Below are 144179 nucleotides of genomic sequence, written 5' to 3'. Positions count from 1 at the left end.
GCATAGGTTTTTACAAAGGATGACCTTCCTGACACAACCCTCCTCGATCTATCTGGGCTTAGGACCGGCAATTGCTTGTGCAACCCCAGTGGCTGGGTATTTTTCCCTAATCTGCAAGAAACCTCAGCAGACACGAGGAGAACATGCAAACTCTGCACAGAAAGGCCCCTATCTGCCATGAGGTTAGAACCTGGAACCTTCTTACTGTGAGGCGACAGTGCTAACCACTGCACCACCGTGCTGCCCAACAGTAATGAGTGGTACAGTAGGTGAAGTTCTTATTAAGGTTATTGATTCATATCAGCATGGACGCAAAGTATTATACGTAATCCAAACTGGAATATAACGCGACAGTGTGAAATAAAATTAATCCTACATTAGACTTCGAATCTGAATGGGTGAAGAGTAGGGCTGTAACGATATGCGTATCGAAATCGCAATCGCAGAGCCACGATCCGTATCGCGATACAAGGCAGAATCGCGGTACACCCTTTCAAACTTCTCAGCCCAAAAACAGAGGCGCTTCCAAACTTCAATTTATGAATACTTTACTTTTTATTTAAATTACATTTTAAACTTACTTAAATTACTTTTATTTTTTATATCTATTAGTAAGTCGTTTTTTCGCCAACCTGCGACAATCTTCTGCGAGTCACGCAACGTCCACACTCGCCACTGGCAGAGCATTCATTTCTTTTAAGCGGTCGCCATTCTGGTTGCGACGCGGGGAGCGAATCTGTAAACAAGCAGCTCATTGGCTGGCTAGGTGTGCCACAAGCCAATCACAATCACTTGACCGGAAAGGCATGCAGTGTTGCCAGGTTGGGCAGGTTTAGGTGCTTTTTGGCTGGTTTTGAACATATTTTGGGGTGGAAAACGTTAGCAATATCTGGCAACAGTGAAGGCATGTCTGCTTGGGCGGAAGCCTTCTGCAGCAGTTACATTTTGACACGCGAGCAATGTTTCACTATAAAAATTCCGTAATTTCCATCTGTTTTCCGCGATCACAGAAAATCATTGGCCCTATGAGAGTGAGACAGTGAGAGAGCCACCCCCCAAAAAAAATCTTAACGGATTTACACGATTTGGAAAAATGACTTTTTCAGAACCGAAAAAAACAGAGCTTCCGGCTCAACAGTATTATTTTGAGAAATAAAACAATCTTTGGATATACATTTGTTCATTTTTGCATACATATTACTCATTCTCTGCAGTGGTCTGAATTATTTGTTATTAAATAGTCAATGTAAGTAAGTAAATGTTAAGTCAAATTTACTACTTTAAAAAAAACATTTAAAAAAAATCGTGGGCATATCGAATCGTGGGTCAAAAATCGCGATACGAATCGAATCGTGAGTTGGGTGTATCGTTACAGCCCTAGTGAAGTGTGTTTACACTTAAATTCAATTTCCTCCTAATTTAAGTTATTGGCAGTTCATTCGTTCATCACACATTTCCATGATGCACACAGTTATATTTGCATGTTGTCACAACATATCGGCACACGCTTAATTGTCAAGATAAATTTTTTCCTCTCAACCACCACCATGGCTTACAGGAGATAGGGATTGCTCACCTTTCGCTGCGAACAGTTTTATATTTGATGGACTCTTCAAACCAAGTTCATCACAGATCTGAAAACGGAGGAGAAGTGATGAATCACAGTTCAATTAAAAAAATGAAGCATTCTGCACCCTCGGGCTGCTGAACCGACCTCAGAGAAGATCTCGACTGAGGCTTCTGGGGCTGCATTGAAGAAGTGCAGAACATTGCTCGGGTGCTGGATGCGGTTCTTGGCCGCCTGTTCTGGCGAGGCAAAGCGATTGTTCCGACTGCCGTGGAAGTCTTTAAAGCTGCTGGTACCGTCCTCTAGCTCATACGACTGACCTGGCATGATGGCCTGCTGCTTGGACACACTGCAAGGATGAAAAAGAGTCTGATGCTGATCCAAACCAACAAGTCTGTACAAATTTTAACAGACGAGTGCTTTTGTTGGATTTTGTACACATCAGACACTGCAAATGCTAACTCAGGCAAGACATTACAAACAACCCAAGATAAAGACAGTCAGCTCATGCACATCCTTCCTAGGAGACCATTTATAAAAGAGTAGTTTTGGAATAAGGCCAAAAAAAAAAAAACACCCCCCCCACCTTTATTTCTGGTTACCCAGCCGCCCCCGGGCCTTTCCGACCCCCCCCGTGACTCTGACCCCCTCTCAGTCTACAAAAATGTTCATGCGATGCACACAGCGTGGTTGCCCCTGGTCACAGACCAACGTCCGTACGTTATGCATAGCACGAGCGTCTCTCACATGATAAACGGCTGACTGTACGCATGCGCGTGACTACCTCTAACAGGAAGCAACGAAAATGGCGGTGGCTTGTGTGCTGAAAGACGCGTCTCTGGCACATCGCAAGCCCAGTCTTAGACAAATTATGATGCCGCTAGAAAAAGAGACATTTAAAGACTGACGATTTGTTAGCTTGTACCAGTAGTTCCAGAGTAAATATAGAAATCATCTACGCGAAGCATCGGTTGACACACTGACCACAAACAGCACTCACTGTGTTGCTGTCAGAGTTTGAGTACTCTTACGGGGCACCAGTAACACCCGCCAAACATTTTCTTGCCTCAGTTTGTGGTGTCAGAATGCCTCAACTGTGCAGATCCTGTTGAAATAGCCTACTATAGCAGTGGATTCGGAAGAACAGACAACATTTGTCCATATTGTCTTAAAGACTCGGCCTGTGTTAAACCAGATCTGAGAAAAAGATTTAAAAAACAGTTATTGAAGTACGTGACGAGTGCCTTCAAAAAGGCATAAAAGACGTTTGCTACAGGCCATATGGGAAGTAGACATTGAACAGCTGACCTTTACAGTTCAACACACATGTTCAGTGTGAGAAGTTTGTGTATGGTTCGAAATAAATCTTTGGAAAAAAAAAGTGTTCTTTAGTGTTTATTTCTGAAAACACCACACCTGCAAACATGCATTCAAACAGAGTGCTGGGTGGGTGGATATTTTATTGTGAATATGGCGGGAAAAGAGTGGTGATAGCCATGGAAACATTTTTAAAAAATAAAAATAAGAAAATCCCTACCGACCTATCCTAATTTTTCAAAGCATGTAATAGGAAACAATTTTTTTTTTGGCCTAAATGATACAAAACTACTTATATAGTCAAACAAGACAAGCACAGTCAAAAATCTTACCAGACATTAAGTTTCTGGTTGAACAGGAAATAGTTGTTTAGATGACAAATGGCCCGGTCTACAGCATAGCAGTCACCCATTTCCACCATGGCAGCACCTGGTTTACTCTTCATGAATTTCACCTGGACATCACCATAAAAATCAACATCTCTTTCTAAAACAGAGAGACATTTAAAAAAAAAAAAGGAATCCTTCTCTGCTTACCCTCTCAACGTTGCCATAGAGGCAGAAAATGTTGAACACCCTATCCGCGTTTATTTTGGATGGCTCCAGACCATAGACCATCATGACTGGTGACTCCGCATGAGCACTGTATTCCCCTGGAGGTGGTGGAGGTGGGGCTCCGTACTGGCCACCGTAGCGCTGACTAGCTCCGCCCCTCCGCGGGCCTCCCATAGATGGGCCCACACGGCGTCCGTCATAGCCGCCATAACTCTCATCCTGGTAACCGTACCCACCTGTCAAGCAGATACATGAACAATGATGGCTGAAATTTAACATTCGCATACATCACTGCAATTCTGAGTGACTCAACACAGCACCGTCTTACTGCCACTGTGGATCTATGCACCCGAATTAAACAAGCACAATCACTCCCCGTTTTTGTGAGTGAACGTGTTGGTGTCCGCCAGGAGCCTTACCGTACTCTGTAGGGTGGTGTCCCAGCAGAGCAGGCTGCCTCTGGCGCTTGTTGGAGTGGCCATTCATATCTGAGAGGCAAGAGAGGGAAGGAGGCCATGAAAGGGAAAGAAGAATACACAGTGACAGGGAGAAAGGGTGGAAGATGAATTTGCCAAAAAAATAGGAGACTCTCTAGCTTAGATAAAATAAGTAGCTTAAAACCAACTGAATAGGAAAGAAAGGAGGCCAGAAATAGACGGAAGAAAAACAACTACACCAAAACTGACTATGCAATTGGTAGATGAGCCCTAGACAATGTGGACCAGCACCAATGTGTGAGAAAAGGGAATACAATGGAGACAAGATTTGAGCTAGTTGCTCATGCATCAATTGCCAAATAAACAATGATTATATGGTGCATTGAGACGGGAAAACAGGAAGGATTTTAAAAAAAAAGTGCCTGGGATGCGCACACACCTTGTTTGCCCCCATCACCATCAGCGTCTGCACCTGTTCAGGTACAAACATTGCAAACATGAATCTCAAACTAGGTTTGTGGCATTTACTTCAACGCAAGACAATAGTTCTTTAGCAAGGGGCTTAACTGTCATATGCCCTGAACATAATACAAGAATAAAAGCAGTACTACTGATGCAGCACAGCAACACGAAATTGGAGTCCACTGGATAAACAGGCAAATGGAGATTCGAAAGGGAAAGTGATAGCAAGTTAGGTATATATCATTTTCAGAATAAAACCATCAAAGCATCACTCCAAGACAACACAAGCTTGGGGATACTTACAGCTCAAACTCAAGGGGAGGGGTAGAGGGTGAGGCAGGTGGTACAGGTTGTCAATTAGCCACAGCCGAGATCCTCTTCATCTCTGCCACTTGAAAGTTTAAAAAAAAAAAATTTCCATTTTCCTCCCAACTCGGTTTAGTCTCAAAGACTCTAGTGGCTGTCCTCCTTGTCTGAGATCAAAGTGCCGCCGCAGCTCGTCCATATTCTTGCAGGAGTCCGTATTTTTATTGAAATATATTGTCCATGTCATCACGCACAGCTTGCAGTGTGGTGGGTTTTTGCACATTTCAGATTCCCACTAGAGACAATGCCAAACCTGCATCATATTGGAAGGTGTTACAAAGTAGGTCATAAGACTAAAAATAGAAAGGGGAAAAAAAAAAAAAAACATACACATTGAGAGGTAAAATAGTTCAGGAGATCTAGAGGTGGGAGGTATGCTGGACAATTAGCATGTTGTAACCAAAGGGTGTCAGCATGTGGTCTGTGTGGGTGACATCTTCCTCATACTGGTGATGTGTCAGTTCTTGCAGAAATCAGAGCTATAATCAGTAGGTCGGCTCAGATGCTTTTTGTGTGGTATGTGAGCACATTTTGTTCAAGGCGTCGAGTGTGAGGAACAGAGAACAAAATATACAACCATAGAGGAGAGGTGGTGTTTTGTTTCTTGATTGACTTGTCCTCTGTTTGTATGCATGGACTGGATTTTTTTTTTTTTTGGTCTGTTTGGAACATGTTCCCCCCTGTTGATTCCTTTATCAGCAGGTAGTGTTGGTGCTGTGTCACAGTGGGGTGGTGGAGGTATTCTCTCAGTAGCGTGTGTCTTATTCTTCTAACACAGTGAATCTGAATGTGTGTCATGCCATGGGGTGGCGCATCTTCATGGCTGTAGTGGTGGTTCAGGAGAAGAGGAGTGTAAAATGTGTTCTCTTGTATGGAGTGTTGGAATGCATGGTTGGTTTATCATGCTTATGCTTTCCTTCTGCTTGTTGAAGGAGGAAATGCTCTTGCAGGTGTAGTTGAGGAAACGGAACTGTCTTCGATGTGTATGAAACGTGCACTCTTCATTGTCCAAGTGTGTTGTTGCAGCTGATGTTTTGAAGCAGTTTACTTTTTTTTTTTGGTACAACATAGATATGGAGGAGCAACTGGCCCATAAGCAGACATCAAGCATCCAATGAAAAACTGACGCCTTTTAAGAGGACAGTGCAAACGGCACTTCTAGCCAGACATTTTAAGGAGCTCAATGGGTAAAATACAACAAAAAGCACACAGCATTTCAGCACATTCAGCTCGAGGTTCCAGGACCTTCTAAAAGGACTAAAGAAATCTGAAACCATCCACAATTAGATGCACAGTTCCTGGACAAATTCCCACTATACTTTTTCTACTGCTCTGCAAGGGTGGTGAACATTATGCAACATAACAGAAATGACAGATTACACAAGACTGATATTTCCAGTAGCACTTTACTAATCGCCACAAAACATTTATTTTCAGATGTGATGCAAGCAGACAAGAGGTTGAGTAACTCACAGTTTGGACAGCTTTGGATTAAGAATAGTCACTGTATTGTGACGTGATAAAGCATGAGAAGGTTATTGAAACTATGGTTACAAGGGATGCCTTACTTTCCTCCAGAACTAAAACTGGGGCCCAATTCCCCCTGTGGAAAGTTCCAGATCTCCTGAAATGATCTAGACCAGTGTTTCTCAACCACTGAGCCACGGTCCAAGCACCATCTAGTGGGCCACGATTCTCTCTCCCCCAAGTCGAAACTAATTTTTACTTGTAGTAGGGTACAATTGCTGGGTTGCTTCCAACGTCACATCCGCCTCATTAAGCTACGGTCACGATGCTTTGCGATGGGTTATCAATGAAAATGAGGCATTTTGATAGCAACGCATGGCGAGATACATGTGAACTAAAAGTTGTGGTCACACAGCACGTGAACACTTGACTGTCACACCTTTGCATACTTTAGTCTGGTGCAGCTCAAGCGGCCGCGTGCACTCACGGAGGACGCTGTGCACGCGCTTGGGACCCAGTCATTATGGGAAACACCTGATACTGATTTGAGCAGTCAACATGTGCAGATACAGATGCTGTTTTCATAAAGGCTTTGTGAAGCATTATCATCACGGTCCCATTTGTTTCTCGCCAAGTTTATAACACTGTTTAAAATACTCCGCTTTATGATTCTGCTTTTGTAAATATCACACCTGCTAATGAACACTCTTCCTGCACTTAGATCCGTCTTGTGTCCTGATCCCCAGATCTTTAACCCAGCCACATAGAAAATGTTGTACACCTCCATGCTCTTCCAGGTTTCCATCCGTTCGTCCGTGTAGAACAATGTCTGCAGCACCAGTTAGGGCCTCTGCATGCTCTTGCGACAAGGCTTTCGCAGATAGCTTTTCGCAGACAGTTGTAATTTATCGCTGAGCGGGGAGTAATAGGCATGCGTGATGTTATTCACCGCCACAACGCAAGGGGGCGCGAAGTCGCGAAATCGCTAGGAGTAGTTTGTGGGTGTGGTTACTGGAGTGTTTATCCTCCGGTTACTTATAATGACTAGAACTGGAGTCGTATAGATGTACGTACTTCCTCACTTCCTCGATCAACCACTCTTCGTGCTGTTCCATCTTCGCTCGTGTTTTTAAAAATGGCGGTCGTGAAAACAAAACAAACCGGGAAAGTAGGGAAGCGGAAGTGCGTGTACAGCGGATGTGGAGTGAACCAATCAGAGCCCTCTTGTCTGCGAAGCTGTCTGTGAGGCTTCTGCGGTGGTCACAATTTTTGGGAGGTGCACGCAGAGCATCTGCGAAGGTGGGGGGGCTACGCAGACGCCATCTGCGAGGACTGCATTGTCAGCATAAATTGGCCTTTAGTTTGAGATGTTGGAACTCAACGGATGTTGAGATGTTGGAACTCAATTTTCCAACTCATAGGAAAAATCCTTTTTTGTTAGCGTGTAAAGATCTAATCCCATTGAGTGGTTTCTATATCCACTTCTCGAGTGTACTTCTTGGTTTTAATAACTTGCTTGTTTGCTGAACACAAACATGGCAACAAAGTTCTTGTGTTAATGGACCAGACTCCACTTTTGGATCATTAATCCCTTTTGGCTGAGAATGCCCTGCACGCATGGTTTTATGTTGGCTTCTGGCACATCCATACAGTTTTAAATACAAAACCGACAATTTAAAAAAAACAGTTTATTTAATGCCTGGACTCCCATCTGTAACGGAGTGATGTTGCATCCCATTAATACACTTTACAATAGATTCGATTCTAACAGAACAGATAAGCCAAAATAATTGGGGATTTTTTTTTTTTTTTAAATGGGCCCTGACTCATTACAAGTACAAATAAGTGGGCCTCAAAGTAGAAAAGGTTGAGAACCCCTGATCTAGACATCCTCAAATGTTCCTGGATTAGAAACATGCTTTTTGTGAAACAGCCAAAGCAGTAATACTTTAAAATTAGCAAACAATTTCTGTCAGTGATGCATGCTCAGTGGTCCAGTTGCTCCCCTCACCCTCGCCTTGTTGAGAAAAGGAACTCAACGTTCTGTTTACATTTCAGAAACAAGGTCACAAAACCACCAAATCAACTACCCACTATGCCTCAGTGTCTGCAAACAACTGTGCTAAGCTGCACAATTAAACACCAGAGCTCCTGAAGTCTAACATGACCCACTCCCACCCACTTCGCTAGTCTCCACAGTGGCAGTACGGGTGCCGAGTTGTGTCAGAATAGAAAAATGTCCTGCTCACGTTACCTTGGCTGCTCAGGTTTGGATTGGTGTAATCCCACGTGTCTTGATCATTCTTAAATACGTTGAGACGTGTTGGCTGTAAGGAGGAAAACTAATCATTAGATACATGTTTCCACACAAGTAGTACATAACCCTCAAGACCATTTCTACAACGTCATCAAAACATTTCATTTTTAGTTCACTAATGCAAATATACTGAAGAGAGAATAAAACTGATTTACTCCAGAGTATGTTATAATTTAATCAGTCTCCTGGGACAAAGAGTTTGAGTCTGAGCTGTTAATTATTTATTCAGTTACAGAGGAAGATTGACTTTAAAAAAAAAAAAAAGTTTTAATTTGGTATGCGTGTACAAACTAAACACACTACATTGTGGCATGAAACATTGCAATGCTGCAACTATAGTTCAGCTTTCAAATCCCCCAAACTGCTGCACTACCATGGAGTTTTATTCCCATCTTTAATCAAATGTACGGTCTTTCAATTTGAGAGCAGCATTTATTCATTTCATGTTTTGCAACGTTTCCTTCCTCTCTCAAAAATTATACGCGTGTGGGTGTATTTATTTTACTACAAGAGCTACATATAGTCGCCCCAGTGCACACTGGCTTCCGGTTAAACAGTAACTGTGCGCAAGTAAACGCACCCGAGAAGACAGTGATGATTTCATTCGTCAACGTCATACCTTGCATTCTATTGGTTGGTGAATTTTAAAAGGGTCATTTCACCAAAACGCGAGAGGGAGCGAGCGCAAAAATCTGTGAGCAGAAGATTCACGAGTGCACAAAGTCAGTGGAGTGCGAGTAGGGGTTATTTGACAGACAGGCCAGGTTTTTCGAGCAGGAGCAGAGAAAACATGCATGCGAGCAGGAACTATTTGAGAAAGACGGGGGGGGGGGGGATTATAAAATCTCAACATGAAATGAATACAGACTGCGTTCTTGATCAAAGATGAGAATAAAACTCTAGACACTAGTATTGTAATATATGAAATCTGTCTCAAGACCACTTTTTGAAGGTCTCCGTCTAGTCATCAACCACATTTTTACTCAGTCTGGTCTCGGTCTCAGTCATGGAAGACTTGAGATTTTATTTCAAGACCCAACTACAGGGATTTCACTAAATTGCCTATGCATTGTTTTTTTTTTTTAAACATAGTTACTGTGATTGGATGTAAAATTTCCTGCTTCAAATGCAACCAATAATGTGACTCACTGCCAATTTAAAATTTTTCTTCGTGTTAATGGCAGTCACCCCTCCCCACCCCACTTCACACACTGGTCGGTCTTAACTTGATCTCAACCCCTCAAAGCCTTGGTCTTAAGTTTACGTGGGCTTGACTACAACACTACACACATCACATGTGATCTGGTTAATAACTTTTTTTAAACCAAGCTGAATAATTAGAATGAATAGATGATAGTCTAGAAACAGCAAAGAAACTGAAAATGCAGGAAAAGCTGTCAAAATACATGCACTTGTAGTTAATCTAATACCTGCAGGATTAATAACCGACCTTTGAGCCTGGTCAAAAAGGTTTCCAGGCTCAAAAAAAGGGACTTGGGAGCACACTGGCACTTCCATTCGCCTGGTAGACTAGCCAATAAATTAACCATGTCCACAACAATATAGCATAAAAGCATGTAAAAGCAGATGAATGGACCCACTACCTTCACTCAGCCCTAAACAAATGGATACTGTGTGCATTTGCTAAATAAAAGAGAGACCCACGTACCTTGGCATACTCAATCTTGAGTGTGCAGCAGCCTGAGTATATGTCAGCACCGTTGAGAGAGGCTTTGGCCCGCTGTGCACTCTGGACTGAATCAAACGTGGGAATAGTTAAGGAAAACCCACTACTCAACATGCCCTTACAGCACAAGGGTGGTCATTCATTCATTTATCTAGTGATAGATTTATCCTGGTCAGTGTTGTGATGGACTCGTAGCCTATCCAAGGAACACTGGGCATGACACAAACACACACACTCTGGGAGCACATCTGCATGGGTATTCATTAGGGCTGGGTATCGATTCAAATTTCAAGAATCGATTCGATTCCAAAGCTTCAGAATCGATTATCACGACTATACGATTTGATGCGATCCGATCTCGATTCGCTTCGATCCAATATCGATTCGAGTTAGTGTTATTAGAGCCATTTTTGACTGTGTAGTTAAGCAACATATTAATACTTGTATTATATTGACATTCAACAGCAAATTAATCAAGTATTGGTAGTTAATGATGGCTGTAAGACTGGTGAAAATGATAATGATCAAACCCCCTCACAGAAAGGCGAATCAAGACCGCAAACAGAGGATGCCAGAGGTCTCTAAACCTGCAACAATAGTGTCCAAATGGGACACTAACCTGGTGCATTATTAAGATTAAGAATTTACCCAAAAGCTGTTGCACACAAATGCATTTTTATTTTATAATGTGAAAAAAAGAGATTCTTAGCCAGTGTAAATGTAAACAGATTGCTGGTTACTGGCTTCAAAGTAACCTAACGGTCATTATACCGTTTGTAAATAAGAACCAAAAGATACAGCACCTTAGGAAACATAAAAGTGTCTCACAGTTTTGTGTAAAATCTTCAAAATATAAAAAAACATAAAACATTCAATTGCCTTTAAAGTGCGAACATGTAAACAGGACATTTAAACTTAAACTTTAAATTTACCTTACATTTTAAACTTAAATAATAAACCTTAAATTTCAACTTCAGACTGTAAATAAAAACGCTGTTTCCTGTTAAAGTGCACACAAAAATAAATTCTGACTGGACCTTAAACTTGACCTGAGACAGACTGGGTAAACTGTCCATCAACTGCCATCACGTGGGTACAAAAAGATTCTTCTGCAGAAAAAGGAGCTCATTTACATGCCCAGGAGTAAGGCAGCTTCTTTTTGCACTCCGGCAGGGGTGCAAACGGCGCGCCTTCTGGCGGATGCCGCCTTTTTCACGGCTGAATCGTGCAGATCCGATTTTTTTTGGGGGGGGGGGGGGGGGGGGGGGGGCATTGGAGTGTCTGATTATAATTTCATCAAAGTAAATTCTGTATTAAAATTACTAAATAAGCAAATGCCGTTACAGTCCATGAAACATAGGAAGTATAAGTATGAGAAGAAAATAGTAAATCAGAAAGCTGCGCACACAGCTTTCTGATTTACTGTTTTCTTCTGACACTCCAACGCCCCCCCCCCCCAAAAAAATCGGATCTGCATGATTCAGCCGTGAAAAAGGCGGCATGCGCCAAAAGGCGTGCCGTTTGCATCCAGACCGCCTGTGCGAATTCAATGACGCGACGAGTGGGGTTAAAGTTCACCGGGAAAAATGTAATTTAAAAAAATACGTTAAAAATAATCGATCTTTGGACGTATGAATCGATCTTCAGGAAATAATATGCAAATCGATTCAGAATCGGAAAATCGATTTTTTCAACACAGCCCTGGTATTCATACTGAGGGACAATTCACTGTAGCCAATACAGGCCATTCGGTGTATTCGGGAGGTGGGACAAAACTGGAGTAACCCTTTGGAGAGAACAGGCTAAACCCTGCACAGACAGAAACCCAAGTTCAGAATTGAACCAGAGACCCTGGAGCTGGGAAACAGCAAATTCTTGAGCCACATCTGTAATTCAAAAGGTTTTACGCAACTGACCCAGGATGTAGCCTCACTGCCAAGTGCTTTGCTAAAAGTATCTTTGGTTTTTTTGTACGTGGATTTGACACCTAGCCTAAAACAGTAAAGGATATTCTACCATAGCCTGGACACCATTTTTCCTGAAGATGACGATTCTCTGAACAGGACCACAATTGTTGCAGATGGTATACAGCACATCCTGCAGGATAAGAAAAATATATATTGAGGGTACATATTTATGGCTGTGGTTTTATATATGACTTTTTGCCCTGTAATGTTTTTAATGTACCAAATACTAATGTAACTGAGTTACAGAGTGCTTGAGAGTATTACCGTAGTGATGGGATAAATGGGGTTCATGATTGTGAATAACAAAACATTATTAACACTGCGAGAGTCGTCGGAATCGCCAGGTCGGGAGATCTTCTGACTGGTAGAGTAATTCACATAAGCAGGATTTCCAGCGATGTAGATCTGGTTGTCGTTGGCATACGTTACAGCATTGCAAGAGCCACTCATGTCCTCATATTCAACTAGGGCTTGGCGCTTTTTGGGCATCAGCACCACATAACTATACAAAAAGAAACAGGAAAGAATCTGGCTGAACCACAACTGTTCATGTTCCAAATACCACATGCAATGCAGTTGGGGGGCCCACACAATAAGAATTGGGGTATTTTCCAGAAAACAATACAACAAAATTAGAAATGAAGGAGTCTCTGCAGAAAAGGTGGCTGGATGGATTAAGTACATCCATCTATTGATACTAGCCAAACATGCAGCAATTGAAAAACACCCAAATGTCTACGCCAAACACACCCTAGTTGGTAATTAAAGGCTGTTGACTCAACACAGTGTTGGAGTTTTGCTACCATTAGTTCTTTACCACTACAATGGAAAACTGTATTTTCAAATGCTGCCTCATAAAAATGTATTGCATAATGGTCCATTTAAACATGAAAGAATTTTGCTCCATACAGCCCTGCTGTTAAGACTTTAATAAAAAAAAAAAAAAAAAAGTGCAGACTTTCCCAAAAGCATCGTAGCACAAAGATCATTGTTAAATGGTGCACAATGAACACACACTCTCTGAGAGATGGTGTTCTTAGCATTAAGAGGCTTTTGGGAAACCCACCACAGATGAGTACATAGCTCGTTTTGAACACAGACATGGCAACACTGACCATTAAAAAAAAAAAAAAAAAAGTGCTCTGAGAACACAATATCCCCTGCTTCAATATACTGCAAACAAAAATGCAATATGCATATTACTGTCCTATAACAAAGCCTTCTGCCAAGTTTCATGAAATTCCTCCAAAAACCATGAGAGGAGTTGATTTCAGAAGGAGAGTACCCTTTCCTGGGACGGACAGACAGACATCGCCACGACATAATCCCCCTTCGGGCCTTTTGGCCAGCAGGGAATAATAAAAAGCAGCAGTGTCGGGGTGAATGAGACACAAACACAGCAGAAAGATGTCAGCTGTTTTGTCAGAAGATTTTGGAAAGCCAAACACTGACTAGAAAAGGAGTTGGTGGTGGCATAATTGCATGTTCGAATTTGCGCATGAACATGTTGGTTTTGCCGCTTTCACAACCAAACACAAAAAACAAATCTCGGACATCAGCTTGCATGATACGTGAGCCAGTTACAGCCAAGGGGATGTCTCAGAACAGATAGTTATAACAAAAATATTATACTTGGTCATTTATTTATTGAGGAAAATGATCCAATATCACATTTCTGTGAGTGGCAAAAGTAAGCGAACCTTTGCTTTCAGTATCTGGTGTGACCCCCTTGTGCAGCAATAACTGTAACTAAACGTTTCCGGTAACTGTTGATCAGTCCTCAGCGCTCGAATTAAGTGGTCTCGCCGCGACAGTTATTTCCTCTGTGTGAGAGTTGTTCAGAAAGTCAGGCTGCCCCGCACGCAACTTGATTTTTGGGGCATACAAAATGATCCCTTTACAAGCGGCGCGGCACAGGCTTTAATAAAAGAAATAACTGTCGCGGCGAGACTGCAAGACCACTTAATTCAAGCGCTGGTCCTGCACACTGGCTTGGAGGAATTTTAGCCCAGTCCTTCGTACAGAACAGCTTCAACTCTGGGATGTTGGTGGGTTTCCTCACATGAACTGCTCGCTTCAGGTCCTTCCACAACATTTCCATTGGATTAAGGTCAGGACTTTGACTTGGCCATTCCAAAACATTTACTTTATTCTTCTTGAACCATTCTTTGGTAGAACGACTTGTGTGCTTAGGGTCGTTGTCTTGCTACATGACCCACCTTCTCTTGAGATTCAGTTCATGGACAGATGTCCTGACATTTTCCTAGAATTCGCTGGTATAATTCAGAATTAATTGTTCCATCAATTAATGGAGCCATCCTGGCCCAGATGCAGCAAAACAGGCCCAAACTATGATACTACCACCACCATGTTTCACAGATGGGATAAGGTTCTTATGTTGGAATGCAGTGTTTTCCTTTCTCTAAACATAACGCTTCTCATTTAAACCAAAAAGTTCTATTTTGGTCTCATCCATCCACAAAACATTTTTCCAATAGCCTTCTGGCTTGTCCACGTGATCTTTAGCAAACTGCAGACGAGCAGCAATGTTCTTTTTGGAGAGCAGTGGCTTTCTCCTTGCAACCCTGCCATGCACACCATTGTTGTTCAGTGTTCTCCTGATGGTGGACTCATGAACATTAGCCAATGTGAGAGAGGCCTTCAGTTGATTAGAAGTTACCCTGGGGTCCTTTGTGACCTCGCCGACTATTACACGCCTTGCTCTCGGAGTGATCTTTGTTGGTCGACCACTCCTGGGGAGGGTAACAATGGTCTTGAATTTCCTCCATTTGTACACAATCTGTCTGACTGTGGATTGGTGGAGTCCAAACTCTTTAGAGATGGTTTTGTAACCTTTTCCAGCCTGATGAGAATCAACAACGCTTTTTCTGAGGTCCTCAGAAATCTCCTTTGTTCGTGCCATGATACACTTCCACAAACATGTGTTGTGAAGATCAGACTTTGATAGATCCCTGTTCTTTAAATAAAACAGGGTGCCCACTCACACCTGATTGAAAACACCTGACTAATTTCCCCTTCAAATTAACTGCTAATCCTAGAGGTTAACATACTTTTGGCACTTTTGTAATATTAGATTATTTTCCTCAATAAATAAATGACCAAGTATATATTTTTGTCTCATTTGTTTAACTGGGTTCTCTTTATCTACTTTTAGGACTTGTGTGAAAATCTGATAATGTCATATTTATGCAGAAATATAGAAAATTCTAAAGGTTCACAAACTTTCCAGCACCACTATAGAAACTGAAACCATGTTTCATTCAAAAAGATGGCAATATTTGACAACCAGCTTGAATCCAGACATGTTTATAGGACTACTATCCAAGTGCAGTTCACAGATGTGAACTGAATTTCAAGTAGTTTACACTCCAAAAATGCCAGCACACTGTGTATCATTTTGGCACAGATGGTGTCAAGATATTTTTAAATATGTCCTATTAATGAAAAAGCTCTTCTTATTGCTGATTCTCATTATTGAAACAAGAGTAAATCAGACAGACAATCATGTGTTATACTATTATAGTGCAAGTTATTAAAGGAGAGGTGTACAGCATCAGTTACTGTCCAAAATATATAAATTTTTTTGCTCATAACATCAACTTTTCCTCTCAAATGAGGGAGTATAATAGGCAGATTTATCCTAAAAAATAAAAAGACACTAACACAGCAGGTTAAAGATGCACATTACCTAATGGTTCCAAATTCCTGCAGGGCTTCAACAATATCTGCTTCCAGAACTCCATCCACCAACCCTCTTATGTGGACCACGAGGGAGGGGAGAGGTTTGTGAGGGTCATCGTAGCCCTCCTGTAATACACAATGGTCATACTTGTTACAGTTTACAACGAGAGACATTTTAAAAAGGATTCATTACAAAGCTACAACACAAATGTGAATGGTCGGGGGGGGGGGATAAATTTTGTACACAAATCTACCTCAGTTTTTAGAACTAGAATTAGAACTAGAATTAGAATCATGGTTTATTGACCAAGGATGTTGACACACACAAAATTTGATTCCAGCAGTTGGTGTCTCTCTAGCGAAACCAGGGAGGTGTACAAACTATGTATACGTAATAAGAAAACTGGATATACATATGTACAACACAGATATTACACAATAACATGCAATCTACGATTAACAGTTTTTCCACAAAGTCGAGCTATGCATGACGAGCCAGAGTAGAATAATTACTATATCCAGTCACTGGATTTTGAGAAAGAGCACTTTTTAATTTTTGCAAATTTGACTTAAAACACACTTTATACAAAACATCCAACAAAATCATTTCTGCTCAATTGGACTTCTTAAAAACCTATCAAAGGCTGCACGAATTGATGTGTGTTTTTTTTTTTAGAAAGTGTCGTCTTGCCAAAACACAGAATAGCTTTAGACATTTAGGCCTATTTAATTCCTCACTGGACATTTCAGTTATGATTTTTTTTTTGAGGCTGCTTGCCCTGCAGGCAAAAGGTGTCAAAAAAGTTACCGTTGAGGCCCGAGGGTGCGCGATAAACCCATTATACCAGTTTGTATCGATACAAAACTCAAGTCAATACGTAGTGCAATACATTGAACGAAAACCAGTATATTGACACGCATTCGGAATGCTTCGTTTAACATTTGGAAAACTTCATTTACTTCCGCCATTGCACTGGAAGTCATGCGTGCGTGCATAGAAAACAAAAAATGGCGACAGCAGATTTCACTGTCATGCCGAACTAAGGTATTAGGCAGAGACCCGTCCACCCGTAAATTTGACGGGCAATTGCCGATTTCAACGGGCAAGTATACACACAGACGGATACTGAAACGGACGATAATGCCGAAAATTTTCGCACATGAATACTCCCACATGTCATCCGATAAATCCAGTTATGTTCCGCCCACACACGGACTGGCCATCGGGAGTAGCGGGAGTTTTCCCGGTGGGCTGGTGGTTCAGCGTGGGCCGGCGGAGAAAAAAAAAAAAAAAAACAGTTGCGCGCTGGCCTTTAATATGATAAGCAATGTTAACAGTTTCTTTAACAAACTGTTAACATTGCTTATTACAGTTGCGCACTGGCCTTTAATATGATAAGCAATGTTAACAGTTTGTTAAAGAAACTGTTAACATTGCTTATCATATTAAAGGCCAGCGCGCAACTGTTTTTTTTTTTTTTTTTTTCTCCGCTGGCCCACACTGAACCACCGGCCCACTGGGAAAACTCCCGCTACTCCCGATGGCCAGTCCGTGTGTGGTTCCGCCATCATTTACAAATCGTAAGAAACACAGTTTAATACGAAAAATACTGAAAACTTAAAATGAAAAATCAGAATATTTCATCGTTTCCGCCATTTTGGCCCGCACTGAATCTTGTAACATGCGGACTGAATAAATCGCGAATTCTGATTGGTCGAAAATTGCCAAACACCCTGCGTTGTAGTTTCCTCTTTCTTGGCGGGAGAACCGCATTTTTTTTTGCTGACTCACTCTTCTGGATCAAGATGAATCCCAACAAACGCCCCAAATTGAATGTGACAAAAACTGATTCGTTTTTCCACAAAAAGACAGAAAAGGTATGTGTGATACATTGATTAACAAGGGGGTTTCATTGGGGTATGGTAAAATAGAATACTGTTGTTTTTTTTTTTTTTTATTAAATACTGTAACTAGATCAAAAGATTATATACAATTCATTGTTGTTTATTTTCTTTTCACTTTTGTTACCAAATCAAACACCATACATACATCTGATACATTCAGGAGTGAAACTGAAAAAAATACAAAGTAAAAATATGCAATATTTCTGATCAAAAATTACACGCCATTTCACCCTGAAAATGTCCTAGAATGCAGGAAATGAAGTCTAAATTTCAAAAATTTTCGGGGGGGGCATGCCCCCAGACCCCCCTAGAGGGACTTCGCGCCTGCGGCGCTCGTCTTCGCACCTGCCGCGCCCGTCTTCGCACCTGCGGCGCTCGTCTTCGCACCTGCGGCGCTTATCAGGATTATATAAAATATTATTTTTGACTGGTAAATTTCTTTTTCTGCCTAATACCCTATGCCGAACGCACGAGCCAAGTCAAGTGTATGGCAGCATTTTGGACTAAAGAAATTAGCCAGGGATGGGAGTGTGGACAGAAATTTAGCAGTTTGCAATCTTTTGTAGCACAGAGGTAAAATTCTTGGGAGGAACATCAAATCTGACAAGTCATGTGCAGAGACATCATCCGATGTTACTGTCAAAAACAAAAAATTCTCAACGTCCAAGTTAGTGCATCCACAGTCAAAGTCACCTGAAAAAAAACTGTCAGTCGTCACCAGAGGGAAAAAAAAATAGGTACCCTATGGGTCCATGTGGCTACTGCTTATAAATAAAATTGTTTTCTGATACCATGTCCATACAGTAAATATAGCATATATATTATTTACCGTATGAGGCAGTAGCCACAAAAATGGAACATAATCCAAAAATGAATTTATAAAAAGGAGTAAAATATACCAAGTGTCTGCACTTTATATTATTCTACTCTTACAGCTTTCAAAACTGAAACCTCCGAACTGAGGCTGAGAGACACACACGCTGTCGCCATGACCGAAACTCTTATTTCCCAGAAAAGGCCCAGCACTAGAGCTCAGTGGTCTCAATACCCTTTTTGACAACTTCCCTTAACAACTTGGAAATGCGTCACATCACACATGGGACCACTGGCCAAAGGCGGCGAGGAAAGGGGGATAACCTGGAGTATATTTTAAAATAGGAATGCACGTTCCCTTGGTAATAAGCAGAAACATGTCTGAAAGCGATTTCTTTAATCTTATTCATTCGTTTTGAAAAATGAACTGAATTGTATACACTCACCAGCCATTTTAAAGTGCATATCACAGGTAAATTCAGGAGCAAGAGCAATGCAATTCTCCTATTTTATATTAAACTTTGGTCAAATATCTGTCACATTCTGCATTTTGTGCAATTTTTTTACCTTGCGCAATACCAGAAAAATTCAGTTGAAATCAAGCCATTTGAAGCGAATTGGTCCGCCTCTGAAAAAACTTGGCATTTGGATTTCCCGGCAAACATTGATTTTCGTGATGTTGCGTGCGGGACGCCTCCCTCTGAATCCTACGTCAGCGCTGGTTTGTTTATGAGAAAACGACCTGGTGGTTTTCTGCAAACTTCGTTATCACGTAATTATTAAAATGGTTAACAGATGTATTGTAGGAGGGTGTAGCAACACCAGTCTTGATGGGATTAGTACTCATCATTTTCCAAAAGACCGGACAATGAGAGAGAAACGGGAGCGCTTCGTGCGAGGCACCCGGAAAAATTGGCTACATGCTACAGCATTATTTGCGCTCACTTCACAAGGCCCGACGACTTTGAGAACTATTTGCAGTGGGAAATGGGCTTCGAGAGGCAACTTGATCTGAAAAAAGACACAGTTTCATCTGTTAGAATGCCCAAAGCAACACCGTCCCCATCTGTCACTGTCACCAAAGGAGCCAGCCGTGTTCGTCTCCGCTGACAGAAGGCGAAGTGCTGCATCCACTAAGGCCCTCGAAGCCGAGGACCAAGCAGAGCCGAGAAAAAGACCAAGAAAATCGGCAATTCACAAGTTGAGTGTTGCCAGGGTAAGAAATAATTCTGACATCTCATATTCTTCATCCAAAGGTGAAGTAACATCGCGCTCAGGTGACAATTCCATATTTCAGTGCAAAATCGCTAGCTGCTAAACTTGGTCTACACAGGCTGTGCACTGAAACCGTGCAAGCTCTTGCAGCCTGCTGGCGCTTCCGCAAGTGACATCACGAATCTGGCTCCAGACTCCCTTGGGATTTTTCCAGATGCTTTTTGTTATTTTAATTTTTTTCTGCTGTAGACAGATGGCCTTGTGCAAAATTACCCTTCTTGATGAGTGTGTAAAGGGACATACCTTCATAAAAAAAAAATAATAATAATTTGGTCTAGGATATGCACTTTAATAGGAACACCTGTATGTGCATGCTTGTTAGACTCATTCTTACATCACGATGACCGTGGCTACAGCCTCTATATGACGCAGCAGCCACAAAAAATAATAAATTAATTATTTTTTTTTTATTAGAACCAGGTTTGTAGTACTTGAGTATTAACTGCATTCAGACTTGTAAACTGGAGACGAGGACTGATTTTTTTTCTTTTTTTTTTTGCAACATGCCATAATAATTTGGCATAAGATATTTATATCCAAATTAAATTTTTTATACTAATTTTGTGAAAGAGAACGCACACTCACCTGTTCATACATCAGGTTCAGGGACAAACTAACGTTAATGGCGCTAAAATGCCTGGAGAGAACACCCCTAGGACTGTACGCTAGGGTTGGGCGGTATCCAAATTTTGATACCTTTAAACTGTCTGTGTTTTCCCGGGGTATACGGTATTACCGAGAAAAAAATAATATTTTGTTTCGGCCTACTGTGTAACGTGCGCCTATGCCTCAAATGTACTATTTAAAAGCAGCATAGCGAATTGTGTGCATTGTGGTATGGATTAAGCAGCAAAGCGAATTTTGTGCATTGATGAATGGATTAAGAGATATTTCAAAGCATCACGCAACTCTTCATCTTGAAAATAGCATTCAACTGTCGTTTACACAGGTCTGCGTTGAAACGCCATTTGCAGCACTATTTCACCTACTCCATCAAAAAAAAGTACACGATGAGCAGGATCATACCCTTTCAAGCATGGGAAATAAAAAAAAAAGAAAAAGAATCAACCAACACCCAAGTCCGTTTAGACTGCGCGATAAACCATATTCTTCAGCGCAAATGAGGCGAACCTAATTCAAATGCGTGATAGCTGCACAAGGCAAAATCATATGGGCCCACGTCATGCCATGGCGGGGAAATTAATAATCAAATGGCCTTACCTTGCTTAAAACGTTGTCTTGATCACATAACTCCTTACAATTATTCCACTTAAATCCATACGGTTTAACACACCCAACAAAGATAGCAAGCGCATTGCTAATTCCCACCAGAAACCTAACAGTTTACGCTACGATGTTTTCTTCCGTTTCTTCAGTAGATGACATTTCAAACGTTTATTACCCACATCCCAAATGTCATACGTTATATTATTTTACCTTGTTGTTACTCATGTAACCTACTCAAAACACAACTCATTGGAGAGATCTCGTGGAAGTGGAGTACCCCAGGCTATGGTGTGCCTTAGGGGACATATTAGATTTTTCGTTTGGTTTGAAACCAAAATACTGCCACACTGCTGATGTTGTATTTTTTTTTTGCCACTAACTTGTTATCTTGACTTGCCATCTTTCAACCGCGGTCTCAGTCTCTTTTTTTTTTTAAGATAGGACAGTATAGAGAGACAGGAAATGAGCGGGGGAGAGAGAGATGGGATCGGGAAATAACCTCGGGTCGGAATCGAACCCAGGTCCCCGGATTTATGGTACGGTGCCTTAGCCATCTGAGCCATGACCCCCCCGGTCTCAGTCTCTTGCGAAGCTTTCTGTCAGACTCCAAATGTCACGCAGGGTTGCCATGGTAACGACAAACAACCCTGCACGCGATGAGAACTTCTTTAGGAAATTGATAGAATTAGTGAAAATACGATCACACAGTTATTCGGGATGATCTTCAATTTATTATTTTATATTATGACCTCATGTACTCCATATTTATTTAGATATTATATATTTTTTTAAAATGACGGTAATGAGACCGATACCATTGGTACTTTTGGATACCTCGGGATACCTTCTTACCGTAATACCGCCCAACCCTACTGCACGCTTTACTTATACAGACTTCTCGTGCAGTGGGGGAAAAAAAAAAAAAAAATGCACTGCTGTGTGTTCCATATAAACTATCGAGGAGACAACAGAGACAACCTCAAACTTCAATCATCATTTGGTAGGACCACATCCAGAGAAGGAAGTGGCACGCTATTTCATTGCTCTGTTGATAGCGGGGCTTGCTGACTGATGAACTAGATAGTGTTTACCCTCTCCATAGGCTTAGCTAGCGAGCCGTGTTTTACATGGCCAATTCTCAAAAAAAAAAAAAAAAAAAAAAAACACCCCATGACCATAAATTTTATACCAACCCGTGCTAACCAAAATTTTGTGAAATTGTTTTTTTGTGAAGTAATTTTGTGCATTTCTATGAACATTGTCAATGGTCAGCTGTTTCCCGGGGCATGCCCAGTGTGTGTGCTTTCCATATATGGAAGTTACATCGAGAAAATCAAATTTACCGCCAAAAACGAAGCACTCTTGTTGGTCAGACTTTGAAACGAGGCTTGAAAAGCGTGTTTCCGGTAACCCGACCGATCGAGAATTTCCACGTCGAAATTGCCAACCGTAAAGTTTTTATTACAAATTTCCCTCGATATTTTAGTGTAAGCGACATTAGTTTGTCATAATTCTTTGTTTCAACACATTCAAGTTGTGAAAGAAATGATAAAAAGTAAAATGTTTCGTCACTTCTATCAGCCCCCCTGCATAAACATGGGCGCAGCCATCTTGCGCAGAACATCATAACTCGAACTCTCACGATATTCATGTCGATCATGCAAGTCGTCTGATAAACTAACATCATGGCGGCCACTGACAGTGGATATCTGCAGCAACTGTGGAAATGGAGACGGAGAAACTGATCCTGACCTTAGCAAACGTTACAAAACTGTACTACCATTATGTAGGGACTGTAAGGAAATGCGAATCATGCCTGTTCGCCAGCGACCATTTGGCAAAGCAAAAATAATTCTACTTCTGTGTTACCAGTTGTATCTCACGTAGTGCCAAAGTGTTAACACGTTTAAAGATTTAAAACAGTGATTTTTCTTAGTCACAGTCAGAATATTTTGATAACATCTCGTATAAGACGTGTACTATTGAAAAAAAATTGTGCCAAAATGTTCTGTAAGATATTTAATGTTTTTATAGTTAAAAAAGACTTTGAATTAAAAGACTAATTTTTACTATACTAAAAATACATTGATTTAAAATGCTGAATGTCTCAGTATATTTTAATTAGTGACTAGTCACAATTTTTCAAGTGTTTTTTATTCGTTTAAAGATTTAAAACACTAATTTTATGATGTGTGGTATAAAGGATTCTGTGCCAAAATACTATTTTGTAAGATGTTTACTTGTGTTAATTTTTTCGAACAAAATAAAAAAATAAAAAAAAACTTAAGAAAAAAAAATAATAATAATAATTTCCCCTACCTACCGACCCTATTTTAGTACTTCATGTTACCTGAAACACACCATCTTTTTTTTTTTGGCCTAAATATCTTTGAGTTTGTCAAACAAGCCTGATAAACATATTGACAAACTTTATACTTTCCTATGTGCCCACTGCCAAATAATGAGTTTTTAAATGACCTAAATTAGATGAAACATAAAACTTGCCACCATCCTTAGTTACACCGTACTCGGCGCGCCGAGAGCCCACTTCTGCATTCATAAGAGACAGTTTCCATGGTAACGGCACAATAAATCACTTTCGCCCTTTCGGTTTCGATTGGTTTCTCTTTCGCCAAGGTTTACATCTTCATTAGTACTTTCATAAACTACCATTATTGAATCTGTATTGTTTACAGTATTTACATTTCAAGTAACTACAGGAAAATTTCCTTTCATATGTAACTTAATTTCACTTATTTTTTTACTCCTGTTTATTGCACTTTCTAACAGAATCAAAATGATTCCGAACATTTTGTGATGTAACATTTGCATTATGTACATTTCAGAAAATCAATACTTGTTAAAGCTATCTATTATTTTCAATTGTATACATTTCATCATAATAATCTTCAGAGTCGGCTGAATCTCATTTGTTATCTTTGTTGTATGAGTGATTCCACGCTTATGGGTACTGAAATGGGGACATGAACTTATTTTTAAAAATTCACCTAAAACCATTTCTTTTTTTTACCATCAGGTCACAAAACATGTAATCTTTAATGAATGATATGTTAAAAGATAACACTAATTTTCTGAGATGTAATAAAAACATTTATATGCCAAAGTCAGAACGTAACAGAAGTGTTGTGGACATATAGATTCTCAATTTTAACAATGTAGAATTACTTTTTGAAACATAGGAAGGTGATGTATTAGCAAATATAATTAATAAACATGTGTAGTAGAATAAACATACACATTCTTTCAATAAGATTAACATGGTATATAGCTAGATTGTAATTAATTTGTAACAGACGCGAGATGGACAATCGTAACAGAAGTAATGTAACAGACATCATTTTGGAACTCACAGGCTTGACTTTGGCATATAAATATGTTTTTATTACATCTCAGAAAATTAAAGTTATCTTTTAACATATCATTCATTAAAGATTACATGTTTTGTGACCTGATGGTAAAAAAAGAAATGGTTTTAGGTGAATTTTTAAAAATAAGTTCATGTCCCCATTTCAGTACCCATAAGCATGGAATCACTAATATAGTAAAGATGTATTTTGTGTAATCGGACTCAACTGCAGCAATTTGTATTTTGTTTTTTGTCTTAAGCGCACTAGAAATAATTTAAGCCTTCTGCTTTTATTGCAGGAATTTGTAGAATGTTTTATCAGTAATTACAGTGATTTGTAAAGTCCTGGTTAATGAATAAACAATTAATGAATAAACTAAATTTAGACTTGTTATAACATTTTATTAAGTTAGCAAATAAAACTTGTGTTAAATGCCTAATAAAATATAATTTACATTTAAAAATTAATGCTCTCTTTCACTTCTTTTTAAAGGAACAGTCCACCGTACTTCCATAATGATAACTATATATACACACTGATATATATACACATAATATATACATAATGATAACTATAATGACAGGCGTACTAACACCTTCTGCGCACTTCGACAGCGCATTAATACCTGCACTCAGGAGTGAAGGTATCAATGTGCTGTCGAAGCGCGCAGAAGGTGTTAGTACGCCCGTCATTATAGTGCGGACTTTCCATAGCATAGAAAATCGCTACGTTTCAATTTGTGTAACTGAACTTTGTTTCATGTCACTGGTCATATAAACCTATGTAAACAGGAAAAACGTGGAAGAGTTTGGTCGCATCTAACTACAGCCCCAAAAAATATCATTGGCCATGCTGAGCCTAGCTACATTGCTAACAGGAGTAACAGCGCGTCTGACTGACTGGGAGGTCGCGCAAAGCTCAGAGAGGTACGGATCAGCTCGTCTCAATTCAGAGAAGAACATATTTCATTATGGAAGTACAGTGGACTGTTCCTTTAAGGCTCAATTGCAGCTCCAGAAGTCACCAGATTGCATGAGAAGAGATGAAATTTTCAAAATTTGTCCCCACCGGTCGCAACCAAGTTACACTCCCAACCTTCCCAGTCCTGGTTAAGCCCCGACCCTCTCTCATGTTATTTGCCCTATTGATAGTGGGCGGGGCTCATTGAGCGATGAATAAGCTTCTGGTCCGGTTTCCATCAAATCCCGCGCTCTGATTGGCTGACGAGCGGGTCTGTATCCTACAATACAGACCCCAGTTACGGACCTCTGGCGACTCGCTCGTTCACAACAAACATAGTAGCATTTTTTTGTCAACATTTATTATTATTTTTTTTTTTATAAGATTATCAAAAATATAAATTTTTACCAGCATTTCTCAGGAGAATAGCATTAATTTTACATCATGGATAACAATAACGACAGTCTTCATAGCAAAAGCGAGTTTTACTACCCTGAGGAAGAATAAAAAAACATTTCAAGAGAAAGCTAAAAACCTGTAACTGTTGCTAACACGGAGCAAAAACATAACTGAATCCTGAATGACTCAATTTTGTATAAATAGGGGACTACATAGGCGGCAAAACAGTTTTTTTCCTGCCATGGAAGTGCACTTGTATACCAAGGAGGAAGCCATTTGCATTACAGATGTGAATGAGAATTCAAAATGGCGGCTCGGCTCTCCCTTTCGGGCGCTCTCGTTTTCTGTTAGAATTTGGTAAAGATAAAAATAAATATATTATTTACCAGCTTAAGGTCGGTCCGTATGGTGAAATACCATGACCTCAGCCTTGAATACCGACCTCGGCCCAGAGGGCCTCGCTCAGTACTTTCAAGACCTCGGTCATGGTATTTCACGATACGGACCTCCCAGATGATAAATAACCTATATATCTGTAGCCTGTTAACTAAAATGGTGGAGTCAAGCAGTAACGTTAGTTCAACACAGTAGCAGAGATGCTTTCACATAAAGGCAGCAACAGCCACCGTCAAATGGTGCAGATGGAGTCTTGTTCTCGGACTTGACTCAATTTTCTTTAATGACCTGGACTTGAACACTGGGGACTCGAGACTGGACTCCGATTAGAGCAAATGCAGCTTTTTTTGGGGGGGGTGGGGGGTGGGTGTGTTTGTATTTCAAGTATATTATTTACTGATAATCCCAGGTAAATTTAACTCAGAGTAAGTGGTAAATGTCCTAATAAAACAATCCTATGTCTTTGCGTAGAGAATGAAGACATAGCACTTCTTTTCAGAGGATTACCAATGAAACAGAGTTAACTTATCCAGGTGGTTAAGCCCCCAGTGTATAAGCCCCGTCTTCAGGGATCTTACGTGTGGGGCTAAAACACCATATGTGATTTTAAAAGGCATGTCAAGAATTTTTAAATTCTGTTTCAAATAGCTTTATTCAATTCACATGATCAGCAAAAGATCAGCAAAAGCCAAAGCATGCATGCATGTCGATTTCATACCGAAATGAAAGGTAGACTGCCTTTCAGATTTTAAGCAGAGGTCATAAAAAGAATTTTCCAACACCTAATTATTTTTGTTTAGTGGCCTGAAAGCTACTGAATTCGAATTGCAGACTTCCAATTTTATTTTATTAATAGAACAATTATTCCACTATTTTTTCCTGCTTCACCATGATCCAATTCAAGATACTACGTTATGTATCGCGTATTGGGCTTTCCCCTTTCGCGCAAGGCATTGTGGGATACAAATTTGAAACAAGAGAGGAAATTGGAAGACATGAGCGTGCGAATGAAATGTGAAAGACCGACTGCAGTAACGGAAAGCGAGAAGAAAAGGCATTATGTTATATACGAAAGAAAGGAAACGCAGGACCAAACTAATAAATATTGGCGATCAGCGAGCACCTCGGTGTGATCAGCTGTTTGTTTAGTGACAGAATAATGTAACTGTCAGTGCACAGTCAAGGTAAACCTGTAGATGGCAGTAATGCAACACTGGATGCCAGCTGCCTAAAACCCAAAAGAAGGAGGAAAAGAAGGTGCACATGCGTGCACCAGACTTCCTCTGTCTGTACGAAGCAGGAGATTTCATGCACATTATTTGCTAGGGAATCCCCTCAAATTAAATAAATTCCCAGCCACAGAATGACCTGTTTTTTTTTTTTTTTTTGATATTGCAGAAATAAACCAAATTTCAGAGGGAACTAAATTTCACCAATATTATGAAATATAGCTTTAACACAAAATCTTGACGTGAAGCGCTTCAGTTAGGCTTTTCTTCACACTCTGGAGAAAGGATTATCAGGGCTCGAAATTCTTTTTTTTTTTTTTTTTTCCACCAGCCAGCCAGACTAGTTACCTTCCAAAGTAACTTGCAAAACAGAAAATCAACTAGCCAAAATTTGTTCATGTATGAATTTTACTTCTGTCAAAAATAACGCAAAAAGAGAGTAGTTACCATTGTTCATGACTAATGTGCATTTATTTCAAGACCCGAGTATTTCAATACTGTTGTTAAATACATAAATGAGAACACCACAGAGCACCATAATATTATAAATAATATTATATTGGAAAACTTGGCAACTTGGTGTACGAGTATTGAAAGCAAATATACTTACTATCATGACTATAGCACCCAAAATATGTCCAACATGCTTTCTGTATTTAACCATTTGAGAGAGAAAGCATTCGGAGCTTCATACTGACTAGGAATCAACTCGAAAAAAGTTAATTATTCCATAAAAATCGTATCGCAGCCAAGGCCTACCCTGCTCCCACATTTGCTTACAAGTCATTTGTCGTTTCTCCTCTTCAGACCGAGGTCGCTTTGTCCCCGTCTCTGGCAGTTTCTGTACACCTTTCAGAAAATTCCACATCGCAATGTAGCTTTGGCAGATGTAGATGTAAACAACAACAAAAACACGTGTTTAAAGGGGCGATAATGTTGCCACATCTATTGAATTTGATAACGTGATGTGGCAGCAGGGGCGTGGCCAAGCGTCAGTCTGTGAATGGAGGGCGGAGTCAGGGAAGGTAAGTGCTGGAATCATTGCACCTGATGGGGATTAACCTGTGTTTGTGTCTTCCCCAGTGACCACGCCCTTTATAAGGAGAGGAGAGCAGAGAAAGGGAGCTCTCTCTCCCCAACCAGAACACGTGCGCGGCTGGGAAGTGATAAAAGGCTGAAAAGCTAGCAATAAATAGTTCATTGAGAACTCAGTTCTGGCCTGCCGTGCTTTTGTGCTCCACCCACCTGGTCCAATACCAGGAGTGGAGTGGGTGATTACTGCAATATTCAACGAGATGCGTTATATGCATCCGCAGTCGTGAAAAAACCAACAGCCTGACTCGTACACGACATGATTCGGAATTCTTCGGTATTTTCTGTCCTGCCGATAAACACATCAATTAACACAGACACGGCACACGCTTAATATGTGGCAGCTTTAGTTGACAGTGTCTGAATCTTCACTTCATATATATTTATTTCAACTAGCCAGCCGGGCTGGCTAGTGACAGGAATTACCCGCCAAATGACAAATTAAGTCGCCTCGGGCGACCGGACCACCGCGAATTTCGAGCCCTGATTATTGCTTGTGTTGAACATCTGATATGTGACACGACTGAACAGACAAGAGAAATTTAAAAAAAATGCTCCAAATTATTACCAGCAATTACACTGAACGGTACTAAAAACGAGAATTTAATACCGTGCTGAATTATTACCGGCAAATCAGAATGTTTCTTAGAATGACAACTGAATCTTTAGAAATTCTTAGAATTCAAGAATTCAGAACGTCCTCTGAAACTGTTCTGTTGAGCATAGATTTAAAAATATACACACACCCTTGATTTAATTCAGCTCACTACTCAAGAGTTTCTTCAATTACTTTAGGTTTACATAATTCAAATAAAAAAATCCAGTCAAAATCTTCAAATTCAAACTTTCCTTTTAAAAAGCTGTTCTATTTAAATCTAGAATGATCGATCATACTGATACATATTTGATCAACTTTATTCTGTGGGTGGCACGGTGGCGTAGCGGTTAGCACAGTCGCCTCACAGCAAGAAGGTTCTGAGTTCGAACCCAGCAGCCGGCGAGGGCCTTTCTGTGGGGAAAGTTTGCATGTTCTCCCCGTGTCTGTGTGGGTTTCCCCCGCAGTCCAAAGACATGCAGTTAGGTTAATGTGGGGCGGCCTTGGGCTGAAGTGCCCTTGAGCGAGGTACTTAAAGTGCATATCACGGGTAAATTCAGGAGCAAGATCAATGTAATTCTATTTTATATCTGTTGCATTTTTTTTTTACCTTGTACAATACCAGAAAAATTCAGTTGAAATCAAGCCATTTGAGGCAAATTGGTCCGCCTCTGAAAAAACTTGCCATTTGGATTTCCCGGCAAACACGGATTTTCGTGACGTCACGTGCGGGATGCCTCCCTCTGAATCCTACGTCAGCGCTGGTTTGTTTATGAGAAAATGACTTGGTGGTTTTCTGCAAATTTCTTCAACATTATCATGTAATTATTAAAATGGTTAACAGATGTATCGTAGGAGGGTGTAACCACACCAATCTTGATGGGATTAGTACTCATCGTTTTCCAAAAGACCAGACAAGAGAAGAGATGCAGAGCATGTTGGGAGGAGAATGTTGAGGATGGAGCTGCCAGGCAAACGAAAACGAGGAAGGCCAAAGAAGAGATACATGGATGTGGTGAGAGAGGACATGAAAATGGCTGGTGTGGGAGAGAAGGATGTGGAAGACACGGAGCAATGGAGACGAAAGATCCGCTGTGGCGACCCCTAATCGGGAGCAGCCAAAAGACTGGACAATGAGAGAGGACTGGGAGTGCTTGGTCTACACGGGCTGTGCACTGAAAACGTGCAAGCTCTCGCAGCATGTATTTAACCGTCACGAATCTGGCTCCAGCCTCCCTTGGGATTTTTCCAGACGCGTTTTGTTATTTTATTTTTTTCTGCTGTAGACAAATGGCCTTGTGCAAAATTACCCTTCTGGATGAGTGTGTAAAGGGACATACTTTCATTAAAAAAAAAAAAATACAAAATTGGTCCAGGATATGCACTTTAACCCCTGACTGCTCTAGTGTGGCTGCCCACTGCTCTGGGCGTGTTCACTGCTTCAGATGGGTTAAATACAGAGGATGAATTTCACTGTGCTTGTGACAAATAAAGCTTTCTTCTTCTCTATTCACATTTAAACATGGGGCTAAACCACCAGATACCACCCGGGTTTGTGATTAAATCACATTACTTGAAATACCCCAGAACTATTACCAGCATTGCTGTTTTAGAAAACTAATCAACACCTTCCGAACCAAGAATTTAGCAGTGCTGTGGTATAAAGAGGCCTAATATGTAATCCTAACTACTCATGTGGCATGTTGGGTTGTTAAACTGGTTTCATCACAGTTACTATTAGTCACCTAAACAGCCTCCTGATCCTTGAGTGATTTAATTGCCAACCGCCAATAAATCGGAAAGAAGAAGAAGAGTGATTTAACAATCCTTCTTGTATCTAGGTGGGTGTGTTAGGCCAGGGAAACACCAACCTTTGCAGGGCAAGGACAGGAACATGGGCTTTAGGGGGGTATTTGGGATTCTGCTTTGTTTGCTATTTAGTCCAATTCAGGCATTGCATTGTACTGTATGTCCTAGATATTTCAGTCCATCCTGTGATAAATACAACTAAGCTTCATTAAAAACCCAGGATCTTTGCTAGCTTTATCGATCACATTCGACTAAACAGGCCCTGTTTAAGCAGTGTGGCCTCTTGAGGCGTTATTCCACGCGACTTTTGCTAACTTGTTAGCTAGCTAACTACATACATTGATTCATGCTAGTTAGCCGCTCAAAGCTAACCAACTAGCACGGTAGTCGTGATATATCCGTGCAGCATTATACAAGCACGTTTTTAATTTTAGCCAACGCCTCTAAAAAAAAAAGTGTATTTTACGTTAGGTGCAATAAAATATAATCCGGCGAATTTTCTGAGGGAAACAAAGACGTTCAGTTAGCAAGTCAAGCTAACAGGGTTATGCAGCTAGCGCGCGCCACTCACGCGCGAGGTCGCAAAGCGTTCTCGTACTTTCAAAAAGAAAGAGAATAAGAAGAACAGAAAGCGCCGGAAGAGGTTCTCCGACACGTCTTTTACTTACAGTCGCCATTCCTCCGTCGTTGTCAGTTTTTTGGCGCTTTGTTGCCCTGCCTCCCTCGCTGTAGTACCGGGCCGTTTGAGTAGCCATGTTGTCCCGTTAGGTTTTTTTTCCCCCTTTCTTTCTTTTCTTTTTTTTCCCCCTCTCGTGCACCAAATGAAAATGGACGAGAAAAAACACGCGAATACGTCCCAGCCTTCTGAGAGCTCCCATTGGTCAGAAAATCATAGCGCTCAACCAATGAGGAACGAAGAAGTGCGTTCAACTGCTCCGTGATTGGACAGCTACGTTCGTTTTGTTAAAATTATTCTTATTAATCATCATCTTCTGGCAACATACTCTATTTCATATTTATATATACACACACACGTCGCATTACATATATATATAAATAAATGTAATGTGACTGAAAAAAGGCTGTATTTAGAAGAGTATATGATTTGAAATGGCCTACTCCTCACATTAATCAGCATTATTACACTTAAGTGAAGCAAAACAAGAAAATCTCACTTCATGCTAAATGTATTTGCATATGGATATGTGGATTGTGTGCGCAAATATTAAGAGTTTACATATTTTCTAGACTCTTTTTCTTCTTAATCTTCTTGCACAAGGTACATAAAGCTAGCCAGGTTTATCAGTGCCCTCCATCCAGATCTGGCTCCACCCTGAGCCAGTTTTTGGGCTTGGTGCATGGTAGTGCCACACGTCTCAAGCTCTCTAGCACTAAAATGTGGAGCCAGTGAGTGCAGGGGGCCCCTCTAAGTCACTTCCAATCAGCACAATGTTGGTCAAAGTCCAGGATGGTCTGGGGGGAGGCGCAAAATGTGTCCAAATTATCTAACTCTACGCGCTGCTGCAAGACAGGAGGCTGTTGAGGTCGACCAGTTTTTGGGCTTGGTGCATGGTAGTGCCACATGTCTCAAGCTCTCTAGCACTAAACTATGGAGCCGGCGAGTGCAGGGGGACCCTCTAGGTCACTTCCAATCAGCACAATGTGGGTCAAAGTCCAGGATGGTCTGGGGGGAGGCATGTGTCCAAACCATGCAACTCTACGCGCTGCTGCGAGACAGGAGGCTGTCGAGTTCGACCAGTTTTTGGGCTTGGTGCATAGTAGTGCCACACGTCTCAAGCTCTCTAGCACTAAAATGTGGAGCCAACGGGGGGGGCCTCTAGGTCACTTCCAATCAGCACAATGTGGATCAAAGTCCAGGATGGTCGGGGGGAGGCGCAAAATGTATCCAAACCATCTAACTCTACGCACTGCTGCGAGACAGGAGGCTGTTGGGGTCGACCTCGGATCTCTTGGTTGGTAATACCACTCAATGCCTTCAATCCTTCTGAAGGCTCTACTGTTGAAGCCATAGATCCTGGCCACCTGGGTGTTGTTTAACAGCTTGGATCCAGGAGTTTTGTCCTTTGGGAGATCTGTGTTTTCTATACACTGTATTTAAATAAGAAAAAGTTTTACAAGGTCTATAAAACCTTCCTAAACTTTCAGCTCATGTCATGCTAGAACTCTTTATTCAATTTTGTTCAATTCCAGTGTAAACTTACAGACAAAAGAGAAAACTGAGTACAGTCGTTTTGAGTACATTTCTTTTTGATTAATATGGAAAGCAAAAATATACAAATGTCAATTTATAATTAAAGGAAGGCAATCATTTGTTATTCAATCATTTTAAGGTAAACAGACAGAGTGAATAAATTCAGACAAGCAGAACTGAACAGATTCTATAACTTTTTTTTTTTTTAAGATTCATGTGAAGAAAAACAGGGCAAAGAAAGCAAAAAAGGTGTATAAGTGATTTGGGTTTAGTTCTTCTCCACTCAATCTTCATCTGGGGACGTGGGGCTTTTTTTCGGGCTGGGGGACCTGGAATGGCTGGAACACAGAGAAAGAGGTCTTCAGTGAGGAGAATATATATCACGCTCACAAAATCACCCATGAACTTAGCACAGCTTCAACCATAGTCCTCCTGTATGGCTCTTATTCCAATGTTTGAGCACGACCCCTTTCAGTGCTGCTTGAGAACTATAGAACATGTTAAATCTATATAGAACAGGACTGTAAAACATCAGGAGCTACAATACACTGGTATTAAGAAATAAACTGTCTTGTTTAAATGCCATATAGTTGTAAATGTTAAAACACCTGGAAAGCAGCTGAGAACTAAAAAACAAACTTATAGAAATACTCCAGCATATTTCTAACCCGACTCCTCTGCATCTGTAGGGTATGTGTAATTCCCACTGATGCTAACTGGTTCATTTCTCTGTACTGAGAAAAGAGAGGAAAAACTATTTAATCAGAAAATCACTTGTAATGAAGGTCAAATGGCAGATACTAAGTGCTCTCAGTAAACACTGACTGTATAATTAGGGACGGACAAATTAGTAGCCCAGGTGCCTAAAATAAGCAGATTGTCTAAAGAAATAATTCTTTTTTATTCATAACTGCCCAGCAGAGAAGTAGGTTCAACTACCAGAGAGAGAGAAAGACTACATTTCATTTTTATTTATACTTATATTTTTTCTACACTTATATTTCAATTTTACTTACACTGTTAAACTGACTTAATTTTTGAAAACTATTTCTATTGTAATTTTCTTATTTTGAACTGTCTTGAGCAACTTGCACAAGAATTTCCTTTGGGAACAATGAAGTTCATCTTATAACGAACATAAACGTCATTCATTAGCAGAGACTCAGATTGTTGGCGCACCCGCGTCTAAGACGCACTATTTCGAATAATGAATGCATTGTCAAGAGGGGCAGGGGCCAATATGGACGCGAGCATTTTATACCCTACTTGGAACGTTTCGTGGCGTATTATTGACTTCATGGTCTCAATATCGAAAATCTTGCACAAATATGCAACTTCCAACATAAATATCTGGATATTCAACAGATTTCAGCATCGGATGAATTTGTTTTGACCGCCGCCATACTGAATATACGTCGGACCCGTTCGTGTATTTACGCCGCCCCGTTTGTAGCGTCCCAAGCGAGTAAAACCTGATCCAAGTCTTTCGCTAGGTGGCGTCTTATGGTCTATGTACAAATATTCAAAAGAGACAAGAAAACATGGATAAGAAAAAAAAAGAAAAATACATCTATTTTGTCATTCTTCGGCAGAAAGAGAGTACATTCACCTGAAAAAACTGATACCCCTGATACCCAAGGTAATTAGTCATACTAGATTTACAACTTTTGTATCATTAGTATCAGACATTATTAATTTTCAAACTTCATAGCCTGAATTTGAACCCAAGATTGAAGATTCAGCATCCCATCTGATTCTCTGAAATTAGAAGTAGAGATGATAAGAGACAAGCAGAATTAGACCATCACAGCATGCAAAAAACAAACCCATTCTTGTGCTATAATTTTTAAGGAGGAGATAATATAGATGTGATATATAGTGGCCTGTGGTTGAATTCCAAAATATTGCCACTGATTAAACAATATCTCAATATATTTGGTTGAAGCATTGATTTTTGTCATCTACATTGCTTCATATGGCTGCTAATACAAAAAAAAAACAAAACAGAATTGAGAAGAAAAAAACAGCCCCTGGGCTGCCCCAGCTGTTCATTGGGCTCGCTTCGCTCACTAGGTTCGCTTCAACTGAAGGATAATCACTGGGCCCCCCACTGTAGAAATGCGCCCATGTTTTTTCCCCAGGAGGGGCCCTGTGGGCCCCTTGACCTGCAAAACAATCTGAGTCTCTGCATTATCCGCCCAGCATATAACGCAGGGGGATATAGCCATCACTCTGTCCGTCCGTCTGTAAACATTTTAGTTTCCGGAACATAACTCAAAAGCTATTAGTATTTTTTCACGAAACCTGACAGTTATGTGAGGTGACTAGAGGAATTGTGCCTTTTGACATTTCAGGATTTCTGTGATTTTTATTTTTTCCACATTTGCATGGCAAGCAATTCAACTGAGGAAAATTTGGAGTGGGGTTTCACGTGGGGGCCGAGGGAATAGGTCATCTCCTGATGACTCTTGTTTCCTTTAGTTTGTATTCCTGCACTTAAAGGAGATACGCAGAACCATGGCCTTACTTTTTGTTTATAAATGCTTTGAGACCTCAAGAATGGCATAGGAATAGTTTTAAACGTTAACAATAAATCTAATATAGTAATTTTTACGATTAAAATGATTCATATAGGTAGCGGTCTGAGTGAATGACCTTGACATCTGTGACCTCACCGCAGGAAGTCTATCGGTCTCATTGCCATTTCTGCTATACTAAAACACAGAGCTAACGGCAACTTCGAGCTTTCATTTTGAGCTAATTTATCGCCATGCCACGTAGAGGTGTTGCTGGCGGGTGCAGCAACATGACAGAAAGTGGATTTACGTTGCATTCATGGCCCAAGAATGTTCAAACTGCGAAGATTTAGATGCGTTTTGCGAGTTGTTCACGGGCACATTGGGCGCCTACGAAGTGGTCTCTCCTCTGGTCTGCACATTTTACTGAAGACTCATACGAGACCTCTGATCTGTTGAGGAGCGTTGGCTATAAGCCCGTATTGAAAGAGGGTGCAGTACCAACAATTAAAGAAAAAGAAAACTACAAGAAAAGGAAAGTAAGTTCAGTTGCACCAGTTCTCCCGGAGCATGAGCTGAGGGTTGTTGCTAAAACCTGGGACGGGACATATTATCGCTTGGACAGTGACCTCCCCGCGGTTGTTGCTAAAACCGGCGACGTCCCTGAGCCGAGCAGTAATGGCGGAGTACTCAGTATAGAGAAACTGGAGAATGAGTGGACCAGCTGTCTGATTTCTCCGCTGGATATGCTTGCCTCAGCAGCAATATCTCACCCTTACGTGGAAGAAGCAAATCAACGGAGAACTGAATGAACAACTGAAAGTCAGATTGTTTCAAAACAAATCAGCCACAAGATCGGCCTTCAAGAAGCGAGAACACAGACGGGTAAGCTGCGACTCTCATTTGGATACAAAACAACACTCGTCGTTTACCTGCATTTAGATTAATTCATGTAACTTGTACTGTGTGTTTAAGTTACCGGTATAAGATTATTTAATTTGCTTCAGAATGTGATTGTCTCAGTTCATCTGATTATTTAATTAGCCTTTTACGTTTTATCAGTGAAAATGCATGCATGTACATGTATGTTGCATAAGTTATAACACCTATCCTGTTTTAATGAGAGTCAACCCACAATCAATGAAGTCAAATCAGTCTTAGTTGAGCAAGTCGGTAACGCTATTTCTTACTTTCACCGTAAATTTTTATTTATATGACTTTGGTCTATAGCTGTCAAAGGCCTCGGCCTTAAAACCGGTTACCGCTGTGACGTCACGCACTCAGGCCTGGCTGGCTCAGCGGGGCAGCTCGAATGCCAACTTTGCGGTCGATTTTAACTCTCAAAAATATATATATATTTTTATTCCCATTTCTGCAGCATACAAGAGTCAAGGATGGAGATACTATCCACTCAGAACTTTACTTAAAAATAAAGGCTCTGCATATCTGCTTTAACATTGCTGTAGAAAACGCCAGGTGAGTGAAACATTCTGCTATTCTTCGTCATTTCTCGTTAATCTTTTTTTCATGAATGTATAAATGGCCTAGCTACAAAAAATAAAAAAGGTAGAATAAATGATCTATTTGATTACAACCAAGGACAGAAAGGTTAGGCGAGTCAATTCACTGGACGACACCAAGTTATACAGTATATACACATTACCTTAGCTACCATCTTAACCTAGTCAGTCGGTTAGGTTTCCAGGCAACCAAAAAAATGGACGTGGGCTACACAGTTTATTTGCAGGCGGGTTCGCTAATAAACATCATCTGTCCACTTCAGTGTTCACCAAAATTAAGGTAAGACAGATGTGAGGGTACGTCTTACCCAGGTTATTCTTATAGTATTTTTCAAACACTAACTATAAAAAAAAAAAAGTCAATCTGCTTCCTTAGGATTTTTTTTTTCTTTTGTGGCGTCAGTGTGAGAACAAAAGAATTTAATTCAAGTGTTCTCCATAAATAAACTGTTTATTCATGGAATTCACTAACTGTCCTTAGCCTTCTATTACAAGCAAATTTTGCATACGCAGGTTCCGGTTCTCTTCTTAGTTACAGGGAAGTGTGTTAGAGACACATATGCTACAGATGAGACGTATATGAAAATGCTGGTGTATTTCTTTCAAGTGATGAGTTACCTGAAGCAAACTGCTGCTGACTGCAACGGGGCTGAGACTGTTTCACCTAATGATGGACCATTTTAGAACCCAAGAGTGCCACCATCTCACATGAGCCATCTACTACATTTCTAAACCCCTTATCTATTTAGCAATACCAGGTTATCCAGAAGTTAAATGTGAAAAATCTCACCAAATGAAGTTCTCTAAACTAGGTTTAGATTGCTTAAAGAAAAAAAAAACAAAAAAAACACCACACACGAAACCATGTGCGTTTCCCTTACACTCATTCACTTGTACAGCTGCACACACACTCTCACAGGGGTGTTAATCATCACATGCTCTGCATATGTTCAGCATTAAGTAAAGGTTTACAGAGAATCTGGCTTTACTAGAACCAGGGCTCATATCAAGAAGGACAGTAACTCTTGGGTTTGTTACCTTTGCAGACAGTGGCGGAAACAACATACAGAGAAGCGACGGATGCTAGAACTCGAAGACACACTCGCAGAGGTCTTGAAGACTGATCTCTCGTCTCTCTCTTTCTCTCACACACCCTTCTCAGAAGCTAAGCATGAAGCCAGAGCTTTGAAGGAAAAAAAGTGAAAGGGGGGGGAGGGGAGCCCAAAACTCTCAGCCCAGCATTTCTGGTCTGCAGTAGTAGTGCATGGGATGGGAGTGGGGCGGGTGGAACAACTGTTTGAGTACGCGCAGGATGCCCTTGGACGATCTCTTTAAAGCAGCGCGGCAGGAGGCTGATCTCGGGTAAGCTCTTTTGTCACCCTCCTGGAGGACGTTTAACATGGCAAGGACGAGCCCTGGTCAGTGCCATCCACTCCCGCACTCTTTAAGAAAAGACAAGAACAGCCTGCAGGAATTGGTCACCGGAGTCTGATCATGAGAGATTTGTGCTTGCTTTCTTTTTTTTGGCGGGTGATCTCGTTCACTCTCTGTAGCTAATCAACTGGATCTGAGGGAGAAGAGAGATGAGAAGATTCCCCAAATCTTTAACCCCCCCTCCCCTCACCCTCCCTCCCTTGAACAAAATCCTGACTCTTGAGAGTCTTTCATAAAATTGTGTGTGCGAGTTCTCTACTACCTTAAGTACGACATGATCAAGATCATCTAGGCTAGGCGACCTTGAAAGTAAAACACATTTCAGACAATGGTAGGAATTGAAATACGGAGTGGGAATGGAGGGCTGGGCCGATGCTCCTGCACTCATTTTTGGAGTGACTTAGTTAGAATCCCTCTCTACTGCATCTAATGTAACTGCCCCTGCTTCATCCATTCATCTCCAACACCAATAATCCATCCATCCGTCCCTGGAGCTGCGTGATCAGACTAAAGGTCTTACCTCTGCTGGTATAGCTTGTCCTAGAAGCACAGCTTCATTTTATCTGTATTTTTTTTTTCTGACTGATCAAAATGTTTATCTAAGCGAACTATTAATTCATAAACATGATACTTTGCAATTGGGTGGGGCTTTGAAGATATTCTAATTCACACAATTTAACTTCTTAAGCAAGAACATGCTTTTAGATATCTGATCAGATGAATGACAAGGTTAGGGCAGTTATGGAACAGCAGATATGATATAGTTGGAAACCAGGAGCCTACCTGCGCCTCTTAAGGCTGCGAGAGCGGGACCTGGATCTGGAGCGAGAATGTGAGGCAGATCCAGATCGAGAGCGAGAGCGACTGAAAAAGTATTTAAAAAAAATATATATATATCATACAGCATTACTGCATCAGGGCTAGGCTCACCAAAAGTAGAAGAAGAAATAATCATAGACTGGTGTAATACCTCCGCACAGGAGTCCTCGATTTTGAACGAGCTGGAGTGCGAGACCTTGATGGTTTTGAAAGAACAAAACAAACATTCCTTATTTATTGAATTCAATTAAAACCCCAAATAAGAAAAAGATGGGATGGTATTGAAAATGGAAAACAAAAAACAAAAAGCAAGCAGTGATTTCTAAATTTACTTTGACTTGTATTTTGTTCCAGACAGTATGAACCAGAGGTGGACAAAAGTACCCAACTTAAGTCAAAGTACAGATCCCATTGGTCAAATGTTACTCCGATACAAGTGAAAGTTGTCCAGTCAAATTTTTACTTAAGTCAAAGTACTGAAGTACTCGCGTTTAAAAATACTTACAGTGGTGCTTGAAAGTTTGTGAACCCTTTAGAATTTTCTATATTTCTGCATAAATATAACCTAAACATCATCAGATTTTCACACAAGTCCTAAAAGTAGATAAAGAGAACCCAGTTAAACAAATGAGAGGAAAATATTATACTTGGTCATTTGTTTATTGAGGAAACTGATCCAATCTTACATATCTGTGAGTGGCAAAAGTATGTGAACCTCTAGGATTAGCAGTTAATTTGAAGGTGAAATTAGAGTCGGGTGTTTTCAATCAATGGGATGACAATCAGGTGTGAGTGGGCACCCTGTTTTATTTCAAGAACAGGGATCTATCAAAGTCTGATCTTCACAACACGTTTGTGGAAGTGTATCATGGCACAAAGAAAGATGATTTCTGAGGACCTCAGAAAAAGCGTTGTTGATGCTCATCAGGCTGGAAAAGGTTACAAAACCATCTCTAAAGAGTTTGGACTCCACCAATCCACAGTTAGACAGATTGTGTACAAATGGAGGAAATTCAAGACCATTGTTACCCTCCCCAGGAGTGGTCGACCAACAAAGATCACTCCAAGAGGAAGGCATGTAATAGTCGGCGAGGTCACAAAGGACTACAGGGTAACTTCTAAGCAACTGAAGGCCTCTCTCACATTGGCTAATGTTAATGTTCATCATCAGGAGAGCACTGAACAACAATGGTGTGCATGGCAGGGTTGTAAGGAGAAAGCCACTGCTCTCCAAAAAGAACACTGCTGCTTGTCTGCAGTTTGCTAAAGATCACGTGGACAAGCCAGAAGGCTATTGGAAAAATGTTTTGTGGACGGATGAGCCAAAATAGAACTTTTTGGTTTAAATGAGAAGCGTTATGTTTGGAGAAAGGAAGACACTGCATTCCAGCATAACCACCTTATCCCATCTGTTAAACATGGTGGTGGTAGTATCACGGTTTGGGCCTGTTTTGCTGCATCTGGGCCAGGACGGCTTGCCATCATTGATGGAACAATGAATTCTGAATTATACCAGCGAATTCTAAAGGAAAATGTCAGGACATCTGTCCATGAACTGAATCTCAAGAGAAGGTGGGTCATGCAGCAAGACAATGACCCTAAGCACACAAGTCGTTCTACCAAAGAATGGTTCAAGAAGAATAAAGTGAATGTTTTGGAACAGCCAAGTCAAAGTCCTGACCTTAATCCAATCGAAATGTTGTGGAAGGACCTGAAGCGAGCAGTTCATGTGAGGAAACCCACCAACATCCCAGAGTTGAAGCTGTTCTGTACGGAGGAATGGGCTAAAATTCCTCCAAGCCGGTGTGCAGGACTGATCAACAGTTACCGCAAACGTTTAGTTGCAATTATTGCTGCACAAGAGGGTCACACCAGATACTGAAAGCAAAGGTTCACATACTTTTGCCACTCACAGATATGTAATATTGGATCATTTTCCTCAATAAATAAATGACCAAGTATAATATTTTTGTCTCATTTGTTTAACTGGGTTCTCTTTATCTACTTTTAGGACTTGTGTGAAAATCTGATGATGTTTTAGTTCATATTTATGCAGAAATATAGAAAATTCTAAAGGGTTCACAAACTTTCAAGCACCACTGTAAGTATTAAAAGTACATTTTTTGTCAACGCATCGTTGTATTACTGCCACAACGCTTACAAAACCTGATCCTGTTACCAAAGACTAAAATGTGAATTCACAAAATGAATGCATGCTGTGCCATCATGGTGGTTTAACGTTAAGCTAGCTAGTCAGTGAAGCTCCACCTGTCTTGCTAGCAAACTCTTTTCAAACTCAAAATCATATTGGGTAGCTAACGCTACTAGAAAAGAAAGATTTCTACATTGTCTATTTGGCAAGATTATGCTAAAACATTTCTGAAAGGACTTCAGATAAGTTAACATTATTCATCTTAGCGTAACTCTGCTTTTACATGCTAACTAACAGTGTCCAAGTTAACTAGCTATGTGTAAACGTAAGCCGTGGACGAGGCTACGGCAATTTGGCGAGCAAATCCATAGAAAGTTATTTGACTAACCAGATTGCATAGCTATTGCAACGTTATCGCTAGCTCTAAAAGCACAGACAACTTCGTTGCAAGCTTTCTCTTGGAATAAAACGTTTATATACTTCAATATGCTTCTGCAAGTTGGACGGCGAGTTTTTGGCCCAATCCCAATTCTAATTTCTACCCCTCCCCCTCCCCCTTCCCCTTGAAACTGAGCTACAACGGATAGGGCTTGAAATTCAACCCTTACGTATTGGGATAGCCCTTCAACGATCGCATACGTCATCGCGTACCTCCATCAGCGTTTACGTTAGCAAAACGCGACCAAATGCGTCATTGGCTGCGACCAGCCGCTACAGTCAGAGCCAGAGGCAGAAATCTCTGCTGGCAGGGTGTGATTTGTTAACTAACACCACTGAATGGGATATCTTTGGCGCTTCGTGCACCACATCCGACAGAATGAGGTGTCAGAACACTCATGTAAACAATAAAAGCGAGAATAACAGAACAAAACGTATGCAGTCAAGCAGCCGAAAACAATACTCACTCCCAAAGCTTTTTAGCAGCAGCTTGGATTTCAGAAATCGCTGCTCATTCTCAGCTCGAAAGCGAATCAAGCGGCGTGTTTCCTCTGGATAACAACTTAAAACACGTAAATAATGGAGAAAATACATTTATGACAATCTTTCGCCGCGGGAACCGCCATCTTTCTGAAATCCGCATGAAATCTCGCTGAAATCCGCATGGCATTGTGGGAAATCACTCAAACCCCTTCGTTCGGAGTCAGCTCCAGGAAAATCTCCGTTTGGAGGGGTACAGAAGCCCGACCCCTTCCCCTACCCCTCCGCGTTAACTGGGATTGGGATACCCCTACCCCTTCACGTGAACGCGCAAAATGGAGGGGAAGGGCCAAGGGGTTGGTCCAAGGGGTGAAATGGGATTCGGCCTTTGTAGGCCGTGATGTGGTTCGTTTTCGGCAAACATTTAAAACGAAACAAATCTTTAATCCTTTCAGAAAATTTAAACATGGGTTCTAGGTATAGCCACGTCTATGGACGTGACGTGACGTGACCCTAGTGATTACTGATAGACTGTCTCAGTGTCACCTGTGGAAAAAAACAATCACGTTTTAGGAAAAATAAAATAAAAAATTTTTTTTTAAAGATATTTTTTGGGCTTTTTCACCTTTATTGGATAGGACAGTGTAGAGACAGGAAATGAGCGGGAGAGAGAGACGGGTAGGGATCGGGAAATGACCTCAGGTCGGAATCGAACCCGGGTCCCCGGATTTATGGTATGGCGCCTTATCCACCTGAGCCACGACGCCCCCATAAAATAAAATTTTAAAAAAAATCCACTTTCAAAGCTGCTTCATAGTAACAAGTAACGAGGACCTTGATAGAAATGTAGTGGAGTGAAAAGTATGATTTGTCTTTCAAATGTAGTGAAGTTAAAGTCATAAGTTTCCAAAAAAATACTCAAGTAAAGTACAGATGCTCAAAAAGTGTACTTAAGTACAGTACTCAAGTAAATGTACTTCGTTACTGTCCACCTCTGGTATGAACCCAAGATATTTCATGTTTCGACTGGTCAACTTCATTTCATTTGTTAATATACATCCAATCCTGCAAACACATTCCAAAAAACATTGGGACTGGGGCAATTTAAAGGCGAGTAACGAGGTAAAACAAATAATGATGCGGTTTGGAACAGATGTCGTCAACTGTAATCATAATTTGGTACAAAATCAGTATCTAGGAAAGGCCTAGTCTTAGAGAAGCAACGATGAGATGAGGATCTCCAGTTTGTCAACAAAGGCATGAGAAAATTATTGATTTATTATTTTTTTTTAAAACAACGTTCCTCAAAGAAAGATATGAAGGGATTTGGATAGTTCACACTCTAGGGTGCATAATATGATTTAAAATTATTCAAGGAATCTGGAGGAATTTCAGTGTGTGAAGAGCAAGGGCACAAGCCTAAGCTGAACACCCATGATCTCAGATCCATCAGACGGTACTGCATCAAGGACCGTCCTTCATCTATAGCTGATATAACCACATGGGCTTGGGATAACTTTGGCAAGCACCTACAACACAGAGTTACATCCACAAATGCCACTTAAAACTTTACGGTGCAAAAAGGGAGCCTCATATTAACTGTGTCCAGGAGTGCTGTCAACTTCTGGGATGGACCGTCACACAGTGGGGCCGTGTAATGTGGTCAGATGAATCAGTATTCCAGGTCTATTTTGGAAGAAATGGACACCGTATGCTCCGGATCAAAGAGGGGAAATAAATAAAAAAAGAGACCATCCAGTCTGTTACCAGCACCAAGTCCAAAAGCCAGGGGATGTCATGATATGGGGTTGGGTCAATGCCCTTGGCAAAGGTAACTTGCGCTTCTGCGATGGCAGCATTAATGCAGAAAAGTACATTGAGATTTTGGAGCAACATATGCTGTCTTCAAAACAACATCTTTTCCAGGGATATTTCAGTAAGACAATGCAAAACCACATTCTGAACACATTACAAAGGCATGGCTGTGGAAGAAGAGGGTGCCTGTCCCCGCTGTCCACAATATGTAGCAAATTTTGAAATGAAAGGAAAAAAAAAGAAAAAGAGATGACCCCATACTATTGCATACCTTAAGATCTGTTTGCAGGAAGAATGGGACAAAATAAGATCATCATTTGGTGTCTTCATTTGGTGTGAGAAGGAACAGCAACATTACAGAGTGGTAACAGTTCCAACTTTTTTTTTCTTTTTTTTGAAATGTGAAAGAATCAAAATTGAAATATGTTTATTTTGGAAAATAAAATTCATAAGATAAAACATCAAATTGTGCTGTTTTATTGTTTTGAGTGCAAAACATGTCCAAGATTATTTAAATCATTATTTTCAGATTTAATTTCAGCGTGCCGTCCCAACTTTTTCCGATTTGGGGTTGTATTAGTTCCAGTGGAAGAAATTAAGAAACCTTTAATGGGAGTTATCGCCAGTGTGGTCTAATGTTAATTTCCAACCACTTACCTGCTCCTGCGTTTTGAATAAGATGGAGAACGGTACCTCCTAAGAAACAAAGGAAGAACATATCCATTTAGTGGGGAAAAGTGACAATGTTTATAGTATATAATATAACATAACATAATACTGGTTACCGCTAAGCATTTTTGCCTTTCTTCACCCATAAATGTGCCATCTTAAAGGTAGACTGCCTTTCAGATTTTTCAAGTTTAGGTGATAAAATAATTGGCTGTCAGAGAAAATTATTTTTTGTTTAGTGGACCGAAAGCTACTGAATTTGAATCACAGACTTCCAATTTTATTCGTTTTTTTTTTTTTAATAGAACAATTAATGAATTCAGTGCCACGTAGCCTTAAATGCTCCACTATTTTTTCCTGCCTCATCATGACCCGATTCAAGCTACTACGTCATGCATCACGCGGTGGGCTTTCCCTGTTCGTGCAAGGCATTGTGGGATACAAATTTGAAACAGGAGAGAACTAGATAGAACTCGATGCCAACAGCGTCGATGGGGATGCCTCCGCCCGGTAGACTACACGCCTTATTAAGTTGTGATTTGGGGATGGACATTTGATCTCACAATAATCTTGACCTGGTGAAATTACTTGTATCAGCCTTGGAGACATTGTGTTCACAAGGTTTTCTGACAGACACTTGACCTCACAGTGACCTTGACCTTAGACCTTTTGATCTCAAAATCTAATCAGTTCATGTTTGTTCCAAAGCGCACAAACGGTGAAAGTTTGGTGACATTCCTGTCATCTGCCTTTGAGATATCGCGTTCACAAGGTTTCGGGACGGACGGACAACCCGAAAACATAATGCCTCCTGCACCTTACGGTGGCGGAGGCATAAAAATGGAGGACTTGAGTGTGCGAATGAAACGTGAAAGACCGACTACAGTAACGGAAAACGAGAAGAAGAAAAGATGTGACGTTATACGAAGGAAAGGAAGCGCAGGACCAAACTAATAAATATCGGCGGTCAGCGAGCATGTCAGTGTGATCAGCTGTTCATTTACTGCAATGCACTTTATATGGGGGTCAGTGGGTCCTCCATTGCACATCTTCAACTAATACAAAATGCAGCCGCACGTCTTTTAATTGGCACAAGGAAATTTGAGCACATTTTACCGATTTTAGCTTTGCTCCACTGGCTACCCATTCATTTTAGAATTCTTTTTAAAATTATTTTATTTGTTTTAAAATCTTTAAATGGTCTTGCTCCATCATACCTCTCTGAGCTGCTATACCCCTATACACCCAGCCGAGCTCTCAGGTCAGCTGATCAGCTGCTCCTGAGAGTTCCCAAGACTAGGCTGAAGCTCAGAGGGGACCGGGCTTTTTCGGTTGCAGCTCCAAAATTATGGAATGCATTGCCACTGCACATTAGACAGGCCTCCTCACTGTCTAATTTTAAAACTCTTCTTAAAACGCACCTTTTTTCTTTGGCTTTTAACACCGTGTAGGTTGTTGATTTTATGTACACAGATATTTTATTTGGAGTGGACAGCCTATTTAATTATTTATTTTTTTATGTTCCATGGTGTTATTTTATTGTATAGTTTCATTGTGTTTATTGTACAGCACTTTGGAAACCTTTGTGTTTATTTAAACTGTGCTTTATAAATAAAATTGGATTGAGCGACAGAATGATGGAACTGTCAACGCACGGTCAAGGTAAACCTGTAGATGGCAGTAATGCAACACTGTGGATGCCAGCTGCTGTAAAACCCAAAATTAGTAGCAGGTAAACCTGCGCATGCGCACACGGACTTCCTCTGTCTGCTTGACTGCGTGAAGTGAGCAATTTCATGCATGTTATTTGCTCGGGAATCCCCTCAAATTAAATACCTTCCCAGCCATAGAATGGCCTGGGTTTTTTTTGTTAAGATTTTGCGGAAATAAACATATACCACAATGGCCAAATTTCAGAGGGAACTACATTTCACTGATTTTATGAAATCGAAACACCGTCTAGCTTTAATGCAGCCTGGAACAAGAGAACCTGGATGGATGGATGTATATCTAAATAATGTGATAAAAATTAGAACCCTTGCCTACACTTTGCATCATCAGCATAAACTTCAAATTCTTTCAACTATTTATTTTGAAAGTCTGAATCTTCTTCTCATTCCAGTTCTTAATCCTGCTGTACGTCTGAACTATGCATTTGTGAGACTCTGAATGTCTTATTGTATTTCTGAGCCTGTTGAATAGTCATTATGAACGCTATGAAGAATAACATAATAAAAATTCCAACCGGTTATAGCTGCGGCTTCGAGATCGTGAACGGTTGCGGCGGCTCCTTGACCTGGAGCGAGATCGGGACCGGGATCTATCAAGGAAAACAAGAAAAATGCATTTCTTAAATCACACTCAACACCAAATCTGGGAAATCAAGTTATGCAAGAAGAAGGGGGGGGGGGACGACACAAACACTTTGCACCTGCTTCGACGTCCCCGCTTGCTGAAACGGTAGCAATCATAAGCATAGTGTCCCCTGTCTCCACACTGATAGCATCTATCACTTGGATCAAATGGACGGCGGCTGGCTCTGCCATATCGGCTCTTCCGAGACATACCGGTGGACAGCTCAACACGAATCCGAGATCCACCCAGTAGCCTGAATTGTGACAAGAAAGAGCAGACACATGAGCCAGCATCCCTATCCTCTGGTGACCAAAAAAAAAAAAAGACAGCTGCAATCTCAAAGAAACTGCAGTGGAAATGTATCACCTAAATTATTCTCCAGGTATATTTCCTCTATAACCTTACAGAGTACCTACAAATAATATAAAAGCTTGTTTCATACAGGGTTTCAGAAATTTCTAGTTTAAATATACTTACTTTCCATCCATTCCTTTCACTGCGTCCTCAGCGTCCCGGGCGTCTTCGTATTCCACAAAAGCAAAGCCAGGAGGGTTCCTGGCCACCCAAACGCTGCGCAAAGGGCCATAGTACTCGAAAGCCCTTTCAATTTCTCCTTTAGCAGCTCCTCCTCCCAGATCACCAACATACACCTTACACTCCAAGTTTCTGGAGGAACTGCGAGATGATGAAGATGAGTAATACGACATCTCTCTCTTTACCTGCAGAGAAAGAAAATACTCAGTTCTGCAGTGTCAAAGTCTCATACGGAAGTCGTCATAGCACAGGATTCACCAATCCAGTACTGGAAGGGCAGAGCCTGGCACAGTTTGGTGATTTCCCTGCTCAAAGACAACTGTTTCAATTTAGCAGCGATTAAGCTTCTAGGCTCTGCAGGACCATTACCAAAATGTTCCGGACTCTCTAGTGATGTATCCCAAAAGCCTCCTTAATGCCTTGATCCAAAAATCAATCCCACATCAAAAGCTAATCATCAATTATTTCAATGCACTCAGAGGAATTTACATCATTTTGGAAAAGCATTCGAATCTCTCAACAACCTCAAAGATACAGTATTTATTGCACACATCTGGCCTGTATAAGAGGTTGGCAAGGAAAAAGCCATTTCTCAAAATGGTCCTTCTGGAGTCCATTTTGAAGTTTGCATAAAGCCATCTGAAGGATTCAGCAACAGCCTGACAGAATTTTTTTTTTTTCAAATGGAACCAAAGTAAAACATTTAGGCACACATGGCGAAAACATCAAAAAAGTCAAAACACCACCATCGCAACTGAAGCATAGTGGTGGAAGTATAGTGTTGTGGAGGACTGGAAAACCTGTCGAGACTTATGGGTGGATAGATGGAGCCAAGTACAGGAGGAGTTTTGAGAAGAACCTGATGATGAAACCTGCAAAATGTCTAAAAAACACATAGCAAATTACATTACAGGCATTTGGCAGACACTCTTATCCAGAGTGACGTACAACATACCCAGAGCAGCCTGGGGAGTGGTTAGGTGCCTTACTCAAAGGCACTTAAGCCATTCCTGCTGGTCCAGGGAATCAAACCAGTAACCTTTTGGTCCCAAAGCTGCTCCTCTAACCTTTAGACCATGACTTCATATTCTAACAGGACAACAACCCCAAGTACAAGGCCAAAGCTACCATGGAGTAACTTGCTAGGAAGGTGGTCAACGCCCTGACCTAATTCCATCTGAAAATCTTTGGAATGACATCATGGTTGCTGTCCATCAGCAAATATTATCTCTCCCAGCTTTATCAGGTGTGCCAACCTTGTGGAGCACTACCCAAAAAGACTGGGAGCTGTAGTTGCGGCAAAGGTAACATTTGGATTCTGGGGTTGTATACTGAAGAAAAGAAGGAATTTCCAGTGTCAATTAAATACTTTTTATAATAATTATCATCAATAATGCACTGGCAGCAACGTGGTGCAGTGGTTAGCACTGTTGCCTTAAGCCAGTATCTCACTGGGCTGCGGCAGCTTGCGACAAATTGCGAACGCCATTCGCGAGAGAGTTTCAAAAGTGTCTTGAAACATTCGCGGGGCTTCTCAATTTCCTCGCATGAGTTGCAAAGTGTTGCTCCTTCGTCGCTGAAATTTTGAACATGTTCAAAAAATTTGTGCAACAAAATTTCTCTCAAAATAGCCGCAAATGTGTCGCTAAGGGTCTCTGCACGCTCTTGCGACAAGGCTTTCGCAGATAGCTTTTCGCAGACAGTTGTAATTTATCGCTGAGCGGGGAGTAATAGGCGTGCGCGATGTTATTCACCGCCACAACGCAAGGGGGCGCGAAGTCACGAAATTGCTAGGAGTAGTTGGTGGGTGTGGTTAGTGGAGTGTTTATCCTCCGGTTACTTATAATGACTAGAACTGGAGTCGTATAGATGTACGTACTTCCTCACTCAACCGCTCTTCGTGCTGCTCCATCTTCGCTCGTGTTTTTAAAAATGGCGGTCGTGAAAACAAACCAAACTGGGAAAGTAGGGAAGCGGAAGTGCGTGTACAGCGGATGTAGAGTGGACCAATCAGAGCCCTCTTGTCTGCGAGGCTTCTGCGGTGGTCACAATTTTTGGGAGGTGCGCACAGAGCGTCTGCGAAGGTGGGGGGGCTACGCAGACGCTATCTGCGAGGACTGGGTTGTCAGCATAAATTGGCCTTAAGCCGTCGCGAACCCTTCTCAAGTCAGTTTCCATGAGACAGGAAGTGCAAGTTCATGGTGGTGTAGTGGTTAGCATGGTTGCCTCACAGCAAGAAGGTTCTGGGTTCGAACCCAGCGAGGGCCTTTCTGTGTGGAGTTTGCATGTTCTCCCCGTGTCTGCGTGGGTTTCCTCCACAGTCCAAAGACATGCAGTTAAGGTAATATGGGACGGCCTTGGGCTGAGGTGCCCTTGAGCGAGGCACCTAACTCCCAACTGCTCCCCGGGCCCTGTTAGCATGGCTGCCCACTGCTCTGGGTGTGTGTGTGTGCTCATTGCAGAGAGGAAATTTCACAAGTGTGTGATGAAAAAGTTGTGCTTTCTTTCTTCCACCCAGTATTTCACTAGGCTGCGACTAGTCGGAGACACAACAATTGCGATAAAATATGCGAATATCAATTCAGTGCGATTCCAAGTGAAAAATTCGCATATTTTACCGCAACTGTTGTGTCTCCGACTAGTTGCAGGCAGCTAGAAGGTTCTGGGTTCCAATCCCACAGCCGATAAGGGCCTTTCTGTATGAAATTTGCATGTTCTCCCTGTGGGTTTCCTCCCGCAGTCCAAAGACATGCAAATTAGGTAAAAATACCCAGCTACTGGGGTTCCACAAGCCAGTCCAGACTTAGTACTGGTCCCAAGCCCGGACAGACTGGGCACTGCACTCATGTCGTTTGAACCCATGAAATTTACAGACACAAAATGGAAAAGTTTTGAAAAGGTGTGTATTCACGTTCCAGTCACTGTATTAAAGAAGCATTAATAAAATAAACAACGGGTAAACTCATTGTGTTTATGAAACATGTTTTCAGGAAATGAAGTGAGTAAATTCGCCTCAGCTCCCAACACGTTTACAATTCAACAAAACCAGAAACACCTCAGAAGCGAATCTGCGCAACGTTTGTTTATCAGGTCTAACTTCAATAAGCTAATAAAGGCTATACAAATCGCACACGATTATTTATATATAAATATCCGGCTTCTAAGGTTGTTTTCAAATCTCGAAATCAACCGCGATTATTAGCGAGCTGGTTAAATTCCCTAGCAAAGGATTTACAGGCGTTTAAAATAATCTTGCTTTCTCGGTGAAAGGGTAGTTAGCTAGCTAGCTAATTAGCTGCACTGCTAAACAGGCGTCATGATGTTGCTATTACAAGACTAAACGAGTTCACATGAAAAACAAACGCTCCCCCCCCCCCCACTAATAAATAAATATTTCAGTTTCTTCGAATATAACACAACTCATTCTTTCTACATTAGCTTAAAGGCTAATGCAATGCTAGCTAAAATGAGATGACTAGAACGGTTAAATTCCCTGGCAAAGGATTTACAGGCGCTTAAAATAATCGTGCTTTCTCGTTGAAAGGGTAGCTAGCTAGCTAATTAGCTGCACTGCTAAACAGGCGTCTTGATGTTGCTATTACAAGACTAAACGAGTTCATATTAAAAACAAGCAAAAGAAAAAAACAAACGCTTCCCCCCCTTAACTAATATATATTTCAGTTTCTTCGAATATGATATAATAACACAATTAACTCGTTCGTCCTACGTTAGCTTAAAGGCTAATGCTAGCTAGCTAGCGAGCTAAAACGAAATGACTAGAACGGCTTCAGCTAAAGAACCCGAATTACGCTAAATCACGGTTATAAATTACTCTCACCTTTTTTGCGTTAATTATGTCCAGATTTCCAAGATAAGCTTTAGAAGGTACACAACGGAAATAATAACAACTCTCCTATTCACCGCTAATGAGTAGCATTAGCTAGACATAAAGAAGCGAGGGACTGGTTCTAGCCTTTCCGCTGCAGTGGGAGGAACAACAACAACCTACTGGTTTTGACTTCACACCAAAGAGAAGGCATGGAGAGCCATTACTGCACATCCAGTTGCTTTCAGAAATATTCAACCCCCTCACCTCAAGACATTATAGTGATGTGGATGAAAGATAATGACAAAAAAAACCCTCATTAAACAACAAATATTTATTGATACATCATGAATTATTTCGACAACAGAAGTTGACTTAACTCTGACGTTCAAATGAAGTCAAGTCAACTTTGTCAAATATGCTATACATGCTCGACATACAGCACAGATGAAATTTCAGTCCTCTCTGACCCCCGGTGCAAACAGGCAATGCAATAAATAAAAACAGAATAATTGAAAAAAACAAACAACAGTATAAACACTCTAGATAGGAACTAGACATAGACTAAACACTCAAACAATATAAACAGTATACAACCCGATTCCAAAAAAGTTGGGACAAAGTACAAATTGTAAATAAAAACAGAATGCAATGATGTGGAAGTTTCAAAATTTCATATTTTATTCAGAATAGAACACAGATGACATATCAAATGTTTAAACTGAGGAAATGTATCATTTAAAGAGAAAAATTAGGTGATTTTAAATTTCATGACAACAACACATCTCAAAAAAGTTGGGACAAGGCCATGTTTACCACTGTGAGACATCCCCTTTTCTCTTTACAACAGTCTGTAAACGTCTGGGGACTGAGGAGACAAGTTGCTCAAGTTTAGGGATAGGAATGTTAACCCATTCTTGTCTAATGTAGGATTCTAGTTGCTCAACTGTCTTAGGTCTTTATTGTCGTATCTTCCGTTTTGTGACGCGCCAAATGTTTTCTATGGGTGAAAGATCTGGACTGCAGGCTGGCCAGTTCAGTACCCGGACCCTTCTTCTACGCAGCCATGATGCTGTAATTGATGCAGTATGTGGTTTGGCATTGTCATGTTGGAAAATGCAAGGTCTTCCCTGAAAGAGACGTCGTCTGGATGGGAGCATATGTTGCTCTAGAACCTGGATATACCTTTCAGCATTGATGGTGTCTTTCCAGATGTGTAAGCTGCCCATGCCACACGCACTAATGCAACCCCATACCATCAGAGATGCAGGCTTCTGAACTGAGCGCTGATAACTTGGGTCGTCCTTCTCCTCTTTAGTCCGAATGACACGGCGTCCCTGATTTCCATAAAGAACTTCAAATTTTGATTCGTCTGACCACAGAACAGTTTTCCACTTTGCCACAGTCCATTTTAAATGAGCCTTGGCCCAGAGAAGATGTCTGCGCTTCTGGATCATGTTTAGATACGGCTTCTTCTTTGAACTATAGAGTTTTAGCTGGCAATGGCGGATGGCACGGTGAATTGTGTTCACAGATAATGTTCTCTGGAAATATTCCTGAGCCCATTTTGTGATTTCCAATACAGAAGCATGCCTGTATGTGATGCAGTGCCATCTAAGGGCCCGAAGATCACGGGCACCCAGTATGGTTTTCCGGCCTTGACCCTTACGCACAGGGATTCTTCCAGATTCTCTGAATCTTTTGGTGATATTATGCACTGTAGATGATGATATGCTCAAACCCTTTGCAATTTTACACTGTCGAACTCCTTTCTGATATTACTCCACTATTTGTCGGTGCAGAATTAGGGGGATTGGTGATCCTCTTCCCATCTTTACTTCTGAGAGCCGCTGCCACTCCAAGATGCTCTTTTTATACCCAGTCATGTTAATGACCTATTGCCAATTGACCTAATGAGTTGCAATTTGATCCTCCAGCTGTTCCTTTTTTGTACCTTTAACTTTTCCAGCCTCTTATTGCCCCTGTCCCAACTTTTTTGAGATGCGTTGCTGTCATGAAATTTCAAATGAGCCAATATTTGGCATGAAATTTCAAAATGTCTCACTTTCAACATTTGATATGTTGTCTATGTTCTATTGTGAATACAATATCAGTGTAGTGGTTCAGTATTGGTGGGTGGAGCACAGAGGACGGCAGGACAGAGATCAGGTTCAAAATAGCGTTTATTGCTAGACTTTTCAGTTTAACAATACTTCACTCACTCAAACAGACACACACACACAACTGGCGTCTTGTTCAGGGCTGAGCTCCTTCCGCTCTCGCTCTCCCTCCTGATATAGGGCGCGGTCACTGGGAAGACACACAAACACAGGTTAATTGCTCTCAGGTGTAGTGATTCTGCCACTTACCTTCCCTGACTCCGCCCTCCTGTCACAGACCGGCGCTTGACCACGCCCCCGCTGCCACATACCCCCACCACCCGACTCAGGCCGGGCGGCCGTCCGACCTGCAGCCGACTCCCCCCCCCCCCCCCCCTTGACGGGAGAGGAAGTCCGCCACGACCATCTGCGCCCCCGGCCTGTGGACCACCTTGAAATTAAAGGGTTGGAGCACCAGATACCAACGGGTGATCCGCGCGTTGGCATCTTTCATGCGGTGGAGCCACTGGAGGGGCGCGTGGTCTGAACAGAGGGTGAAAGGGCGCCCCAGCAGGTAGTACCAGAGGGCGAGAACCGCCCACTTGATGGCCAGACACTCTTTCTCTATGGTGCTGTAGCGCCCCTCACGCACCGACAGCTTCCTGCTGATATACAGGACAGGGCGGTCCTCCCCCTCCACCTCCTGGGACAAAACCGCCCCCAGCCCTCTGTCCGACGCATCGGTCTGCAACATAAAGGGGAGAGAAAAGTCAGGGGAGTGTAGAAGTGGCCCCCCACACAGTGCAGCCTTTACCTCTGAGAAAGCCCGCTGGCACTGCTCCGTCCACTGGACCGGATCTGGTGCCCCCTTTTTAGTGAGATCAGTCAGCGGGCTGGTGACGTCCGAATAATTAGGTATAAACCTACGATAATAGCCAGCCAGCCCCAGGAACTGTCTCACCCCCTTTTTGGTCTTGGGCCTCGGGCAGGCCGCAATTGCTGCCGTCTTATTAATTTGGGGACGCACCTGCCCGTTGCCCAAGTGGAAGCCCAGATACCGTACTTCCACCCGCCCAATCGCACACTTCTGTGGGTTGGCTGTGAGCCCCGCTCGCCTCGGCGACCTAAGGATGGCCCTCAGATGTTCGAGGTGCTGCTGCCAGTCATTACTATAGATGATGATGTCATCTAAATACGCGGCCGCATAAGTGGCGTGAGGGCGGAGGACTCTGTCCATCAGCCGCTGAAATGTAGCGGGCACCCCAAACAGCCCAAACGGAAGGGTGACAAATTGGTGTAAACCAAACGGTGTGGAAAAGGCCGTTTTTTCTCGGGATAGTGGAGTCAAGGGGATCTGCCAATATCCCTTCGTCAAACCCAGCGTCGAATAAAAGCAAGCAGTGCTGAGTCGATCGAGCAACTCATCAATACGAGGCATTGGGTACGCGTTGAATTTAGACACCGTGTTGACTTTTCTATAGTCCACACAGAACCGGACCGACCCGTTGGCCTTGGGTACCAAGACCACCAGGCTGCTCCAGTCACTGTGGGACTCCTCGACGATGCCCATTTCGAGCATGGTCTGAAGTTCTTCCCAAACCACCTTTTTTTTTGTGTTCGGGTAGCCTGTAAGGGCGGCTACGCACTACCACCCCCGGGGGCGTCTCTATGTGGTGCTCTATGAGGTTAGTGCGACCAGGCAGGGGCGAGAACACATCCGAAAACTCGGTCTGCAACTGGGCGACCTCCGTGAGTTGGGTCGGGGAGAGGTGGTCTCCACAGGGGACCGGAGAGGTACGTGATGCCAATGTCCCTTTTTGAACCTCCGGCCCCAGCTCCACCTTCTCCGGAACCACCGACACCAATGCCACGGGGACCTCCTCGTTCCAGAGTTTAAGCAGATTGAGGTGGTAAATCTGTAGCACCCCACCCCTGTCCGTTCGCCTCACCTCATAGTCGACGTCCCCGACTCGCCGTGTGACCTCAAAGGGTCCTTGCCACTTGGCGATCAATTTGGAGCTCGACGTGGGCAACAGTACGAGTACCTTATCTCCCGGTGTGAACTCTCTAAGGTGCGTACCCTTGTTGTACAGGCGGGCTTGCCATTCCTGGGCCTGCCGCAAATTCTCCTGAGTTAGGTGGGTGAGCGTGTGGAGTTTTGCGCGCAGGTCCATAACGTACTGAATTTCATTCTTACTTTGTGAAGGTCCCTCCTCCCAATTTTCTCCCAGTACGTCCAGGATGCCGCGCGGCTTACGCCCATATAATAATTCGAACGGGGAGAACCCCGTGGAGGCTTGGGGGACCTCTCGCACTGAGAACAGCAAGGGTTCGAGCCACTTATCCCAATTACGTGCGTCCTCACTTACGAATTTCTTAATAATATTTTTGAGGGTGCGGTTGAACCGTTCCACTAAACCGTCCGTTTGTGGGTGATACACGCTGGTGCGGATCGGCTTAATCCCCAATAACCCATACAGTTCGCGCAGTGTTCGTGACATAAACGTAGTGCCTTGATCAGTCAGAATCTCTTTCAGGATTCCAACTCGGGAGATGACGCAGAAGAGTGCCTCTGCAATACTGCGTGCTGAGATATTGCGCAGAGGCACTGCTTCCGGGTATCGCGTTGCATAGTCCACCAGAACTAATATAAAGCGGTACCCTCGTGCTGACCGATCTAATGGCCCGACGAGATCCATCCCAATTCTCTCAAACGGGGTCTCGATTAACGGTAGAGGGCGCAAAGGCGCTTTTGGAATGGCCGCTGGATTTACTAACTGGCATTCGCGGCATGCCGTACACCACCTACGGACATCGCCGCGAATCCCCGGCCAATAGAATCGGGCCATTATTCGGGCTAGTGTTTTATCCTGCCCCAAGTGTCCAGCCATGGGATTAAAGTGAGATGCCTGGAATACCAATTCCTGGCGGCTCTTCGGAATTAAAAGCTGCGTGACTCGCTCTTTAGTTTGAGTGTCCTGCGTCACTCGGTATAATCTATCCTTCATAATCGCGAAGCAGGGGAAGGACGGGGTGGCGTTCGGCTGGAGCATTTGACCATCGATTACTCTCACTTGGTCAAATGCATGCCGCAGAGTCTCGTCTCGCGACTGCTCTAATGGGAAATCTGCGAGGGATTCCCCGAGAGAGAGGAGGAGCTGGCGGCTCCTCACTCTGACGCGGAGATGACGTAGACGGCTCTGTGACAGCTGCTCCCGCCAAAGCGACACCGGGACCTCCCCCTGTCAAATGGCAGGACCCACTCTCTACTAGGCGCGTCATTAACCCCCAAAATCCCGGCCAATCAGTCCCCAAAATTAAAGAGTGGGTAAGGCGAGGATTAACCGCCGCCTTCACTATAAATTTTTCCCCTCTGAAAATAATGTGGACCAACACCAAAGGGTAGCGGTGAACATCCCCGTGCACACACAACACCTTCACCCCTTGTGCTCCCCCAATACCTCGTTTTGAACCAGGCTTTGGCGAATTGAGGTCTGATTACAACCAGAATCCACCAACGCCTGATATGTAGCCCCTTGGATACTCACCGGTATGCGATACGCTCCGGCCCGATCGAGGGCGGCCTCTGGCGCGTCGGGGATCCGAACCACCGCGCCCACTTCCATTGCTGTGCACTGCTGTTGAAGGTGGCCCGGCTCCCCGCAGCGGCAGCAAACCGGCCCGGGCTTTCCTTCTGCACCGGTGATCTAGGGCTCACTCACCTGAGGTGGGGGAGAGACAGACACAGAAGGGAGAAATGGGAGGGCACCGCGGGTGCGGCGGGCCGGCTGGGGTGGTGCCGGCCCCCGCCTCCGCGGTGGGGGAATGGGGCGAGGACGGGACACAGGAGGAGGGGGGGAGAGAGAGAGAGAGAGAGAGAAGAGGAGAGAAGATGCCATCTGCTGTTCTGCCGCCGGGACAGCCGCCAGATGATCCTCCGCCAGCTCGACTGCCTGATCCAGCGACGCCGGGCGGTGGCACTGGACCCACTCTGCGGTTCCTGCTGGTAAGCGGGCAATGAACTGTTCCAGTACCACCTGGTCGACGATTCCCTCGGCGTCGCGATCGTTGGCCCTCAACCACCGCCAGCAGGCGTCCCGGAGCTGCTGGCCGAACGCGAACGGCCGGCCGACTTCCTCCAATCGCAGCGCGCGGAAGCGCTGGCGCTGTTGTTCTGGTGTGCGCCCCACGCGCTGGAGGACGGCCCGGCGGAGGTCCGCGTAGGCCAATCGGTGGTCGGCGGGGAGCTGTAGCGCGGCCAGCTGTGCCTCTCCCGTTAGCAAGGGGAGGAGGCGCGCTGCGCGCTGCTCCATCGGCCACCCCGAGGCTTCGGCGACCTGTTCAAACAACGTGAGGAACGCCTCGGGGTCGTCCTGCGGGCCCATCTTGGTGACAGTGAGGGGAGACGGACCCGCGGCCGGAGCGCTGGTGGACCCCGCCGATGTGAGGAGATGCCGGAATGCCTCGCGATCTTCCTGCTGGGCCAGCACCAGGGCTTCGAAGCGCCGCTCTTGTTCCTTTCGGAGTGTGACGAGCGCCTGGTGCTGGCTTTGCTGAGCCGTGGCGAGGGCGTGGACCAGGTCGGCGAACGGGGAGGATTCCATGGGGCTGCTGGGTTGGCGCTCCACTCTCCCGGGTTTCAGCACCACTGTAGCGGTTCAGTATTGGTGGGTGGAGCACAGAGGACGGCAGGACAGAGATCAGGTTCAAAATAGCGTTTATTGCTAGACTTTTCAGTTTAACAATACTTCACTCACTCAAACAGACACACACACACAACTGGCGTCTTGTTCAGGGCTGAGCTCCTTCCGCTCTCGCTCTCCCTCCTGATATAGGGCGCGGTCACTGGGAAGACACACAAACACAGGTTAATTGCTCTCAGGTGTAGTGATTCTGCCACTTACCTTCCCTGACTCCTCCCTCCTGTCACAGACTGGTGCTTGACCACGCCCCCGCTGCCACAATCAGTTTTTGAGATTTGTAAATTATTGCATTCCGTTTTTATTTACAAATTTGTACTTTGTCCCAACTTTTTTGGAATCGGGGTTGTAAATAAACAGTATAAACACTAGATAAAACAAGACAGACTAAACATTCAGACAATATAACCAGTGTAAACACCAGATAAGAACTACACACAGACTAAACACTCAAACAGACAATATAAACACTCTAGATATGAACTAGACATAGACTAAACACTCATATATACATACACACACATAAATTGGTTCAAATAACCAAACAGTCAAGGGCACTTGAGGTATAGCAGGTAAACATGAAACATGAAATAAGCAGTATAAACAAACTAGCAGCTGTTAAGATGAGGTAGTGCGGAATAGTGCAAATATCAAGCTTTTAACACATGAGCACTATTATTCAACCCCTAGCTTCAGTACTTTGTGGAGCATCCTTTAGCTTTTAGAACTTCTAATAAACGTTTTCGGTAACTGCTGACAAGCTTCTCGATTGGAATCTTTGCCCATTCTTCATGTGCAAAAGCCTCTAGAAGAACAACTTTATTCATCACATGCTTGTGAAATTCCTCTCTGCATTTAACCCATCTGAAGCAGTGAACACATACATGCACGCACACACACACACATGTACCCAAAGAAGTGGGCAGCCATACTAACAGTGCCCAGGGAGCAGTTGGGAATTAGGTGCCTCACTCAAGGGCACGGTGGTGTAGTGGTTAGCGCTGTCGCCTCACAGTAAGAAGGTCCAGGTTCGAGCCCCGTGGCTGACGAGGGCCTTTCTGTGCGGAGTTTGCATGTTCTCCCCGTGTCTGCATGGGTTTCCGCCGGGTGCTCCGGTTTCCCCCACAGTCCAAAGACATGCAGGTTAGGTTAACTGGTGACTCTAAATTGACCGTAGGTGTGAATGTGAGTGTGAATGGTTGTCTGTGTCTATGTGTCAGCCCTGTGATGACCTGGTGACTTGTCCAGGGTGTACCCCGCCTTTCGCCCATAGTCAGCTGGGATAGGCTCCAGCTTGCCTGCGACCCAGTAGAACAGGATAAAGCAGCTAGAGATAATGAGATGAGATGAGACTCAAGGGCACCTCAACCCAAGGCCGAGGTCCCCTTGAGCGAGGCACACACTCTAGCTCAGTGATGTTTGATGGCTTCCATGCTGCAACTACCTTCTTTAAATCCCACCAAAGATTTTCATCCATCCATCCATCCATCCATTATCTGTAGCTGCTTATCCTGTCCGACAGGGTCGCAGGCAAGCTGGAGCCTATCCCAGCTAACTATGGGCAAGAGGCAGGGTACACCCTGGACAAGTCGCCAAGTCATCGCAGGGGAATATCCAAATTCCTCCTGGCATATTCTAGTCGACTAGCTCTAAATTGACCATAGGTGTGAATGTGAGTGGTTGTCTGTGTCTGACACATAGACAACCATTCACACTCACATTCACACCTACAGTCAATTTAGAGCCACCAATTAGCCTAACCTACATGCCTTTGGACTGTGGGGGAAACCAGAGCACCCGGAGACACAGGGAGAACATGCAGGGCTCCGCTGGGCTTGAACCCAGGACCTTCTTGCTGTGAGGCGAGGTTTTCCTTTCTCCAAACATAACATTTCTCATTTAAACCAAAAAGTTCTATTTTGGCCTCATCCGTCCACAAAACGTTTTTCCAATAATCTTCTGGCTTGTCCACGTGATCTTTAGCAAACTGCAGATGAGCAGCAATGTTCTTTTTGGAGAGCAGTGGCTTTCCCCTTGCAACCCTGCCATGCACACCATTGTTGTTCTCCTCATGGTGGACTCAGGAACATTAACATTAACCAATGTGAGAAAGGCCTTCAGTTGCTTAGAAGTTACCCTGGGGTCCTTTGTGTTCTCGCCGACTATTACACGCCTTGCTCTTGGAGTGATCGTTGTTGGTCGACCACTCCTGGGGAGGGTAACAATGGTCTTGAATTTCCTCCATTTGTACACAGTCTGTCTGACTGTGGACTGGTGGAGTCCAAACTCTTTAGAGATGGCTTTGTAACCTTTTCCAGCCTGATGAGCATCAACAACGCTTTTTCTGAGGTCCTCAGAAATCTCCTTTGTTCGTGCCATGATACACTTCCACAAACATGTGTTGTGAAGATCAGACTTTGATAGATCCCTGTTCTTTAAATAAAACAGGGTGCCCACTCACACCCGATTGAAAACACCTGACTAATTTCCCCTTCAAATTAACTGCTAATCCTAGAGGTTCACATACTTTTGCCACTCACAGATATGTAATAGTGGATCATTTTCCTCAATAAATAAATGAGCAAGAATAATATTTTTGTCTCATTTGTTTAACTGGGTTCTCTTTATCTACTTTTAGGACTTGTGTGAAAATCTAATGATGTTTTAGGTCATATTTATGCAGAAATATAGACAATTCTAACGGGTTCACAAACTTTTAAGCACCACTATAGCTTTGAATCAACTTGACTGCTTCTGAAAGTGACTCAGGGATATGAATGATGTCACAGACTACAAAATTCCCCGGATGAACTTTCGAGCAGCGGATCAGTAAGAGCCGACTCTTTCGCCTCCCAAACGATTCATCGCCATTTTTAAAGAATTTCACCCGGACAAAGTAAAATAAAATAAAAATAAATAAAGATATGCTACTTGCATTAATTAGTTTTTGTATATACAATTACTTTGTCATTAAAAATATTAATTTTCATTTACATTGTTAATCACTTCCTCATATACTTGACCACGTGCAATAACAAACAGCAGTGTTATGGATCCTCACCATGAGCATATGCAGAAAAAGAAAAAATTCCGTGGAAGTAATTTGATTAAATTATACTTCTAAAGTAACAGTATTGCTTACATCTAATTATAAAAATCGCTCATATATGCGAGTCGACTCGGCATTTTCGACTCACTTGAACAAAGAACCGATTCTTTCCCAAACGACACATTAATACTAGCTCCCAAGGTTGAAGGTCGCAGAGACAGAATATCTTCTAGATTTTGCTAAACGGATAGTGGAGGATACTGACATAACGTTGCTTTAAATATTTAAACTTTGGTTGTAAATATTTATAACGTCTAAAATGCCTAGAGGAAGTCGCAGCCGAACTTCGAGGATGGCTCCTCCAAGGTAAGCTAGCTATGCTAACTCTCAACCAACTGGCTAGTTTAGCAAGACCTAGCTAAAGTTAGGCTAATGTACCACATTAGCTATCTTACTGAGAGTTTATTTAAAAACTTGTTTACGTGATTAGCAAGTAAAATCATGAAGTTGATAATATTTTAAGACCAAATCCCTTCTTAATTTGTAATGCTCTATTTAATAACAGTGCCCTTTGTGAACGTGGGTTGACTAGGGGTTCCTCAAACCTTTTTGTAGCCAGTATAGACATATTTTACGAACATAATCCAACTATTCAGACATTTTTAGGCACATCATTTGAGTTAAAAATAGTGTAGTATCAGGAGTAGAAGACCTTGATTGATCAGAAAGAGCCTCAGTGTTACAGCAGAAGTCCAATCACATTCTTACAACTAACATTCAGGTTCTTTTAAGTCTTTGTAATGACTTGAAATATTCACAGTCCCTAGAAATATGTAGTTATCTGAACCATAGGTTGCATTTCCAATTATTGCCAGCTGTTACACATGTTGCGTCAGTTCTTATGTCTTGATCTTTACAATCACAGCTATTCCTCCCGTCCGGCGCCACCTCCACCGGTGGCCAGAGTACCATCTCCACCAGTGGCCAGAGTAGCACCTCCACCAGCTCCTGCATCTGCTGCGACTGTGCCTGCTGCAGCTGCTCCTAGACAGCCAGGTATGTTTGCTCAGATGGCCAGCACTGCAGCAGGTGTCGCGATCGGCTCCGCCGTGGGACACACGATTGGCCATGCTATGACAGGTGGCTCCAGCGGTGGTGGAAACTCTGAGGCCTCCAGGCCTGATATCACCTATCAGGTGAATATGAAGAAATGACTTCATAGCCATATGTTTATTTTTACTTCGTTATTATTTGCACATGATTGTGTGTGGGCAATAAATAACACGTCCTGAATGAATCCTCCAGGAGCCTTATCAGCCTCAGGACACGTACCAGCAGCAGCAGCAGCCCATGTATCAGCAGAATCCCTGTGCCTATGAGCTGAAACAGTTCCTTGAATGTGCGCAGACACAGAGTGACCTCAAACTGTGTGAAGGGCTCAGTGAGGTGCTCAAACAATGCAAATTCTCCAATGGTATGTATTTGTGACTGGTGACTAAGCCAGGGTAATGCTGTATGATTTTTGGAATGATGTAGACCCTTTTTTATTTTTTAAATGTCCACGTTGGATGCTAATTGCAAATCTGACTTTGATAGTAAATTTCTTCAAAGGTTGTGGCGTGTGCTCGGTTTCATGATCTGATATAAGTTTAGTTAGAATAATTATTGAAGGTCTTTTGTTTTGTACCTGTGAGTTGTCAGTTTAATGGTAAGCTAGGTAGATTTTTTTTTTTGCGGGGGGGGGTCCTCAATTGTGTCCCACGTTTCCTGCATAAAACCGCATGAACCATTTGTCAGCGTTTTCAGACTGCGGTGACTTTGGATGTCTACATGATGTAAGCACCTGTGAAATTGTGAGCAATAATCAGAAGACAAGATATCTCTTGTTCAGTGTTTAGCCTGGCTTTCCCTCCCTGGGGAGGAGGATGAGGGGTTGTTTGTTTTAAGATCATCATCTTTTGGCTGTTCCCATTAAGGATCACTACAGCGGATAACTTCCCTCCATCCCCTCCTGTCCTCTGTATCTTTTTTTTTTTTTTTTTTTTTGTCACACCAACCATCCTCATGTCCTCCTTCACCACATCCATAAAGCTTATCTTTGCTCTTCCTCTTTTCCTTCTACGTGGCAACTCCATCTCCAGCATTCTTTTTCCAGTTTACCCTGGATCCCTCCACTGTATGTGTCCAAACCATCTCGGTTTTGTTTCCAAGCCTTCCTACATGTGCTGTCCCTCTAACTTTCTTATCCTGTCCAATTTCGGTTTGAAAAAGATAGATTTAAGTTTTGAAATTTGTCTTTGGCGCTGCTTTCAACAGAACCACATGAAGAAAGAAATTTAAAATCTTGGAAGGATGTTTAGTCGTACATCAGTTCCTTTGGAGAGTTAGAAGAGAAAATGGATTTTTTTTTTTTGGTATGTGTTAAAATCTGATGGATCTAAATTGGAGCTAACTTGCAGCTTCATAATAGTTTCATGAGCTGTTCACCAGAGGCACCAACAATTTCTGTATAGTTTTATCGTTGTCCGATTTTTGCATGTTTCCTAACTGAACACCAAAGAACGTGGGTGCTTCTCTCTGCACTGAGGTGTAAAGTGTGCATATGTATACTAGTTTAACCATATTGTTCCATCACACATTCCTTCTAAAACTTGCAAAATGAAGCTCACTAGTGTAGTCAAGCTTGTATGGAGCACTTGCATGTGACGTCACAGCCGATCCAGATTGTGACAGACGCCATCTTGTCGGTCAAACGCCATATTCCGCCTTCTACTTCTGGTTCTACTTCTGCTTTTACTTCTACCTTTTCTTCTGGAAAACCCTACTATATACAATTCTACTACAACGGCTGCGGCTACAAGCTCTCCCTACCTGTGCACATTTTTTGTGTGTATTTTTGCGTGTTGTTCGTCTGTACCGGACTTCAATATCCACTACAACCGTATGGACTTACTGGACATTGGTTTCCAGCAGAAAATGACGGTTTGTAGCGATTTCCATCGCATGCACAACATTCCGGACGAGAGAAAAAAAAAAAAATTCCGGACGAGATAGCGAGACCAGCGGGGTCTCCGTGGATTGTTATCGGAAGCGAAGGAGGCCGCACCAGGAGCGGAAGCAAAAGCGAGGCTGCAGAGCCGGCCTGTTGACTAAGCTCAGAAAACAGCCACTCAAATCTCCACTGCCAAGCCTCTACCTCTCCAACGCCAGATCCATGTAAACAAGACGGACGATTTGGAATTACAACTGGAATTACCTTATTCTATTCTATAATCGGCTGGTCAGCGCTATACTCAATACTTAAGTGACTTACCCGTCCAATGAGGATTCTTGTTTACAAGATGCCACATCTGAGTCGCTGACAAATCCTGAATTTCTGTAGAGATAACTGTCCAGAGATTTATAAGCACGCAGTGCTTCACCACTGAACAGCGAGGGAAAGTTAATGAGGTAATTATACACGTCCGGGTATTCCGCTGGCAGTTCAAAATCCGGTCGTGAAAACTCCGTCCGGTAAGCCATAAGGGTCACTAATCTGTAGATCGTTTATTTTAGACCTGTATCTAGTTATCTGCTCATTAGAAAAATGAGCCGTGTAGTCCGTCGGTTGAAATTGATCCATTCTGTACACGAGTGCAGCAGTATTCAGCGGTGTTTTTGACCGACAAGATGGCGGTTGTGTACTTTCCGGTCACGTGACTGCAAGATCTCTATAGCCACAGAACTGCACACTAATATATATGATTTCTTTCTTTCTCTTGTCTAGGTTTGCCCTGAGACTGGAATGGAGACATCACATAGGACTATTCTTAATTTCCACACATACATAACAGCAAGGAGAACTTTCAAAATGCATTGTAGGAGTTGTATGCATTTCTTAGGATGAAGCACTGTATAATCGTTCAAGACTTATTTTTGATTTATATATATTGATTAACTTGCTGTGAATATCAGAATTGCATATTGTACACAGTTTGAGTGCATCTGACTAAACAAAAATGCAATAAACCCTAAAACCACTGTTTTGTCTTTGACATGGGGATTGCACAGAGGCCAGTCAGTAGGTTTATTTTAAGAGTTCTAATGAACATCCACTGATGATAAAAATGAGCAGCGTCATTACAGGGCTGTTTTCAATGCAGAATGCAATGCAGATGTGATTGCTGTTCCGTTCAACCTGTACTGTATTGACTGAAGATGACTTGTGGTTCATGTGGTAAATGAGCTATAAGTTTTGATGTAACCATGATCGGCAGTTCTTTATCTGTCTTAATGGCTCTTACATCTGGCTCTTGTTATAGTACCATTGACTTGAATGCCTTTGTCATTGCACAGCTATACAATGAAATTTCAGCGCAACTCCTAAAATAAGTGTATATTAAAAAAACAGCACACATCATGTCAGCAGACCACCACCATAAAACACGAAGTTAATAAGTAGATGAGCCAGTGTATTGCACAGTCCAGGAAATATTGCACAGAATATATTGCACAGAATATTACACACTCTTCAACTAAGAGTCGAGTTGTTTTATGGCACTTGGGTAAAAACTGTTCATGAGTCTGGCCTGTATGGACTTGTAGCGCCTTCCACAAAGCAGCAGCATAAACAGGCTGTTTGCATTTTTAGTTCATTGCACTCAGGTTTTTATTTACAATTAAAGATCCACGGTGGTGTAGTGGTTAGCGCTGTTGCCTCACAGCAAGAAGGTTCCGGGTTCGAACCCAGTGGCCGGTGAGGGCCTTTCTGTGTGGAGTTTGCATGTTCACCCGGGTTTCCTCCGGGTGCTCTGGTTTCCCCTACAGTCCAAAGACATGCAGTTAGGTTAACGTGGGGTGGCCTTGGGCTGAGGTGCCCTTGAGCAAGGTACTTAACCTCCTGGGTGCTCTAGTGTGGCTGCCCACTGCTCTGGGTATGTGTGCGTGTGCTCACTACTTCAGATAGGCTAAATGCAGAGGATGAATTTCACTGTGCTTGAAGTGTACATGTGACAAAGGTTTCTTCACACTAGCTTCATGAACTCAGCAACTTGAGAATGTAATGATACTGATTAGTATCATTAATAATAGTTCAATAATATGAATTCACTCACTGCTGTCCTGGTCACCGGGAACCTTGTCGGTTATGTCATCTGCAGCGTCTGGCCTCCGTTCTTTCTGCAAGCTTTGTCTCAGCCAGTGCTTTGCCCCGTCTTAGTTTGTTTCGCTATGCATCACGGTTTGATGTTTTCGCCAAAACCAGTCTTTCTACCTTTTTCTTGGGCGCCCTCTGGACCTGGTTCCACTGGCTAATTCACCAAATAGGAGCTGTTTGGGAATTTGGTTGTCATCCATGCGACAGACATGGCCAAGCCAACGTAGGCGGTTGGTTCTGATGGTGGTGCAACTAGGTCTTCTTAGAACTTCCATGTTTGTGATATGTTGCCACCAACTGATTTCGAGTATGTGCCGTAGTGATCTTTGGTGGCACATTTCCAGCATATGTACAGCGGCATGCAAAAGTTTGGGCACCCTTGCTGAAAATGTCTGTTACTGTGAATAGTTAAGTGAGCAGAAGATGAACTGATCACCAAAAGGCATAAAGGTAAAGATGACATTTCTTTAATATTTTCTGCAATATTACATTTTTATTTCCATCATTTACAGATGTAAAATACCAAAAAATGAAAAACACCTGAAGCAAAAATTTGGGCACTTGACATGGTTAGTACCTGGTAACACCCCCTTTGGCAAGTATCACAGCTTGTAAACACTTTTTATAGCCAGATAATAATCTTTCAGTTCTTACCTGGGGGATTTTCATGCATTCTTCCTTGCAAAAGCCTTCCAGTTCTACAAGTTTCTTGGGCTGTCTTGCATGCACTGCTCTTTTGAGATCTATCCACAGATTTTCAATGATGTTTAGGTCAGGGGACTGTGAGGGCCCGGGCAAAACCTTCAGCTTGTGCCTCTTGAGGTATTCCGTTGTAGATTTTGAGGTGTGTTTTGGATCATCATCTTACTGTAGGACCCATCCTCTTCTTAACGTCAGCTTTTTTACAGATGCTGTGATGTTTGCTTCCAGAATTTGCTGGTATTTATTCAAATCCATGCTTCCCTCGACCAATGAAATGTGCCCTGTGCCACTGGCTGCAACACAACCCCAAAGCATGATCGATCCACACCCATGCTTCAGAGTTGGAGAGGTGTTCTTTTCCTGGAATTTGGCACCCTTTTTTCTCCAAACATACCTTTGCACACTGTGGCCAAAAAGTTCTATTTTGATTTCATCAGTCCACAGGACTTGTTTCCAAAATGCATCAGGCTTATTTAGATGTTCATTTGCAAACTTCAGACGCTGAATTTTGTGGCTAGGACGCAGGAAAGGTTTTCTTCTGATGACTTCCATGAAGGTCATATTTGTTCAGGTGTCGCTGCATAGTAGAACAGTGCACCACCACTTCAGGGTCTGCTAAATCTTTCTGAAGGTCTTTTGCAGTCAAACGGTTTTTTATTTGCCTTTCTAGCAATCCAACAAGCAGTTCTTTCAGAAAGTTTTCTTCATCTTCCAGACCTCACCTTGATCTCCACTGTTTCTGTAAACTGCCATTTCTTAATAACATTACAATCCGAGGAAACAGCTACCTGAAAACACTTTGCTACGTTCTTGTAGCCTTCTCCTGCTTTGTGAGCATCAATTATTTTATTATTCAGAATGCGAGGGAGTTGCTTAGAGGAGCCCATGGCTGTTGATTTTAGGGACAAGTATGAGGAGTCAGAGAATTTATACAGCTTTGAAATCTGCATCATCTGACCTTTCCTAACGAAGAATTTGAACACGCCCAAACTTTCACATGGTGTTCCTTTTCTTTTTTCACTCTCCAATTGTCTCATCTCATTATCTCTAGCTGCTTTATCCTGTTCTACAGGGTCGCAGGCAAGCTGGAGCCTATCCCAGCTGACTACGGGTGAAAGGCGGGGTACACCCTGGACAAGTCACCAGGTCATCACAGGGCTGACACATAGACAACCATTCACACCTACGGTCAATTTAGAGTCACCAGTTAACCTAACCTGCCTGTCTTTGGACTGTGGGGGAAACCCACGCGGACAACATGCAAACTCCGCACAGAAAGGCCCTCGCCGGCCACGGGGCTCGAACCCGGACTGTCTTGCTGTGAGGCGACAGCGCTAACCACTACACCACTGTGCCGCCCTCTTTCCAATTGTACAAAACAAAAATAATACACACATCTTGCAGAAAATGCTGAAAAGAAATGTCTTGTCTTTACCTTTATGCCTTTTGGTGGTCAGTTCATCTTCTGCTCACTTAACTATTCACAGTCACAGATATTTTCAGTGGGCGGCACGGTGGTGTAGTGGTTAGCACTGTCGCTTCACAGCAAGAAGGTCCGGGTTCGAGCCCCATGGCCGATGAGGGCCTTTCTGTGCGGACTTTGCATGTTTTCCCTGTGTCTGCGTGGGTTTCCTCCAGGTGCTCTGGTTTCCCCCACAGTCCAAAGACATGCAGGTTAGGTTAACTGGTGATGATAAATTGACCGTAGGTGTGAATGGTTGTCTGTGTCTATGTGTCAGCCCTGTGATGACCTGGCGACTTGTCCAGGGTGTACCATGCCTTTCACCCGTAGTCAGCTGGGATAGGCTCCAGCTTGCCTGCGACCCTGTAGAACAGGATAAAGCGGCTAGAGATAATGAGATGAGACGTTTTCAGTAAGGGTGCCCAAAGTTTTGCATGCCACTGTAGGTGGTGGGCTAGGGTGGGCCATGTTTCGCTGCAGAGGAGTGTTGGCAATATGATGGCTTAGTAGACTGCCAGCTTGGTGTTGACTGATGGTCAAAACATCTGATAGCAAGACAGCAAAAGGTACTGAATTAACTAGCAGGTTTGTTATTATACTAGTGCATCTCAAAAAATTAGAATACCATGAAAAAGTTCCTTTTTTTCATAATTTAATTCAAAAAGGTAAACTTTCATATATTCTATATTCATTACATGTAAAGTGAAATATTTAAAGCCTTTTTTGTTTTAATTTTGATGATTATGGCTTATAGCTCATGAAAATCAGAAATCCAGTATCTCAAATTATTAGAATATTCCCTAAGATCAATCAAAAAAAGGATTTACAATACAGAAATGTCCAACTTCTGAAAAGTATATTCATTTATACACTCAATACTTGGTTGGGGCTCCTTTACCATGAATTACTGTATCAATGCCGTGTGGCATGGAGGTGATCAGTCTGTGGCACTGCTGAGGTGTTATTGAAGCCCAGGTTGCTTTGATAGTGGCCTTCAGCGTATCTGTATTTTTGGGTCGGGTGTTTCTCATCGTCCTCTTGACAATACTCCATAGATTCTCTATGGGGTTCAGGTCAGGCAAGTTGGCTGGCCAATCAAACACAGTAATATCATGGTCAGCAAACCATTTGGTAGTAGTTTTGGCACTGTGGGTAGGTGCTAAGTCCCGCTGGAAAAGGAAATCAGCATCTCCGAAAAGCTCGTCAGCAGATGGAAGCATGAAGTGCTCTAAAATCTCCTGGTAGATGGCTGTGTTGACTTTGGACTTGATAAAATACAGTGGACCAACACCAGCAGATGACATGGCACCCCAAATCATCACAGACTGTGGAAACTTAACACTGGGCTTCAAACACCTTGGATTCTGTGCCTCTCTACTCTTCCTCCAGACTCTAGAACCGTGATTTCCAAATTTAAATGCAAAATGTACTTTCATCTGAAAAGAGGACTTTGGACCACTGAGCAACAGTCCATTTCTTTCTCTCCTTAGCCCAGATAAGACACTTCTGACATTGTCTCTGGCTCAGGAGTAGCTTGATATTAGGAATGCAAAAGTTGTATCCCCTTTCTTGAAGATGTCTGTTCGTGATGGGTCTTGATACACTGACACCAGCCTCAGTCCACTCCTTGTGAAGCTCTCCCAAGTTCTTGAATCAACTTTTCTTGACAATCCTCTCAAGACTGCGGCCATCCCTGTTGGTTATGCACCTTTTCCAGCCACCCTTTTCAGCAATGACCTTTGTGGCTTACCCTCCTTGTGGAGGGCATCAGTGATCATCTTCTGGACAACAGTCAAGTCAGCAGTCTTCCCCATGATTGTGGTTGTGTGTACTGAACTAGACTGAGAGATACACTGTGTTCATACTGTTTTACTCAAACTCGAAATGAAATATTCTAATATTTTGAGATTTTTTTTTGTTTTTGTACTGTATGCCATACTGATTAAAATTTAAATAGAAAAATACTTGAAACATTTTAATTTATGGGTGGCACGGTGGTGTAGTGGTTAGCACTGTCGCCTCACAGCAAGAAGGTCCTGGGTTCGAGCCCCGGGGCCGGCGAGGGCCTTTCTGTGTGGAGTTTGCATGTTCTCCCCATGGCCGCGTGGGTTTCCTCCGGGTGCTCCGGTTTCCCCCACAGTCCAAAGACATGCAGGTTAGGTTAACTGGTGACTCTAAATTGACCATAGGTGTATATGTGAGTACGAATGGTTGTCTGTGTCTATGTGTCAGCCCTGTGATGACCTGGCGACTTGTCCAGGGTGTACCCCGCCTTTCGCCCGTAGTCAGCTGGGATAGGCTCCAGCTTGCCTGCGACCCTGTAGAAGGATAAAGCAGCTAGAGATAATGACATGAGATTTTAATTTATGTGTAATGAGTCTATAATAGGGGCGGCACGGTGGTGTAGTGGTTAGCGCTGTCGGCTCACAGCAAGAAGGTCCAGGTTCGAGCCCCGTGGCCGGCGAGGGCCCTTCTGTGCGGAGTTTGCATGTTCTCCCCGTGTCCGCGTGGGTTTGCTCCGGTTTCCCCCACAGTCCAAAGACATGCAGGTTAGGTTAACTGGTGACTCTAAATTGACCATAGGTGTATATGTGAGTACGAATGGTTGTCTGTGTCTATGTGTCAGCCCTGTGATGACCTGGCGACTTGTCCAGGGTGTACCCCGCCTTTCTCCCGTAGTCAGCTGGGATAGGCTCCAGCTTGCCTGCGACCCTGTAGAACAGGATAAAGCGGCTAGAGATAATGAGATGAGAGTCTATAATATAATATATAACATTTTCACTTGCTTAAATCACTGATGGAAAATATTGAACTTTTTCACAATATTCTAATTTTTTGAGATGCACTAGTAGGCCTGCCCAGTGTCAGTGTGAGGTCCAGGGCAGAGTGTGTGTGTGTGTGTGTGTGTGTGTGTGTATAAGCTGCTGTTATTTTTGGAGTGTGAAATTCTCGATGCCCTTCCCCAAGCTGCAGTTTGTGCGCGCGCGGCCCGGAACACAGTGCTGCTGCATCATGGACTGACCTGGAGAAGCAGGAAACAGAACAAGAACACAGAATACTGATGCCGCAAGGTATGCGATTTGTTTTTGGTAGATTTGTCGTGACGTAAACCTCCGGTCCAGCGGCGTGATGGAGAATAGCGGCCGCGGAGGAGTCATCAGTAACTGTAAACATAACTGTAGCCGATATTATCATGGATCCAGTAAGTTTCCTCAATAAATAGTCATCTATGCAGGAGAAATTTTGTCCTTTTAGGGTTGTATTAGCTGCACTGGATTCCAGTCGCTCCGTTAGACGGGATAAACAGTCAAGGACGCATTATCCTAATGGGCTTCATGGGCAGCTGCCCAGGGCCTCGGCCACTAGGGGGCCTCGGAGATAGCGAGATCGGAAAATCTCATCTCATTATCTGTAGCCGCTTTATCCTGTTCTGCAGGGTCGCAGGCAAGCTGGAGCCTATCCCAGCTGACTACGGGCGAAAGGCGGGGTACACCCTGGACAAGTCGCCAGGTCATCACAGGGCTGACACATAGACACAGACAGGGGCGTATCAAGCTTTCCAAAAGTGGGGGTGTTCTGGAATGGGGAAGCCATATCATTAGAAATCGGTTTATGGCTTGCCTATATACACGCCCGGCGTGTACACTGTGATGTACTGTCAATGACCGATATGGAACTTTTTCATACCCATGGTCCATGGATGCAAATGAAAGGGAGGACAGCAGAAAGCCTATAAATCCAGTTGACTCCAGCCAAGTTCTGCATTTCATGCAGAGATCTATCATGTTGGGTTTTGGTGTTGTTACTGCCAGGGCTATGTAATTATTCAGTAAGTGAAGGCAAAAAGTATTGAGTGATAATTCTAGGTAACAGGATACTGTTCTATAACAGAGATGTCAGTATTGCTGCCTACACTGGTATAAACAAAACCAAAAACTTCACATAGCCTAAGAAGTCATACACAGTGTATAGATCATACACCATCATGCATAACAGTTCGACTGGGATCGCTTTGTGTGAGCAGGAGGCATGGCTAATCAGTTCATACTGGAGAAGCACAGCATCCTGGAAGGACCTCTTTAGTATAGCATTCAAATAAGACGGGGCAGTTCCTGCTTTTAATCTCATCTCATCTCATTATCTCTAGCCGCTTTATCCTGTTCTACAGGGTCGCAGGCAAGCTGGAGCCTATCCCAGCTGACTACGGGCGAAAGGCGGGGTACACCCTGGACAAGTCGCCAGGTCATCACAGGGCTGACACATAGACACAGACAACCATTCACACTCACATTCACACCTACGGTCAATTTAGAGTCACCAGTTAACCTAACCTGCATGTCTTTGGACTGTGGGGGAAACCGGAGCACCCGGAGGAAACCCACGCGGACACGGGGAGAACATGCAAACTCCGCACAGAAAGGCCCTCGCCGGCCCCGGGGCTCGAACCCAGGATCTTCTTGCTGTGAGGTGACAGCGCTAACCACTACACCACCGTGCCGCCCCTCCTGCTTTTAATGTCTTTAATTATTCAAACTCGTGTACAAAACTTGTTTGCATCATGCATTACATCAGGTTTAATGCATAAAATTTGAAAATGATGCAATAGCCTACACATACAACAAACACTTAATGGCCAAATAACATTACTGTACAACAATTATTGAACATTCATTCGATTTGAAATGCCTTTAAATCTCAATTGAAAAACTGTTCTAAAAAGTGATAAGCAGTTATAATGCATGAAAAGTAGACTTGGTACACACTCGTAATAAAAAACTTGCCTCAACTGACTTTACAACTAGTAACTACTATTAACACAATCTTTTAGGGCATGGCACCTGGGACAACTGTTTGAACGACGGCATCGCAAGCGCTTTGAGAAGGGTCTGTCTGCAGAGCCGCAGAGCCAGGCACAGTAAGCACCGCATGCAACGTCAAACCTGGAACGGTGAATCAGGAGCGGTAAAACTGGTGTTGGCTCTGCAGCCAGATACTGTATTATTGAGCGCTTTTGGCACGCTACGCAAACTGGCTATTATATTCACGCAACTGCTGATTGGTCGGGTGAGAAAAACTGTTTTGAGTCCGTTGCGTGGCTGTTTTTTGTCTAACGTTATGGCAATAGTTTACTTCCTTGTAAATTAGGGGGGGATGAAACGTACGCATCCCCCGCGGGTGATACGCCCCTGGACACAGACAACCATTCACACTCACATCTACGGTCAATTTAGGCCAAGTTTACATTAGACCGTATCTGTCTTGTTTTCTACGCGGATGCACTGTCCGTTTACATTAAAACGCTGGGAAACGGGAATCCGCCAGGGTCCATGTACTCAATCCAAATCGTGTCTGGTCCGGTGCTGTGTAAACATTGAGAATACGCGGATACGCTGTGCTGAGCTCTAGCTGGCGTCGTCATTGGACAACGTCACTGTGACATCCACCTTCCTGATTCACTGGCGTTGGTCATGTGACGCGACTGCTGAAAAACGGCGCGGACTTCCGCCTTGTATCACCTTTCATTAAAGAGTATAAAAGTATGAAAATACTGATGCAAATACTGCCCATTGTGTAGTTATGATTGTCTTTAGGCTTGCCATCCTTCCACTTGCAAGTGGTAAGTGACGCGCATGCCCGACATGCACTGAGATCACACAGTGGCTCAGTCCCAAATCACTGCTCGTGCGCTATACTCGCGCGCTCTGTGAGCTGCGCAGGGCCGGAGTGCGCACCCTCCAGAGGGCACTTGCTGTCCAGGGTGGAGTGATTTGGAGCGCAGGATGCCTGCGGAGCCAAGCAAATCTGTGTATTGGCGTTGCTATGTGCACGCGAATCGTGTATTGGCGTTGCTGTGTGCACACTAATCATTTTAAAAACGTTAATCTGATGATCCGCTGATACGGTCTAATGTAAACCCCACCTTAGAGTCACCAGTTAACCTAACCTGCATGTCTTTGGACTGTGGGGGAAACCGGAGCACCCGGAGGAAACCCATGCGGACACAGGGAGAACATGCAAACTCCGCACAGAAAGGCCCTCGTCGGCCACGGGTCTCGAACCCGGACCTTCTTGCTGTGAGGCGACAGCGCTAACCACTACACCACCGTGCCGCCGGATCGGAAAATATGAAACTATATTTTCAGAAGTTTTGATCATATTGATAACATTTTTGATGCATTTCGCCACCCGTAAGGAAGCCCACCTTGTCCCGTCGCATAAATCACCCGTCATTGTCAATATGATCACTGTCCACCATGTCTTCACATGTTACGCCAGGTCGAGTTCAATGATTTAATTAATGACTTCGCTTTCCAGAAAAGTAGGAAAGTGCCCTTGTAAGTTGACCCATGGCTGTCAAACTGAATGCGCAAAGCTGTGTGCCACTGCTGTTTGGGACATTACGTGTGTGAAAGGATGAAATGTTTCACATAGCCTAACATTTTGAGATTTGTTTCTGAGAAGCAAGATATTTTTCTTTCTTTGTTCTCACTCTTTGTTTTCACAAGTTAAAAGTCGCCTGGATTCCAAAATGAAAACGAACGGTTATATACCAAATGAATGTTCTTGTTCTGAATACTAAAGGAACTGTTGTAGGCCTAGGTTATGTTCTTGACATGTTGTTCATTGACTCACTCATTCAAAGGCTTCTTGAGGCTAAAGTTTAGTTAACCAGACTTGTTAACCGTGATGTCTGATGGATTTTTTCACCATGCAATTGCCTATTTCACCATTGCTTTTTCTTGATTGAACAGGTGTTGATGGATATAAAGTTTTATCGTTCAATAGTATTTCTAATTGTGCCACTGTCATTATTTAAGTTTCTGTGTCTAGTTAGACAGGCACGTCTGAGGGGGTGAATTTGCTGAGCGCAGTTGACAACAGGCGGGGGTGGGGCCTTGGGGGTGTGTCTGCCCAGGGCCTCGGCAAGGGTTAACGTGGCCCTGTAAACAGTATGTCAGAACTGTGACAGCTGAGAATGTCCTGGCTCATACAGTAAGTAGCACAGTCTGTAGCTTGATCTACCACTTAGGTTTAGCTATAATGGGTTACAAAAGCTACCTATAGTCAATTTACAGTCTTCTAGGGAATCGAACCAGCAACCTTTTGGTTCCAAAGCTGATTCTCTAACCATTAGACCATCTCTAGTGAACAAACCAGGGTGGCACGGTGGTGGAATGGTTAGCACTGTCGCTTCACAGCAAGAAGGTTCGAGCCCAGCAGCCACCCTTTCTGTGTGGAGTTTGCATGTTCTCCATGGGATTCCCCCACAGTCCAAAGACATGCAGGTTAGGCTAATTGGTGGCTCCAAGTTGACCGTAGGTGTCAATGTGAGTGATTGTTTGTTTCTGTGTCAGCCCTGCGATAACCTGGCAACTTGTCCAGGGTGTACCCCGCCTCTTGCCTCTCGTAGAACAGGATAAGCGGCTACAGATAATGGATGGGTTACAAAAGCTACCTATAGTCAATCTACATTCATTACATGCGCTTATCCAGTGTGATATACAGCATATCCGGAGCAGTTGGGCACCATTAGGTGCCTTGCTGAAGGGAACTTCAGTTATTCCTGCTGGTCTAGGGAATCAAACCAGCAACCTTTTGGTTCCAAAACTGATTCTCTAACCATTAGACCATGATCTCTAGTAAGCTAGAAGGGTGGTGGAGTGGTTAGCACTGTCGCCTCACAGCAAGAAGGTTTGAGCCCAGCAGCTGGCGAGGGCCTTTCTGTGTGGAGTTTGCATGTTCTCCGTGGGTTTCCCCCACAGTCCAAAGACATGCAGGTTAGGCTAATTGGTGGCCAGGGGCGTGTTTAGCCTATTTTTGGGGGTGCTCAAGCACCCCCAAAAACGAGCTCAGCACCCCCTAGCTCAGCACCCTCAAAAACACTGCTTTTGGACGTAATTTTCAGAAATAAGTGCCCTTGCGCACTGCGCAATGAATGTGTGCGCGGGCGTGTGTGTGTTCTTGAATTCACCTGTTACGTGATAGTTCTATGAGCAGTAAAATACCTCTCCTCCTTGCGTCCCCTCTGATTGGGTTGCCTGTCCGCGCGAGTGCTTGCTACGACATGGTGTTTTTTTTAACTGGATTCCACGCCGATGAGGAACTCAAAGTAGCACCTGAGTATTACTGGCATAGCGAGATGTGAAGGTACGGACTGGAGTTACAATTGTTAACACAATAATATGCATAATGCAATATTGATGTTCCCTGGTCTATGAACAGAATGATAAAAACGACATTTATCATCGATCATCAAAAGTATCTCGATATAATATCGAGATAGTTTTGTGCAGAGCTGTACAAGTGCTACGGTGCTAGACCACCGTGTGTTAGTCAATTTTATTGAATGTAACATAGCGTTTATGTTTGCTTATCATTCACAAATCCAAACCCTGGTCATTGTCTGGGGGGACAGTGAGTGTGGTTTGGATATAGCCTACATTTTCAAAAGAACACTACCAAAATATAACAAATATAACAAAAAATATAAACTAATGTAAACTAATGTAAAATCATAATAATACACACTATTATTACACAATACACAATAACACATTAATTAACAATTACCACTGTTTAAAATGAATAGCTCCAACATTACAAATGCAGTAGTAGGTCTTGTTTAGTTAAAAATATAACGTAAATATTTGTGTCAGTGGTTGTGTGTAGATATCATAGTTTATTGGGTCAGCTTCTGTTAAAACATTGCATAAGTCTAGTCTTGTCTAGTCTAGTCTTCTTGTCTAGTTAAGTCTAGTCTAAATGCGGAATAAACGTGGAAACACTGTCGTTCAAGCCAGGTGCCTCTGTCAGCTCTGGGGGCTAAGCACCCCCAAAGATCAGATGCTAGAATCGCCCCTGTTGGTGGCTCCAAGTTGACCGTAGGTGTCAATGTGAGTGGTTGTTTGTTTCTGTGTCAGCCCTGCGATAACCTGGCAACTTGTCCTGGGTGTACCCGGCCTCTTGCCCATAGTCAGCTGGGACCCTGTAGAACAGGATAAGCGGCTACAGATAATGGATGGGTTACAAAAGCTACCTGTAGTCAATCTACATTCATTACATGCTCTTATCCAGAGTGATATACAAAATATCCAGAGCAGTTGGGGGTTAGGTGCCTTGCTCAAGGGCATTTCAGCTATTCCTGCTGGTCTAGGGAATCAAACCAGCAACCTTTTGGTTCCAAAGCTGATTTTCTAACCATTAGAACATGATCTCTAGTGAACAAACCAGGGTGGCACAGTGCTGTAGTGGCTAGCACTGTTGCCTCACAGCAAGAAGGTTCGAGCCCAACAGCCAGCAAGGGCCTTCCTGTGTGGGGTTTGCATGTTCTCTCTGTGTCTACGTGGGTTTCCCCCACAGTCCAAAGACATGCAGGTTAGGCTAATTGGTGGCTCTAAGTTGACCGTAGGTGTCAATGTGAATGGTTGGTTGTCTCTGTGTCAGCCCTGCGATAACCTGGCAATTTGTCAAGGGTGTACCCCGCCTCTCGCCCATAGTCAGCTGGGACCCTGTAGAACAGGATAAGTGGCTACAGATAATGGATGGATGGATGAACAAACCAGAGGTGATGGTAGCAATGAAAAGATCATGAGGAAGAAACCTTGGAAGAAACCAGACACAAAAGGAACCCCATCTTCTTCTGGATGGCACTGAATAGCGTAATTATAAATCATTACTCGTCTACATCTCCATAGTCCATTTAGTCAAACTGTTGAAAGGATGTTCAGTATGAGTATATTGTGAATGAGTCCTCGGATGAGCACAGGACGGCCTTTATGATTACAGCAGCAGTTTGTAGTGTACGCTTTTGGACCAGGCTGTTGAAAGACATTCAATTCAGTTATACTGCCGAGACATTTGGTTATTGTTAATCACAAGCTGGCCAAACTGGTACACCATCTGAGGAATTATTAACATTTTCGTTATTTCTAAAGTAACACTGAAATGTTGGCTGTATATTGCTGTTGTCTGCTCTGATTAAGGTTGCAACTAAGGTTCCTCGGATAACCTGGATAATTTGTGAAACCATCATCATGACCAAAGATGACGAGATCCCCGACTGGGTGGGAGCTCAGGAGTTTTATGAGAAATATGATCCCAAGGAGATCCTCGGAAGGTAGCAGTGTTGTGCACTTTTGTAGATTAAACACAACTGTAGATTTTTATTGTGATATATTTGTATATTATCTGTAAATATAAGATGACAATGCCTGGCACATTAGATATTTCCTATCTCATGTCTTACTGCCATGAGGGCTTATTTATATAATTCAAGTGTAATTTCACTTGTGAATGTATAACAAGACAGTACAGTTGCTGATTAGTGCCATATGATTGGCCAGTGCCAAATCATATATGAGTACTCTCATACAGTGCCTTGCAAAAGTATTCATCCCCCTTGGTGTTTGTCCTGTTTTGTTGCATTACAAGCTGGAATTAAAATGGATTTTTGGAGGGTTAGCGCCATTTGATTTACACAACATGCCTACCACTTTAAAGGTGCACATTGTTTTTTTTCATTGTGACACAAACAATAATTAAGATGAAAAAACAGAAATCTGGAGTGTGCATAATTATTAACACCCCCCCAAGTCAATATTTTATAGAGCCACCTTTTGCTGCAATTACAGCTGCAAGTCTCTTGGGGTATGTCTCTATTAGCTTAGCACATCTAGGCACTGGGATTTTTGCCCATTCCTCAAGGCAAAACTGCTCCAACTCCTTCAAGTTAGATGGGTTGCATTGGTGTACAGCAGAGGTGGACAAAGTACCCAACTTCATTACTTAAGTCAAAGTCCAGATCCCACTGGTCAAATGTTGCTGCGATACAAGTGAAAGTTGTCCAGTCAAATTTTTACTTAAGTTAAAGTACTGAAATACTTGCTTTTAAAAATACTTAAGTATTAAAAGTACATTTTCTGTCAATGCATCATTGTATTATTGCCACAACGCTTACAAAACCTATTGCCTCTGAAGCAACCGACTGGATTTACAAAATGAACACATGCTGTGCCATCATGGTGGTTTAACGTTAAACTAGCTAGTCAGTGAAACTCCACCTGACATGCTAGCAAACGCTTTTCAAACTCAAAATCGTATTGGGTAGCTTTACAAGAAAAGAAAGATTTCTACATTGTTTATTTGGCAAGATTATGCTAAAACATTTCTGAAAGCACTTCAGATAAGTTAACGTTATTCATGTTACTGTAACTCTGTTTTTACACGCTAACTAACAGTGTCCAAGTTAACTAGCTATGTGTTAACGTTAGCCGTGATCAAGCCGATGGAAACTTGGCGGGCAAATCCATAAAAACTCATTTGATTAATCAGACTGCATAGCTATTGCAACGTTATCGTTAGCTCTAAAAGCACAGACAACTTCATTGCAAGCTTTCTCTTGAAATAAAATGTTTACATACCTCAATATGCTTCAGCAGGTCAGACGGCAAGTTTTTGTCGGCCGTGATGTGGTTCATTTTTGGTAAACAAAGCGAACATTTAAAACAAAATGAATCTTTAATCCTTTCAGAAAACTGAAACATGGGTTCTAGGTATGGCCATGAGTGTGTGCATTCCCCAGAAGAACCGCCTCCTTCCATTCTGCCATCAACTGATTGATTGTGTTCAAATAACGCTGCTGAGAAATCACTGAACTTGATTTCATACAGTCTATGGACGTGACGTGACCCTAGTGATTACTGATAGGCTGTCTCAGTGTCACCTGCGAAAAAAAACAATCACATTTTAGAAAAGAAAAGAAAAAACATCCACTTTCAAAGCTGCTTCAGAGTAATGAGTAACGAGGACCTTGATAGAAATGTGGTGGAGTAAAAAGTACGATATTTGTCTTTCAAATGTAGTGAAGTTAAAGTCATAAGTTTCCAAAAAAAAAAAAAATACTCAAGTAAAGTACAGATACTCAAAAAGTGTATTTAAGTACAGTACTCAAGTAAATGTACTTTGTTACTGTCCACCTCTGGTGTACAGCAATCTTCAAGTTATGCCACAGATTCTCAATTGGACTGAGGTCTGGGCTTTGATTAGGCCATTCTAAGACATTTAAATCTTTCCTTTTAAACCACTCCAGTGTAGACTCAGCAGTATGTTTAGGGTCATTGTCCTGCTAGACCACGAATCTTTGTCCCAGTCTCAAACCTCTGGCTGACTCAAACAGGTTTTCCTCCAGAATTGCCCTGTATTTAGTGCCATCCATCTTTCCTTCAGTCCTGACCAGCTTTCCTGTCCCTGCAGATGAAAAACATCCCCACAGCATGATGCTGCCCAGAGGCGATTCTAGGGTCTGGTGGGGCCCCAAGCAGAAATCCCCCCCCACCATCCCACCCCACACAACAGAAATTCACTAGGACAAACTCTTTATTTTAATAAAACATCAACAAATTCTAAGCAATATAGTTTTTTTATTTCACAAGTTACAAATTGTGAAGTTACGAACACATGCAGTTCAATAAATCAACAACAAATTGTGAACAGTAATGTTTTTTATTTCACACGCTACAAAAAGTGAAGTTACAAAAAGTTACAAATAGATGTCAGCATTTTCATAAATGTTTCATAAAAACAACAATTTGTGAGCAGCGTTTTCTATATTTCTTAAGTTACTGTAAGTTTCTGTTCATTTTAACAGACAGTGCAAGGTAATTGCCATGTAGTACAGTCATTAAAATCAACAAAAGAAAAGTATGGCCATGCTAACGTGAGTGAAACTAGACTAGCACCATTATATAGCACTACATCATTCATTATTATTTCGACTGACTTACCACTGTCTTGCTTTCTTCTCTCCTCTTCCTCTTTTTTCTTTTTTCTTTTTACATTCCCATGTGGATAGCTCCTCTTCATTTTCTTCTTGACATCGTAATTAGAAGAATAGCTGGTTTATGTACGACAGGCACAATTTTCTATTTGCAGGTTAATACGCGCAATGACTTTTCAAAACGCAAGTGTCAAATCTCGACTCTCTTTCGCCACCTAGTGGATCAGGGGCCCCAAGCAGCTGCCTGCCTTGACTGGTGACGAAATGCGCCTCTGATGCTGCCACCACCATGCTTCATTGTAGGGATGGTGTTCTCAGGGTGTTGGGTTTGTGCCACACATGGCATTTCCCATGATGGCCAAAAAGTTCAATTTTTGTCTCATTTGACCAGAGAATCTTCTTCCATGTGTTTGGGGAGTCTGCCACATGCTGTTGGGTAAACAACAGAAAAAGTGTTTTTTTAAGCAATTACTTTTTTCTGGCCACTCTTCCATAAAGCCCCGCTCTGTGGAGTGTACGGCTTAAAGTGGTCCTGTGGACAGATATTCCCATCTCCACTGTGGATCTTTGCAGCTCCTTCAGTGTTATCTTTGGTGTCTTTGTTGCATCTCTGATTAATGCCCTCCTTGCCCGGTCTGTGAGTTTTGGTGGGTGGCCTTCTCTTGTCAGGTTTGTAGTGGTGCCATATTCTTTCCATTTTGCTATAATGGATTTAATGGTGCTCCCTGGGATATTCAAAGTTTGGGATATTTTTTATGACCCAACCCTGATCTATACTTCTCCACAACTTTGTCTCTGACCTGTTTGGAGGCTCCTTAGTTCTCATGTTGCTTGCTTAGTAGTGGAGCAGAGTCAGGGTCCTTCCAGAACAGGTTGATTTATATAGACATCATGTGACACTTTGATTGCACACAAGTAGATCTTAATCAACTAATTATGTGACTTATGAAGTGATTTGGTTGGACCAGCTCTTACTTAGGGGTTTCATATGAAAGGGGGTGAATACTTATGCACACTTCAGATTTCTGTTTTTTCTTTTTTTTTTAAATTTTTTTGGGGGGCTTTTTTCACCTTTATTATTGGATAGGACAGTGTAGAGACAGGAAATGAGTGGGAGAGAGAGACGGGGAGGGATCAAACCTGAGTCCCCGGATTTATGGTATGGCGCCTTATCCACCTGAGCCACGACGCCCCCACTGTTTTTTCATTTTAATTATTAGTTGTGCCACAATTTAAAACAAAACAAAACTATTTGCACCTTTAAAGTGGTAGGCATGTTGTGTAAATCAAATGGTGCTAAACCCCCCCCAATCCATTTTAGTTCCAGCTTGTAATGCAACAAAATAGGATAAGCAGCAAGGGGAATGAATACTTTTGCAAGGCACTGTACCTCCAGCAGGGGCATAACCAGACCTCTTACAGTGGTGTGGACAGGTTAGACCCAGTGACTTTATTGGGGTGGCAATCTAGGGTGAGGAAAAATACTAATCCACATCCATTAAAAACTTTTATTAACTGATGATGCCTTTTGCTTCAGTATTCAGTCTGCTTATTACTTTTTTTTTTATTCATTGCTGAATCAAAAATGCTAAATTTCATGCCTTTGGGCCAAGGAAATGTATGAAATTTAGTATTTTTAATTTAGCAATGAATAGACAGGGAGCATGTAAAAAAAAAAAGGTAAAAAATGCATATTTAAAAAATGATTTTCTTCATATTCAAGTTCACATTCTTGTACCTTATATTTTTGTAAAACTGTAAAAGTATACTAACTTTTTAGAAATTATTTTTACCAGTGAATATGTAAGTATTTGAGATGTTTGCCTGTTTTTATATACGTGCTCTAGGATTATATGCTGTAGGAAAGATGTTCTAAATTTTCTGAATTTCTAATTTCTTGTACAGGGGCGTTAGCAGTGTGGTCCGACGCTGTGTAAATAAACGTACAACTCAAGAATACGCAGTCAAAATCATTGACATAACACCATCAGATAAAATGACACCTCAAGAGATTCAAGAGATCAGAGGAGCCACAGTGAAAGAGATCGAGATCCTGAAGAAAGTGTGTGGGCAAGAGAACATAAGTAAGAATTTATTCTTTTCATAACAGATAGCAGACTACCAAATGCAAGACCAATCACGACATGCATTTTTTCATATACAGTTGAAAGCAAAGCTACATCTTTTGGACAAAATCAATGTTCTTTCATTATAACAAATAACAAAATAGGTCAGACGTTTTTAGACCGTTTTTAGCCTACCTGTCCACCACCAAGTCTTTTCCATCTTGTTAGTAATTTGCATGCCAGAAATACCCTTAAAATATTCTGCAAACATGAAGGAAGCTACTGAAGAAAAAATATTTCAAACATTTGACCTTGTTGTGACCTTGACCCTGGATCAAATCCATAATCGATTAGTACATCTCTTGATTACAATGATAGTTCAATATAAATCCAACAAACGTTCAACGACTTGTTTTTGAGATGTTGTGCTAAAGAGAGTCTTGACAAATGTGTGTACAGACTGACACATGGATGGATGGATTAAAAAAAAACAGCTACTTGACTTGACGTCCATAGACTGTATAAAATCAAGTTCGACGATTTCTCAGCAGCATTATTTAACACGATCAGTAGATGGCAGAATGGAAGGAGGCGGTTCTTCTGGGGAATGCATGCACCCATGACTATACCTAGAACCCATGTTTCAGTTTTCTGAAAGGATTAAAGATTCATTTCGTTTTAAATGTTTGCTTTGTTTGCTGAAAACGAACCACATCACGGCCTACAAAAACTCGCCGTCCAACCTGCGGAAGCATATTGAGGTATATAAATGTTTTATTCCAAGAGAAAGCTTGCAACGAAGTTGTCTGTGCTTTTAGAGCTAGCGATAACGTTGCAAACGTAGCTATGCAGTCTGGTTAGTCAAATGACTTTCTATGGATTTGCCCGCCAAGTTGCCGTAGCCTTGTCCACGGCTAAAGCTAACACATAGCTAGTTAACTTGGACACTGTTAGTTAGCATGTAAAAACGGAGTTACGCTAAGATGAATAATGTTAACTTATCTGAAGTCCTTTCAGAAATGTTTTAGCATAATCTTGCCAAATAAACAATGTAGAAATCTTTCTTTTCTAGTAGCATTAGCTACCCAATATGATTTTGAGTTTGAAAAGCGTTTGCTAGCATGTCAGGTGGAGTTTCACTGACTAGCTAGCTTAACGTTAAACCACCATGATGGCACAGTATGCGTTCATTTTGTGAATTCACATTTCTGTCTTTGGTAACGGCATTAGGTTTTGTAAGTGTTGTGGCAATAATACAACGATGCGTTGACAGAAAATGTACTTTTAATACTTAAGTATTCTTAAAAGCAAGTACTTCAGTACTTTTAACTTAAGTAAAAATTTAACTGGACAACGTTCACTTGTATCGGAGTAACATTTGACCAGTGGGATCTGGACTTTGACTTAAGTAATGAAGTTGGGTACTTTGTCCACCTCTGTCTATAAATATGTACTTTAGTATACTGTTTAATATCATAAATCTGTGTATAAACTGTACAATACTTTGTCTTTATAGTTCAGCTGAAGGATTGCTATGAGACAAAAACCTTTTTCTTCTTGGTCTTTGACTTGTGAGTACATTACAGCTGCCACAATACTTGCTAGACATTACTGACTCCAAAAACTTTAACTGTATTCGTTTATTTGCGCATAAAAATATATAATACAAAATAATAGTACCTGCAGAATTATTTTTTGGAGATTGAAAACAGAAAACAATAACTAACAAAGAAATGTGCTAACAAAGACTTGCAACCATGTGATCAAAACGTGCTACATCATGAGCGTCCACCATGATGGCGGATATACAAAGCAACTAGGATGGCAGCCGCTGAAAGCGTGTCTGTAAACAATGCTGAATTTTCTCAGTATTACCACGATTTGAACGCTCGAGCGAAGATTCAATACAAAGAGAAGCTAGATATGTGTGGTTTTGACCCATATTATTGAAAAAAAGTAACTTTTCTGAAGATAAGACGCTTCTACTGACCATCAAGTACCCAGATATCGCGTTCTACTGTATCTGGGTTGGCTGTCGAAGAATCAAGTCCGACCTTGGACGAAACATAGCCCGTGTTCTGAGTGGGTGCCCAGTCTGGATTATTTCTATCATATAATTTTGCTGGCGCGCCTAGAAGCGAAATGGTAATACACTTGTTAAAATTATAACAATGACCAAGTGAACCACGACAAGAGAACGCTCATTTTATAGCAAAATTCTAGCAACACAAAATAAAATTCTTCCATGATATTATCGAGAAAGCTTTTGAATCTCACCTAAGATAAAATGATTACTGCAAACACGAACTGTTTTGGATTTATCCTCTGTTAGATCAGCCCTGCCGATGTTGTTCAGCCGTGCTTGTCTCCTCTCCGTACTAAGCCTCAGAGTTTCCTCACCCTCTTTCCGAATCACGGACAGAATTCTGAAAAAATCAGAACGTGCTACGGTCACGAATACTGTTGTGACCACAAAGATATGGCATAGTTAAAAGAACACTTAAAGCAGTGGAAAAACAAAGAGAGTTGTGTACGCACGACTGTGTTTTGTATGGAGTGTTGCTTGACCCCGCATTTGTATCTCCACCAACATGGCTGACATCCAGGTTTCTATTTTGTTTTGACGTCACTTGCAAGTCAACGATAAAACCCATAATGGTTTGTTGGGTGGCCCTCCTATAGTGAGACATCTAGCATAACATAAAAGTACAGACAAATACATAAAAAAGCTAAATAAAAACATAAAAAACTAAAGTGTAACAAGAAAGGTGACAATGCACCGATGCACAGGATATGATGGTGAGAACAGTTATGATATATTACTTAATTGAACCAGCATGGTTAATTTCTTAAATTATTTTATACTGGTGGAATTTCTAATATAAGTTGGGAATTGGTTCCAACAGGAAGGACCTCTGAATCTAATTGAGAATTTAGAAAAAAATTGTCCTAGGAACGGTTCGTTTACATAAAATATTCCTATGCACTCTAGAAGTTCATGAAAATGTGATACTTCTTCTTACTTTCTGACTAACAGGATGAAGAAAGGAGAGCTGTTCGATTATCTCACTGAGAAAGTTACACTGAGTGAGAAAGAGACAAGGTTGGCCATGTTTATTAGTTCAGATTCATCTGCATGACAAATGGCATAGTGTGATGGTTTCCCTTATCAAAAAGAAGTATACTTCAAGTTCATTTTATTAAGTACAGTGGCATGCAAAAGTTTGGGCACCCTTACTGAAAATATCTGTTACTGTGAATAGTTAAGTGAGCAGAAGATGAACTGATTGCCAAAAGGCATAAAGGTAAAGACGAGACATTTCTTTTCAGCGTTTTCTGCAAGATTTGTGTATTATTTTTGTTTTGTACAATTGGAGAGTGAAAAAAGCAAAGGAACGCCATGCGAAAGTTTGGGCACCCCAATACATTTGAGTTCTCAGGTAACTTTTACAGAGGTTCCAGACCTTAATTAGCTTATTGAGCTGTGGCTTGTTCAAATTCTTCGTTAGGAAAGGTCAGATGATGCAGAATTCAAAGCTGTATAAATTCTCTGACTCCTCAAACTTGTCCCTAAAATCAACAGCCATGGGCTCTTCTAAGCAACTCCCTCGCATTCTGAATAATAAAATAATTGATGCTCTCAAAGCAGGAGAAGGCTACAAGAACATAGCAAAGTGTTTTCAGGTAGCTGTTTCCTCAGATCGTAATGTAATTAACAAATGGCAGTTAACAGAAACAGTGGAGATCAAGGTGAGGTCTGGAAGATGAAGAAAACTTTCTGAAAGAACTGCTCGTTGGATTGCTAGAAAGGCAAATAAAAACCCCTGTTTGACTGCAAAAGACCTTCAGAAAGATTTAGCAGACCCTGGAGTGGTGGTGCACTGTTCTACTATGCAGCGACACCTGAACAAATATGACCTTCATGGAAGAGTCATCAGAAGAAAACCGTTCCTGCGTCCTAGCCACAAAATTCAGCATCTGAAGTTTGCAAATGAACATCTAAATAAGCCTGATGCATTTTGGAAACAAGTCCTGTGGACTGATGAAATCAAAATAGAACTTTTTGGCCACAGTGTGCAAAGGTATGTTTGGAGAAAAAAGGGTGCCAAATTCCAGGAAAAGAACACCTCTCCAACTCTGAAGCATGGGTGTGGATCGATCATGCTTTGGGGTTGTGTTGCAGCCAGTGGCACAGGGCGCATTTCATTGGTCAAGGGAAGCATGGATTCGAATAAATACCAGCAAATTCTGGAAGCAAACATCAGACCATCTGTAAAAAAAAGTTGAAATTAAAAAGAGGACGGGTCCTACAATAAGACGATGATCCAAAACACACTTCAAAACCTACAATAGAATACCTCAAGAGGCACAAGCTGAAGGTTTTGCCCTGGCCCTCACGGTCCCCTGACCTAAACATCATTGAAAATCTGTGGATAGATCTCAAAAGAGCAGTGCATGCGAGACAGCCCAAGAAACTTGTAGAACTGGAAGCCTTTTGCAAGGACGAATGTGTGAAAATCCCCCAGGTAAGAACTGAAAGATTATTAGCCGGCTACAAAGTGTTTACAAGCTGTGATACTTGCCAAAGGGGGTGTTACTAGGTACTAACCATGCAGGGTGCCCAAACTTTTGCTTCAGGCCCTTTTCCTTTTTTGTCATTTTGAAAATGTAAAAGATGAAAATAAAAAAATGTTTTTGCTTTAAATATAAAGGGAATGAGCCATCTTTAACTTTATGCCTTTTGGCGATCATTTAATCTTCAACTTGCTCAACTGTTCACAGTAACAGCAATTTTGACCAGGGGTGCCCAAACTTTTGCATACCACTGTATACTTAAGAAAAGTTAAAGTAGATTTCCTTAAGTATACTTTTGTTTACCAAGTATACTGATATCAATGTACTTACAGTATACTTGTAAACTAATCTAATACTTCTTGGGACTAAATTGGCCCACTTTTAGTTTATAAAAAGTAAACTTTAAGTCTCAGAGAAGTAAACTGAGTATACAACTAGTATTTTTTATTTTGTACTGCAAGTATATCACAAGTAAACTTGTATACTAATAGTTTACTAGTTCGATACTTGTAGTCCACTCTTTAGTTTAAAAAAGCATACTTCATAGTGTACTGGAAATATACTATGAGTTTACTTGTTTTATACTTCTAGTCCACTTTTTAATTTACTAAAATATACTTTGTAGTATACTGGAAATATAGTATTGGTTTAGTCGTTACACACTTCTAGTCCACTTTTTAGTTTATAAAAGTATACTTTATAGCATATTGGAAATATACTATTAGTTACTGGTTATATACATCTAGTCCACTTTTTAGTTTTGAAGTATACTGCAATCTAGGTATACTATTAGTTTTCTCGCCCTAACCCTTACCTCATGCACACTACCAGTAGACAACTTTTGTACCTTAAGGTACAATGAAGTTATAAAGGTAAGAATTCACAAAATAACAACAGATACTCAGGATTAAGAACATATTCATTTTCTTTAAAAATCAAAATTTAAAGCAACATTGTATTAAATGCCAAAGTATAAAAACATGGCAATGACAACTGAAATTGACATCCAAGCTCTAAAGAAAAAGAAATTAATTAAAAAAAATAATTATCCTACTCAGGAGAAATAAAAAAAAAAAACGTATATGAAACCACAGACATACCTAAGCGTCAACAATGCTGAAGCACAACTACAAGGCGAGTCCACTTAAACATAAGGCACAATAATTTTTTTTCACAGTCTGGTTTCCATCAAATCCTGCGCTCTGATTGGCTGGCGAGCGGGTCCGTATCTTACGATACGGACCCCAGTTACGGACCCCGGATATGGACCTCCGACGACTCGCTTGTTCACAACAACAACAAACATAGTAGCAATTTTTGTCAACATTTATTTTCGCATTTCTCAGGAGAATAGCATTAATTTTACAGCATGGATAGCGATAATGACAGTGTTCACAGTGAAAGCGAGTTTTACTACCCTGAGGAAGATGAAATGAAAGAAAACATTTCAGAAGAAAGCTAAAAACCTGTAACTGTTGCTAACGCCGAGCAAAAACATGGCTGAATCCTGAATGACTCAATTTTGTATAAATAGGGGACTACATAGGCAGCAAAATGTAATTTTTTTCCTGCCATGGAAGTGCACTTGTATACTGAGGAGGAAGCCATTTGCATTACAGCCATGAATGAGGATTCAAAATGGCGGCTCGGCTCGGGTTTCCCTTTTGGGCGCTCTCGTTTTCTGTTAGAATTTGGTAAAGAAAAAAATAAATATATTATTTACCAGCTTAAGGTCGGTCCGTATGGTGAAATACCGTGACCTCGGCCTTGAATACTGACCTCGGCCCAGAGGGCCTCGGTCAGCACTTTCAAGACCTCGGTCACGGTATTTCACCATATGGACCTCCCAGCTGATAAATAATATATATATATATTTTTCATAATTTATTACACTTTTGTTAAGTATATCTTGATCAAAAGTTTAAGTATAAGCTTAATATACTTAGACTTTTGTATATAGTTTTTGGTATAAGCACGGGCGCAGATAGAGGGGGGGACGGGGGGGATTCGTCCCACCCAGATTTAAATTCACCTCGTTCGGTCCCCCCCACTTATAGGGAGGAAAAAATGTCTATGCTGTCTTTCTTTGCATAAGGCAAACCTCACGGAAAAATCAAAAGACTAATTACCATTCGGTTTATTGAGGTGCACAGCAGTACAGACATAGCTGCAACTGCGCAGACTGCACAGGTTGCGAGCTCGAGCTTGGTTGCTATGGTTACCCACAAGTTTGACAGGCATATCGGGGACAGCGCCTCCTAGTTCAGGACCCCAACACGGCATGATGAAGGGTGCCAAAAGGCAGAAAACGATTGCATCGTTTAAAAAAAAACGACTGTAAGTAAACTGTGCCTTACTTTATCATATCACCTTGCAATTTTTTGATAGTCTGTTCAAAGTAATGTCGTAGTGAAAGTAAAATCGTACGGAGTAGAGATGCCTTTCTGGTAGCCTCCTTCTTTCGGTGGTAGCCTGTAGATACAGTGCTCAGAAGGCAGTTTTAATGTTTAATCTGGCGTTCCCTGCCATAATTTCAGTGAGCATATTGTTTCATAAGGAAACTTTGCGAAGAGTTGTTGACTGACTGCCGCTCACGCAACACACAGGCATAGTTAGAAAGTCAGGATGCACTGGTTTACACTTTACACACACACACGTAGCCCAGCCTCTCACTATGTTTAACAGTTGGAACTTAGCGGTTTTAAAACTAGTTTTGCAGTTTTGCAATTTCTGTGCGTGATGATAATGTGTAAACTTTGGATTTCCATAGGCTATGTTAAAATGTTATGTCACACTTTTATTTACCACCATAAGTTGTAAAATGAATAGAAAATATAGTCAAGACATTTTTCTGGCCATTTTGAGCATTTAATCGACCCCACAAATGTGATGCTCCAGAAACTCAATCTGCTCAAAGGAAGGTCAGTTTTATAGCTTCTCTAAAGAGCTCAACTGTTTTCAGCTGTGCTAACATGATTGTACAAGGGTTTTCTAATCATCCATTAGCCTTCTGAGGCAATGAGCAAACACATTGTACCATTAGAACACTGGAGTGAGAGTTGCTGGAAATGGGCCTCTATACACCTATGGAGATATTGCACCAAAAACCAGACATTTGCAGCTAGAAAAGTCATTTACCACATTAGCAATGTATAGAGTGGATTTCTGATTAGTTTAAAGTGATCTTCATTGAAAAGAACAGTGCTTTTCTTTCAAAAATAAGGACATTTCAAAGTGACCCCAAACTTTTGAACGGTTGTGTGTGTGTGTGTGTGTGTGTATATATATATATATATATATATATATATATATATATATATATATATATATATACACACACACACACGCGCGCGCGCACGCACACACACACACACACAAAATGGAATCATTTGCTGACAGCTCAGTCCCCCCCAGTTCAAAATTCCTATCTGCGCCCCTGGGTATAAGCCAAGTATACGTAGCAGTTCATGTGAGGAAACCCACCAACATCCCAGAGTTGAAGCTGTTCTGTACGGAGGAATGGGCTAAAATTCCTCCAAGCCAGTGTGCAGGACTGATCAACAGTTACCGGAAACATTTAGTTGCAGTTATTGCTGCACAAGGGGGTCACACCAGATACTGAAAGCAAAGGTTCACATACTTTTGCCACTCACAGAAATGTAATATTGGATCATTTTCCTCAATAAATAAATGACCAAATATAATATTTTTGTCTCATTTGTTTAACTGGGTTCTCTTTATCTACTTTTAGAACTTGTGTGAAAATCTGATGGTGTTTTAGGTCATATTTATTCAGAAATATCGAAAATTCTAAAGGGTTCACAAACTTAAGACCCTTTTCACGTGACGTCACGACAAACGCAGCCACCATTTTGGAAATGTACTACCAGTAGTTTACCACAGCCAGCATTGAGGAACGGCAGCAAAGAAAGTGTTTATTTTCAGCAAGACTTCCATCATGCCACTATATTGTTGTGCACCTGGATGTAGTAACCATCAACAAACAAGGCAAGGGTTATCATTTTATCGGATCCCGGTAGATGCTGACCGACGGAGAAGATGGATAGCGGCACACCAACGCTTGTGTAATGACCATTTTGTTGGAGGTAAGACGAATAAAATTAGCCAGAAAAGGCATTACATTGCTGTTAACATTCTGTGGCGGCGAGTGTGTAACCAAATAGGCTAAAATAACCCATTGTAACCTCTTTGTTCTTCTGTAGTAGCTATTAGCTAACGACATTAGCTAGCGTTGTGTTCCTTTGCTGTTGGTAGACTGTAGGACAGATCAGAGGCAGTGTCCTACAAACAGCGCTTAATTTGAGGGGGAGCAAGCCGGAGCGTGCTCCGGAACCTCGGGCGTTGGCTCCAGCAGCTATTTACACTGGATCCGGTGATCCGACACCTCTTTTGACTATGTAACAAAAAAAACCAAAAACAAATAATTAAATAAAAAAATGCAAGTTTATTTAGTGTTAATGTCTGATTTTGATATCTGTCTTGTTGGTGATTTCTCTCATGAAACAACATCCACAAAATATCTGCAGATGAACTTAATTTGCAGTGTTATTACAAAACATGCCCAGAAGCGCAGCGCAGCGCCGCGCCCCCCCCCCCCTTTTTTTTCCGCACCGGAGCCGCTCATCCTCTGCGCTCCGGGACCTCCCACTTTACAAATTAAGCACTGCCTACAAATAAGTGTTCAAAACAAGAGGAACATGTATTTGTCTCTTAAATCCAGGCCATTCCCTGTAATCTGTAACAACGGTTGGAGAAAGTAATGGCAAATAGTGAGTGCACAAACCATAGAAGGTAAACTGTACACAGCGCCAGGGCAGTGTGATGGTATGTCTACTTTTAGATTGTGTTAGCTTATCAATGAACACACTCGTCACTCGACGAGTTTCACGTCTTTACGACGGATACTTAAATGTGTGTTAGGTATTCTTGTTGCAGTCTAAGCAGTCATTGTAGCAGCTAGATGAGCAAGAACCGAAAGGGTCTGTGCCATAAACCGTTATTTCTGTACGGCGTTGCTAATGTGTCGTTACTGTTGTTATTTCTCCCTCTGCTCGCCCTGTAAATGCCCTACGTCGCTGGATAGCGAAGGTGTTTTCTGCATCTCGCTCCTTTTTCTTGTATGTTCTCCGTTTGTCGCCTTCCTCGCATTCAAACCAATTCAAGCTGAAGTCCGCTACATGTCCAAAATGGTGGTTGCGTTTACGAAGGTCACGTGACTGAAAAGGGTCTATACTTAATAAAATGAATTTGAAGTATGCTTCTTTTTGATAAGGGTCGTAGTCCAAATAGCGTTCCAGTTAGTCCTAAGTGTGTCCATGCTAACACTGTACTATTTGCAGAAAGATTATGCGTGCCTTGCTGGAAGTAGTCAGCTTCCTTCACTCCCAGAACATAGTTCACAGAGACCTGAAGCCTGAAAACATCCTACTGGATGACAACATGAACATCAAACTGACTGATTTTGGATTCGCCGTCCAGATTGTGCCACAGCAAAAGCTCAATGGTAAGTCCTTTATGTTTATCCCTCTGAATCTGATTTTTGTTATTTTATTGACCTTAATCACATGCCTTTCATGCCATGATTTCTAAATAAATTTTAGAAACATGAAAATCATTTCAGTGTCTTACATTTTTGCACTTCAGGTTCAATTCTTTGCACCAAGATAATTCATGCAAGTAATATAGTTGATTGGAAGGTTGTCAGTTTAAATCCCAACACTGCCAAGATACCACTTTCAAGTCCTTGAGCAACCTCCTTAACTTTCAACTGGTTAATTGTACCTTGTCTCAACTGTAAGTCACTTTGGATAAAAGCTTCAGCACGATGAGGAAATGTAGTTCCTCTAACTATGTTAGAAATGGACAAAATGTAAAGGGGTGTATTTTTTTTTTTAATATTATATTTTTCCAAACAGAGCGAGATCATACCGTATATTCTTAACCTTGTGCACACTTTTAAGGAGTGCTTTCCAGTGGCGAACCGTGACTTCAGCTCAGCCAAAACTTAGCCAGATGCATAAAAAAAGCAACAGGGCAAAGGATTTTGCTAGGGATTAGCAACAGGCTGCCAGGTAGCTCTGTTGTGTGTAGTTGTCTATGTTGATTTTAAAAGTAACTAAGTAAATTACATAGGGAAATTAATACTTAAGTATGAGTGGAAAATGCTGTAGCGAGCGTGTGTGGAAGAAGAGTCTGGAGGCAGAAATCTTAGTTTCTCAGTTGTTACCCTGTGCTACTTGCTCTCGATAGATAGCACTGGCTTGACTGCTTTATTAGCATTTGCTAACACTACTGATGAACGCTACACCGGCTAGAAGGTTACCTCACTGCTGCGCTGACGGCGCTGATTCACGGTTAAGCTAGCGTTGGCCTTCAAGAATGCCTAGGGTGATACATTTTTGGCCCCTCCCACTATAAATCAAAATCTGATTGGTTAATTCATCTGTCACTTCCTACATAAACATACACTGCCATGGCCTTCTGTCCCGGCAATGAAATCCTAATCAATGAGTGAGCCAGCTCTAAACTCTTCTCAGCCTAGAAACAACAAACAAAAAAAATCTGATTGGATAACTCGTTTTTAATGTTTTCAGGACAGGAACCCTTTCATTTTCGAAGCAAATTTGATAGAAAATGAAGCCAAAATAGAATAATTATAATGAAATTGTGAAAGATTGAAAGAATGAATGAATGAATGAATGAACCCTTTATTGTCACTGTCACAAGTACCAGCGAAATTAGCCGTCAACCCGTCCGTACATATACATACATACAATTGACACAGGGGGAGTAGACAGGACAGGAAGACAGGGATGAAAAATACAGAGTAACATGAGGGGAGGGGAGGAGAAAAAAAGCAACCCCCACACTATGCTCCTGGGCGGAGTACAGTGTGGGAACATTAAAAAAACACCTCAGCACATAAGCACAAAATAACACAGTACACTTTACAACATGAAAACTTGGGACTCGAGGGGGAAGGGGGTGAGGGAGGGGGCGATCATGGGAGGGGGGGTAAGGGGAAAGGGGGAGGGGCAGAGGTATAGGTAACCCAGCGCAAACAAGCAGTCCGGTCCTGCAGCTGAAGACGATGCTTACCCACTTGTCACACTGGGGGTAAAAGCGGCGACCATGGGAAGTGGGGGAAGGAATACAAGAGAGTCTGACTGCAGTGATCTTCAGGGGGAGTTGTTGTCCCAGCAATGGCCTTGGCCAAGGCCAGTGCTGGCTGAGGGAGCCGAAAGCAGATAAGATTGGAATTGTTTGGTCTTGGGGCGAGTAGACGCATTCTTTTACACGACTACTCTGTCTGTCCATTCTGGTCTCCAAATCGATCCATTTTCCTTTGCAAAGCCAAAAGCTTCTCCATGATGTTATCCATGTTGCGGTTCAAGTTCTGAATAGCCACAGTCTGAGTGCCAACAGCTCTGCCCACCGCTTCAATCATGTCAGGCAGCTTTATGGGGCTTTGGACAGCTGTCACCATTTTCTGATTTCCTCGATAAACCAGGGCAATGCCTAATCCAATCAGCAAAAGTCCTGTAATCATGGTTCCAAATAGGTAGATGTCTTCAATGTCCTCCACAGAAAGAACCGCCAGGTACATGACACGCCACCTCTCCCACGCGTCCATCGTGTAACCAGCTGCGAACGTTCCGGCAGAACAGTCTGGTTCCCCCAAACCCAGGCTTCTCGTTGAGAAAATTGTGTCAATTGCGTGAAGAGACCAGTTTATCAATTCCATGATTTTTAGTTTGGAGAGCAGTGCGGAGAGAGTCTCTCAGAAGTATAGACAATAGACAGACGAGACAGCAGAAGCAGGGAAGATAAGGGAGAGGCAGAGAAATGCGACCGCCTTCCGTGAGAGCATGGAGAAGAAATTAAGAATGACAGAAATGAAATATAACATTTGAAATGCTGATATGTTTGAGCCTTCTCTGAAGGCCTAGAAGGCCCTGATGGTTCACCTCTGGTGCTTTCGTTGCTGGCTACTAGCTGTACACTTGCTATGCAAAGGCTGATTTGTATTCAGGACCAGTCAAGAGTTTGGACACACCCTCTAATTCAATGCATTTTCTTTATTTTCATTAAATAAAAGACACTTCATGTCTTAAAGTAATGATGGGTGTTGTTTCTCTTTAGTTAGTTGAGTGGTTCTTGACATAATATGGATTAATACAGTTGTCGAATAGGGATATTTACTGTATTTTTATTATTTACTGTCTGATTTCAAACACATTAAGAAGGCAAGAAATTGCATTAATTAACTTTTGACGAGGCACGCCTGTTAACTGAAAAGCATTCCAGGTGACTACCTCATGAGGCTGGTTAAGATAATGCCAATAGTGTGCAAAGTGTCATCAAGGTAAACGGTGGCCACTTTCCCTTACAAAAAAGTTGTTTATTCAAGCGTGCTTCTAGTATACTTCTTTTAAACTAAAAATAAGAGAGTATGCTTTGTTTACTTTTTATTTACTTATCAGAGATATACTTAATAAAGTTATACATAAGTACAGTATACTTGGCTTATACTGAAAAGTATATAGAAAAGTCTAAGTATATTAAGCTTATCCTTTTAATAGTAGCCCATAAAATATTTCTTTTTCACACATATTGGCTTCTTTGTGATATACGGCAGCATGTTTTAAATCCCATCTTTTAAACCTACATGTACCATAAGTTTGTGGTCAGCTCAAAACACTTAAGTTGTCTACTGGTAGTGTGGATGAGGTAAGGGTTAGGGCGAGAAAACTAATAGTATACCTAGATTGCAGTATACTTCAAAACTAAAAAGTGGACTAGATGTATATAACCAGTAACTAATAGTATATTTCCAATATGCTATAAAGTATACTTTTATAAACTAAAAAGTGGACTAGAAGTGTGTAACGACTAAACCAATAGTATATTTCCAGTATACTACAAAGTATACTTTAGTAAACTAAAAAGTGGACTAGAAGTATAAAACAAGTAAACTCATAGTATATTTCCAGTACACTATGAAGTATGCTTTTGTAAACTCAAGAGTGGACTACATACAAGTATCGAACTAGTCAACTATTAGTATATAAGTTTACTTGTGGTATACTTGCAGTACAAAATAAAAAATACTCATTGTATACTCAGTTTACTTCTCTTAGACTTAAAGTCTACTTTTTATAAACTAAAAGTGGGCCAATTTAGTCCCCAGAAGTATTAGATTAGTTTACTTACAAGTACACTACCGTTCAAAAGTTTGGGGTCACTTTGAAATTTCCTTATTTTTGAAAGAAAAGCACTGTTCTTTTCAATGAAGATCACTTTAAACTAATCAGAAATACACTCTATACATTGCTAATGTGGTAAATGACTATTCTAGCTAAATTCTACTAAATGTCTGGTTTTTGGTGCAATATCTCCATAGGTGTATAGAGGCCCATTTCCAGCAACTATCACTCCAGTGTTCTAATGGTACAATGTGTTTGCTCATTGCCTCAGAAGGCTAATGGATGATTAGAAAACCCTTGTACAATCATATTAGCACAGCTGAAAACAGTTTAGCTCGAGAAGCTATAAAACTGACCTTCCTTTGAGCAGATTGAGTTTCTGGAGCATCACATTTGTGGGGTCGATTAAATGCTCAAAATGGCCAGAAAAATGTCTTGACTATATTTTCTATTCATTTTACAACTTATGGTGGTAAATAAAAGTGTGACTTTTCATGGAAAACACAAAATTGTCTGGGTGACCCCAAACTTTTGAACGGTAGTGTATACTGTAAGTACATTGATATCAGTATACTTGGTACACAAAAGTATACTATAACTTTACGCAAGTATACTGAATAAAATGAACTTGAAGGATACTTCTTTTTGATAAGGGTTGAAGAATCTAAAATATGAAACAAATTGTCTTTTGACACTTAATTCCATATTTGTTCCATGTGTTATTTCATAGTGTTGATGTCTTCAGTATTGTTCTCCAATGTAGAAAATAGTCACAATACAGAAAAACCTATGAATGAGTAGGTGTGTCCAAACTTTTGACTGGTGCTGAATATTTGCAGTGTTCTAGGACAAGAAACCGTATTTACTTTCATCCAACTGCCCTATATATACACTTTTCCAACTGTTAGTTCCAGTCCACTAATTTCATTGGTCAAACGACATTCTAAGAGTGCTAATATTTAATATAATAGCATTAGTACACTTCACTTTTTGTATCACTCCACTTGTCTGTGTTGGCTAAATAAAGTTCCAATTCTAACAATAGTTTGTTTCATTGAAACCACTGAAAACTACACTTACTATGGGTCAGGGGCGCCGCTAGAAATCTTGGGCCCTATGAAAGATTACAATTTAGGGCCCCCCCCGGTAAAATTTTCAAACTCAAGCAACTGAATTTCAAGTCTGTTTTTGGCTGGGACTTCTACTTTACTATGCATGTGATCAGCTACCTATCAAGTTTAGGTGATACAATTATTTGGTATATGAACATTTTAAATGTAGAACTGTCAGAATTGGACTGAATAGACTGTTGCCTTAAAAATGATATATATGGAAGATATATATAATTTTTTTCTTTTATGAGCAACTATTATTAGGCCACTCAGTAGCCTATGGAGTTCATTCAATCCAAATGTTTGTGTTGAGAGAAATTGCATGCATCACTGTATCAGTATGGATTTATAACATTCTGTATGCACATTATGGATACTCCAGAGCTCTCCAGCAAACATCAATAATCAGGATTACAAAATGTATTCCTTTGTTTCCTCCATTTATTGACTTATTGTATGTGATCAAATGTATGCCTTGATGAATAACTACACTAGTTTTTTGATACAATTACATAGTGCACTGCAAGAAATCCACTAAGTGTTTTTGGTTTCTTTTAGGCATCACACATTTATTAGAAAACACAGCAAATGTTCAAATATTCAAGTTAAATACTTAGCAACAGTATCAATAAATCCACATATGAACAATAGCAATGATATCTATGACCACAGCTAATGTGCAAAATATTAAAGTTAAATACTTAACAAGATCAACAAATCCACACATGAACAATGGCAAAACATCTAGACTTAATTATACAATAAAGATACCTATGAAAAAAGGTGATTTTTTTTTTTTTCACACACAGTGTGATATCCGGACTTCATAATTCATCACACCTGCTCCTGCTTAGCAACTTCTAGAATGTACACCTCTGTTGCGTACATAGAAAAACTGACAACTGATCTAAGCTGCGCTAACAGCGCTGTGCATACACGGAGCTACATATTTCACGTGTCCCGCGCCCAGAATCAGACTGTACCATTAGTAAAAAGGGTGGAGGGGTGAAATGACTATCATAAATAATTCAAGAAAAATTTTATAGCAAATCATAACCATGTATAATTTGCATATTTTAACAGATGAAATGAAATATTTTATTTCACAAACTTATACAAGGCAATACTATTAAAATAATGTTAATATCCCTCACAGGCCCCCCTGTCAGTGCCAGGCCCTTAGAATCGTCCTAACTTCCTCCCCTAGCGGCGCCCCTGCTACGGGTTGTCAGTCAGTCAGTCAGTCTGTGCAGTGCAGTGCAACACAATTAGTTAGGAACTAATTTCCTTAAAGGTGAGCTGAGGTCATTTTTAAACTTGCTTTATTTCTTATTAACGTATTATTCAGTTACGTTTGCGGTTTTAGTAACCTTATATCGTGACTCATATTGGCAAATAATTGCAATTAAATATTGTGCGAGACTTGTGCGAGACTTCGAAACGTCAAGTGTCAGCCAGGTGTCAGCGCCGCCATTTTGAAAACTGTTTTCCAAACGAAATATTGCACAAAAACGAGTTTAAATGACGATTACTGCCTACTTTCTTCAAACTTTCCTGATTGTTCTCAAAACAAACAAAACTTCCGGCTTGATTACGTCAGCATTCAAAAGAGGGCGCGCACGTCTTTTGACGACGTTGGCAGATGTTGGTCACTTTGATTTCCGCTGTACGTTTTACTTCCGTCCTACGATGTCTCGCACAGGTCTCGACGAATCTCGTTTACGGCCATTGCTTTGACATATGGACTGATGTATTACAAAGCATATTTCAAACACTCATAACTTGCTGTAGCAGTGACAAAATAGCGATCAAAAATGCATTCCGATATTTAATAAAATGAGAGAAATAGAATTTTGATAATAAAAATTTGCCTTCAGTTCGCCTTTAATAAAAAAAAGTTTTAAAAAAAAGTTATGCAATTTTTTCAACATGAGAAGATGAACTTCATATCCTCAAACCAATGCCAATGTGTGATTTTCTTTATATAGTGTATGTATGTATTTGTGTGTGTGAGAGAGAAGATATGATGTGGCTGCACAAAGATATGAAGTTTATCTATGAAGTTTATCTTCGAGTGATGAACATATTCACAAGTGAGCGAAGCAAACGAGAGAAAATATTTTCAACATGAGAGGATAAACTTCATATTTTTGCACCAGTGTGTAATGTTTTTATTATATCGACACATTCACAAACAAAAAGTACCCAAATTAATCAAAATAATTCATCGATTTCCTCATGAGTGACATGTAGAGAATAATGTCAGAGTTTTGGTTCTCCATGTCTTGGATGTAGCTTGTATGAAAAATACGAGTAGTGTATTTCCCAGTAAAACATTCGTGTCCATATATATATATATATATATATATATATATATATATATATATATATATATATAAAATTTACACACACACACAAAACCCCAATTCAAAAAAACTAGGGACGCTGTGTAAAATGTGAATAAAAACAGAATACAATAATTTGCAAATCTCATAAACCCATATATTTTTCACAATAGAACACAGACAACATATCAAATGTTTAAACTGAGAAAATGTACCATTTCAAGGAAAAAATATTTCCCCAGAATATTCTCTGAATATTTTGATTATATTATGTATCGTAGATGATGAGATACGAGTATTCAAAGACTTCGCAATTTTACACTGAGGAACATTATTCTGAAATTGTTCCACAATTTGTAAATGTAGTTTTTCGCAGATTGGTGAACCTCTGCCCATCTTTACTTCTGAGAGACTCTTTCTCTCTAAGATGCTCTTTTTATACCCAATCATGCGACTGACCTGCTGCCAGTTAACCTAATTAGTTGCAAAATGTTCCTCCAGCTGTTTCTTTCTCGTACCACTTACTTTTCCAGCCTTTTGTTGCCCCCTGTCTCAACTATTTTGAGACGTGTTACTGCCATCAAATTCAAAATGAGCTAATATTTTTCATGAAATAATAAAATCTCAGTTTAAACATTTGATATGTTGTCTGTTCTATTGTGAAAAAATATGGGTTTATGAGATTTGCAAATCTTTGCATTGTTTTTATTTACATACATCCATATATATTTTACATATAAAATATATTCTATCCACATTCACTGAATATGAGCAACTGCGCACTCTGATTGGCTACTCTACTAGTAGGCTATCAGCTCATATACCTTGAGTAGAGAAAAACAAAATGGTAGAGCATGTTGCTGAACCAACCGAGGACGAAATAAAAACTCTACTCGAAAACAAAGCCGCAAAAATTATCAAATACTTAAAAGAAACAGAAATAGCTAAAAGAATATAGTCCCCCCCCCATTATTGCCTGTTCCACACTCCAGCCCAGTTGGTGGTGATATGCACCTCTAAGTTGATTTGCCAACCACCAAAAACCCTGAAGAAGAAGAAAAACCCTCCCCCTCCAAAAAAAAAAAAATGGAATAAAAGTATTTGATGATAAGAGTGTTTTTTTCTTCTTCAAGAATTATTATTATAGCATTTTTTTCTCAAATTGCTACTGTCATTTCGCCGGTTTGTTTACATTCTAAGCAAAACGTTCTACGTTTCACAAAACGTAGTCATGCGTGCTCAACTCTGTTTTTCCACTGCTTTAAGCATTCTTTTAGCTATGCCAGATCTTTGTACTGTATATGGTAGTGGTCACAACAGTACTCGTGACCGTGGCACGTTCTGATTTTTTTAGAATTCCGTCCGTGATTTGGACAGGGGGCGAGGAAACTCTGAGGCTTAGTACGGAGAGGAGATGAGGGGATCAGGACACTTCGTCCAATGACCATTTTGTCCAACAGTTAAGACATTTCGTCCAAAGGCTTTTTCATACGCAGTATCAATTATTTTATATTTCAGGTATTCTGGTGTTCGCGAACGAAAGCCCCATGAGAGCGCTGCTCGGCGCCTAAAGATTTAACATGATCCAGCCGGGTTTAAAAATTAATAACTTGGCCAACGGAGCTCACAAGCGAAACCACAGGCACTTCCCTCTAAGCCTCCCCCTTCGAAAGAGCACTGTCTCAGGTTGGTAGGACCGAGCCTTGGCCCGGGATTCACGAACGAAGCCCACGTGAGAGCACTGCTCGACACCTGAAGATTTAATATGATCCAGCCAGAAAAAATAGACATGCAAGCAAGCAGCCTGCAATGACAAGGGAGTGAACTCATCCCAGGGTCAGCAAGTGGCATGGGCTGACGTGGTTACCCCCCTTAGTACGCTCTTTAGTGTCGAAGCACATGTACTATGGCACTAATTTGCTTTCCACAAATATGTTTTGCTTCAGTCAAATTCCATTGAGAATTCCTCCTTTTTTCGATCAAACAAATATCTGAGATATAAAATAATTGTTAATGCGTATGAAAAAGGCTTTGGACGAAATGTCTTAACTATTGGACAAAAAGACATTGGACGAAGTGATCATTGGACGAAATGACCTGTATTCATACTTGATGGTCGGTAGAAGTGTCTTATCTTCAGAAAAGTGTGACTTTTTTTAAATAATATAGGTCAAAACCAAACACATCTATCTTCGCGCGATCATTCAAATCATGCTAATACTGAGAAAATTCAGCATCGATAGTGTATATCCACTATCATGGTGGATGCTCATGACGTACACATTTTGATCACGTGGTTGCAAGTCATCTATAGGGGTCCACACACATGGCGCTGTGCACACGTGTAAAAATGATCAGACACTAGCTATCAATATTCACAGGTCCGTCCACAATCTTTGACCTGACGATTTGTACAGTTCACTGCTGCACATGGAGGCATTTTTCTTCTAATTTTTCTCACCAACTACATAAATACAGTGGTGTTTGAAAGTTTGTGAACCCTTTAGAATTGTCTACATTTCTGCATAAATATGACCTAAAACATCAGATCCTAAAAGTAGATAAAGAGAACCCAGTTAAACAAATGAGACAAAAATATTATACTTGCTCATTTATTTATTGAGGAAAATTATCCAATATTACATATCTGTGAGTGGCAAAAGTATGTGAACCTCTAGGATTAGCAGTTAATTTGAAGGTGAAATTAGAGTCAGGTGTTTTCAATCAACGGGATGACAATCAGGTGTGAGTGGGCACCCTGTTTTATTTAAAGAACAGGTATCTATCACAGTCTGATCTTCAGAACACGTTTGTGGAAGTGTATCATGGCACAAAACAAAGGAGATTTCTGAGGACCTCAGAAAAAGCGTTTTTGATGCTCATCAGGCTGGAAAAGTTTACAAAACCATCTCTAAAGAGTTTGGACTCCACCAATCCACAGTCAGACAGATTGTGTACAAATGGAGGACATTCAAGACCATTGTTACCCTCCCCAGGAGTGGTCGATCAACAAAGATCACTCCGAGAGCAAGGCGTGTAATAGTCGGCGAGGTCACAAAGGACCCCAGGGTAACTTCTAAGCAACTGAAGGCCTCTCTCATATTGGCTAATGTTAATGTTCATGAGTCCACGATCAGGAGAACACTGAACAACAATGGTGTGCATGGCAGGGTTGCAAGGAGAAAGCCACTGCTCTCCAAAAAGAACATTGCTGCTCGTCTGCAGTTTGCTAAAGATCACGTGGACAAGCCAGAAGGCTATTGGAAAAATGTTTTGTGGACGGATGAGACCAAAATAGAACTTTTTGGTTTAAATGAGAAGCGTTATGTTTGGAGAAAGGAAAACACTGCATTCCAGCATAAGAACCTTATCCCATCTGTGAAACATGGTGGTGGTAGTATCATGGTTTGGGCCTATTTTGCTGCATCTGGGCCAGGACAGCTTGCCATCATTGATGGAACAATGAATTCTGAATTATACCAATGAATTCTAAAGGAAAATGTCAGGACAACTGTCCATGAACTGAGTCTCAAGAGAAGGTGGGTCATGCAGCAACACAACGACCCTAAACACACAAGTCGTTCTACCAAAGAATGGTTAAAGAAGAATAAAGTTAATGTTTTGGAATGGCCAAGTCAAAGTTCTGACCTTAATCCAATGGAAATGTTGTGGAAGGACCTGAAGCAAGCAGTTCATGTGAGGAAACCCACCAACATCCCAGAGTTGAAGCTGTTCTGTACGGAGGAATGGGCTAAAATTCCTCCAAGCCAGTGTGCAGGACTGATCAACAGTTACTGGAAACGTTTAGTTGCAGTTATTGCTGCACCAGATACTGAAAGCAAAGGTTCACATACTTTTGCCACTCACAGATATGTAATATTGGATCATTTTCCTCAATAAATAAATGACCAAGTATAATATTTTTGTCTCATTTGTTTCACTGGGTTCTCTTTATCTACTTTTAGGGCTTGTGTCAAAATCTGATGATGTTTTAGGTCATATTTATGCAGAAATATAGAAAATTCTAAAGGGTTCACAAACTTTTAAGCACCACTGTAACTTGTCCAATTTTGTGTAGCTTCCTGTAGTCTAAATGACAGTTCTGCTCCGCGATGCGAGTGGTAAGATGGCGGCCAGCTGGCGTCACTCTGACGAGCCTATGAGCTCTCCAGATTTTATCCAGAGCTCAGTGTTCCAGCTCACTCACTGTTGGTTCAGTGAGCTTGAAACTTATGGAAACACCTAGTGGTCGAATCTCTCACGTTGACTTGGTTTTTCAATAAAATTGTCGGAACTAAATCTTTTTATTTTTGGCTTTTTGGCCTATTAATTTCTGATTAAGGTTTTTTTTCTCATGAATGGAAAATTAAACCAATGGAAAATGGTTGCTGGTTTGTGACCGGGGCAACGGACAGAAATGGAAATTTTATAAAACACTGGATTTTCAAATGTTCATAACCTTTTTTTTTTTTAAAAGACAAATTTACAAACTTAAACAAGTTTTCAATTCAGACCCTCATGCTCCTTAATTTGATACATTACACAACACTCAGTGCGTTAAAGAAAATTGAATTTCTGCCGTTGCTCAACTGAAATCGAAGTTCTAAATGCCATGGAAACACCTTAGCTAGGCTGAAATCGAACCGAACTTGATTTCTCGTAATCGAGCTATACGACCTAGATTATGCGATTGTAGCCGAGCTACTTAGTGCATGTAAACCCTATTGAGCTACGTAGTCGAGCTACTTACTTCAGCGCTGCCCCTTCCGGAAGTGACGAGTGACGAGACCACAAGCGGGAAACACAACAGCCTCGGTCAGCATGACAACGAATCATGACAACGGCATGAATCTTTTCTTTTTGTGGCATTGTTTGCACTGTTAAAATTTAGCTCACTTACTGTATCACCAAATACATCTGTACAGCTGTTGCATAGCTGTGAATTGTGTACATAAACAAGTCATTGTATTTGTGTGTGTGTGTGTGTGTGTGTGTGTGTATATATACATGTCCAACATCTGAAGAATGTCAATAAAAACAAAACAGTTGAACTTTTTTGTGTGTTTATTAAGACATATAAGTTAAATTGTAAGCAAAAAAAATTTTTGTAAGCAAAAAATGGACTTTAGAAAAATATACAATTGTGCAAAATAAGTTGTCTTACAAAACAGTGGTCTGCGCAGGACAGTTTGTAGCCATACAGGCTGTTAGAGCAAGCCTAACAGCTTGAACACAGAACTAACTTTGTTTATACGCTTGAATAGCTCTTCTTCATGACGACAACCGGAAGTGCACCAACACGATGGGGCATGTAGCGCCACCTGTGGCTCGGGTGCACAATGTACCTCACACAGCTCGATTTCCTTGTGTGCATGTAGGATTGGATTTCTCTGGCACCCCTGCTGGGACCCTTAGCTCGATTACCGACAGTAGCTCGATTTGGATGTGCATGTAAACGCACTGACTATGACAGCTACTTTAAAAAATGGCCCGTTATTACTACTGTGGCTAGTTCTGCAAGATGCTCAGTACAACTTACAGCTCATTCCCTTATAAAACTGCCTTAAAAAAATTTTAAGGTCATTAAATATAAAATAACTCTGTTAACATTTGCAGTAAAAAAAAAAAAGTGTTTCCTACAGCAGTTGTATGTGCTTCTTTTCAGTTTTCACAACAAAATCTGTAAATTGACTGGATGGTCGGATTTTGCATACAACTATACGTAAAAACAATTGAAAAGGAAAAGTAAGAAAAAGAAAATGTTACATGCTTTAATACACAATTATACCCTATACTAACTTTTTAAATATAAGCATAGAAATTTCACAACAATATTACTACTACTAATTATAATGCTTTATTTTTACACAATATAAATGATAATTTAATTATTTAATACAGTAATGATTATTTTGTAATAAGATTAATATTTTCTTTGAATAAGATTTAGGACCAGTTCATGTCAGCTACTCAGTTATTTATAATAAATGTATTATTATTCACTTAAACCTCAGAGGTCTGTGGAACACCAGGTTATTTGGCTCCAGAAATCATTGAGTGCTCCATGGATCCTCATCATCCTGGCTATGGCACTGCAGTGGATATGTAAGTTAAGAAAAAAGAAAAACCTCTACCTTGTTTTAAAACACTACTGAACACGTATACAAAGTCCAAAGAATTTGAGCGAAAGTTTTGGCTTACAGTGGTGCTTGAAAGTTTGTGAACCCTTTAGAATTGTCTATATTTCTGCATAAATATGACCTAAAACATCATCAGATTTTCACGCAAGTCCTAAAAGTAGATGAAGAGAACCCAGTTAAACAAATGAGACAAAAATATTATACTTGGTCATTTATTTATTGAGGAAAATGATCCAATATTACATTTCTGTGAGTGGCAAAAGTATGTGAACCTTTGCTTTCAGTATCTGGTGTGACCCCCTTGTGCAGCAATAACTGCAACTAATGGCCCTTTTCCACTACCCTTTTTCAGCTCGCTTCAGCTCACTTCAGCCCGACACGGCTCGCGTTTCGACTACCAAAAACCAGCACGACTCAGCTCGTTTCAGCCCTGCTTAGCCCCTAAAACTCGCACCGTTTTGGAGTGGGGCTGAAGCGAGCCAAACCGTGCCGAGTGAGGTTGGGGGCGTGAGCAGACACTCCCCTGTGCACTGATTGGTGAGGAGGAGTGTCCTCACATGCCCACACACGCCCCGCGAGCGCGCTGGGATCTGTAAACACCGCAAACCCGGAAGAAGAATAATTATGAATTACGAGAATTTCTGAAGCCTTATGCGCCTCGCCTCATCTATACGCTCTTGCCAGTATCTGTCCGCGTTGTCGGTGACAACAAGCCACAGCACCAAGACCAGCAACACTAACGACTCCATGTCCTCCATGTTTATTGTTTACTATTCGGGTCGTGAGACTACCGCTTAAAAGATCACTGAATCAGTGACATACAGAGCATCGTGGACGAGTTCGCGGAGCGCAAGGCTCGCCGTATGCCCTTCAAATAATGCGCGCAGTAGGCTATTGATGTTTTATTATGAGCCATGTACAGTATGTCGCCTAATGTTTTTTTTGTTTCTGAGTTACATGTTCGTTTGAAGGACTTAATGTACAAACTAACATAGTTGCACCCCGTAGTGTTGAAATTGGTAAACACAGTGCATTCAGTGAGGTTTGCACCGCCCTCCTTTTATTTCTGACTCTTCCTGTCAGCGTTGCAACCTCTGAGCGCTCATTCGTATGCCCTTCAAATAATGTGCGCAGTATAGGCTATTGATGTTTTATTATGAGCCATGTACAGTATCCTAATGTTTTTTGTTTCTGAGTTACATGTTCGTTTGAAGGACTTGATGTACTAAATAACATAGTTGCACCCGGTAGTGTTGAAATTGGTAAACACCGCAGTTGCGGACATTTTGTAGCCTAAAATGATGTTATGATAAGCTTTAATAAAGGGCCCGGTCATTTGCCCTGCCCCCGGCCCGGCTCTGACTTGTTCCGCCACTGTCACTGATGTCACTGTTTGCGCTGCTTAACGGCATCACATGACGTCCACCCACTTTCGCTAACTCCACCCAATGTGTCCACCCACTTCCAGCCAGCACAGTTCAGCGCGGTTGTAGTCGAAATGCAACTCCAACAGCCCCGCTCAGCTCGACTCAGCTCGACTCGGCACGGCACGGCTCAGCCGCGTTTGTAGTGGAAAAGCGGCATAAACGTTCCTGGTAACTGTTGATCAGTTCTGCACACCAGCTTGGAGGAATTTTAGCCCGTTACTCCGTACAGAACAGCTTCAACTCTGGGATGTTGGTGGGTTTCCTCTCATGAACTGCTCGTTTCAGGTCCTTCCACAACATTTCGATTGGATTAAGGTCAGGACTTTGACTTGGCCATTCCAAAACATTAACTTTTAATTCTTCTTTAACCATTCTTTGGTAGAACGACTTGTGTGTTGCGGGTCATTGTCTTGCTGCATGACAATGCAGCAACTGCATTGTCATGGGATGACAATCAATGGGATTGTCATCCCATTGATTGAAAACACCTGACTCTGAATCTCACCTTCTCTTGAGATTCAGTTCATGGAAAGATGTCCTGACATTTTCCTTTAGAATTTGTTGGTATAATTCAGAATTCATTGTTCCATCAATGATGGCAAGCCGTCCTGGCCCAGATGCAGCAAAATAGGCCCAAACCATGATACTACCACCACCATGTTTCACGGATGGGATGAGGTTCTTATGCTGGAACGCAGCGTTTTCCTTTCTCCAAACATAACTCTTCTCATTTAAACCAAAAAGTTCTATTTTGGTCTCATCCATCCACAAAACATTTTTCCAGTAGCCTTCTGGCTTGTCCATGTGATCTTTAGCAAACTGCAGACGAGCAGCAATGTTATTTTTGGAGAGCAGTGGCTTTCTCCTTGCAACCCTGCCATGCACACCATTGTTGTTTAGTGTTCTCCTGATGGTGGACTCATGAAGATTAACATTAGCCAATGTGAGAGAGGCCTTCAGTTGCTTAGAAGTTACCCTGGGGTCCTTTGTGACCTCGCCGACTATTACACGCCTTGCTCTTAGAGTGATCTTTGTTGATCAACCACTCCTGGGGAGGGTAACAATGGTCTTGAATGTTCTCCATTTGTACACAATCTGTCTGACTGTGGATTGGTGGAGTCCAAACTCTTTAGAGATGGTTTTGTAACCTTTTCCAGCCTGATGAGCATCAACAACGCTTTTTCTGAGGTCCTCAGAAATCTCCTTTGTTCATGCAGTGATACACTTCCACAAACATGTGTTGTGAAGATCAGACTTAGATAGATTCCTGTTCTTTAAATAAAACAGGGTGCCCACTCACACCTGATTGTCATCCCATTGATTGAAAACACCTGACTCTATTTTCACCTTCAAATTAACTGCTAATCCTAGAGGTTCACATACTTGTGCCACTCACAGATATGTAATATTGGATCATTTTCCTCAATAAATAAATGACCAAGTATAATATTTTTGTCTCATTTGTTTAACTGGGTTCTCTTTATCTACTTTTAGGACTTGTGTGAAACTCTGATGTTGTTTTAGGTCATATTTATGCAGAAATGTAGACAATTCTAAAGGGTTCACAAACTTTCAAACACCACTGTATATGTTCATTTAAAAATCATCATTTAAAAATGTACCTTTGTAAAAAGAAATAATGATTATTGGGTTCTATGGTTGTCATATGAACCTGTTCCATACCTAATTTTAAGTGATTTTTGATCTTGGATTCTTGCATCTCTGGGATATAAGACGCTCACTAATCTGTTGCCACAGCTGGAGCGCTGGCGTGATCATGTACACACTGCTGGCTGGATCTCCTCCATTCTGGCACCGAAAACAGATGCTGATGCTGCGCATGATCCTGGCAGGAAACTATCAGTTCACATCGCCAGAGTGGGATGATCGCTCAGACACTGTTAAAGATCTGGTATGTAATGAACTTTTTAAAGGAAAACAGGATGCCTCACACACATGGTATACTCAGATTTTGTGCTGTGAATTTTTTACAACTCAAATAGACTAAATATGCAGTTGGAATAGGGTTGGCAGGTCGTGTGATATCACCTGACACATTTTCCTATAATGGCAACATTCCAAAGTGTTTTAATCCTCTTATACCAAAACAACTTGCTTACAATTAAAATTCTTTAGTTATTAATGAATGAGGTGTCATGGATTTTTACCTGTTTTTACAAGCAATTATAGAAAATCACGCGTGCTGATTGGTCAAGAATTTCGGACTATTTCTCGATAATCACCTCGAGTGACTCGGCAAAATGCCGGCCAATCGCATTGTCACGGTAAGTGAGGAAGAATTACAAATTATGAAAGAAAATGCTGTTCCTAAAAGCACTGAAGTTACTACTAAGTTTGGTCTAAAACTATTCAAAGGTAAGGTGGAATTGCGATTTATTTTATCGATTTTAAAAAAGTATTTAATGTGAATCGGCGTAGATAAGTGACACAAGCCTGCGTGCATTGCGTTTGCATGGCACTTTTGAAGTTTGAAACAAATGATTTTTCAATATGATTTTTAATTTATTTTTATAATTGCCTGTATATTTATACTAAAACAATTATCTGCCTAAGATCCAGTGAATATCGGTGAATATTAACCTCAGCTTCATCTCAGTTATTACTCACCGATATTCACTTTGCCTTCGGCGAATAATTGCGGTTTCATATACAACCCCGATTCCAAAAAAGTTGGGACAAAGTACAAATTGTAAATAAAAACGGAATGCAATGATGTGGTAGTTTCAAAATTCCATATTTTATTCAGAATAGAACATAGATGACATATCAAATGTTTACACTGAGAATATGTATCATTTAAAGAGAAAAATTAGGTGATTTTAAATTTCATGACAACACCACATCTCAAAAAAGTTGGGACAAGGTCATGTTTACCACTGTGAGACATCCCCTTTTCTCTTTACAACAGTCTGTAAACGTCTGGGGACTGAGGAGACAAGTTGCTCAAGTTTAGGGATAGGAATGTTAACCCATTCTTGTCTAATGTAGGATTCTAGTTGCTCAACTGTCTTAGGTCTTTTTTGTCGTATCTTCCGTTTTATGATGCGCCAAATGTTTTCTATGGGTGAAAGATCTGGACTGCAGGCTGGCCAGTTCAGTACCCGGACCCTTCTTCTATGCAGCCATGATGCTGTAATTGATGCAGTATGTGGTTTGGCATTGTCATGTTGGAAAATGCAAGGTCTTCCCTGAAAGAGACGTCGTCTGGACAGGAGCATATGTTGCTCTAGAACCTGGATATACCTTTCAGCATTGATGGTGTCTTTCCAGATGTGTAAGCTGCCCATGCCACACGCACTAATGCAACCCCATACCATCAAAGATGCAGGCTTCTGAACTGAGCGCTGATAACAACTTGGGTCGTCCTTCTCCTCTTTAGTCCGAATGACACGGCGTCCCTGATTTCCATAAAGAATTTCAAATTTTGATTCGTCTGACCACAGAACAGTTTTCCACTTTGCTACAGTCCATTTTAAATGAGCCTTGGCCCAGAGAAGAAGTCTGCGCTTCTGGATCATGTTTAGATACGGCTTCTTCTTTGAACTATAGAGTTTTAGCTGGCAACGGCGGATGGCACGGTGAATTGTGTTCACAGATAATGTTCTCTGGAAATATTTCTGAGCCCATTTTGTGATTTCCAATACAGAAGCATGCCTGTATGTGATGCAGTGCCGTCTAAGGGCCCGAACATCACGGGCACCCGGTATGGTTTTCCGGCCTTGACCCTTACGCACAGGGATTCTTCCAGATTCTTTGAATCTTTTGGTGATATTATGCACTGTAGATGATGATATGTTCAAACTCTTTGCAATTTTACACTGTCGAACTCCTTTCTGATATTGCTCCACTATTTGTCAGCGCAGAATTAGGGGGATTGGTGATCCTCTTCCCATCTTTACTTCTGAGAGCCGCTGCCACTCCAAGATGCTCTTTTTATACCCAGTCATGTTAATGACCTATTGCCAATTGACCTAATGAGTTGCAATTTGGTCCTCCAGCTGTTCCTTTTTTGTACCTTTAACTTTTCCAGCCTCTTATTGCCCCTGTCCCAACTTTTTTGAGATGTCTTGCTGTCATGAAATTTCAAATGAGCCAATATTTGGCATGAAATTTCAAAATGTCTCACTTTCGACATTTGATATGTTGTCTATGTTCTATTGTGAATACAATATCAGTTTTTGAGATTTGCAAATTATTGCATTCCGTTTTTATTTACAATTTGTACTTTGTCCCAACTTTTTTGGAATCGGGGTTGTAAATACGCAGATGATTATAGAAAATCACGCACACTGATTGGTCAAGAAATTCGGACTGTTTAATAATTATTCGCCGAAGGCAAAGTGAATCTCGGTGAAGTATGAATTTTTTTTAAAAAAATAATAAATACCTGTGTATTTATACTAAAGCTGCTATCTGCCTCAGGCTAAGTAAATATTGGTGAATAATAACCTTGAGTTAATTTCAGTCATTATTCACTGATGTTCATTTCGCCTTCAGCAGATAATTGTTAACTGTGACATTTTTGCTTGTGAAACGTCTGTGATACAAGTTAGATCCTGTTTTTGCTTACTTTATAGAATCAGAATCGCTTTATTAATCCCCGGAGGGAAATTCAAATTTGCTACCAAGCTCCTGAATCAAAGAAGAAATAAACATGTCTAAAAATAGAAGATAAAATCGTCTGAAAAAAGAATAAATAAAAATAAAATAAATTTAAATAAGTTCAGTAACTTAAGTAAAAGCGAAATGAAGTGATTTTATACACAATGATTCCTAGATACATATATTGCACCTGAGTTAAGGATACAGTATACATGGTAAGACAGTGTACCACAGTTATACAGTGGCATTGTACAGCTTGACTGCAACAGGTAAGAATGATTTCTTGTGTGTCTCAGTTGTGCACGTGGACGAATCAGCTGTTTACTGAACGTGCTTCTGTGGCTGATCAGCTCCTCATGTAGAGGGTGGGAAGGACAGTCTAAGCTTGTTTTTATTTTGGACAGTGTCCTCTTCTCCAACACCACTGTCAGAGAGTCCAGTTCCACGCCTACAACATGGCCGGCCTTCCTGATGATCTTACTGAGTCTGTTAGTGTCCTTCACCTTCAAGCCGCTGCCCCGGCAGACAACAGCGTACAGCAGGGTTCATCAAACTACGGCCTGCGGGCCGACTCTGGCCCTCCAGCCCCTCTGCCCCCCACCACTTGAACCGGCCCTATGAGGCAATCCCCAAAAGTGGTCATGGCCTATTTTTTTTTAAATTGCTTTTTGGCAAATAATAACATGTCTGCATCTTGTATTTTGTTGATTTTATCAATTAAAATTGATATTTAGTTATAAAATGAACTATGCATATTTTCTGAATTTTCATCATATGCTCGCGATCAAGCAGTGACAGGCAGCGCACGCGCAGAGAACTGTCAGTGTTCAGGACAGCAAAATGGCTAGCGGTCAGCGAAAAGCTGACAGAGAGTGCAGAGTTTTTAAAGAACAGTGGACCACCGATTATTTTTTCGTTCAGTGTAAGGACCGTGCAGTTTGTCTTGTATGTAAAGAAAGTGTGTCGGTTTTCAAAGAATATAATCTGCGTCGTCACTACAAAACCCACCACAAAGAGTATGCTAGTTTGCGAGGGCAAACAAGAGAAGACAGGATTCGGAGGATGAAATGTGGACTGGCTGCACAACAGAATGTATTCCTTCACCAAACCCAGATCAACCAGGCTGCTGTCCGAGCTAGCTATAAGGTAGCTCACCTACTAGCTACCCATGGAAAGCCGTTTACTGATGGAGACTTTGTTAAAATATGCATGCTTGCTGTGGCCGAGGAAGTGTGTCCCGACAAGAAGGATGCGCTCAATGCGGTGAGTCTCTCCGCACCTACTATGACCAGGCGAACCGAAGATTTGGGGGACAACGTGTATGACCAGCTGAATGAGAAAGCGTCAGAATTCGAGCTTTTTGCTTTGGCCATGGATGAGAGCAATGACGTGCAGGACACAGCACAACTGCTGTGATCTATTGATCTATTGCTCATATTATTATAATTTCACTGTTTTTTTTATGTATTTATTTTATAGGCCTATTTATTTGACCTTTATTAAGTGCTGCACACAATTATTATTAATATTATTAATAATATCAACAGGCCTACCTACAATTTATAATTTTCCACTCACCTTTGCCAGTGTCAATCACCTCAACTAGGCAGATGTTTCTTAACTTGACAGCTTTGATGTTATTTTTATTAGAAAATAAATAAATGGAATATCTGTGGTATTTCAAATTAAAACAAAGTGTGAAGACTCAATTACTACTTTTGCAAACCACTAGTAAAGATAAACAAATATGTGCCAGGAATCAAGTGTTGATATAGTAGTGTGGATATAGTAGTGGGGATGGCTGTGCCAGGCTAGTAATCTCTACTACACAATGAGGCCTGCTGGTGGTCATATTTGTCTGGGTCATACAATTCTATGTTATATAGCTGACCCGACCCCGGCCTCCCATCACAGTCAGGAACGACAATGTGGCCCCCAGAGAAAAAAGTTTGGTGACCCCTGGCGTACAGGATGGCACTGGCCACCACAGACTCACAGAACATCCGCAGCATCGTTCGGCAGATATTGAAGGACCTCAGCCGTCTCAGAAAATAGAGACAGCTCTGGCCCTTTTTGTATACAGTGTCCACGTTTTTGGACCAGTCCAGTTTATTATAAGTACACCCCCAGGTACTTATATTCCTCCACCATGTCCACACTGACCCCTTGGATGTCAACAGTGTTCACCGGAGCCCTGATTCTCTTCAGATCGACCACCAGTTCTTTCGTCTTCGTCACGTTGAGCTGTAGGTGGTTCTTCCTGCTCCATGTGACAAAGTTGTCCACCACCGTCCTGTACTCGTTCTTATCACCACCGGTAATACGTCCAACCACTGTAGAGCCATCAGAAAATTTCTGGAGGTGGCAGGTCTCCGTGCAGTAGTTGAAATCAGTGGTGTAGAGAGTGAAAAGGAAAGGAGAAAGGACAGTCCCTTGCGGAACCCCGGTGTTGCTGATCACTCTGTCCGACACACAGCACTGCAAGCGCACATACTGTGGTCTGCCAGTCAAATAATCCACAATCCAGGACACCAGTGGGGCATCCACCTGCATCACTGTCAACTTCTCACCCTTATGATGCCAACTTTATAGACATCATAAGTAAACATCAACAGTCATTCGTCCACCGGTCCCTCTTTTTTTCCTTCTTGTGAAGTTAATAAAACAAAAAATGCAGCTTGTCATGTTACAGGAAAACTGCAACAGGGCAAAGCCCTCTGGTATGAAGACACTCTTGTGGTGGAAAACCGACTAACCATTAAAATGCACTGACACTGGAGACTCCTCCTATAAACGCTTCCTTACAAAAAAGTTCAGTGACATTTTTCTTTGTCAAATAACACATTTAAAAAAAATTGTTTCGGATTAGGGCTAGGTTATGTAGATCGCCTGCCATACATGTGGGCATGAAGTGCAATAGAAACAATAACATTAGAATGAGCGCATGAATATAAACTGTTGGCACTACTGTTGGAACTGTGATACCATTAATAGCACTGAATGTGAACAAAATATATATTAAAAAAATACAGTTTTTGTTTTCAGATCTCCAAAATGTTGGTGGTGAATCCAGAGCAACGCTACACAGCCACTGATGCTTTAAATCACCCGTTCTTTCAGCAGTATGTGGTCGAGGAGGTGCGACATTTCAGTCCATACAGGAAGTTTAAAGTGAGTAAAGTTTAAATAAAGTAAACCACACCCAAAACTTCTAGTCTGTTTTAACAAAGCAAGTTTGGTGCGTGAACAAAGTGCAGTGATTTAATGCTGAAGACTTAAGGCTTACCTTTTTTAAATCTTTGTTTTATTATATTCCTCAGGAATTTTAATATGGTATAGATGTTTTTGTGAACTGCACTGAAGCTCTTGTTGAATTCAAAAGAGTAAATGAGAGATTTTATCTTGAACATACAGAAAACATCTCATCTCATTATCTCTACCCGCTTTATCCTGTTCTACAGGGTCGCAGGCAAGCTGGAGCCTATCCCAGCTGACTACGGGCGAAAGGCGGGGTACACCCTGGACAAGTTGCCAGGTCATCACAGGGCTACAGAAAACATTTTAATACAAAATAAAAAGTCAACAAAATATGTACATGCTGAGACACACAGATACTTTGAGGGTTCTTTGGATAGTTTAGGATGAGATTCCACATGGGACCTTTTCTAATAATGAAACACTCAGTTGTAGGGTTTTACATAGAACCTTTAAGTGTTCTTTAATCATTTTAATCACTTTGTCATTACCAACAATATATAATTTTACCAGGAATCGTTGGTGGATAAAGCACGTTAGAACATATGCATGGAATTAACATAAGCATGCATATTGTGTCCAAATGTTAAAGGTAGACTGCCTTTCAGATTTTTCAAGTGTAGGTCATAAAAAGAATTTTCCGACACCCAGTTATTTTTGTTTAGTGGACCGAAAGCTACTGAATTCGAATCACAGACTTCCAATTTTATTAGCTTTTTTAAATAGAACAATTAATGAATTTGGAGCCACATGGCCCGAAATTCTCTGCTATTTTTTCCTGCTTCACGATGACGCAATACAAGATACTACATCATGCATCACGTGGTGGGCTTTCCCCGTTTGCGCAAGGCATTGTGGGATACAAATTTGAAACAAGAGAGAACAATGGAGGATGCAAATGAAACGTGAAAGACCGACTACAGTAACAGAAAGCGAGAAGAAAAGACGTTATGTTGCGAAGGAAAGGAAATGCAGGACCAAACTAATAAATATCGGCACTCAGCGAGCACCTCAGTGTTACCCCTTTTCCACCAAATCAGTTCCAGGGCTGGTTTGGGGCCAGTGCTGGTGCTGGTTCACAACTCGTTCAACTTGCGAGCCAGCTGAGAACCAGTTTGCTTTTCCATAGCTCGCGGTGCTAAGGGAAGCCACATCATTACGTTGCTGTATACGTCAGTTACGTCGCTACGTTTGCATAAACCTTGGCGCGAATATCGAAGCAAAAGCAACGCGGAAGAAGCAGCAGCAGCAACAACAACAACAATAATAATAATGGATGACTTCGCGTTTGTACAGCTGCTGCTTCTCGTCGCTTAAAAATGGTGATCTTTCGTGGTCTTGTTATTGTTGTTGGTCTTAACAACTCCACCCCCCGCTGACATAAGCGGTTCTTTCCTCTGGCCCAGCAAAGAGCTGGTGCTAGCCTGGAACCGGTTTTTCTGGCCCCAGAGCCAGTTCTTTGTCAGTGGAAACAGAAAACGCGGTTCCAAACTAAGCACTGGCCCTGAACCAGCCCTGGAACTGCTTTGGTGGAAAAGGGGCATGTGATCAGCTGTTCATTTAGCGACAGAATCATGTAACTGTCAGTGCACAGTCAAGGTAAGCCTGTAGATGACAGTAATGCAACACTGGATGCCAGCTGCTGTAAAACCCAAAAGATGAAGAAGACGAAGGTAAGCATGTGCCTGCGCACACGGACTTCCTCTGTCTGCTTGACTGCACAAAGCGAGCGATTTCATGCACATTATTTGCTTTAATCCCCTCAAGTTAAATAACTTCCCAGCCACATAATGGCCTGGTTTTTTTTTAAAGATATTGCAGAAATAAACATATCAATGACCAAATTTCAGAGGGAACTAAATTTCACTGATTTTATGAAATCGAAAGGCCGTCGAGTTTTAACTAAATGTCAGAGTAGCTAGTAAAACTTAGATAGTAATGTCCTCAAAATAAAACATAAATTAATAAAGACATTCCATACAATTGTGTGCTTCCAGCTTTGAGGCAACAGTGTGGACGAGAACTACATGTGGGTGTGACCATCAGGAGTCCACAAACCTTTGGCCATATAGTATATGAATGTTAGGATTAGGACACACACACACACGCACACACACGTGCGCGCACACACAGCTGTGGTCAGAAGTTTACATACAGTGACATGAATGTCATCTTGGATATGAATGTCATGGCAATATTTGGGATTTCAGTAATTTCTTTGAACTGTTTTTTTTTTCTGTGGCAGAATCATTGTACAGCATACATCTTTAATTAAAAAAACCACTAGAATTTGGTGCACAAGTTTTAATTTTCTTTGGGTTTTCTGAAATCAACACAGGCTCAAAATTATACATTTCGGGTCAAAAATTTACATACGCTTACTCGGATTATTAATTCAGAGGTGCTGAAACTACCAAAATGTCTCTTATCTTGCCAAAGCCGAGGTCTCTTAACTTCCTGTGAGTGATCATGATTGACTACAGCTGGTAGCTTCTCTGTGCCTTCATAAAAAGGGTTTGTTTACAGCACTCATTGGATTGACCAACACACAGTAAAATGGGAAAGTCCAAGGAGCTCAGTGCAGATCTGAGAAAGAGGATCACAGATGTACACCACTCCAGAATGTCTCTTGAAGTCATTTCTAAACAACTGCAAATACCAAGATCAGTTCAAACAATTGTATCCAAGTTATTGTGAGGTGTAGTCACTTTTCTTTAAGAAAACCCAAACTGTCACCCTCAGCTGAAAGGAAATTGGTTTGGATGGTCAGGAACAACCCGGGAACCACCATGGCACAGCCCTGCCATGAACTGGAAGCTGATGGATCACTGTCTACAGTTCAGATCACCATGGACTAAGAGGCTGCTATCCAAGAAATAACCCCCTGCTCCAAAATTGATACCTTCAAGCTTAACTAAAGTTTGAAGCTGACCACACGGACAAAGAAGAAGCCTTCTGTAGGAAAGCTGTATGGTCAGATGAGACAAAGATTGAGTGGTTTGGCCACAATGACCACCATGTACAGAGGGACACTGTACCAGCTGTCTGAGGGAGTTTTTCCTTGCCACCGTCGCCACAGGCTTGCTCATTGGAGATAGATTAGGGATAAAATTAGCTCATGTTTTAAGTCGTTCAAATTCTGTAAAGCTGCTTTGCGACAATGTTTGTTGTTAAAAGTGCGATACAAATAAACTTGACTTGACTTGGTGGTGGTGGTAGGATCATCATGCTCTGGGGCTGTTTTGCTGCCAGTGGAACTGGTTCATTACACAGAGTGGATGGAATAATGAAGAAGGAGGACTACCTCAGAATTCTTCAACATAAACCATCAGAAACTTGAACACGACTTGGGACTTGGGAGTTACAACAGGACAATGAACCCAAACACGCATCAGAGCTGGTTGTGGAGGATAAAGCAGGCTCACATTAAGCTCTTAAAACAAGTCCTGACTTCAACCCTATTGAAAATATATGGACCATGCTCATAAGTTGAGTCCATGCCAAGAAAAAAAAAACAAATTTAATTGAACTGTACTAATTCTACCATGAAGAGTCATGAAATATCCAACCAGAATTCTGCCAGAAGCTTGTTCATGGTAAACAAAAATGTTTGGTCAATGTGAATCTTGCGAAGAGACATTTTACCAATATTAGGTGTGCTGTATGTATATTTTGGACCCTATATGTAAATTTTTGACCCTGTATTGATTTCAGAAAACCCAAAGAAAATTAAAACTTGTGCACCAAATTCTAGTGTTTTTTTTTAATTAAAGATGTATGCTGTACAATGATTCTGCCACAGAAAAAGAACAGTTCAAAGAAATTACTGAAAGCCCAAATATTGCCATGACATTCATATCCAAGATGACATTCATGTCACTGTATGTAAACTTCTGACCACAACTGAGTGTGTGTGTGTGTGTGTGTGTGTGTGTGTGTGTGTAAAAATATAAATAAAACTCAATGTTCCATTACTGGAATGTGTACAAATTTTGAGGTTTGAAGAGAAAGTGAGTCTGTTAGATACGGAGGCCCTAAAGGGACGTGTTTCAAAAAAAATTAGAAAGTTTCTGGTGCACACGAGAAACTACCTGAGAGAAGCCTGAACTCCGTAAAAATAATGACGTGTTTCTGACAGCAGAATGGCCGTACAGAGGGGTATATTCAAGAACACGAAATATTACAGAAGATATCAAAAATCAACTAATGGACAATGTGCACATCAGATTATTTCGACTATCTATCTATCTATCTATCTATCTATCTATCTATCTATCTATCTATCTATCTATCGGTTTGTTGGTTTGTTTGTTTGTTATTTTTACACATCCATTTGGGGGCTTTGTAACTAGGCAATCCTTCCAAATACATGATTGGTTGTGGGCCACCCAATTTAAGTTTTGCAAGTTAAAGTTTATATCCACAGAAACCTGATAGATTAATGATTTTAGACTTGTACTGTAGGTATAATAAGGTGTCAATGTAAATGGGAGAATTTAAAAGGACAAGATTTTGGATGATTGCATTTTAATTACTTCTTATATCTTCTATAAAAGTATGTAATAATGTACAATTGTTGTCCACTTCTGTTCCCAGGTCATCTGTATGACTGTCCTTGCTTCAGTGCGCATTTACTGCAACTATCGTCGTGCCAAACCCGTCAACAAGGACGTGATCAAGAGTGACCCCTATGCGGTGAAACCGATTCGCAAACTCATCGATGCCTGTGCATTCAAGATCTATGGACACTGGGTGAAGAAGGGCCAGACACAGAACAGAGCAGCCCTGTTCGAGAACAGCCCGAAGGCCATTTTACTTTCTATAGCAGCTGAGGCTGAAAATTCATCATTGCGAACGTGGTAGATGAAAACGAGACATCTTTAATGAAGAAAAAGGGAAAATAAGAAAGTGGCTTGATCATGAATGTTGCAGATCCTTTTTCTGGAATGTATTGCTGTGCTGAATTCAAGAATCTGCCTTGTAATCTTATTGTACAATGGTCAGTGTTTCAAATATTTTTGTTATAATTTATTTGAAAGTAATGAGAGTAACTCCAAATTGTACTCAAATTCATTTTGTTTGACATTATGGAAGCCGGCGGCACGGTGGTGTAGTGGTTAGTGCTGTCGCCTCACAGCAAGAAGGTCCTGGGTTCGAGCCCCGGGGCTGGCGAGGGCCTTTCTGTGTGGAGTTTGCATGTTCTCCCCGTGTCTGCGTGGGTTTCCTCCGGGTGCTCCGGTTTCCCCCACAGTCCAAAGACATGCAGGTTAGGTTAACTGGTGACTCTAAAATTGACCGTAGGTGTGAATGTGAGTGTGAATGGTTGTCTGTGTCTATGTGTCAGCCCTGTGATGACCTGGCGACTTGTCCAGGGTGTACCCCGCCTTTCGCCCATAGTCAGCTGGGATAGGCTCCAGCTTGCCTGCGACCCTGTAGAAGGATAAAGCGGCTAGAGATAATGAGATGAGATTATGGAAGCCGAAATATTTGTATATCTCCAGGGCTACAGCAATAGATGGATGCTGAAACCTCATTAGTAAGCTTTCACAATCCCCACATATGTACAGTGTAGCAGAAATGGGCATTTTTTATGATGTACTCATAAAACTATTTAACTTGTATGTATTTATGCAGCAATATGAAAGAGATATGGCCTCGAATGAGTTCTGCTTGGCACCTCTTAACTGCTACGGAGGAAGAGAATCACCCGAATACCATCTTGTGTGCATGCAGGTGAATATGAATGTGTTGGTATGGGTAATTACAGCATGCCACAGCACAGGTGTTGGCATTTCTCTGGGGATGTTTCTGAAAGGGGCAAAGAATGTGTCTCTACCACAGTTCCCCAGCAGCCTTGTGTAGGATTCAACCATTGTGCTGGAGTACCTTACCGTACAAGTCTATAAAAGTTGCCAAACTGGAATGGGGTTCTACAAAAAAAAAAAGAAAAGAGTTGAGAACACTGTGTACTCTGGTGATAAGCTTTGCTTTAAAGTGCTGGTGGCCAGGTGATTCTAAGGTGGCTAATGTGACATGCCACTCTACAGGGAGTGTCTCCTAATCATGGGCATTAGTTAGATGCAGGCTTCTGTTACCTGGGCAACATGATGTGGTCAAAACCCTAGCTGATCTTAAACCTAAAAGTGTGTTGGTTTTTCATGACATTCAGTGTGTTTATATGCACATTAATATTCCAGTATTATTCCAAATTTGATACAGATTGTATAAACAGCATATTCCATTTGGATATTCTGAATTTGGCATTATTCTGAATTTAGCATTTTCCAATTAAGACGTTGGATATGCTGATATTATTCGGATTTTAGGAGCAATCTTTGGACGTGTACAGCATATTTGGACTATGTGGTCTCAGTTGGGGTTTTTACGACAGTTTTCGACACACGGCCTCGTACCTGTTCACGGTCAGCTCTGACAATTATGTGCGTGGCTGCATGGAATATTAATTTTCATTCGCAATGTACACAGCTTATTGTCTTTTTCTAAATTAGGGGGGAAAAACTGAATATTTTGCACATGTAAACAAAGAGAATGTGGCGTATTTTTTTCCCATGTGATTCTCACTGGCAGTTAAGATGCTTAATATATACATCTAACACATATTCTAATAATAATGTCAATAAGGGTGTAGAATAACATTATATCTTTGACATTCAGTGAATTAACTTTGATAGAACAAGTAACCTAATCAGACCAAAATTTTAGTAATCTTGACATGAAAACTAAACGAATAAACGCTTTCTCAGCACATTCACAAAAGGCACAAGAATTTTCAATGTTCATACTGTATATCTGGATGCTTATCTATCTGCAATTGCAGTTCTCACTACTAATGTAGTAGTATGTGATTGGATAAGGTGGTTCCTGTCACCTGTCCATGGGCGTCGCCACCATTGAGTGAAGCGAATCTCAGCGCGAGCGGAGACATTTTTGGTGCAGCTGCTGGAAAGTGGAGGAGGTGACGTCAGCCCCATTGCAACCTCACAATGTCTTGCTTTTGCTAAAACCTTATTCTTTTGTGATATGCCCTCAAAATTAACCCTAGGCCACGTTAAATTAATATTCAACTAAACAATGAAATAAGCTTAGCCTAATGGGGTATTCTTGGTTGATGATGAATTGTTTGCAGTATTTGCTCCTCCCCAGACACAATGGACATAAGGACATTCTTTACAAAGAAGTGGAAAGTAAGTCAAAATTTCCCCACAATGGAAATGTTAGTTCAGTTAGCTGGTTAGTCAATGTTAGATGTATCAGCTAGCTTATTGTTAGCTATCATTTAATTCAACCCCAGTATACCTACCTTATTGTAATGCCAAGAATGAGGTCAAGTCTGCTCTGATGATATTTATTGATTCCTTGTTGTGATTTGAAGAACTTGTTTTGTCTGGTCTTTGCCAGTTTTCTGGAAAGTAACATGGGAAATCAGTGTATGGGGAAGGAATAGTAGAAAGGAAAGCGATGGAGAGAGATGGATGTTATTCCAGGTGGATTGTGAAGGAAAGGGGGATAAAAGTTATGAAGTGGTAGAAATTGTGGTGGCACCAATGTAAGGAGTTATATCTATAAATCTATTTGTTATACTAATCTGTAAATGTTACTGTAGTACCACCATTGCATGTAGGTTGACAAAACTGCACTTGTTCATTGTGTGAAGTTCTCTTTTATGTCATTGCTTGACAGTGTGATTTTGTGTGAAAAAAGTAAAATGCACCCACTAAAGTCACTGCTGGTGGTTAACAAAATTGCACCTGTTCATTGTGCATACCTGCAAACTCGTCAGAGAAAAAAAGGTGACAGTGTCCGGGGGGGTGCGGATAATGGTGACGCCGAACTCAAGTAAGTGTTAAGAAATAAGAAAACAATAAAAGAACCAAAACACAAATTATATTATACTGAAAAACATTTATTTTTTCCTTCTCTAGCCTGGACAAGGGCTTCACAAACACTCTTACGCACGCAAACACCATGGAGGGAAACTGAAAAACACTATTTTTCAGTATGTTTTGCATGAATAATGAAAATGAATGAATATGTTTTACTTGAAAAACATTCATTTTTTTTTCTTCTTAGCCTGGACAAGGGTTTCACAAGCTCGCGTTCGTTGTTTGGCCGCATGCCTCCTTCTGGCCAGAGCCTCCTCTTCTGCCTTGGTTCTTCTGGCTCTTCCATAACGTGTCGTTAATCAGGGTACACTGTAAACCCGAATAAGTTAGCAGTACTCAAAAAAATTGACGTAATAAGTTACAGCAATTTTTTTAAGTTGATGAACTTAAAAGTTACAATTTCCAGAACTTACCTGTACTCAAAACCTTTGATAACAGCTTAATTAAAATTGCGCATGTAACTAATATATTTAGAGTAACCATTACTCATGATTTCCGGATTTTTAATTGAATCTTTTGATTAAAGTTTAATTGAAATTGTTCACATACCTCAAGTCAAATATTTGCAGTAATTGCTAGTCATAATTTTCCGTCTTGTACTTGAACCTTTTGATTAAAGTTTAATTAAAATTGCTCACATAACTGAAGTCAAATATTTGCTCTAAGTGTTAGTCATAAATTCCAAGTATTGTAATTGAATCTTTTAATAACAGACAAATCAAAAGTGCTCATATATAACTACTCAAACATTTGCAGTAAGCATTACTCATCGTTTCCTATCTTGTACTTGAATCTTTTAATGAAGTTTATTCAAAAGTGCCAATTTAGCTCAAATAAAATATTTGCATTATTAGAATCACTGATTTTCTGGTAAGGAAAATACATTTTCGTTCATCACGTTTATAAAATTGCAACAACTTGTACAACTAACATGTGTAACTATAAATACAGCTTAGAAAGCAAGTACACCACAAAATATTGTGCTGACCAAACAATTGTTTATTGTCAACAATGCAATGTAAACATTAAGAAACATTTAAACATTCATTAAACGTTCATAAACTATGTAAAAATGACCAGGACATACAAATGCAATGTAGGTTCAGCGCAGTGGGGAGCAAAAAAAAAAGAGCAGAGAGAGAGACCGCCAGCGAGCGAGCGTAAAAAGTGACTATCAGAGTAAATCTCTGCTTACATATTCTCACACGCGCGCGCACACACACGCGCGCAATGTAAACACGCGTACAATGTAAACGTTCATAAACTATGTAAAAATGACCAGGACATACAAATGCAATATAGGTTCAGCGCAGTGGGGAGCAAAAAAAAAAAAAAGAGCAGAGAGAGAGCGCCAGCAAACGAGCGTAAAAAGTGACTATCAGAGTAAATCTCTGCTTACATATTCTCACGCACGCGCACTCTCGCACACACACACACGCTCGCACACACGCTCGCACACACGCACGCTCGCACACGCACGCACGCACGCTCGCACACACGCACGCTCGCACACGCTCGCACACGCACGCTCGCACACGCACGCTCGCACACGCACGCTCGCACACGCACGCTCGCACACGCACGCTCGCACACGCACGCTCGCTCGCACACGCACGCACGCTCGCACACGCGCGCACGCTCGCACACGCGCGCACACACACGCTCGCGCGCACACACACGCTCGCGCGCACACACATGCTCGCGCGCACACACATGCTCGCGCACACACGCACGCTCGCACACGCACGCACGCACGCTCGCACACGCACGCACGCTCGCACACGCGCGCACACACACGCTCGCACACACACGCTCGCGCGCACACACACGCTCGCGCGCACACACACGCTCGCGCGCACACACATGCTCGCGCACACACACATGCTCGCGCACACACACGCACGCTCGCACACACACGCACGCACGCTCGCACACGCACGCTCGCACACGCACGCTCGCACACGCACGCTCGCACACGCACGCTCGCACACGCACGCTCGCACACGCACGCACGCGCACGCACGCACGCGCACGCACGCACGCTCGCACACGCACGCACGCGCACGCACGCTCGCACGCACACGCACGCACGCTCGCACGCACACGCACGCACGCTCGCACGCACACGCACGCTCGCACGCACGCACACGCACGCTCGCACACGCGCGCGCACGCACCCAAATGTGGGCCCTCTCTGAACCCTTTGTCCCCCCCAACTGTCAGCTTTCCTCTATGTGAGTGTGCACGTGTGTTCGTCCAGGACTGAGTTGAGCCACAAGTGCTGAAAGATGGCATTGGTGGTCACTAAAGGGAGAAGAGCATTCCGTGGCAGAAAGAGAAGTATTTGAATGTACGGCAGAAGAGTGAGTGTGTGTGTGTTAGTGAGAGGATGTGGAGACAGCCATCCTCCTTCATCTACACACACTGACACTGCCCCTTGCTGTTCCTATAAACTTGCGCTGTTATGATTTCTTGATTTATTTTGACCAACATGTTGCAATGTCAGATTTCTTTTCCGATTTATAGAGGAAGGAAAGAGTTGCCCTCATTCATTCATTTAGTTGTTCATCGCTCCCCTATTCCTATAAACTTGCGCGGTTATGATTTCTTGCTTTGTTTTGACCAACATGTTGATATTTATACAGACGAAGGAGAGCTGCCCTCATTCAAACATTTACACACACACACACACACACACAATCACTCTCTCTCTCTCACACACACACACACACACACACAATGCCACATTATTCCAAATATCACTTAAGATAAGCATTTATCAGCACTAGAATGGTGTACACCAATACTTTGGTACCCCTGAACACTGAACCACAAAAATGGTGCAACTGAAGCAAAAAATAAGCAACTCAAACAGTACCTCCTTAAAACACTTTCTCAAAACAACTTGGCTACCTTCTACCCTTCACACTCACATGGACAAGTCAATTTTCATGGTCTGCAATTTGGGTGAAAGTTTCCCACCATCAAGGCCAAGCAAGATTTTTTGGACAAATTCAAAGGTGTTGATCAAGGCCTTTGGATAGCTGAGGTGCAAAGCGTACATAAGCCCAAACATGATAAGAAACGCGTCAGTATGTCGGGAGACACTCATCACAACAGCACCTTCAATCACGATGGACACCCTCAGTGCGTTGTAGAGGCCTGCATCATTGTTGGCGAAGGTGAGAAGGCCCAGAGCAACACCGTTGAGGTCAGGTTCATCAGAATCATCCTGGATGAACAGAAAGACAGAAAATAAAAATGAGGACCTACATGAATGCAGATGCTGTTTAGTCAGAGCAGCTCAATTGTAGACAACTGGGGTATGTTTTATGAAAGCATCCATGCTAAACAAGTTAGCAACTTCCAGCTCCTTTCCAAAAAATTTTAATATCATGTAAAAACATTTCCATAATTTGATCAAACATTCATAGATCAGAGATTCATGACAAGGATTTTAAAAGGTGCACCGTGTAGGATTATGGCCAGAGCAGGTATCGCAACCATGCTGCTCGTTTAAACTGTGCTGCTTATTGCCAAATTTGATCTTTTTACATATTTTATTGGTAATAAATTAATATTTACTAGTATGGCCAAAGTACAGAACATTCTTCAGCTAAAAATATCAAATGCAAAATGGCAGACATGGAGAAGATCCCACTTATGTATGAAAAGTGCAATTTTCCTAGTCATAATTAATACTTAGAATTTGATGGTGGCGTTAAGTATTCATGAAAAAGGTAACATTTGTGAATGGACAACATGAATTCTGGAAATAAACTAGAAATATTACACAGTGCACCTTTAAACTATTCCAATAAGTTTTGTTTATTCTTTCATATTTTGGGCTTCCAGCTCCAAAAAAAAAAAAAAAAAAAAATTGAATATTTTTATGAAATCACCATTTTCAATTCAGACATCAAATCAGCCGAAATATGGTACTTTCTAAACTACACATTAATGTTCAAATCTTAGGTAGGAATCTTTGCCTTAATTACTGGCATGATGCACCTTAGCATTGAAGTCAATGGCAGAAGCATTGCATGGGAGTTATGGAGGCCCATATATCCTTGATGCTTTGCTGTCAGCTGTTTTCTGCTTTTGAATCTGGTGACCCACATTTCCCTCTTGATTATACCCCATAGATTACCATACAACATTTTGGTGCTTTGGTGGTATGGGCATTCTAACTCGCCAGACCTAAAGCCCCTTTGAGAATCAATGGAATGTTACCAACAGGAATTTCAGGGACAATTCACTCAAAAATAAAGACTTGAACGCAACCAAAAGCTGACATGTAATCTGGGAAATGAGGGTCACCAGATCCAAAAAACACCACCACATTTTATCGGAACCATTTAACAGTGCAAGATCTGATGGTGACTCACTGTGCAGGTCCTGAATAATTCTGTCGCATCATCACGCAGATATACAGGCAAGGCTTGTAGAGCTGTGGTGCGTCTGCTGTGGATGTCATGGGATTCCTATTCAGATAAAAAAAGAGCAGAAAAGAAAAAAACTTGGTCATTGAAAAGCTTATTTTAAAATCAATGCAAGCAGAACATGTCATACGGCTCATATGTACACTGCTCCAAAAACAAAGGAAAGACCAAAACAATGCAATGCAACTCCAGGTCAATTATACGTCTGATAACAGCCTGTCCAGTTAGGAAGCAAAGCTATACTTGTGAGTCCGTTTTGCCTACTGTTGTGCAAAACGTTACTAGCAATGGGTAGAAATTAGAGGCAATAACTAAAATACGCCCCAAAATAATTTATTTGTCTGGTGGTGTTAGACAATTTCTTTTTTCATTTTTTCTGGCTGATTTTTTGGTGACAAGTGCATTTTGATAGTTTCTCACCGCCCCCCGAAGTAGTGCTACTTATCCAAGACACCGACTCGTGGTACCTACAGGGCTGCGAAATCGTCAAAATGCACGAGTCACCAAAAGATTTAGACAGAAAGAATGAAAAAGAGAAATGGTTTGTGGCACCACCTGACAAAACTATTTTAGGGGCATATTTTGGTGACCTTTAATTTCTAACCATTGCTTGTTAATTTTGCACAACAGTAGGCAAAATGGATCCACAATGAGTGTTGCCTCATAACACTAAGTATTTTTGACTTGGAGCTGCATTACGTTGTTTTGGTGCCCCCTTTATTTTTTGGAGCCCCCTTTATTTTTTGGAGGAATGTCTATTACAACCAGACAAATGGCAAAGTTCATCTTAATCTTTTACCTGCTCATCATGAAGTTTTAAAATGCTGGCCAGAGCATCTGCAGTCTTCCCCGTTTTGGCAGCCTTCTGCCTGAATAGAGTCATCATTCGTGGAAGATGGCGATCCAGCTCAGCATAAAATGTATTGGGCAGGTTCTGGTTCGTGAGTCGCTGGAATTCTGCATACAACTGCATACATAGCACAAAAATAGAAGGCAAATATAGCAACATTAAAATTAGTAAGATCGGACTTAAAATATAATAATGTGATTCCTATACATTTGCATGAGAAACTGCAATTGAAGAGCTGATTCATGTTAAATCACCTCTGACTCAATTTTCAGAGCTGGCCAGAGGTCCATGATCTCATTCACAGGAGGGAAGGACATAACGATCGTCTGTCTGCGTAGAGGGAATGTGGCCTCCATCAGTTTTCGGATGAGGGTCAGGTCCTTGTCCACTTTCTTGCATTCGTCAACAATTGTCTGCCTCATCTCCTCCAGTTGTGACGGATCCTTTCCTTTAGGAAAGTTGGGCAAGAAATTTAATTCCGCACGCTTTGGTCGCTTGATGTTCGAATGTGAAGGCTCTTTTTCCGGGTGGCTCCTACTCCTTTTACCAGAATTGACCGCAACTTCTTGACATCCAGCCCGTCTCATCTTGTTTCTGTAATTGCCCATTTTAAACTTAATAGAGTTCTTCCACCCATTCCAGCCCTTTTCAGCCCCTGGTTGGGTCAAGCAGGGATGTTTGGCCACAAGAGCCTCGGCGGCCATTGAAATTTCCTTGTCACTTGGATAAGCTTTAAAACCATAAATGGTGGAAGCCATACTCTCCAAGATGCTGTGCTTCAGGTCACGGGTTAAGTTGAGGTAGGTGTTCTTGTTTTCATATTCAGCATTTCCGTCCCTCAGCTTCAGCTCTACGTCGAATGAGAACATTGGGATTGGAAAAGGCCCTGGCGGCCACCTGCTCAGACGCTCTGGAGACGAGACATCAGAGAGCAACACTGTTGATGCAACTGAGCTTGAGTCTTGAGAAAAAGTAATGTGTACAACAGCTTTCTGCGGCAGTTCATTAATATCGGTCAGGGCAGTGAGCTTTCCATCAAAATCTGGGTCTTCGTAGAGAAGGTCAACATCGAGGTCGAGGTCCAGTTCATGTTTTAGTATCCGGATTAGTGAGTCAACAGAATCAGGTCGAGCGCCCAGTTTCAGCTTCCTTGGTGGCTGGTCTGGTTGCTCTACTCTCAGCAACATGGGCAGGGATGTAGTAGTCATTGTGCTAAAACAAACAAACAAACAAAAAAAGATTGCTTAACAACATCATATACTGTGCAGCTTCCCTTAGCAAAAAGTAGTAAGTGGAAGTTCATCATGTTTAAGGTGCACTGTGCAGGATAGTGGCCAGAGTAGGTATTACAACTATGCTGCTCGTTAAAACTGCTACCTATTGCCAAATTTGATATTTTCATTAATATGTTTACGAAGTAATAAACTAATATTTACTAGTATGACAAAAGTACAGTACATTCTGCAGCTAAAAATGTATTTCTGGAAATTCAAAATGGCAGACATGGAGAAGATCCCACTGATCCAGCTGCCCTCAAAGTCACCAAGAATCCATTGGCATCACCAACACCACCCTCTACTGGTTCAAATCTTAGATATTTTTTGGGCTTTTTTCACCTTTATTGGATAGGACAGTGTAGAGACAGGACAGGAAATGAGTGGGAGAGAGAGACAGGGAGGGACCGGGAAACGACCCCGGGTCGGAACCGAACCCAAGTCCCCGGATTTATGGCATGGCGCCTTAGCCACGACGCCCCCGACTGGTTCAAATCTTACCCGTCTCATAGATTCCACGTCACAATCAATCATAATTCCCACACCATCACAGTCATACACAGTCCCTCAAGGTTCAGTCCTGGGCCCTATTCCTCTTCATTCTGTACATGCTTCCATGACTCAAATTCCACTGTTATGCCGATGATGCTATTCTAGGCTTTTACATCACCACCAAAACCATTTCTCTTGCCAATCTCTACACCCTCATCTGCTGTCTCACTGACATTAAAACCTTCTTTGGCCCAAAATCCATCTTCCCCACCCGTCAGAACTTCTCACCTTGCATCAATGGCCACTCCCTTCCCCCTGGTCAAAAACCTTAGAATATACATGGACCCTGCACTCTCATTTAGATCACACATTAACCATGTAACCATCCTTCTTCCACTTACGAAACACTGCACGCCTGCGACCCATTACCTCCAGATTCAAACTCACCTACTGAAATAGCACAATGTATGGCCTCCCCTCCACTGTTCCTCAAACTACAAGATGTTTAAAACTCTGCTGCCTGACTGCTCTCTCGCTCCCCCTCCAGAGTACATTTCACCCCTATCCTCAGACAACTCCACTGGCTCCCCATAAAGCAACGCATTAACTTCAAATTCCTCCTAATCGCTTACAAGCCCCTCAACAACCTTGCAGTCATACCTCACTGATCTCGATCGCCACTCCCCCACCCGTCGACTACACTCTGATGCGCACCCCCCAAGCCCTGCTTGTCTGTGTCTGTGTGCGCGTGTCTTTTTTCCTTACCTTAACTCTGTTGTTTTACAAGTATAAACCTCTTCGGGGTGAGAATAAGAGCGCCGTCCACACGGTATGCTGGGAGGGGGATGATGTCATTCAAATTTGACTGTATGTGGACAGAAAAGCTTTTTTGCAAAGTCAGCTCATAGGAACGTAGATGTTCTACATACCAAGATTCATAATCAGAACACAAAAAAGACACATTGTTATTACAAAGTAAAATCTGCTCAATTTTGCTGAACTGAGACAGCCCACCACTTGCTCCTACACACAGAAACATTCCACAGACATAGTCTGTGCCATCAATGGTCACTTTTGAGGCCTTAAAGATTGTGTCAGTAGTGGTGTGTTCTCTGATGTGTAGTTGAGCAACCTCTGGTAGTGATGAAACCAAAACAGAGTCAACCCTGGTTGCTTGAGTGTTTGGGTTGAAAAATGATGGTGAAGCAAGATGGTATGCCATCATATGCTGATGCCTGATTGCCATGGTCTTCAAAATGTTTTTGAAATTTTGCACGTCATGCACCACTCTTTTAAAAAAGCGGTGCTTTGCTTCAAAGCGCATGGTCCAAACATGCAGGAGGGGCCCAAAGCATTTAATTAAGGCAGGATAGTGCTCCACATAGTGGTGCTTTGGGCGGAGCCTTACCTCGGGGAAAACGTCAAGTAGTGCCCGTCTGTGATCACTGATCTTGAAAGCCAAATAGTCCACAGTTTCATCTGTAAATGATGGGCACAAAGCCAGCTCCACAACCTCCTTGAGATCCATTAAAACTGCCCATACCCGATCCCCCTCTGGTACTTCACTGCCAATAAGCAGCGGAAGAAGTCGGAGGAGAGTAGCATTTTCATGCCCATTACCTCCTATTGTCCCCCGAGAAAGAGAAGCCTGGGAAAGAGGCTGAGGTCTGTTCACTTTATCAGCATGTTGATACGGGAACGTGGTAATCTTGTTGTTCAAAAAGTCCAAAGTGAAGTACTTCAGTCGGATCATCTCTTTAAGACAAAGACTGAGCTCCATTGGAACAATGCCTTCCAAAAGATCGTGGAGTATGTCTGGAGGAAACCCTGTGAGAGCATGGAAGTAATCCAGAGACTCCTGCAAGACACAGCCACCTTTAACACCAAAGTGGCTGCTCAAAGTGTCACTTACCTTAACTGTTTGCACATGCAGGTCATGGCTGGTTTTAGTTCTCGGAGCAAACTTCTCATCTCTGACTTCGGATTCTTGATACTGTTCAACTGAGCCCAAGCAGAATCTGCAAACACAGCCTGATCTGAAAGACTCTACAAAACCCCCTAGTCCATGAGCGGCCAAATTGTCCGCAGACACACAAAAGACAGTGCCTTTGACATTTTGGCCAAGTCCTTCAATGAACACACCGTCCACTTCCAAAGTATGAACGTCACGCAGCAATGGAGCAAGTACAGCTGCATATCCATACTTGCGGAGATCTGTCACTTTTACCAGTATTGCTAACTGTATAGCATGTAATGTTGACCTGTATTTTGGTGGAAGATTAGCGAGGACCCAATATACAGCACACACCTTGTGAATTTTGCGTGATGTACCAAGCGGATTACAAAGTTCTAAATCATCAATGTACAACTGGAGTGGTAAGACGAGATCCCCAGTTGACAGCAACTCATTTTCCATGAAGTAAGAGCCATTGGCGCATGAAACATATTGATTGAATGCAGTATCTGTTTCAGAAATTTTCTTAAGAATGTCTGTGCTTCTAAACAGCTCTTGAATCATCGAAAGTATAGGAACATACATGCTGGCATGGCCAGGCTCCAACTGGTACTCCACTGGCATTACACAAGGATAGTTGTGCTCTATAAAGGTTTTTCTGCGCTTTGAGGAACTCAACTCAGCACCTTTACAAGTTGAAGTAGACAGAACATTGCAGTCCATGATAGCAGCAACAACTTCACTTAGTGCAGATTCTGAAATGCAGTGACCATTTTTTGTAAGTACATCATGAACTGCCTCTTTGATCAGTGGCTCAGATAGAGAGAAGACTTCATTCAAGTGGTCTACTATTTCCTGAGTGGCAGTGTCGGAGATATGTAGGATAGCCTGCATCTTCAAGAACAAAGACGACACATACTTTTTAAGCTGATTTCTAAGACTGACTGTCTCAACATGATCCGCATTCTCCAATTCCCTGCTCGGACCAGGGCATTCTTCACTAGTTTCCTCTGAAGCACTGGCCAGATTACATGGATCCTCACTGGCAATCTCAGTTTGAAAGTCTGCCACAAGATCTGCTTGGTGTTCTCGACTTTGGTGTGTATTGAATGAGGAGTACACATTTGTGGCGTATGAGCAATCCTTATATGGGCACTGCACCGTTTCATGGTTTTTCAAATGCCTACGAAGATGACTGAAAACAGCAGATTGAGAAAGGGGCTGCTGAAATGTGCATAAAGGGCATTTAAATATCACAGGACCCTGACTATGCAGAGAATGACTGACTGGTTGTTCTGGGTGACATCTTGATAAATGTGCTTTCAGTGCAGGAAATGTTTGACATGTACAAATGCAGTCACTGTAGAGGCAGGGAAGAGGGCTGATTCTGGAATAGTGACTGTGTTGCAGCCTATAGTGAGTGAGTAAGTCTGATTTTGTGTTGAAAGCAGCTGCGCACAACTTACAGATCCAGGTCATATTGGAGCCACCAACCTAAAAGGTAAAGAAAACAGCAATTTTTCCCTTTAAAGCTTAGAGTTTTTCAATTGCATTGAACAGGTTGTAGTTAATAGTCAAGTTGGAAAAAGTTGAGAAATTATTTGTCTGACATTTTTTTACATCACAAAAACTTGGCATTTGAACAGGGGTGTGTAGACTTTTTATAGGCACTGTAGCTTGTTAATGTGATGTTATAAACACTTCAACATGACTTATCCAACCAGAGTTATGAAGGATATTTCTATAACACGGTTTAATATTTGTTTTCGGGCTTTCTAGCCTCTATTGTTATAGGACAGTCAAGAGACAGGAAATGAGTGTAGGAGCTTGAGCAGTTTGAGCTTAACACTATTATTTCACAAGTCGACATGGGGTAGGCCTAATACACAATTCTCACACACTGCCAATGGATATAACTTTTTGGACTGTGCTCACTTAGAACATAATACCAGTACCAAGAAGGATAATGAGGGGGAAAGGAGAGCGTTTCTCGCTAGCTTGGTTTCAACTGCTCTACAGCTCCTGGTCAGACTGCTCGCCTCTTGCAGCCCAGGTGAAGACTTTAGTTCAGAACTGGTGCTTTCATTGCTTCATCATTTGGGTCACTCACAGAGAACAGCGAGACACTATCTACAGTTGGAGTGTTTATAAGACCAGCAGAGACCAACATATGAGCAGGAAAGCCTTGCATAGCATGGAAAGCCTAACATAATACTGTATGTCCCCTTTAAGTACAAAGTGTCAGAAAATAAGACACCACCACCCCTTAGACATCACTGTTCACTGGGAATTGAGCTAAAAAATAAATCTATCCTCACCTTCCTACTTTTGGGTGCATTAAATGATTATACATTTGTACTGTAGTTGCAGTTGTTAAATGGGCATGGTGCAGTCTAGTTTTTAAATGTCGCCTTAAATGGCTGAACAGTGTGCCCTCTGAGACAGGCGTTTGGGCAGGTAAAAAGTGCTTTGCCCCTGCTCTGTCAAATTGCATTAGGTCTGCATATGTCTTTGAGGACACGTGATCAAGTGAATTTTCATTAAATGATGCGAGTGTGCAAATGCAAGACTCAGACATGGTAGAGGACTGACTCTTGAACAATGGCCATGCAGCAAACGATAGTGCCTAAATAATTGGGCTTGTATGTCTGAGGTGACCACACACAACTTGCACTTCCACTCCACTGAAACCGCTAACCACTAATATTCCTCCTACATCAAACTCAGTACATACTCACCATACATCAGGACACTGCATGTGAACTGTGCAAGCATCATCCCCACTACCAGAAAAGGGTCATAAAATCAATGTTCATTGAACTTACCTTATAAAAGGTGCCTTCTGAATAGTCAGTTGACCACAATGTAGGACTTCACCTGTACACAAAAACAAAACAGCAACATACACACTGAATCCATTTTGCCTACTGTTGTGCAAAAAGATGAGTAGGTTTGGCTACGAGGCTACTCGTGCATGTGTTTATTAATGGATAGGCTACTTCAGACATTTCTGCACACAGTTTTCGTCAGTGTTTTAGAACATTCATGTAGTCTCATCTCAGCCACGGAAAACAGGTTGTTGGCGAAAATATTTCGTCCCGTCTGGCTTAATTAAAACTGGTGTGTGGAGCAGGGCGTCTGCCGAGAGCCACGTTAGCGAATCGAGTGTTCCAGGCGCCAGTCAGTGAATCTAACAATCCACATGGCAAACTAAAAATCGGTTACCTTGTTTTCTCACAGAACTCCACTTGGTCCACTGCAACCTATAATGCAAAAAAATGTAAATTTAAGACGGAACTCATTGAATTTTATACAGAGCTAATCCAGTAACCACAATGTTCATAGCCTTAAGATTGAGGAACAGTCAGCTACATTTCGTTGCTAGCTCTAGTTAGCTAGTTCATGGAGAATTAGGTAACCTTAGCAGGGGATGTCGCTTAAAGCGACAGACATCAAGACGTTCAAAAACGTACTTGAAAACATTTTGATTGTTTCAGTTGTTTCACATTGACAGATAATTCTATGAGTCGGCTACGTAGCATACGACATTTTCCCTAAGCAGGCCAACTGAGCTTGCTACTTACGGCGCTGAAATTAAATCCAAGAGATACCGAGAAACGACAAAATATGACAGTTGGTTAATTAACTATCCAAAGATCATACATAGCGAGTAATGTTATATAGTGGGGCAGCATAGCTAACCTATTGTGCATTTTGTGATACAAGCACCAAATTTGGCACAAATGTACATTGACATATGGCAAACATTTTCAGATATTGAGCCACTCGGAATTCTCTCTTCATGTCCGCCATATTGGAATTCAAAATGGCCACCATTTGAAATCTACATTTGCGCTTATCTGACCTAAACTTCACTTCCCTGTTGTTTCCATTCTGTGGACTGTTACATGAAGAATAGATATTTTTATATTCCAATTAAATTTAAGGTAATACTAGCACTGTGTTTGCCATCCAGACTGGTCTTATTGCAAGAGGATAGTGATGACCACATCAGTGGATTTTATACTTCTCATCTCATCTCATCATCTCCAGCCGCTTTATCCTTCTACAGGGTCGCAGGCAAGCTGGAGCCTATCCCAGCTGACTATGGGCGAAAGGCGGGGTACACCCTGGACAAGTCACCAGGTCATCACAGGGCTGACACATAGACACAGACAACCATTCACACTCACATTCACACCTACGGTCAATTTAGAGTCACCAGTTAACCTAACCTGCATGTCTTTGGACTGTGGGGGAAACCGGAGCACCCGGAGAACATGCAAACTCCACACAGAAAGACCCTCGTCGGCCGCTGGGCTCGAACCCAGGACCTTCTTGCTGTGAGGCGACAGCGCTAACCACTACACCACCATGCTGCCCATCACCTTCACCTACTTTAGGATAATTAGCCTATTGCTTAACTGTTGGAACTCCTTCAGGTTCCATATCAAACCTAGAACAACACAGAATCTAATCAATAACTCAAACTTGTCAAAACAATTTTTACTTCACAGACTTTGAGTAAAATGTTGTCTTGTCAAAAATACATGATGAATATTTATCTCTCATGAATTAAGTGGAGTACTGTAATAAAGTATGTCATTTTGAAAAATGGATACCAGCAAATATTGTCATGTACTATAAAAATATTTGACCCAGAGGTAATCGCACATGTAGAATTCAAGTGGCGGCCATTTTGAAATCCAATATGTTGGCTAATTTATAAAGATACACAATGCAGATTGTAACCATCGGATTCCTTTCCTCCCAAAACATACATTTGGACACCAGAATCGAGTCAATAGCGGCATTAGACCCAAAGATAATCGAAAATGTAGATTTCAAACAATGGCCATTTTGAATTCAAATATGGCGGACATGAAGGGAGAATTCCGAGTGGCTCAATATCTGAAAATGTTCGCCATATATCAATGTACATTTGTGCCAAATTTGATGCTTGTATCACAAAATGCACAATCCTTTTGAATATACGAGCTAAACCGCCCCACTAATACTCTTACAAAGGTACAAAACTTTTTACTTACTTTTAGAAAGCTGGAAACAGCTCCGCTCGCGATGCACGGCCATCTTGAAATTACCTATCAACTCAGTGGCGTAACGTCTCTGAAGGACGTGCGCCATGACGTCACGTACGTCACACTGCCATAAAGTTCTTCGAAATCAATAATTGTTATTTCCAGTTACTCAAAAACGAACAATTTGTTACAGCAACTTTACATGTTAAAGTTAGTAGAACTATTACTCAAAGTTTGAGTATTCTAAAATTATTTCTTTTAATTAATTTGAACATTCGGGTTTACGGTGTAGCTCAGAATTGGAGTAGTAGCCAGAACTCAGGGCAGAGCACCTGGCTTAAGTTAGGGGCTAATGATAAGGTTACAACCTAAGTTGGCTATCTGAAATACTATATACTTACGTAGCAAGCTAAATGGTTAACTTTAGTTAACAAGACAGTCAGACAATGCAGGAATTAACAACTAGCTAATAATGTTAGATGGCTAGAAAATTTGCCATCTTGCTAACGGAAATTCCAGCATTGGATCCGCTTGTATTGCTTGCTATTAAGCATTTTGCTCGAAGCATAGGCTAACTGTAGGCCTATGAAAAGAAAAAAATGCTAGCTAACGTTATTTTACTTAAAGCCCCTTTCACAATTGGCTCACGAGCACTTTACAACACTTTGCGATCGAAATATTTTAGCCTCGCACGACCCGTCTCATACATTGTACAATGCCTCGCATTCGTTGCATGCATTTCAGTGGTCGCTTCAAGTCTCTTCTAAAAAGTGGACATGCACACTATTCAGGCGCAACCTAATACGATCAAATTGATCGCAGTGCAACGCACGAACATTAGTACGAATGTTTTGCAACGTTTTGTGCACCTACAAGACTGATGCACGAGTTTTAAAGATCATAGGATGAATCGCAGCTCCCTGTGCGTCTGTTTTGCAACAATGAGACTGTTGCGCAACATTTTATGTAATCTTGCAATGTTTTACTATCAGTGCGCGATTTATCAGCTTCAATTTGCCACGCTTTGTCACTAGTATATAAACTCTGTATAGTCAGCTGCTTCAGACCACCACTGACCATGGATCCTGCTGCACCAATACCTCCTCGCCATCTATTGGGATTGCTGAATGTCCGAGTACAACTCCAAGAACTCCAGCGAAGACGTTTGGGCGTGCTGGCATTACTTATCCGTTGTCGACTCTAACCTGACTCGTACGTGCACTCGTACCATGGATTCGTTAATTGCACGAGTGCCGCGCGTTCAATCGTCCAATTACCAGATGATTCACGCCACCCTATCGCACTATCTTACAACACCTGCTTTCATTGTACAACAGTCGCAAGATATATCGCAAGATTTCATGCTTTTGCATTGCACAACGGTCGCTTTAGACGTGCAGGTTTTGCACGACTACTTTTTCATATGCGATTATTTCGGCAACAGTTAACGATCAATATGAAAATGTATCGGTCGCACAAATGTTTGGTCGCTTCTGATCGTGATCCAATTGTGAAACATGCTTTAGCAAACAAATATCTGTTGTTTTAGCTCCAAAAAGGCTGACTTACCTTCAATTACCATCAGAGTTTCCACATTAGGTTCAGGGGTCTCTTAACAAGCGCAAACATAGATGGCAGTGTGTTTCAAGATCCTGAGGCAAAGGCTGAGATTCCGATTGGTCCAGAAAAAATGTCAATTATAAGAATTGTCCAATAATGGCCTATAACATGGCAGCAAGCCCACCCCCCCTCTCTTGACAGACGCGAGCTCAGTTGAGATTACGATCGGCCCAGATGCCCCCCCCCCCAAAAAAAACTCTCCGGTTCTACACGATTCACGTGAATGACCCAATTGACAATGAAAAAGGTGACCGTCGCCAAAAAGCGACAAGTTTGCAGGTATGATTGTGTGAAGTTATTTTTTGTATGTCACCGTTGCTTGACACAGTGTGATTTTGTGTTAGGAAGTTTGCATGATGCTATGTCATGCCTGTTCATTGTGTGAAATTATGAATATTCTTATTTTTAAACATACAGCTGAGTCTCACTATTGCTTGGCACAATGGCATGTTGTGTTACATCTAAAACTAAATAAAAAAGGAAACACAAAATAAAAAGTAAAATGCACCCATAAAGTCATTCTCTAGCCACTTTATCCTATTCTACAGGGTCGCAGGCAAGTCACTGTTGATGATAAATTGTGTCACATTCATCTCATTGTCTTAGGCAGAGCAGTGGGTTTAAAAACAGGCTGATGAATATATGGACTAGTTAAATGAGGACTTATTGTTGAGTCTCAAATAGTCATTGAATTAAGTGACTTTTGAAGGTAAAATTACGTGTTTAACAACCTGTTAAAAATACACCAGAATGCAGGAAATGGCATCTAATTAATTAAAAATTTTCTGGGGGAGGACCCCTGCCAGTGTGTCCCCCCCACATTAAAAATGCTTCTGATGCCCCTGCACCTGTCTGTCAAAAGAAAGTCCCGCCCTAAGCCTTGACGACTGAACATATGCTCTACCCCATAAACAAAGTTACAGCACAGTGAAGGTGTTTATTCAACTGGATGTTAAAAGATGAATTTGTGAGTTTATCCCAGCTAATTAAGGGCGAGAGGCCGGGTGCACCCTGGACAAGTCGCCAGGTCATCACCTCTTGCCCATAGTCAGCTGGGATAGGCTCCAGCTTGACCGCGACCCTGCACAGGATAAGCGGTGGCGGATAATGGATGGATGGAGTTTGTCCCATCAAAGGTATGTCAAATGCATTCAAACGACTTAATTCAGCGCATTTGTTTAAAACTGTGGACAGCAAAGTCTTGGAAAGAAGTATTGGTGTTAAAATCCCAACCTCCTTTAAGCCACGCCCCAAAGGGTGTAGAAAAAAAAGACCGATGTCCCTCTAGGCGAGGACGAGCACTGCGTCGGCATTGTCTAAAATTAAAGACTTAGGCTACGTTCACACTGCAGGCTGAAGTGACTCAAATCCGATCTTTTCGCCCATATGTGACCTGTATCCGATCTTTTATTGACAATATGAACGACACAGATCCGATTTTTTCAAATCCGACCCAGGCCGTTTGGATATGTGGTCCTAATTCCGATTCCTATCCGCTCTTTTCATATGCGACTTCAGTCTGAACCGCCAGGTCGCATTCATCCGACTTGCACGTCATCAACAAGCCACAAACGTCACTATTCTGCGCTGAAGTAGGCGGCGGGTCTCTCAAAAAAAGTTACAACAACATGGCGCATAATCACAGGCGCAGATAGAGGGTGGGACTCGTCCCACCCAGATTTAAATTCACCTCGCTCGGTCCCCCCCACTTATAGGGAGGAAAAAACGTCTATGCTGTCTTTCTTTGCATAAGGCAAACCTCACGGAAAAATCAAAAGACTAATTACCATTCGGTTTATTGAGGTGCACAGCAGTGTATACACAGTTGCAACAATTCACATAAAACAAAACAAAGACTGATATTCGGTTGGTTGAGCTGCGCAGACTGCACAGGTTGCGAGCTCGAGCTTGGTTGCTATGATAACCCACAACAAGTTTGACATGCATATCGGGGTTGGGATTGGTTTGCTGGCAGCTTTGTCCCCCCCCAGTTCAAAAAACGTATCTGCGCCCCTGCGCATGACATCAATGCGAGGGACGCTTCGGGCTGTGAAGGTTCTGAATCTTCTCAATGGAAGGACGCAGAGGTTAGGGAGCTGATTTCCATTTGGGGGGGATACAGCTATTCAAGCTAGATTGGATGGGTCATACCGCAACCGGGCGGTTTTACTTCCGTAAACACTGGCCATGCTCACTGCGTGTGACATCGTCATATCCTGCAATGCGCATGCAGAACACTTTTAGGTCGCTTTTCGTTCATACTGAGGATCACATACAAGTCGCATATATTTGTTAATGTGAACGACCTCACAAAAAAATCGGATTTCACAAAAAAATCGGAATTGAGCATTAAGCCTTGCAGTCTGAACGTAGCGCAAGTCACCGGTCAAATTACTTATAACTAGAACAGATCGGAAGCTCAATGACCGGGAACCTCTGGACACTTCTGCTATGACAATAAAAGAAAACTATTATTATGTAGTGTGTGTCCAGATACTGCGATACGTCAACACGTAATAATAAGAAACGTTGGCCCACTGATCTCTCCGTACAGGCCCACCGACAGGGGGACAAACGGGTATGTTGTCCCGGGCCCAGGAAGGGGGGGGGGGGGCAGAACTGGGCTCTCATGAAGTTGCAATTAAATTATTTTATTTCATTTCAAAATGTGTTGATTTGGGGGAGAAATGTGCTATATTTGCATTCAGTAAATGATTTCTAGATCTTTTGCCTTTATTGTCTTTGAAAAAGGCGTCAAGAACCCCCTACTGCAAAAATGGTTTGGTCTGACTCTTTGATTAAGGGGAAAAAACAACATCGTTCGATCATAGCGCTTCGACGGGTGCGTGCCATTTGCCAACATGCACAAGTCAGGCGCACAGAAAAGAAAAAAGAGGAAGAAACCAAGAGACTCAGGGGCTCACTGCATAAATATTTTAAAAAAGATTCGGATGATGCAGCAGGTACTAGCAAAGGCAGTGGGGCAGCTGAGCCAGGTAAGACACAGCCAACTTTTTCCAGCCCCGTAAAGTAACTCCAACCAAGGCACGCGCGGCACGCAATTCATGTTACAAACGAGGGGAGAGCAAGTCACACTGAACACCATATCAAACGCATAGGGCATTGAATCATTTCATAACCACAACGGCTTAATACCATTGTGTTTCATATATCTGATTGAAGCTAAGAATATTCACATTAGCCCGCAATCATATCCCGCCGTTTCTCGAGTGGTGTGTTCTTCTCTGCTTTTCACACTGGACAGTACGCACGCACAGTATACTATGTTCACCCCCAGCCCTGCCCGAAATCCCCCGTCCATCGCTGCTCCTTCAAGAGCACCCCAATCGCGTGATTATAGTAGACGATCCACGAGTTTAGGAAGGCATTGCGGGGGCTGTCGCATGCAGGCTTGGGGCGTAACCAGTGCTTAATTTGTGAAGTGGGGGGTCCCGGAACGCAGGAGGTGGGTGGGTCCGGCGACTCAAAAAAAAAAAACTTTACGCACACACGCCTATTGTGTGTGTTAAAAAAAATATATATATCAGACATTATGATCTTAGAAAACGCTTTAGTGACGAACAGTTACAGACAGTAATATGTCGTGATATTCATCTCATCTCATCTCATTATCTAGCCGCTTTATCCTGTTCTACAGGGTCGCAGGCAAGCTGGAGCCTATCCCAACTGACTACGGGCGAAAGGCGGGGTACACCCTGGACAAGTCGCCAGGTCATCACAGGGCTGACACATAGACACAGACAACCATTCACACTCACATTCACACCTACGGTCAATTTAGAGTTACCAGTTAACCTAACCTGCATGTCTTTGGACTGTGGGGGAAACCGGAGCACCCGGAGGAAACCCACGCGGACACAGGGAGAACATGCAAACTCCGCACAGAAAGGCCCTCGTCGGCCACGGGGCTCGAACCCGGACCTTCTTGCTGTGAGGCGACAGCGCTAACCACTACACCACCGTGCCGCCCCCACGCCAAAAAATTGTACGTCCGGTTGTGACCCAGGCTTTACAGCAACGTCAGCCAGCTTTGCTAGTTGCCTACCTGGCACCAATGCTCCAGTTGAGCGAATATTTTCACTCATTAACAACACCTGGACTGACGAGATGAACCACATGACCGTGCCTACTCTCGAAGCCTTGCTCATTACCTGGGCCAATTTCGACGATACTTACTTGCAGTTTCACAGCTGGCTCTCAGGCAATAAAGG

The 144179-nt window shown here is 41.8% G+C and overlaps 6 protein-coding genes across 10 annotated transcripts in view; 2 read left to right on the top strand and 4 right to left on the bottom strand.

Annotated features, from left to right (window-relative positions):
- The window catches only part of hnrnpl2 (heterogeneous nuclear ribonucleoprotein L2), a 34492-nt gene extending 2750 nt beyond the window's left edge, over positions 1-31742 (bottom strand). Inside the window, exons 1-12 of one of the 2 annotated variants that reach the window (XM_060905724.1) lie at positions 31580-31742; positions 15851-15969; positions 12406-12643; positions 12186-12271; positions 10157-10253; positions 8425-8497; positions 4315-4347; positions 3858-3926; positions 3421-3674; positions 3217-3338; positions 1715-1916; positions 1577-1634 (exon numbers count right to left, since the gene is read on the bottom strand). In XM_060905724.1, coding sequence (XP_060761707.1) covers positions 1577-1634; positions 1715-1916; positions 3217-3338; positions 3421-3674; positions 3858-3926; positions 4315-4347; positions 8425-8497; positions 10157-10253; positions 12186-12271; positions 12406-12643; positions 15851-15969; positions 31580-31666 — 1438 coding nt within the window. In that variant the 5' untranslated portion in view covers positions 31667-31742. The remainder of the gene's footprint in view (positions 1-1576; positions 1635-1714; positions 1917-3216; positions 3339-3420; positions 3675-3857; positions 3927-4314; positions 4348-8424; positions 8498-10156; positions 10254-12185; positions 12272-12405; positions 12644-15850; positions 15970-31579) is intronic. The other variant, XM_060905725.1, reaches the window with a different exon arrangement.
- A 1336-nt stretch (positions 31743-33078) lies between these two features.
- LOC132871513 (serine/arginine-rich splicing factor 7-like) lies at positions 33079-51862 on the bottom strand. Of its 2 annotated transcripts, XM_060905722.1 has the most exons (8): positions 51694-51860; positions 47799-48040; positions 47398-47574; positions 47212-47286; positions 44955-44993; positions 39564-39608; positions 39377-39457; positions 33079-33461 (listed from the first exon to the last, which is right to left on the bottom strand). In XM_060905722.1, the coding sequence occupies exons 2-8, from the start codon at positions 48026-48028 to the stop codon at positions 33407-33409; spliced, it is 702 nt and encodes a 233-aa protein (XP_060761705.1). In that variant the 5' UTR covers positions 48029-48040; positions 51694-51860; the 3' UTR covers positions 33079-33406. The 2 variants fall into 2 exon arrangements, with proteins under 2 accessions (XP_060761705.1, XP_060761706.1); XM_060905723.1 differs by lacking the exon at positions 33079-33461 and having other exon boundaries at positions 39373-39457; positions 51694-51862.
- Positions 51863-61677: 9815 nt separating this feature from the next.
- chchd2 (coiled-coil-helix-coiled-coil-helix domain containing 2) lies at positions 61678-65549 on the top strand. Its single transcript, XM_060905255.1, has 4 exons — positions 61678-61895; positions 62455-62725; positions 62835-63003; positions 65296-65549. Exons 1-4 carry the CDS (start codon positions 61849-61851, stop codon positions 65304-65306), a joined length of 498 nt encoding a protein of 165 aa, XP_060761238.1. The 5' UTR covers positions 61678-61848; the 3' UTR covers positions 65307-65549.
- Positions 65550-71800: 6251 nt separating this feature from the next.
- Positions 71801-124534, top strand: phkg1a (phosphorylase kinase, gamma 1a (muscle)). The gene is made up of 10 exons (XM_060905721.1): positions 71801-71898; positions 78811-78944; positions 83508-83686; positions 85185-85239; positions 86706-86771; positions 93604-93767; positions 106942-107032; positions 110253-110406; positions 116163-116288; positions 120969-124534. Exons 2-10 carry the CDS (start codon positions 78862-78864, stop codon positions 121233-121235), a joined length of 1185 nt encoding a protein of 394 aa, XP_060761704.1. The 5' UTR covers positions 71801-71898; positions 78811-78861; the 3' UTR covers positions 121236-124534.
- A 1972-nt stretch (positions 124535-126506) lies between these two features.
- Positions 126507-130776, bottom strand: LOC132871975 (uncharacterized). Its single transcript, XM_060906628.1, has 5 exons — positions 129823-130776; positions 129518-129685; positions 128665-128760; positions 127400-127508; positions 126507-126580 (listed from the first exon to the last, which is right to left on the bottom strand). The coding sequence occupies exons 1-5, from the start codon at positions 130774-130776 to the stop codon at positions 126507-126509; spliced, it is 1401 nt and encodes a 466-aa protein (XP_060762611.1).
- On the bottom strand, positions 130302-138600 carry LOC132871511 (uncharacterized). Of its 3 annotated transcripts, XM_060905720.1 has the most exons (6): positions 138337-138600; positions 136514-136551; positions 136114-136165; positions 133247-134782; positions 132100-132199; positions 130302-130780 (listed from the first exon to the last, which is right to left on the bottom strand). In XM_060905720.1, exons 4-5 carry the CDS (start codon positions 134765-134767, stop codon positions 132101-132103), a joined length of 1620 nt encoding a protein of 539 aa, XP_060761703.1. In that variant the 5' UTR covers positions 134768-134782; positions 136114-136165; positions 136514-136551; positions 138337-138600; the 3' UTR covers positions 130302-130780; position 132100. The 3 variants fall into 3 exon arrangements, with proteins under 3 accessions (XP_060761703.1, XP_060761701.1, XP_060761702.1); XM_060905718.1 differs by having other exon boundaries at positions 132100-134782; positions 138337-138599; XM_060905719.1 differs by lacking the exons at positions 136114-136165; positions 136514-136551; positions 138337-138600 and having other exon boundaries at positions 132100-134900.
- Positions 138601-144179: the final 5579 nt, after the last annotated feature.

This window comes from Neoarius graeffei, chromosome 23 (genome assembly GCF_027579695.1).
Source record: "Neoarius graeffei isolate fNeoGra1 chromosome 23, fNeoGra1.pri, whole genome shotgun sequence".
NCBI lineage: Eukaryota > Metazoa > Chordata > Actinopteri > Siluriformes > Ariidae > Neoarius > Neoarius graeffei.
This window is presented reverse-complemented; position numbering and strand designations above follow the sequence as displayed.

Excerpts from the sequence above, each read along its gene's own strand:
- LOC132871513 (XM_060905722.1), bottom strand. The coding sequence starts at position 48,028 with ATGTCGTATTACTCATCTTCATCATCTCGCAGTTCCTCCAGAAACTTG. Across the intron at positions 39,458-39,563 it reads TCGAGGACTCCTGTGCGGAG|TCGCTCTCGCTCTCGATCTG; the intron begins GTATTACACCAG and ends ATACTTTTTCAG. Across the intron at positions 33,462-39,376 it reads CGCAGCCTTAAGAGGCGCAG|CCATTCCAGGTCCCCCAGCC; the intron begins GTAGGCTCCTGG and ends TCTGTGTTCCAG.
- LOC132871975 (XM_060906628.1), bottom strand. The coding sequence starts at position 130,776 with ATGACTACTACATCCCTGCCCATGTTGCTGAGAGTAGAGCAACCAGAC. Across the intron at positions 127,509-128,664 it reads AATTATTCAGGACCTGCACA|GATGATTCTGATGAACCTGA; the intron begins GTGAGTCACCAT and ends CTGTTCATCCAG. Across the intron at positions 126,581-127,399 it reads GGTGTCCATCGTGATTGAAG|TGACCACCAATGCCATCTTT; the intron begins GTGCTGTTGTGA and ends TTCTCCCTTTAG.
- LOC132871511 (XM_060905718.1), bottom strand. The coding sequence starts at position 134,767 with ATGACCTGGATCTGTAAGTTGTGCGCAGCTGCTTTCAACACAAAATCA.
- phkg1a (XM_060905721.1), top strand. The coding sequence starts at position 78,862 with ATGACCAAAGATGACGAGATCCCCGACTGGGTGGGAGCTCAGGAGTTT. Across the intron at positions 86,772-93,603 it reads CTGAGTGAGAAAGAGACAAG|AAAGATTATGCGTGCCTTGC; the intron begins GTTGGCCATGTT and ends TACTATTTGCAG. Across the intron at positions 107,033-110,252 it reads TATGGCACTGCAGTGGATAT|CTGGAGCGCTGGCGTGATCA; the intron begins GTAAGTTAAGAA and ends CTGTTGCCACAG.
- chchd2 (XM_060905255.1), top strand. The coding sequence starts at position 61,849 with ATGCCTAGAGGAAGTCGCAGCCGAACTTCGAGGATGGCTCCTCCAAG. Across the intron at positions 61,896-62,454 it reads TCGAGGATGGCTCCTCCAAG|CTATTCCTCCCGTCCGGCGC; the intron begins GTAAGCTAGCTA and ends TTACAATCACAG. Across the intron at positions 62,726-62,834 it reads GGCCTGATATCACCTATCAG|GAGCCTTATCAGCCTCAGGA; the intron begins GTGAATATGAAG and ends TGAATCCTCCAG.